The 110,640-nt window shown below is 38.2% G+C and overlaps 1 protein-coding gene across 4 annotated transcripts; it reads right to left on the bottom strand.

The window, feature by feature from the left end:
* Positions 1 to 4,955: 4,955 nt before the first annotated feature.
* CD2AP (CD2 associated protein) lies at positions 4,956 to 93,334 on the bottom strand. Of its 4 annotated transcripts, none has more exons than XM_068937020.1 (18): positions 93,092 to 93,334; positions 68,437 to 68,597; positions 50,345 to 50,498; positions 46,235 to 46,335; positions 41,210 to 41,330; positions 38,478 to 38,665; positions 35,097 to 35,205; positions 31,296 to 31,387; positions 28,040 to 28,141; positions 25,402 to 25,438; positions 24,888 to 24,950; positions 21,242 to 21,401; positions 17,447 to 17,589; positions 10,658 to 10,773; positions 9,787 to 9,879; positions 8,978 to 9,162; positions 8,291 to 8,354; positions 4,956 to 7,232 (listed from the first exon to the last, which is right to left on the bottom strand). In XM_068937020.1, the coding sequence occupies exons 1-18, from the start codon at positions 93,093 to 93,095 to the stop codon at positions 7,191 to 7,193; spliced, it is 1,935 nt and encodes a 644-aa protein (XP_068793121.1). In that variant the 5' UTR covers positions 93,096 to 93,334; the 3' UTR covers positions 4,956 to 7,190. The 4 variants fall into 4 exon arrangements, with proteins under 4 accessions (XP_068793121.1, XP_068793122.1, XP_068793123.1 ...); XM_068937021.1 differs by having other exon boundaries at positions 9,787 to 9,876; positions 93,092 to 93,330; XM_068937022.1 differs by lacking the exon at positions 93,092 to 93,334 and adding an exon at positions 92,676 to 92,914.
* Between the last annotated feature and the right edge of the window lie 17,306 nt (positions 93,335 to 110,640).

The raw sequence follows: 110,640 nt of genomic DNA, 5'->3' as shown, positions 1-110,640 counted from the left end.
ATGATAAGAGAACCAGACAAGTACAAGATGTAGCCACGAAATACCTACAGATTTTAGGAAACAGAATTGTATTGAATTGTCTTCTGATTTAAATTTTAAATATTTATTGCTTATTCTCAGCCCTAATTCCATTTCACACCTGGGAATCCTTGATCTCATCATGTTTTCATCATTAGTAATTCATATTCATTTTATATGTAATCACTATCCCAACCCCACCTTGGGCTGTTATCTTTAAGTGAGGTAAAAATCTGGGAAAGGTCTAGGTACATAAGACTTCTTTAGATAATGACTCATCTACCTGTGAAACACTAACCTAGTTTAGTTGCATTGCTTGACTCATCATGAAACCACCCAGAGTCTCACCACCTTAAGAACACACTGAAATAACCACTATGCAGCAATACACACTTAAAGTAAAACAAGCAACATAGCAGCAACTCATAGTCGCTTTAGGGAAAGAACATGCATATATTGACATGAGCCCATATGAAAGTATATACATCTATTCCTCTCTACCCCTGCCCTCTCCTCCTCCCTGCCCCCCAAAGGTTCTTCAGATGGAGCAGCTAAATCATTTAATGCCATTAATAGAAACACATAGTGTGAATGCAGGGTATCAGAAACAGTGATCTTCTGGTCCAATTTCAGGCACTGCAAATTTATTTGAGAAAGGTCTGTAAGAGCAAATGAGTTGTTGATTCAAGGTGACACAATTGGAAGTTATAGTAAATTGACATTTCCTTTTGGGAAACTGTCCTCTAGATGAAGGACAACTTGCAACCTTAATTCATCCTTTTTTGCTGGGAATCACATTAGAAGGGCAGCGGCAGAAGTACTAGGTTATTAATTTTGACTCCTTTACAAAAAAAAAAAAAAAAACACCACACAGTAAAAATGTTACTTCTACTCTACTCTCTTCCAGAGGTTTATGCCCCATCAGGGCAGAGGCACAAAAGCAGCTGAGCTGCCAAAAAAACCTCTCATGTGGAAGAGACTTGCCACTCAGAGAATACTTCCATTCTCCCAGTATCTTCTACCCAACCCAGAAGATTGTTACTAGCTGCTTATCCTCCTTCACCAACTAACATAATTTAGCTTTTGGCAACCCAGGGAGGCATAGGCCTCAAGAGGAGGAAGGGGAGACGGGAAATGAATAGCTGGGTGGGATAATGGTTAGGGGAGAGAAAAGAACCTCTTAAAATAGAAGAAAGGTGAACTGATCATTTACTTAAAAAGCAAGTGGGTTACTGTAACATAGCCTTAAATTCAAAGTTCTTATTCTGTTGACATTTGTCGGCTTAAAATGGAAGTGTCTCGGGAAAACCCTAAGAATTACCCCTCCTCCCCTCAATTCTTGAGCACATTTTCTTGCTCTCAACTTCTGAAAGAATGTATTGCAAAGCAGTCTGACCTAGAGTAATCACAGTAACTAGAGGACTCGGCCCAAGGAGCAACACTTGTGGAAATTACACCCTCAGATTGGTGGAGCCAAGGTCTCTGGCCAGAGGGTTCTGCAACACCAGGCGTTACAATTTTCCCCTCTTGACTACCCTAGAAGACTAAATCGAGTGAAATTTATGGGAAAAGGTATCTCACATAGAAATTACAAATGTGTGCTGTACAAAACACGAAACTTCACATTGGGCTTGTCATATTCAGGTATACAAATAAATCATTCCCTGAAAACTTGCAGACTTGCAAGGGTGTATTTAACTTCATTCTTACTATTACATGCTTTGTTACAGAAGCTAATTTATTATTTTTACGGCTTGAATGGCTGTATGGTTACCTTAAAATCCAGATAGTTTAACAGTATGCAAGCCACCATAATTTGATCACTTAAATTGCTACCTGCTACATAAAGTTAAAATTCTGCAGTAGGAGCCTTAAGAATTCTCCACATTAATATGTTCATTTGAGGATAGAAGTTAAAGCTCTTTATTATACAGAAGCTTGAGTGGCACTAGTTATATTTCTAAATAGCTCACGTTTGAGTTTAAATACAGAAAGTTTTGTGAGAAGAAAGTGATCTTTAGAATAATATTATCTACAAGAAGAGTTTGGATTTTCTTAGAAGTGACGACACTGTGATTATAAACCAATTACAAAATTACAAGTGAAAAGATCAGAGAATAATTAAGAAGCCTAATTATTTCCATAGACATAGGAAGGAATATAAAAATGAGACAATAAATGCAAAATAAACCTAGTCCAAGTAATTAGATATATTTAGATTGCAAACAAACCAATTTCACAAACTCCTTCAATTCCTGTACTGAAAAGGCATATTTGTTATGGTACTCACCTTTTCTAGAAGCTTGGGTTCTACCATAAGCAAAATTAACACAGCCAAAGAACCCCAAGATACCACAGATGAGTATCTAACCATTCATTTGCTGCCATCTTGCTCTGGTTTCACTCTTATGGTCTCACCCAGCATTGCCTGTGCTCTGATTTGTTTAGAGTTTTCCCAGAAGGAAACACCTTGGGCATCAGCCTACCTTTTTCTTGTCCAACTGGATTAGCCCTGAGGAATCTTGAGGTGTTATTGCATAGCAGATTGACAAAACAAGTTGCAAACACACCTGCACAACTGCTCGATTCCCACCTTTGCCAGACACGACTTATTTATGTGTGGACTCCTATGTGGTTTGTACTTTTTCCTCCCAGTGGAGGAAGCATCTCTGCTCCTCTGTATTTAAAAGATCATCTAAACTTTGGAGGGAAAAAAAAGAAGCCATGATCAACGTTTAAGTCAGGTTAATGCATTAATCTTCATAAATCAAAGATGACACTACTGATGGTATCTTGTCCTCTATGCACCTAAAAAGTTCAGCAAGCAAATTACAATATCTTTCTTATGGGCTACATCCACAGAAAGGGGGCTAGAGCTTGTCTGATGAACCTGGTGCCACATTCAGTGTTGTCTCTCCTGATATTGGCTCACAATCATTCTTACTTTCTGAGGATTTCCGATAATCGACAGTTTACTGTAAGTCGTTTAGCATATCAAAAAAGCAATTTCTACTGCTCTGTCCACTCACAGAAACATATTAGAAGAACTCTGAAGAACTCTGGTCACTTTTTCCACAATCCTGCAATGTGTTTGTCATGAGCTGATGGGGTTTCTTGGATTAATGTTTTTTGTGCTATCACAACTTAAGTAAATCCTCAGCCGCAAGGTAGGTATCTCAATACCTACCTTTAGGCCAAAACTATTTACTGTTCACTTTTGATACAATTAGGCCTTGCATCTGACATTGGTATCAAGTAGGAATTGAGTCAAGCACAAGATGCAGATAAAAGAACGGGGCTGGAGAGGGAAAGCCACTTGCACTTCATATGATAACAGGCAGAGATGAATAAAAAGGTGGCATCTTACCAACCCTTTAAGTCAGAAGTAAACACCAAAGACCAGACCATGTCAAGGTATGGACATCTGTTTTAAAAGTTTTTTTTTTTAATTGTTATTTTTATAAGCACCTGGAGGTGTGCCTCTACATATATTCAGGACCTCCGCTATGATGCCAAGACTGAACATCCCTCAATTGTCAAGCACCCTCTCAACCTAAGCAATATTCCTCTGATGGACACAAAAGGCTGGCATACACTCAGACACACACACATGCTTCCCCCAGAAAGGAAGAGGTATAAACCTGAATTCTCTGGGGCTTAGTAGGCTACCCAAACCACAGTTTCCCCACACACAAGGTGAGTGCTCCCTTGAACACAGCAGCAGCAGTCTCATGCTTCACAAGTTTCCTCAAGGCTGTTTGCATTTTTAAAGATGGGAGTTATGTGCCTAAGCACCCAAAAGGGAGTGGTTTTGTCTTTTCAGCACTTGTGAAATCCAATTTCCCAAGACGTACAAGCAGCTGCTTTGATACAGCTCTGAGAAAGTAAACAGTCATCAGTCAGTAATTTCTTAGAGAACTTTAGGAACAGCCAAAAGTGAGGTAGCTGTGAAAAACAGATTTTACTATTTCCCTTTGAAAGGTTTAAAAGACTTCTGTTACGATAGGACTTTAATGAATACAAAGTATTCACAAGTTCAGCAGATACTTTGCTAAACAACGCAAAGTCAAACCTTACAACACATTAAAGCTTTCATCAGAAATTTCACTCCTCTAGAAAAACATTAATGAAAAATATTATCTTAGTGTTGATTGTTTAAGTAGAAGCGTAAACAGATCTGTACATTTTTCCAAAACTGTACTTAGTATTCAAACAAAAGCTTTCTAAAGAATGTTATGAAAACTGAATAAAAGAGCTTGTAGTTTGAAAATGCCTGTTCATTGTCTTGCCCTTGTTTGCCTTTGCCCTCATCCACTCTACCCCTTTAAGCAGGTCATATTAGCCTTTAGACTCCAAGCTCCTCGGACACAGATTGTCCTTTGCTATGTATTTAAGTGATTTAAAGATGCTGTCATTTGAACTGTTTAGAATATTCCCTCGAGGAAAAATTTCATCTTTAGAAAGCTGGTTTGTCAAGCCCCAAAACAATTAGGCTCAAAAGATCTGTTTAGTTTTTAGCCCCAGATAAGACAGATCCTAGGCACAAATTATGTATACTTAAATTAACTAGTGTTCATCCACGTTATCGAGTGGCAACAGGTGTCCAAAGAAGTTCTGAAGATGCACAGAAAAGTCCATTCAGTTCAGACTAATAAAAATGAAAAGGAGAAAGGAACAAAAGGAAAGCAGTTACTGAGAAGTTAAGACTCCTAGTCACACTTGCTAGATTTAAAGAAAAACATTAAGCATTTCAGCTGCTTGATTAGTTACCCTGACAGTCAGAAATCACAGCATTCCAGTGAGTGAATTCAAGTTTGAAAGCCTCAAGAAGGACTACAGAAATAACATGCACTGCAGCTTTTCCAAACTTCTGCTGTAAGAAATACATTTTTTTTTATGTTGTTAAATTCCTGAACATAAGCAAGCAGACATTTCAACAGGTTTTTAAATTTATTTTATTTGCTGGGTTTGGATAGCATGCGTCATTTTACAGCATTGGTAAACAAGTCAGTGAAGCATACTGCTTTTAGGAACTTGTACGGTGGAATGTCTTCAAAATCATTACCCTCTTCCCCTCCACTCCAGTCCATAACACTAGCTGAAAGACAGACTTGTATCAGAGCAACTTCGTTATGGCTAAAAATATTCATAGCAGCGACTTTTAAAAAAGGTAAATGAAGTCATTGCACTTGGGTCATTTATTGCTATAGCGAAAAAAGGCCATTAAATAATTTACACCTTTCATTTGTGGTTTTAACTGATTGTCTTGTTCTGCTCATCTGCTACAAGCGTAAGCACAGACACAATTTCAGTAGAGCAACCCGTTACAAGACCTGTTTTATGCTCTGGTCACAGTGAATAGCTTGTATAACAAGACTTTCTATTCCATTAGGCTCAATTCTTGCTTTTCATCATCAGGTAAAAGCTCTAAAAGTTTAGTGACCGACAGAAGTACTGCTGCCACACTTTATTCCTCAATATAAAGATCTGACGGAAGTCTTCATTTGTGATGCATCTATGCAATTAGAAGTTAAAAGCATTAATATAGAACCAGCTTATGATGTTACTAGCAAACATAACACCTGCACAGTGCATTATTATCCAATTTTTATTAAAAATGTAAGTCAGTAACTGGCAGACATCTTCCAATTGACTTTTTGATGTTTGCTTTTTATGATGCATCAGTTGTAGAAAAAGCATACTCTGAAGAATAACACTTTCACGTCACTTGATTAAGTGACGTACTAAATAATTACTATATTTACGGCTATTCCCATGAATAGAAACCTAATTATTTCTCTCACTAGTGGACTTGTCAACCTGTGTGGCACACTTTTGCTAGACCAAAGGGAGGCAAGGCTGCTGCTAACTGAAGGAATGCATTTGATTGGCTTTCTAAAACTGTATGTTTTGTAACGCTTTAACAGCTAAACACAGCGATAAAAGTAATTTTTTCTCCCATCACTTTGCTATTTTTATATTATTCTTGTGCACTGTGTTGATCTCAGAGGTTAAAGATAATGGCAATCCACAAGACTTCAAATGCTTTCCATAAAGAATATGTGACAGTCTTGGATACCAACACAATGGCATCCAAGCACCTGTTCCAATTAATAATTGAAATAGAAAGATGTTATTAAATTCAGAGGCACACAACATACTGAGAAAGTTTATGGCATAAATATATACATATTGAGACCTTCAGAGTATCAGAGTCGTAAAGGATTTATTTGGAGTCATATTAACAAAAACTGACCCGTGTAAAAACAGATCAAAATGTAAATTTAACCACTAAAAGACTGAGTATTCATTTCAGATACACAGAAGCACAGAAATTGAGAGTTAAAGTTCACTTTTCACTTTGTGTGCTGTAATATTCTAGGCACAACAGGTTGAGTTAAGAATGGACTCTAGCCTTGTTTCTATATTTCTTGCATTTTGTGATTTTAAAAATTAATCCCATTGTAACTTCATGATTCAATCCCAAATCCCTTTTTAATCCAATAGTGCAAGTGACAAAACGTTCTGTTAAACTGTTCTGACTAGATCATTCATTCATATTACAATGCATAGGTGTTTCACCTGCTTCATTGTATTAATGAATTCCTATCTCATTACTCAACTTATAAACAGCATATTATTAATATTCTCACTGCAGACAGGCACAACAGCATAACCCTGGGTAAGACTGTCAAAATGTAAAAATATACAAATATCATATATTCCCTTTTGCGCGTAGGGGGAAAGTAGAGACTAAATTACTATACGGCTATTCCATCCCTTCCAGTAGACTATGTTACAGATTACTTGTAAAGATAGATCACCCTATTTATAGTATAGATCTCTTTAAAAATTAAGCTACAGGTACTCAATAAAAATCTATTAAGAATTCCTTCTGCTTTTTATACAGATTCAGTAGTATTTTCAAGCAAACCAAAAAATAAAGGTCTGCAATTCCAGCACAGTAAGAAATAAGGCCTCTTTTATATTGGCAAAAAAATTACACCATTATTTTGTTTTATCTCTCTGAATAAAAGACTATATTCCTTTTTTACTATATATTTTAAGACTGTAGAACACCAGCATCCATTATTATGAAATAAGAAAATCAGTTCTACTTGTGTTCAGCTTTGAATTCCTGGTGAGTTAATGAAATCGAGTCCATTGCTGTCTCATGTAGACATCACTGCTTTCTTCAATTTTTCTATTTCAAGCTGGAAAATAGACATTTGAAAAGGGTCAATATTTAGGTAGGAGTAACTTGAAAGTCTTCAAATCTTTCACTAAAATTATAAACTCCAAAAGCTCAACATTTACAGGTCATACTGCTGTATTATATTTAAACCAAGGATTTAAAATAATCAAAATTCACCTGTATTTCTGATACATCTTATTGAATAAACTCATTCTGAATAAGGTAACCACTTAAAGCTCATTTCTGGATTACTTAACATGTTCTGCACAATGATGTATCATCTCAGACTAGCTTTCTAAAGTAGGCTTCATACAAAATATTGTGCCATGCTTAAATTAATCTCTTCACATGGTTTGTAAGATACATGAAAGTTATTTTCTCTTCATTCTTGGTGCATATTTAAGGCAACTTCATTGTTTGCTATAGAGACACGCTAAAAACAGAACTTGCCACAGCTTCTTCCCAATTTTTGAAAGTAGCTATGAAGTCAATACAAATTCTATTTTACAAATACAATATCCTTTTGTACCTGACTGAAAGAGTTCTCTATAACGAACTCATCCTGTTAATCATTTAATAACATCATATCTTAATGCAATGCAGATAGCCTTTTTCATCAAAAATTGAGGGGCGTGCAGTTCATTTGTAAGGAAACTTACTCTTCGGATACATTCTACTCTGCATACACATCACTAAAGACACTGCACTCTTTGAATTAGTTTGAACCGTCCTCTTAATACTTACATAGCTCATCCAAAATTAAGAAAAAAGTTGACAACTTCTGATTTTTCTCCCCATCTATATATATAAACTAGTATTTTGCCTTTGTAAAAGTTGAAGAACAAATTTAACCTGTTCTCTTGGAGCATATCCAAGTGTGGCATATTTCTAGCCTAGAGCAGAATCAGTGACAGACTGAACTCACACTCTAGCACTCAAAATATTAAGAACTATTTTCCAACTAAACAAAGGCATCAAATTCTAGAACGCTGTACACATTTTCATAGAATTTATATATACAAATATATAAAATATATATACACATATATTATATACATATATATGAACTAGTATTACCTCCAGATTACTTCGCATCACCTTCTCTTCTTCCAAATCTTTCTTTAGTTTTTCCAGTTCTTTCCTAATAATTGTTAAGACAGCAGAAATACAACACAAATTAGATAAAAGCTTTCGTGTTATTGAGCTCTGGAAGCACAGGTGCTATTCAAATTTTACAAGAGGAATTCACATAGCAAAGGTCTGAAGTGACACCTTTTAATTAAGTCTTTGTATATAATTACATGAACTGTTTCTCAAATGCTTTTGACCGGAAGCTCCTCAACACCTCTTGCTGATCACCACGCAGCTATCTCTAACTTTTGAATGCAATATTAAGTAGGCTAAAAAAGCAGCATTTTTACAGTGTTTACATTTACACAGGAGGTTGAACTGAAACGACCTGGAATTTTCTGCGTGTTCAAATCTGGATCCAAACTTTAGATAATTCATCTAACCACAAATGAAGGAACACAAGGTAGAAAGGAAAAAAAATTGTGTACAAATTCCCTCCTCCCCCCCCGAAATACTTTGGCATCAAATCAGTACACATTTAGGATACCAGCTTGAATTAACTACACAAAGAAGCACTGAATTTATAATAAATATATTAATATAGAAAAGTTTTATCTTAAAAAAATTGGCATTAAACATATTTCGAAAATGTTAATATATATTCATTAGCAGATTGAGAAGGAAAATATTTACCCATGTTCTTTTTTCAGTGCGTCTACTAAACTCATCAATTCATTAATCTGAGTCCTCAGCTCTTCTACAGAAGTTTTTCCATCATCTGTTTCTCCTTTAAGTTTAATTTCTCCAGGAGAAAAGTTGAGTATAACAGAGTTTGATCTCTGAGATGAAGATGGAAGTGGTGGAGTGAATGCAGATGGCTGAAAAAATAAGTAGGCAGAAAGCTAAGAAAATGAAACCTTCACAAACTGGCCACTTAAGAGTGTGAGTTGTACTGGTATGTGATCATCTTGTAATCTTGTATATACCTTTTAGCAATTACCATTTAGTTAGATGCACACAATTTTCCTTAATTTTCTAGCCAACTTAAAATATAGGAATGGCAAAAAAGGAATATCCAGTTCAAATGGACTAGTGTAATATATAAAAGAGTTATACTCTATACAGGAACCTCATGCAAATATCAGACATTTCAAAACCTACTTGCACTGCAGTTCTCTACATTTTAAAAACCTGTGATTTAATGGAGCTCTTTAGTTGACTATAAGCAATCTTTTGTGCACTCTTCTGACCTGTGCATTTGTTCTACATGTAGGAAGACTAAAGGGTAGATAGACATGAAGCTCATTCAGAAATGGTAACAGTTTTGTGCCACCCAACACCACAATTCTCATCAGAAGCTTTATATCAGCTGACATGGTTCACTTGCATTTAAATACAATCATTTACATTTAGATGGCTGCATCAAGCCATTTTGTAAATACAGATAAGAAGAACAGAACAACCAGCTGCCTGGTACCTCTCTAGCTCCTCTGGTAGCATACCTTTCTCGTTTCAAATGGCTTTGGTTTGGCACTTTCTTCTTCTTCTTTCTGCACCTTCAACGTTTTCTCTGGACTCGCATTTTGACTCGGCTGCTAAATAAACCATTCATACAAAATATTTTTATTTTCCACGAGAGAAAAAACAAGAACTGCTTCTGAGATATGATGGACAAACCTTACATTCCTAGACTATTGTGACTTTCTTTCCCTTCCACTTAGGGTCTCAATTCCCTGGCAATTCATTCAATAGAATTTAAATCATGCATAGGAATTTTGGACAGCATTTGTAAGCATTTCTGCATTACTTAACAGAAGGAGTCCTTGATGCTGTTGGAAGCCTGTAGGTACCTTCATAATGCACATACATTAATAAGCAATAACTGTAGATGGTAACTGGCATGATGAAACTATAAAATGTTAAGAAGATATTAATTCTATGTCAAGGATTTTGCATCACCTTGTTCTCACAGTCTGATGATCTCACGTCTTAGAATACAAGATCGTGAGCCCAACTTAACAGCAACACATTAAGTGACAACTCTATTGGGGTGAAGACTATATAATGGTATGCTTTAAGGCATTTCATCATCAGTGCTTCTGGAAGAGCTGAGAATTCACCACAGTAAAACCTCACAGAACAGAAAGCAGACTCCTTCAGCTGTAGTACAATCATCTTCATTCTGTTACATATAATCCTTCGATTTGTGAATGAAAATTCCTATAGATAAGATCTATAGGAAATTAACCTCTTCCTGCACCTTACATTTCACTCTCAGGTAAATGGTTCACCAGACTGTTTCTCGGTGCAATCCTCTTTACAGGGAAGATAGTTCTCAGTTTACTTCTGGAAAAATACAGCCAGTGTACTCACAGAATTACTGCCATTGAAACGTGTAGGCAACCTCCTGCCAGGCATCTTGGGTCTGCTTGCAGTAGGGTGTGATAGATTATCTGAGGTAGCTATTAAGTCATCAAAACTTAATAGATCTAGAAAAAGATCAAACACAGACCACCATCAAGATCAGAATCTTGTCATGTGTTACTTTTATTTATCAGAATGTTTATTGTTTCAAAGATCTTCAGCGCACATAATACAAACTGTATGAAACAACTAAATGATTTGAACATATCTGGAAAACCACATTCTCTCTCTGAAAAAAACCTAAGAGTTGATACAATGAGCATTTAAATTCATGCTTTCAACAGAGAAGTACTATAGTAAGATGGCAGCATAGGAGGCCTGACAAATATTTGGGGAATATTGATGTATGACTGCTTTCCAGGAAATTTAAAAACAATTTAGAGACATGCCATTTTCAACTACTTACAAACACGAAAACATAAGAAACATGATAAATTGTATTTCCACAGGTTCATGCAAGGTAAGTTAACAAGTTATTAACTGGAAATATTTCTACACAGTATTGGTTGTTTTCAGATGCGGTACTTGTCTACAGCAAATGCAAGCCTCCATACAGTCTGTAATAAAACATTTCAGAAATTCATTCTCATACTTTATTAAGACCTAGCGATCTATTTTTCTGAATAGTCTCTTTATGCTCTTAAGCATATGCAAAATCCCTGCTGGATGAAATCTGGCTTTATTTCACAATCTATTTCCTCCTTATAGGAGGAAATTCCTCTAGTAGGAATTCATTGCATCCTACAGGAACAAACAATCTTAAGGAAAAAAAGAAAATCTATTAAGAGATAGAATAAAACATTTGTATCTAGCCAAAAACATAACACAAGTAGTTCACCTGTTTAACAGCTGGGCTTCCTAACCTCTCATATGGAAATTTTCCCACAAAAATAAGTTAATACTTACCTACCTGACAGATGCACAATGAGTTACGTTTTTTAATTAAGTATTGACACAAGATTATAGAATATTAGATATGAATTTACAGCTCTGAAAATCGCCTGACTTATTCCAAAGATTCCACAAGTTTAAAGTGTCACATGGCATTTAACGGACACCAAAAATAGCATGCAAGGGTATTTTTCTTTGGTTTGTAGGCTCTGATTTTTACGTAAGCGTTATGATGCATCCAGTAGAAGGTTTGCTACTTCTTTCCCTCTTTCCTTATTATCCTTGAAGGTATAGCAAGAGGTTAGATTTAAAAAAAAAAAAAAAAAAGCTGTGAAACACTGGCCAGGCTATTTGTACCAATTCTATGTTTGGATCACTTGAAACAAGTTTTGTTCATGCATTGTCAAAGTTATTTTATACCTGTAGAAACTAAGTTTTTCACTAAATGCTTTGTCTGTTTTCAGTCTCTTTACTACTCTGTATTACTACCATTTAAGTCCTTAAAATATTCACGCCTTTCAAGACATACCTGGACCAATCTACTTCATTATCTGTTTTTTTGTTGAACCACAAGTATTTATAACACTGTCAGTTACTCATCAAGCCTTGCTACTTTTCAGTTTTATTAGAGTATATAAAGACCGTCTTCTGTAAACGTGTATCCCTATTTGCAATTTAAAAAAGCAGCGAAGAAAAACAAAAGTAGGAAGAAACAGAGGAGTGATGGATGGCAAGGGGCTGATGGAAGAAAGGATGAAGCAGAAGAGATGACTATGAAAGTTTTTCTGTTGTAGACTGTGCCAATAAATTATTTAACTTGTTGAAAGTTCTGCAACAGTGATCCAGGGAGATATTTTCATGTTCTTCATTTGATCTTCTAGCGACAGACCATTAATCCATGCCAAAAACAAAATCAGGGCTTAGTTATTTATTATTTAAAAAAGGTAACAAGACAGCAGGAAAAATATTTATATCTTTTTTGCACCTTCATCATTTTTGCTTTTAAACAATCCTCCTTTTGTCGTTCTGCAGAAGTGACAATTTATTCAGCAGTAAATTTAAATAAGGATCAGAAATTGAGTTACTATTACAGTTGTAATGCCAGTCCTTGTCTCTGTGAGCAAGATCATCATCAGTCGTGGACATATTAAGAATAATGTCCATATACAGGAGAAAAAAGTTTTTGTTTTTTTTTACCCACAACACTTGAGGACATGTATATGATTCAAGACTGTAACTATCTATGATTAAAAATACAGATGGTGGGATGATACTAAGACCACTCTTTTTTCCCCTCTTAGAGGCTCTTACATATGAAAACTGCCACATCTGAGTAAATTGCTCAGCATAAAATATTGTCAGCACATGACAGACAGAGGGAATTCTCTCTATTTGCACTTCCCTGTTTATCTTTCCCTTTTGTTGCCTTGGTATAGAGAAGGCACAGGGTGCTGGAGAGACGGGGGGAAGAAGTGTTGCATCTTTCTTACTAATACTAGTAGAAATCCTGGCTCCACTGAAATCAATGGGGACAGTGGGTCCCTGATGAAAACCATTTCAGTTTCACAATTTACCTCCATGTCAATCAATAAAACATAGCAATCAACTCTTACAAACAGCCTGCAAGTAACCAATGCAAATCCCACCACAGTGTCAAAAAAAAAGTAATCTCACATCTGTAGATAATCTGAGTTCAAAAAAAAAGACCAAAGCTGAGAAAGGTTCTCTTTCTCTCTTCAAAAAAAGAAAGATAAACTCACCTGAAATGGTTGCTAAAGACAGACTGTTAGAAACCTCTCTTCTGCAACCTTAACCTAGATTCATACATAACTATGTCTCTTAAAAAGCTCCTGACAATTGTAACATAAGAGGTTTTGTTAGTAACCTTATGAACACTTCAGGTATTCATACCAGTTTGTCAAAAAAACACCTTAACAAAAAGAAGAAAAGCTAAAGGGGTCACTAAAGAAATTATGGCTCTAATGCTTTAGATGCTGCTGGGGCTTAAAAATTGAGGTTAATATTCCAAAATATTATCAACAAGTGTATAAAAAACTAAACACACACATACACACCTAGCAGGTTACAACCTATCTCCTATCAGATCCTTTCTCATCTTGCTGAGGCTATACCCCATAAAAGTTAGGTGATAGATATAAGCTTAGGAATATTTAAATTTGAAGTTAAAAAAAAAAAAAGATTATTTACTTCAATTCAGCATGACCCTGGCACAACTTTTACGAATACCATTTTTCATGACTCATAACACTAAACAACCAACACTACAGAATTCAGTGCAAAGAGACTTCATAGTTACATAACTTGTGTATACAGAAAGATAAAGTAAAGCCACTCAACCTAAATACACCAGAAGTGCTATTAATATCGAACACAAAAACTATACTTGGCTTATAAATAGCTGGGTTGTAGGAAAGTTTTTCTTCTCTTTCTCTCTCTTTTTTTCTTTTTCTTTTTTTTTTTTTTGACTTCGATCAATTCCTAATTGAAGAGTTGATTAAAATAAATTCTTGCTTAATAGCTAAGGAAAACAGGCATTCAAACAAACAAAAAAGCATTTTAAATTGAAACCCAAAATTTTTTAGTATCAATAACTGCAACTGAAAATTACGTTTATGATGTTAAGAGGCAGCTATGTGTATGGCATAAAGCATTTGGATTTCCTTATAGATTGTTATCTTACCAAAATGGAGAAGGGTAGGGTAATTTCCTGACACGTAAGAAGGGAAACATGGCAAACAGGATAGGAAACAAAATCTGGAAAGAAAAGTCAAGGAGAGGAATGTCTAGAAAAAGATTCTGAACAAAAAAATTATTTTACAAAGCAGGAAAAAGAAACATTTGTAGAAGAAATAGAATTGCTTTACATGTTCAGCATACTAGTATTACAGCTTTAGGTCTTTTATAGCTTTCAGGTTTTTTAATTCTAACCAAACAGAAACATTTATTGCAGTTTTTCAAATAAAGCTTCAACAGGAGGTATTTCAACATGATCAATGATTCTGAATGTTTTTGAGTACTTGTCCTTAGTGGATGAATGGGATAAGTTCTGTTTCATTTTCAATAGGTACACAATATTTACAGTTGTTCCTTTAAGGAAACTGAAGTGGCTGGACCTCTAACAAGCACTTTCAGACTTTAAGCAGCAAAAATAAACCAGTACTTACAAAGAAACTGATTTTCCAAAAATGTGTTTACTTCAGGAACTCAATCCAAAAAATACTCTGGTAACTCAGTGCGGTCAAGAGTATCCAAGAGTGCCAACGTTAGCAATACATTTTCCCCGTATTTTATTTAATATCTATTCTAGTTCTTATAAGACTAAGCAGTCATAAACCTAACACAAAGACCCGATATCGTTAGAACTTTATATAGCACTGGTTGCTGCACTATGTCCTTTGCAGCAGAATGCCTACACAGAAATAAAGCATGAGACTCATTAAATTTTATTGGCAGGAGTTTGGGCTAGATCCTTTTTGTAACAGTGATAAAAACGTCAAGTGACTTATATAGCTCATTTGAAACAAGGACAGTTTTATACCACACAGGACTTGAAATTTTCCTCAGACAGCAGCTCCTTGAAAAGCTGCAGCTCCTTTGCTTGCTCCACACTGAACAAGGAGTAAGCCAGACCGCACACTTGCTTCAAACAAGGCTGATATATGATTATATTTATAGGTCTTTCAAACAGCAGAGAACTAGAGTTACATCAGAAAAAATTCAGCAATTTTTATTTGCTGATCAGCAAGTAATTCCTTGCCAGATTATCAGAGTTTGCAGGGAGGCCATCGCAGGACTGGGGCTTGAAACTCAGAGCAGCATTTCTGCACTTTGACTGTTTCCATCCTCTGTTCTCGGTAAGTGCTGCAAGTTAGGCTGACATTCTCAAGGTAAAGCCTTATATACTCACTCTGTTTTATTCCATATAGGCAAATAAACTATTTTGAACTAAACCTGATAAATTATTAAAAATATAATCTGAATAAAATACAAGGTTGCAAATCACCAACAGTACTATGTCAGCTACTGAGTGTTTTGTTTTTTTATTTTCCCCCAACCTGGCTATTAAAAGCGTGAGTTTCTCCGTGAACCCGTAAAATCCTTCGTCAGCGAGTAAGAATGAATTTGTTAAACTGGGGGGGGGGGGGGGGGGGGGGGCTTTTAATATATGAATATCTAATACCATAGCTAATACATTGCCACTCTGGTTATTAAATATGTAAAATAATTGTACCTGAAGAAAAGGACATATTCCATCTGTTTTCATGAAGATTTTTTCCCTGGTGATATGTGATACTATGCTATACAGACACATCTACCACAATCCTAGAACTAAATATCCCAGTAACAAGATAAAGTTTAAATTTTTTAGGCTAAGTCGTGCCTCAATCTTTTATCTCACTGTTTACTTTGGCCTGAAAGTGTTTCTTCTGTATCCTCACTCAAGCTACACATTTAAATAATAGAGGAAATTACTAAACTGTCAATGCAAAAATCTTTAAAGGAGAAAGGCATATCAAAGCACAAAGTTTCAATGGGGAATAAAAAAGAATTTTTAAATACTTCAGGGAACATTCAGCATTAATATGAATATTTATAGTATTTCCAGGATTCTTTAGGACATAGAGACCAACTTCTTGCTGCTTAGAAAGATAGAGCTTCTTTATGAAAAATATACCTGAGCTAAACTTTTCCCATATATAAGCTTTTCCCATAATATAAGCTTAGAAGTACGCTTTAATTTGTCCTGTTTCTTAACAGCAAAGTCAGAAGCACCCTTCCCATGCGTAAATTGCTTCAACTTTTAAATGCATTATTTTGGTTTCACAGCCTAATTTGATTACACTTTAGTAACAACCATACTACATCCTGGATATTACCTCTTCATAATTGGCCTAAAACAAAAAAATCAAGTTACACTACAATTTCAAGATATGTTACTCTCAAACAGTCTTTTTTGAGATAAAAGGTTGCATTTGAGATATATAAGCCAAACACTGCAGGTACAATGCACTAAAGTTTTTTCTGCAGCGGTTAGTCACATAATAAAAATATTTTAGAGATTTAAAAAATACCCACAGCAGGTAATCTCTGCATAAAACGCACGTAGAAGATTGAAGTCAGCTGCACTGTCAGTAAAGGACAAAATATATCTACATAATAGCTCAGAGAGCCTGACCACAAATGTGGTTGCTTTAACCAGCAATAAGGTTTTTTTTCACTGCACAGATTTTCATTTGAATAGAGGTTAGGTTTAGCTCAAGGTACATTAAGCAAAGCCAGCTTTTTCCCCCCATAAGCATGAAATTCAAAGCTAAAATACACCACAACGGCCAAATTTTAAGGTATGATAAAGTCGCAACCTACAGTAGCTATGAATTTGACTGCAGAATGCTATAGTTAATGACATTATTAAAAACATGGTAGATAGCTAGAAATGCAAAGAGTATCTGAAATGCAAGAGCAGAAGAACAAACTGTACCAATTAGTAAGGAAAAGAAAATAATTTCATAAAAACACAAGATGAAAGTAAAAACCATGCTTTCAAACTGGAAGAACAAACCATTAAGTGTTCTTCCCCTCCTCCTATCTGTTTACACCATAGTGTTCATCAATTTATCTCCAAATAGCCTGCTAATATCTGTACATTGTTTTCTGACTCTTAGCAGGAGCTACCTACAGCAGTTCTAAAAATACACTTTCTCTTGAACAAGCGTAATTACACTTTGTGGCATTCTGAGTAAATTGCTTAAAGAGCTTATTCTAACCCTGTAAAATACTGCAATCTAAAAAGAAAGACTCAAAAGAAATTTTTAATTCTTTTCTTACCTGATTCTTTAGGGCTCTTTACCACAAGCGAATCTACCTCTACTGACTTTGGTCTAACCGGTAATTGTTCAGAGTCTAACTTTGGTTTTGCTACTGGCTCAATTTCAGATTTTGGTCGAAGAGAAACAACTTCTCCATTAGATCTGTAATTAAAAAAGCAACGCAAAACATATTTACTCAGGAGAGGAGAGTGTTTACAATTGAAGTATACTAAGAATTAAAAGCAAAAGAGAATTTCAGCAGATTTTGTTTATTTACAGCCTTGCTTAAAGTTAAGTCTTTTAGAGAGCAAGTCTAGTCCTATAAAAGCCAGTTCTTCTGCTCCAACTCTGCAGAGGGCTCAGATGCATACAATTCCCTTGAAATTTCATTCAAAGCTCTAACGCATCAACAACCAGGCATATTTTGGCACTTAAATCTAAAAGATTACACTTTAGGGAAGTAGAAAATAAGAATATGAATAGCACCCTCAGTAGTATCTCTTGAAATATTCAGATAAAATATTCACACTCCTTGACATCAACAATCTTCTTATAAAGAAAAAACTACCTAAAACAAGTTATTTTCTCCTGAGCATGCAATTAAGTGTCTAGTACTTATAAGCTCTTATTCTACATATAGCTCTCAGTCTTTGTTAGTACTGTTCTTCTCTTCATTTTTTCATGTTGGTTCACATCATCCAAGGACCAAAAAAGTGAACAGGTGATCTTTTCCTTTACAGTTCTTGCCATAGCATAAAAATAAAAAATATAAATGGAATAATTCACAGCTTCAATGTATTCCTTTCATTAACTAATTGTCTCCCAAATTATTTACTTGCAAATTTAATTGCAGCAGGAAAAAAAAAAACAACTTTACCTCCTTGGAGTGATGTTAAATTTCCATACATTTAGATATATTTAAATATCCATAAAATTTGAAGCTTTCAATTATTAAAGGACTAAAATTTACTACATACTACTATAACTGCACATGTGCCCCCTTGAATCTGTAACTATTGCCTCCATTTTTTTTTGGGGGGGGGGGGGGGTGGGGAGGGAAGAGAGAATGAGGTTGATTGCCAGGGTTAAAGACTAAAAATTCTCTACTTTGGAAATTACAAACCATCAAGTGATATAACAATATTACATATTGAAAATCAAAACAGAGCTAAAGTGACAACTAGCCTAGGATGTTCTCAGTCAAGCACCCAGTGGTCCCAGGGCTGGGTAGGGCGCACATTAGAGGGAGCTCTGCCTATATTGTCCTTTCTTGGCTGGCTAAGTCTTTGCATTATCTGTGTACCCCATTTCCCCACTGTCCTCCTCCTGCGTTCTCCCTTTAGTTTACTCTTTCTTTTTGAGGTGGGTAGAAAAGAAAAAAGAAAAGAAAAAAAAAAAAGAGAACCTCAAAGAATGCTGCCATCCCCCATCTTTCCAGCTATTTAAGATACAGGCTCTTTGAGGTAGCAGCTCTCTGCTCCGGTATTTGTTTGCACAAGTCCAAGTTCATCGTGATCGCACTTTGACAGTTCTTTCAAGTCAAACACCCCAAAGGGACACAATTACTTGTGAACTGTATATCTGTACTTGCGAGTAAGGCTATGGCAAATATTTAAACACAGGATAGAGGCAAAAAGCAGAAACTGGGAGAGAAGAACTTCTATTCATGCAAAAATTAGTCTTTCCTTAGTGAAATACTATAAACAGTTTTTTCCCACCCTCAGACTCATGAGGAATACAAAGTTTAAAAAAAAAAAGACACTATTAGTTGCTATTACCCTATTTGGCCAGTAATCCAACTAAAAAATTTTCTAGGTATAGAGAATTAATACAGTTATCTTAGGTGTCCCCCCCCCCCCCCCAAAAAAAAGAGAATATTAACTACACTGAGTACCTCTAGCACAGTATTCTCTCAGCTCTCCCTTTTCATCTAATATACTCTGCATAAAGTGCTGAAACATTGCATTGTAACCCAATGCTAGAGTAAAGCAACTACAGTCAGCTGCAAGATAACAAATTTGACCTTCAACATCCCCCCATGAATACTTAAATACATAAATACAAGCATCAGTAGGAAATGCAAAACCAATCCACTTCAGCGCTTAGTTAGGTGACTTAAAAACTGAAAGATATTGGCTCAAAAATCTTCAGAGAACGAACACGCTGGCCAATTTTGTCCTGAGTGCCTAATCATGAGGTCAGCCAAAGGGGGGGGGGGGGGTGGAAAGAGGTAGGTAGCAGCCTATACTCCACTGGTGATAAATCTAGCCATAAAAACACTTTTTCCAGCTAGAATTACTCTGAAAATTTGACTTAAACAAAAAATCAGCTTGGACTCAACATAAATTTTGACAAACACACTTCTCCAAAAGAAAAATCCAGATGAATTCACGTATTAGTGTCAAACATGCATCTGTTACCCAAAAATCTAGAACTGTAAGGCAAAAGAACCACTGAAGCTTTTTGTATGCTTACTTACATTGAATAAAACATACGAGGACTATATGAGACTTTGTACAGTGTGATCACTACCTCAGTGGTCTCCAAAACTCACTGGCTCAAGATCAGTATCATATCCAACTTCCCTCTGTTTTGCTGTAGTTTAAGCAGCATTAGATTATTCTGGAACCGATGTTAGCCATAGTTTAATCCAGAACCCAGAATTAAGATTGTCAGGTTTCCTTTAAGCTTTTTATGAATTCATAGCACAAGGTCAAAGTAGAATACTGAAAAGGGTTGTTCTTTGTATTACATGACAATTCTTTTAAGGAGTTGGATTTGAAGTAACACTTCTAGAACTAGTCTCCTAAAATGCAAGTCAGCTATATGGGTTTATATATAAACAGGTGGTAATTACAAACAATGTGTAATGAAACTATCCAGCAGAAAAGTCTCACCATCCAAAGATTCTCAAGAGATCAGAAGGATGGAACACTACGTAAGCACCTTTAAAGTGTCCAAAAAAGCTCAGATTTTTGGTTGTTAGACTGGGGAAAATTCCTTCTTCCCTTCTTATTTCAAATGATAAAGTGTTTCTATGTAAATATATTAAAAGAATCACCTACTTTTGGTGGATACTAGGCATAAGCGGTTTTTAGACCAAGAAATCAGTTTTAAGAGATAATGAACGGTAAGAAAAAGGTTCAGGCCTTTTCATGCCTTGAAGACAAAATTTATTTCTATATGAATTAGATGCAAAACGTTTTGGAGAAAGAACAGATAAAGGGAGGTACAAAGTATTTAAAATCACTTTAGCAGGTGAAAAGAGGTACTGGGTCTTTATAGTTATAAAGACCTATAGTTATAGGTCTTTATGTTGCCTTCTTTATGTGGTCCCAAATGGTATTATCATTGATGCTATCCCTCTGGTGACTTCCCTAGAGCAGGTACATGCACTTCAAGAGGAAAATCTATCCTGATATCTTTCAAACAAGAAACTTAGTGACATAAGAAATATCTTGGGCTTTTTTCAAATACAGTGCAACATCCACAGATGCCTTCTGCACCATACCACTGCTATAACTACAATTTCTTCATTATGTGGCAGGTTTCAAGTAAAGCAATCTAAAGGTTTGTAACTTCACTTGACTTATGGTTGTGTTATAATATTTCCTCCGAAATGGATTCAAGTCTTCAAGAATTAAAAAGTTCATATTGACAAAGATTTGGAGAACTGAGACACTAATAGATGTGGAGCAAAACTTATCCTTACACCCTTTTCATCTTTTAAAAACATACTTCTTTCAGCCAAGAAAGAAGATAGAACAGCAAACCAAATAAAATATATTTACTACACAATTAGAGATATACTGACTTGGATACAGATGATGGCAAAGCAGGTTTCTCTGGTCGTTTTGGGTGCAGAAGCCCTGTTCTCAGTAAGTTATTAGTCTTGCTTGGAAGACTAGGCTTCTTGGGTGGTACTTGAGGAGCAACTGGCTTAGAAGGCTTCTGGTCCAAGGCTCCTTTTTCATCTGACAAACACATCACCAAAACATTAAAAAAAACAAAAAAAAGGACGTTATCTACAGCACTTACAATACTAGTCAATTAAAAAGCAAACGCTGTCAGAAATACTTTCTTTGGAGATCAGATAAAAGTGAAAAATACATATCTAACTGTCTTAAGTGACACCTTATCAAAGCACACAAAGCACTTACCTGAACTTAAAAAAAACAAATGTTATACAAATGCAAGAAAAATTCCTTTTGACGTGAAACAGGAGTAAGAAATTCTAGATTCACATTGCCACACTGCAAATGACAGCTAACAAATAAAAATCTCTGTACTACTACTGTTTTGCCTTTTTATGAGTTTACCACATATCCTCTTATTTTTTTAAACTATTCTTCTTCCAAGTACACAAACAGCAGAACTGATCTCTGGAAAAGGACTTATGTGTATCAGATTCACGTTATCTGGGATTAAAACTATCTTCCTACAAGTTCAAGGGTATAAATTAAGTATAGAAAACAAAAAAGTTAAACTGTTACTGTCCAACAATTGTATAACCTATTTGAATAATCTCAGGAGGAACTGACCAAAATATAACTGCACACAGTACTCAAAAATTCAAGCCACTTCACAAGCACTAGTTGAATAATCTTCAATCCACTTTCTATAATCACAGGCTGTAACGTTATCCTGCGTGTACTTTCTACTTTTCTTCTAGGGAGCTGGGGTTGGGGCTGAAAACTTGGTTCAGCTCCATCCCATTTTAGCGCTTGATCTGCTAGGTCTGTAACTAACTTCCTCTGGACAAGCTCTCCAGCATGTGTGTGTCAGCTCTCCAACTGTAAAATGGGAAAACAGTATGACATTCACAGGAATATAGGGAGGCGACCCAATTATAGAGATACTTCAGCAAAAGCCATTTAGTAGAATATAATTATCCTCCTTCTTTGTAATTTCTGAACGTTTGAACGTACAAACATACAAATTAAACTTGTTGGCATCCCCCTTCAGCCTTTCTCAGTGTCGAGTTTGAAAAAAAATTGTATTAAAGTAGGGTGACAATACACAACTTAGCCACATGGTGGTGCTGACTGACAAAAAGCACCTTTGTATTCTGTTATTGAGACAAGCTTCACCTACATCTATTGATTTTACATACAACATTTCAAATTTTAAATGGCCAAGGGTAGCTAGTATTACTGGAGATCAATTACCTAAATGTTATTCAGCAAAAGCTAAAAACAAGACACCATTCTTACATCTTAAGAATAACAAAGAATAGCTTCTGAGTTCACATGAAGGGCAAAAAAATGCTGTCATTAAACAGTATTGCTGAATTATTATAATCTGATAGCTTTCCCTTGAGCTACTTCAACTCAGAATCCGAATATAAATTTGGGCCACAGTGAAATGGAAAAAGTTAATACCAAAGTTCAAGATTAATCATGAATACAGAAATCTGACAATTCTGCTGTACAAAGTAGCATACCTTTTTGGTATTTTGCTATACAATGAAAGAGATAAGGTTTGGCTTAATGAGCACTTTTGTAAGGGAAATAAAAATATCAACCTGAAACATTTTACATTTACATCAAACAAAATTACCAAATGGCTTAATGGTACTAAATGCCCTTCACTATAAACATAGCAATATTTATGAAAGCATAGTTCTTAAAAATCCTGTCAGCCCTTTTCTCCCCAGAATTAAAGATAGAGTAATTAGCCTTTTGCTACATTGTTCAATAGCTTGCAATTGGAGCTGCTCAGTTAATGTTTTCAGTAAGACTAATCAAAATACAATTTCATATTTAATGAAACTGATCATTAATATTAGCACAGTTATTTTGCAATAGAAGTATCAAACTGCACTGATAAATAGGAGTTTATTTCTAGTAAAATGTTACTGTTAACTAAATTTTTTAAGGCCAGAAAGAACCATGTACAATTATGCAACCTGACCTTCAAAAGAACACAGGATACAGTTTTTCCTGCACTATTTATTGTGCCACAGAAAAGCATCGTTCTCTACCTTATTTAATTTTTCAGAAGCTTTCACGTTCCTAAGCATTTTGGATGTGTTACTTGATTTTTTTTAACATGCTCCTCCATGAACAGTTGGACTCAGCCATGGAAAGGTAACGTCATAGCAGAAAGAGAACCAAACTGAAATTACACTTATCTCAGGATGTTAAACGTCCAAGTGATGAAACCTTCTAGCATCATACTACTGATCGCAATTCCAGTATGAAGATATTGCTCCACAATAAAAATTTACTAAGAAGTACCAGAAAGATAGCTAATTTTAACAAATATTCTTCCTATGAAACACCTAAGAATGCGCTTGGTTTAAATTGTAGGTCATAAAACTGTTCAAAGTCGTCAAGAAACACATGGAGCAAGACTACTTTCCAAAATGCTTCTCAGCAATGTTAATCATCCACACTTCACTACTCATATAATAAAATATCTTTATGTAATATCATTGAGCTGCAATAACATTAAAATTTATTCTTTTAAGACTCATCCAGTATATTTATTTAAGCTTCCGACTTTAACACAATGGAAGTAATTTAACAGATTAAATTGCTCAGTTTTTCAGATATAAAAAGAAGCATTTTAGAAATGTGTTTGGATCACAATAGTTTGATTTTTTTTCCCCCCCTATCTGTTACTTTCTGATGAAATTTCCTCCAAACCTGAGAATAAATTAGCAAACACCTACAAATTCCGTGGAAGTGGAAATACGGAATATATTAAGAATTAACATGATAAGAAACCTTCATTTCTAAGTACTGCTGACCATAATATCTGTGGTATAAGAGTTCCATATATTTCTTTCAAAAACAATTTCTGTCAGAGACTTATTCTGGCTGAAACATTCAGAAGTAGCAGTAAATATTTTCATTTTCCATAGCTTATTATTGTTATTCAGAATTACCCTCACTATGATAGACTTAAATGAATTAAATAGTAATTATGTTATTATATCTTGCAATAACCTTTTTTCAAGATGAAATGTGCATTTCTTACTACTTCATTACATCAGTGTGCTTCTTCCTCTAATTCAGGACAAGAAGCAACAAGCACAAACTGAACCACAGGAAGTTCCACTTGAACATGAGGACAAACTTCTTTCCTGGGAGGGTGACTGAGGCCCAGAACAGGCTGCCCAGAGAGGTTGCGGAGTCTCCTTCCCTGGAGACAGTCCAAAGCCACCTGGACACAGTCCAAAGCTGCCCGGACAAGATGCTCTAGATGAGCCTGCTTGAGCAGGGGGGTTCGTCTAGATGATCTCCAGTGCTCCCTTCCAATCTTGATGATTCTGTGAATCACTCTTAACACGCTTCAAGAGCTTCATAAAAGTGACAGCTTTATTAGATGGTATTGAAAGAATCTGTATGTCGTCTCCTAAATAGGTGTATATTGCATAGAGCAATTCAGCTAAAACCTGTAACTACTTTAAAAGAACATAGTCCGAAATTCACTATAAAGAAAACTGGTCTTACCTTTTTCTTCAGACCTCAAAGAAAGGAGTTTCTTCTCTCCAGTTGGCAATTCAGGCTTTGGAGCTGAATGCAAAAAACAAACTATAGACATTTCTCAAACAGCTTTAATTATCTTAGTCACTACCTAAAAATGACATACAATAATTTGTGTTTATACTTTCTCCCTTTCAAGGAGTGTAATACCATTTATAAACACTCATTTAAGGCCAGCAAACTGTAGCCCTGTATTTAAAGGATTACAAAGCAGTTTCCATTCATAATTTGGGAAAACACATAAAGCAGCCAAAATACCTAAAGCATAAAAAGTAACCTCAAATAGTGATTAAGGGTGGCTTAGGGTGGTACTAGGAAATACACAACTATGTCTACATACATATATATATGTATATATGTATACATATACACACACATGAATGACATGAACATATAAAAACAAATAAAAATACAGAGAGAATCACAAACTGTTTCTGAAATCTATTGTTTCCTCGGATGCTGGAATGCATATCTTACATACCTGGACTTTTAACCGGAGGTGGAGGTTTCTTTGGCTTCTGGAAGAAAGAAAAAAAATTATATTCTCTATAGAAGACATAGTTGCTTGCTTTTTGTCTTATATATTGCAAAGTCTAGCTTGTTTACTGGTTAATTACAAAGTATTTTTCAAAGGAGGCAATCAGTTTACAGATACAAAAAGAGAATTGAAATAATTCATCCGATATCTCCCAGGCAGTCAGTTGCAATTCCAGGAACAAGACACAAGTTTCTTCAAATCTCAGACCACTGCTTAAAACAATGTGCACAAACAGCAGAGATACAAAAAACTAAAAATTAAGAATAGTCTTTTCTGGTCTAAAAGATTGTTCTTACTGTACACATTTTAATTTCAATTTCAGCACGTAAAATTCTTAACATTGGTTAGTACAGTGTAAGTTTAAAGGAGTAATCAGATCAGATTTGAACTAAATTTGAATACTGAAGAGAAGGTTCTATACTGAAGATAAGAAGAACTATTTCTGTTCATGAAGTTCCAAATTACAATGTTACGAGACAAAAAATAGCTAGCAGTGTTCACAACAAACAGTGCAGTTCCATGAAAAACGTTCCGTTTTGAGCTTCCTTATCAGCTTATGTTCAAATGGAGAAAGATGCACGAACTGTTTAGTTATTAAGAAATTTCAAATTATCACGCCACAGCTTGTGCACCGAAATTAACCCTATTTTAGCAAGCAAGCAGTCATCACTTTCCTTGAACTGGTAAAATGGTCCAAATTTCTCTCCTCTGTGGAAGGAGTACCAGAATATTCAAGATAAGAAATTGCAAACTTCCCCCCACTCCGTTCCCTGGATGCAATTAATGAAAACACTCTAGAAGAGATATCATTTGATTGTACTGAAAAGGACAAGAGTCACCAACAAAACAATTAAAGAAGCCTACTAAACTGATTCTATAAACACTGCTGAAGTTTATGGGGCCAGTCCAAAATACCACTTCTAAAAATTCCTGGTAATGGGTGTTTTGCAAACTGTTGCTATGGACATGGACTTTCCTTTTGTGCCACTGCAACTACTGAATAAGGTTTTCTTAACATAGAAAGATTTTATTCCAACCAGTGAAGCGTAATTAAGCAAGCATGAAAACCCTCATTATTTCTTCCTCTAGTCCCAGGGTAAACAAAAGCCAGTGAGCTCAACTAATGAAACAATATTTTCTTTCTTTTCTGAAAAAACAAATACACTATCCAAGTTTTTAGCAACAAACATGTTCAGCTGGTTTGATGCAGTACTGCTGCCTGTATCAAAACACTTAGATTGAGAGTTCAACATGAGCCTGCAGCTGGATGATTCTGGTTTATTTTTACTAAGTTGATATGAAGTAGCAGACTACTATTATCAGCCACCTAATGTCTTGAACTTCAAGCTTACTCATTCAAGATGAATCCCTGTACTGGGATAGACTGCACACAGCAGCATCATGGATCAAAGCAATGTCTGTCTACAAAGACACTGCTTATGATCATAGAATAATTTCTCTCTTTCCCCAGGCAGCATTTCTGCCGGGTAAGACAGTGGTAGCACCCACCCTCCCCCCTCAACTCTCCATGTTAATACCAAGGCAGAATGCTCCGTCAGCCACATGTTACGGCATTCACATGGTCCTGGCAAAGTGGAGAATCAATCTGAAAAGAGACTGCTGATTTGGACTAACTAGACTTTTTGTACATGTTAAGTAACTGAGGCTAAATGCTAAATCAGTAACTTCCGTAATTTAAAGTTTAACAAGTTACCTGCGGCATCATACCTAACAACCCTCTGTGAATGTCTCAAATTCTAGACCAAATGGCACTAAATGAACATATTTAGATACTCAGTTCAGCTCCCTATATATACACATTAATATTTAGATGCCTCGATCTAGAGCTGAATCCATCCAATCTTGGTAAAACGGTTATGTTAATTCACTGGCATACATCTTCGCTACACAAACTTGTCAGCATCAAAATATCATACTAATCTCAGCAAAGGGATGCGCTACAAGAAAAAAGGTGGACCAGGAACTGAAATTACAAGAGCAAGGAGTACCAAATGAAACGATGGATATCTGTAAGTTATCACAAAAAATGGCAAGGAAAAGAAAAAAACACACACACACACACACACACACACACAATTCTAGATCCCAAGCAAAGACTAACCTCCACATACTCTGCAACCTACTGGCAAGTCTTAACATGGATAAATTCCAGTTAGTTCTACAGGAGTCATTCAGCATTTTGCAATGATAGCTAATTATAGGATGGAAGAGACCTAATGTACATCTCCTTTCAAAATAGTACGAATTTAACTCATTAATCAGTTAGACATACCACAACTTCTTTTTAATATGGAACCAGACCTACATTCTTTTCTGTAAGACCTCATCATCATCATTAATAGCAGTTAATCTGAAAAGGCCCATTTCAGTTTAATATTAAAGAAGTTTTACCCAAATGTTAACCTTTATATTCAATTACTCATATCAAAGAAGAAAATTTAAAATTAATAAATGTCAGAATCATACTAATGTTCTAAGTGGCATAACAACCACTGCTTTTATTCCTTCCATTTCTGTTAATACTTTTTTGCAGTTAAAAAAGATACGCATAAGAACTTACAGGGAAGTCTTTATCAGATTCTTGGATTTGAACAGCAAGATTATCTGGGAAGACTCCTTCTTTGCCATTAAGTTCTCCTTTCCACCAGCCTGGCTCTCCATCCTAAAACAAACAATAGATTAGTTCATTCAATTTATACTCCTTTTGCAGAACAGACACTGTTACAGGAACAATGCCTTTGCTTTTTTCCCTCAGCATAAAACGTTTGTTCATCCAGAATACTGCATTTGTAAGAGGAACACTTTAGCTACTTAAGCGAGTAAAAGTAAGGGGAAACAGCTACAAGTCACATCAGACTTGGTCTTTTTTTCCCTTCTCATAAAATAGAATATGGAGTTACACTACATTACATACACAGCTCAAGACCTACGAGGGGAAGCAAGGTAGGTAAGCAAAGTTAAAAGTAAGTAAAAACAGCTAAGACCCAATACATCACATTCAGTATCCTCAGCTTCCTTGATTGGCACCTTATTCCAATTAAACTCATATTTATTGGATAACACACAATCTACAGTGATTGATTAGATTCACTGGATTGAAAAAGGTGAAGAAAGAACAGGATATACCCTACTAAGGAAAAAAAAAAAAGCAAGTTAAGATGCAAGAAAAATTGGCAAGTAAATTCAAAGGCATAGAAATTACTCAGTATTATATGAACTTACTGGATAGAAGCCTTAATTTGCTCAGTCTTTTCAGTACGAAAACTATCAGCTTGAAAGTATTAAGTTACTCAAATATTTTAACAGCATAAAAGCTTTCCTTCCTGCCTTAGCTGCAAAATACATAGATGTAGCTATAGACATTGCTCCATTATACAAGCCTAAATGGATCACTACTAATGTGCTGCTGTTAACAGCACCAACTAGTTCATTCCAGAGTTCAGCACATACCAAGGCCAATCACCATTCCGTTCGAGAGAGCTGCTGAAACACTGAACAGGTATAGGAAAAAAGAATAATGAAATTAAAGGAAATTTAAAAAAAAAAAAGAATCACATCACACATTAAACTAAGGGAGGAAGTATCAGGAAAAAATATTTAAGCAAGTTACTAATGCCGAAAGTAAAAAAAAGTGCAAGTTTTTTTTTTTTTTAAGGTTTCTTTTTCGCTGTAGTCTTCCAAGTATTTCAGAGGTCGACTTCTGAACAGCGTGGAGTCATAAACTGGGTATGAGGACTATTGCTAAAACTTAGTTCTGGCAGGGCTAAGGTATGCTAGAACATCAGAGAGGGGGAAAAAAGAAAAAAAAAAATTACACACATGCAAAGACAACTCCATGGAAAATAACCACACACAGAAGAAACAGAAAAAAAATGACACCCCAGTAATAATGGCTTGAGTAATTCATGAACAAAGAAAACACAAATCATAACCTTCTTTATACAAGCCCGTATTTTTATCTCTGATTTGTGTTCAGAAAAAGTGTGTGCTTTTCTGGAAAAAGTGACAAGAAACCTGATGTCTTTTTCCACCCTGCCTAAGCCCAGTTTAGCTAACAGACTGGCAGAGCAGTAATACTCAATGCTGCATTTTTAAATTACCAGACTCTTCCAGAGGGGGCTGAGTGGGGATAGGTGTTATACAAAGCACGTATGCTAGAGGAGAATACCTTAAAATGTATAGTTAAAAATGGAGAATATTTTCTGCATTTGTAGGGCAATCAACTCCTCCTACCTCAGCCCCCCAAAAAGTTACTAAACATGCTAACCTCAGCCCCTTACCAACATCTGCTTTTTGAAAGGGGTGGGGAGGGGGTTGTTTTTACATACATAGGTCATATTCCAGAACTTCTAATCTTTATATGTTTTCGTGAAAAAACAAAGACTTCATTTACACAGTTTATCTAGTTAAAAGGATTAAGCCACATGGACTTTTTTTTTTTTTAAGGGCAATTGCAAAAAAAAAAAGCTTTGAAGAAATTGGAAATATATGGAAGATCTGTCAATGGCTCAGAAATAGGTATGCTAACAGACAGCTACTTTACAACTATTCCCCCTTATTTGTAAAGTCAAAAAGAACAAATTTTAAAGTCAGAGAAGTTACCTATCCCAAGTGATACCTGTGCCTGAAAATTATGACATGAGAAGTACTAACAAGAGCAAAACCCTGGACTGAATCAGTCACCTGATAATTGCATTAATATATTTCAGAATATGGTGAAAAAGGGAGAGCACTGCTGTAAATAACTCTGCCTTGCTGCAATACAAACTAGTATATGCTTCCAGTGAATCAGTTAAAATAGGACAGAAAGGTAAGAGATACAGTAAAGAATTTCCTGGGCCTTTTTTTTTTTTTAAAAAAAAAAAAAGGTGCCTTCCATAATACTTATTTCCACTGTAATGAAAGTAAGTAATATTGACAGTAACAATTTTGTTTCCTTCAGGGAATGCAGCATTTTGCCATAAACTTAAAATCCTCATAAAGACACATTAAGTGTTAGTGGCCTATAATAGAGGGAAACAAAGTATGTGAAAGCTGAATTCAAATGGGGGGGGGGGGGGGAGGAAGGCAAAGGGAAGAGAAACTTTCAGTTCTTTCAGACAATTTTAAATTTTTTAATATACCAGCAAGTAGACCGTGACTAACAAGAGACTGCAGACTATAGCAGGAAAATTAAATATGGGTAGGCCCATTCATTGTTTAAAAATATCTTTGCAAAAATAGGACCTTCCAATTAGGAGTTTTCAATATTTAGCACAAATACTCCTGTTATTTTTCAGTAAGCAGAAGACAGTATCATTTACTTTATCACTATTCTGAAACAGCAAGTGTTTCTAAAAGCTGCAATTCACTTTTACTGAAAATGTTTATTCGTTTTTTCTTCAGAATAACTAGATTTAAAAACAGTAGGTACAAATCTTCATTTCTCACTTTTTGACACTGTAACACATCCTAACCACCACCTTTAGGTGGGAACTCATTTATCACCAAATAAAAAGCCCAATAAGCCTGCAAGTTAGAAGAACTATTTTCAGAGGTTTTCCAGTTTCATAACAGAAAAGCAAGCTACTTTTGTATTTAGTACACGCTCTTCTGACTAGCTTTTGATGAATTTAAGCTATTTTCCTACTCTGGAAGGATCTTTAACAGCACCTATATCTCCATTGACTATAGGAGTAAAAGATGACCTCACAAGAGTCAAAATTAGACTCTGAATATCCAGCCCAAAAGAATCTCCTGTTCTCACATTTATGCTTCACCTACTTCTACAAAACCTGCAAAAGTTATAAATTATTAAAGCAGACTGAATATCTTACCTTACTGATTATTTGAATAATCTCTCCTTCTTTAAAACTGAGTTCATCATTTGAGCCATCATAGGCAAATATTGTCCTGCAATATTCCTTGGCTGAAACAAAGCAGCACAATTATTACACTTCCATAACATGGGTATTCAGGTTCATAAAAACAGCTCCCTTGTGTTGACTAAAGGAGAGTTCAGAAGTTAACAAACTTCTCTTCCAGACCAGCCCTCTGAGACTGTTCTACAAATGTTCACTGTGTAATTCATATCACAATAAAAAATAACAATATGGTGGTATTTAGAGAGGGGGAGATAAGTCTTTGTGCAGTCAGCGGATGGTGGTCTGACTTCTGAGAGAGAAGCGAGAGTCTAGTCAGTTGAAAGCAAAAGCCTGTCTAAACCTCCCAGTTACATATATATTCCACTTTATCAGCTGCTTTGTTTTTTACTGAGTTTTTTTTTTTTTTAATAATTTCAGAGTTGATCTAAATTTCAGGTTTACAGTTTTACTTAAATACTTGTAAATATTTAATGGTGACATCCTTTATCAATACATACAGTTACAGAAGTGTCAAATACCCAAGAAGGACATTTGCTGAAACTCTGAAGTCAAGTAACTGAAGGAATGAAATTCCTTGGCCAACCACCTGAAACCAGAGCTCATCTGAATAATTAATTTTGACAGTCAGACTCTTTGCAAAAGCAGAAAGAATAATTCTTTTCTACCTATTTGGTACAGCTCAATAACTACTCCTTTTAAAATTGTAAAAATAATTTCAATTGGAAAAGCAGGAAGGTTTGTTTTTTATTCATGGCAAAGGAAAGCTAGGTGATAAATAAGATCAATTAGTATAGAAGTCTTAATCACAAAACACATTTAGCACCTTATTTAAGCCCAACAAATTTAAAATTTAACACACAAAAAAAGTTGGATTTCTACAACTAACAGCTTAAGGAAGAAGCAGCGAACAAAAGTGTGTCTGCATGACACATCAGGTCTTCGAGGCTGGTAACATGCACAAGGAAGAGGTTGCGTGAACTCCCAGTTAAAGGGTAGTTCAACATCTAGCATCATCACTGCCATTGTCTGCAAGTCAACTCGTTAATGATTGACTTTTGCCGGATGGTAAGAGAAAAAAAACCACAAAACAAAAAAACCTCCACCAAACATAATGAGTTGCATTTAAACTTAAGACTGCAGCCTGTGAAGATTTACAGCATTATAAACAGAGGAATGTTAAAGAGAAGAATACTTTAAATTAAGTGCCAAATATCACATTAACCCTAAAAGAAATAGAACAAACAACAGCTACACTGCAGATATCTATCAAAATCAGGGAATTTTACTCATTAGCCTGGTTTCAAATCTAATACATTTATACACGTCCTGATTTTGTAAAAATATATGCATTTCCTTAATGCGTGGGAGATTTTTGTCAGCGTAGTTGAACTACACAATTCTTCATTTATCTCCTCCTCCATGCACCACCCTCCTGCCTCCGCACACACACAAAAAGCCCCATAATACACAGAAAACTATGTCAGAAAGGGAACTTTTCACTCTGGACCATGATGCTGGGAAGGCTGGAATTCCCAAGTGTGCTGAACTCTGCAGACTGTCAAGTTATCTGTACATGCCGGGCTGCAAGACCTGGCAGTCAGTTCCTCCCAAAAAATTCTCCTGGCGAGGCTGAGCCTATTTACAATTTGCCATTCCACCACCTTATTTACCAAATATCGGGCTCACACACTAGTTGAGATGATGACAAGTTTCATTTTCTAGCACTTAAATAGCACACAGTATTTAAAAATAATAATATTAAAACTGAATGTTAGCAGCTATTTTGAATCAAATTGTAGTTTAAAATTACATCTTTTCCAAAGACTCAGGACTAATAACAGTAGCAGAATCATGGATGATGTACTCTAACATAAATGGGGAGGGGGGGAAGAGATCAAATTGTTTTCGTCTTTGGTAGTATATAAAAATATTTTGTTAAAAAAATAAAAAATAAAAGTCATAAGCTTGCCAGAAATAGAAGAGGCACACAAAAAGGCCACGATAGTCTAAACAGCTGAGAGATCTGTTTGTTTTAAACTATGTTAACAAATAATCTGTGTTCAATGTCTCAAAACAGAGGATGATACACACAAGCTATAAGAATAAGGTCTACATTAAAATAAAAACACTAAGAAAGAAAACAAAGTTTTCTTTTGAAGGGTAAACGATGCTCTTAGGCATTATTCTGTTCTCCTACTACATCTTTTGCTAAAATGTTTATGTTCCTTTCAGATTATTTTGTTTTTTTGGGGAGCAGAGGTTGAATCAAACAGCTCAGCATGGCATGGCTACTGGATTAGTCCAACTTCCATACTTTTAGCATGAAATGCATCTGAAATTATGAAAAAAGCTAAATACAAAATGTTTCTTCAATATGGACCTTCCAACTTTATTAGACTTTTTAGCCAGACTTCAGTTAATTTTTATTCAGAAGTTTTAGCCAAGTTAAATTTCATGATGTGCAGTACTGCACACTGTCCTGTTGGCTGTGCAGGAAAAGCATTTACAGCAATAGCACTAGAATGGTTCAAAAGCAAGATCCCCAAACTATTCCGTTTTAAAGTTTAGTAAAGATTTAGAAGTTACAAGTAAGCAATAGCTTCCATCAGTTGAATATATCACACCTAATTTGATTCATTCTTTGCCTTATAATGGCAAAGTTTAATAATTAACTACTATTAGCCCATTACATCAAGCACTCCTAGCAAGTAATCAGGTATTTATAAACGTGGTCATGCTATTTACAGCTATCCAACTCAACAAAGAAAAGTCAGCTAAAATGGCATGGATGCCTTACACTGCTATAGCTACAGATAAGCTAGGGCTTTTACCAACAAATCCAGCACTTAGTGTCCTGTTCTGCTTGATTATGCAGCTCATAAATACAGGGAAAAAGTCAAACATTTGTTTTAGTTTTACTAATTCTGCAAGTTATTCATTCCAAGTGAAATAACCCACTTACATCAAAATAAGGAATTTAAGATGCATTTTTATTTTAATGCCTAAACTACAATAAAGACATTGAAAAAAAGTATCTTTTCTGGAATTAGGCTGAGCTGTCCACAGGTCAGATAACAAAAGTTGATTTTGACACAGGGTTGGCATTCCCACAAAAAGCTTTGAGCTGGCTTAGAGTTTTTTAAAAAAAAAAATCTCTCTAGTTAAAATTATGCAATTTAGCAGCAAAATGAAGTTATGTTTTAGAAGTAACTTATTTTTCACAGGAGAGCAATAGAAGTGGATTACCTGGAGAACAGACTTCAATGAAATACAATGACTTTACAATTAATACAACATGCACACTAGATACTCCACAATAAATCCTGAAAATAAAGATAATTTTATAGCTAGAGACAGAAATTGAGTAAATGGACTATTCCACAGCTACAGATTTTCAGCATCTCAGCTAAACACTGAAAGCTAGATAGAATGAAGGTCAGTTTAAGTATGTCAACATAGCAAATTAATGTAAAGTAGCTGCTGCAATAAAAATTAATACCCTAGTCTTACTTTCTGCTGGATAACGTCCTCATAAAAATCTCTTTCATTCAGCTTCCACAAAAATGTAAGCAAAAACTCTTTCAGACTACTTTGTCTTTGCAGAACTCCTTAAAGGTAAAAGGCATTACACAAGTGCTCAGTATAGAGAAAAGTTTAAGATTTTAAACAGGAAAAACAAAACCTGCTTTGACAACTCTACACTACTCTATAGAGGATGATGAGGTAATAGATGCAAATAATGATTAACCTTACCTTTTGGCTTACTTTCAGGTTCTGATTTTGTTGATTCTGATGAGTTCTCCACTTTTGTGATACTAGGAAAATGCATTAGTTTTGTTCCAGGTGGATGATTAGATGGTGGCTAGAGAGAAACAGAACTGCATTAATAAAAATTCCTTTTCAGTTTTATTTTTAATTAAGCTACCAGACACACTCAAGTTTTCATTAGTCGAAACATGAATTTCTGCCTTTAAGTGATGCGCTAACTGAGATGTTTCCATTAACTATTTGACTTGTTCATTACGGTCAGTGCAATAAAAGTTGTGCCTACTGAATAAAGATGAAGTAGGCAGCTTCCAAACTGGAAGCAAGCCTCAGGACATTGTCAGATATATACAGTCTTGCAATCATATTTGAATATCTTGAGTACAGTTACCCTGAAAGTGCCTGCTTCAGTGCAGAACAGAACTGATTATTCGATACCATTGCTGGAGGCAATTCACTCTAATCATGTTTACTTTGCATTGGAATAAAGCAGGAATATACAGCAACCATACATCATCTCTGCTGCAGAAGCAATTAAGTTTTAACTACTCACAGAGCTGTAAGAGCATTTAAAAGCAGCTGCTCTAAATTCTTTGCACTCCTAGCAATTGTTACAGAACACAAAACAAAAACATTCACTAGAGATTTCTTCTGTACCAAAAAAAACCATGAAGATATCTCAACTGGTACCACATTTCAGAGTTAATATCTAACCAAAACAGTTATTCTGACTTTCATTTCAGATTTACTGAGCTCTCAGGACGATTCAGACAATTTCAGGTACATCTTTTTCTTCACAATCATATGAGCTACAAATGCCAAATGCTATCCGATAATCAGTGCTTACCTGAGCCACCCTAACAGGGTTACTGACGTGAAAAATCCTATTGCCTCTGCTCATTTTCTATTTACAATTAAACATCACAGACCTTCTACCGCCACAGAAACTAGATTTACTCTCCTCAAAAACAGATCTTGTCTGTGGGCTGGTGTTTGATACCTATGACATACCATAGAAGAAGCTTGTCATTTAGGACACTTTTGGAGTGCATATGCAATTTAACTCTCTCCAGAGCACTATATAAAGGAAGCACTAAAATAACCCACCTGTGAGATTAAATACATTTAAAAGGACATGAAAATAGTTTTCTACATCCCTCCTTCCAAAATAAGATGCAATTACAAGTGCAAGAGAAAGTTTAGGTAGACAGAATATAAATAACCTGAATGCAGCCAGGATCCTGGAATTAACTAAAACTTATCTTACTGTAGCTTGCAACAGCACATATGCTCTTGAGCGCTTGAAACATATGAGCGCTCTGCCTGCCTGCATTGAATAGTCTCCCAGGCCCTGAGAAGAAAGCTCTCTCTGCTCCAGAATTTCCTAAAGACAACTTTTTCCCTTCCTGGCTTGAAGACGGAGAATGCCCTTCCATCATCCCTCCACTTAACTACAAAGCGAGTCAAGTACAAATATTAAGAATCCATCCGTCTTAATTAGAATTAACTCCCTGCTGTTCACGTTGTTCTCCGTTTGCCTGTAGGATGATTTTGGCAAGGTACAAAAGATAAGTGGAACGTTAAATGCAAAACTCAACTGTTTATTTCATTGTTTTTAAGCCCTGTAAAACCGTTTTCTCACTTCATTTCCTGCTCTGTTGAGAAACAGCCTGTAACAGCCTGTTACCAGACAAGCCAACTAACAAAATAAAGCGCCAACATATTTTAGTGCTTATACGCAGTCAGTAACGCAGTTTATAATGGCTGAGCAGACTTATTTTAACGTATTTTAAAAAGGATAATTATACTCCCAAGATACAAGTTTGAAAGTTGAAAACTCCAAAAGTTTTGAACAATTAATCCTACGACAAGAAAACAAAGTGAAAGCTAGTTCCTGAATCCCTGCTGTGACTGCATTTACATAAAGATGGAATCGCTCCCACGAACTCCTACTTTGAGGAAAAGGCCTGGAGAGAGCAGAGGAAAATGAACGTGCCTATATTAGGAGCTCACGTTCCCTAAAAGGTAAACATAAGATGACACGCTTGTAATTTTGGTACTCTGAATCATCTGAAGCTTTGACCAATATAGAAACAAAGTAGATGCACAGACTGTCTATGGTTTGATGAGCATTTGTCTCAGTACTGCTATGGAGAGAGAAGAATCAGAAGCCTCCATCCCTACCCTCTGCCTGACAACTCTCTCCTCCTTGCTATCACTTCACCTTATGCATTGCCCCAACACAGCCGTTTCTACGGAGGCAGAGGAGATCAGATCAGTCAAGGGAACTGACTGAGAAGTAATGCAGAAATATGCTGTTAATTTTCAGTTAATTACTGTTAATTACTCCTGAGTAAAAACTGAAACACAGAATTATTTGAGTTCACTTTAATTTATCAAAAGCCTAAGACCCATACATAAACTCTTGCTATAAACTATGCATAAGTTCAAGAAAAAGACATTAGCATTGCTGTTTTGCCTCAGAGGGATAAAAATGCTCTCAAATTCAGATCAAAATAAAACTCAAACTACGGTAATTACACCATCCGCTCTCTCCTAAGCTTTATGTTAGGAGTTGAGAACAGAAGTGCCCCATTGCAATTCTACCTTCAGAAGACATCGGCCATTATGCATGACAGCTAGTACAGCAATCTCAACACCCCTCAAAATGTAGGGGGCAGAGGGGAGGGGAATCTGTTTTAAAGGTCACATACAATCGGTATAGAAAGATGTAGACGTCTTGTCCCAGATCAGAAGAAAAAAAATACACGTGCATAAGCGCTCGCACACATACAACAATAAAACCCAACCACAACCACACCACCCTTCTCTGCACTTCTGGACATCATGAAAAGAAGTGATGAATACTTTGACTACATCCCCCATTCCCTTTCATTCCCTCTTTATTGCGAGGTCAAGGATCCCCAAAACAGCCTAAAGAAATTCTTCTACTTTTTCAAATAAAGATAAGCAACAAAACCTACTGCACTCACTTATCACTAGTCTTAGCACAGTCCTAATACTGTAGATGTTTTAGAGAATTTACTGTTTCTTAACCCATACGGCTTCCACATGATCACTTTCATAACAACTTTATTTTCTCCTCTTTAATTTTTTAAACATCAATACATTTGAATAGTCCTTTTCGAACCAACATTAAGTATAAATCACTATAAAAAAAAGTTTGGGTTTGTTTTGTTTGTTTTTAAATGCAAGAGATTACTCTTGACTTTCTGGTTACCCCATGAAATGATTAAGGTATGATTATGGAATAATATTGACACATTTTAAAGTGACCAATGTATTTAGTATCTGCAAGACATGCTGTCTAATTCAGGAAACTCTCAAATAACATGAACCACTGCAAACCTTATCTTGCTTTTTATCTTCTGATTCATTACTGGACAATCTTGTCTTAAGTTTCACTGAGCCTTCTTTAAAGATATCTCCAAACCCAACACCTCGGATTTTCTTTGGCTGTGCAATTGGTCCAGATCCAGGTTCGCTTCCATTTCCCGGAGAGGCCACAGGTGAGGTAGGACCGCTGAAAACAGACTCTGAAATTAGAAAAAGAGTTTTAATATCTGAAATTATTTCTTTTCTCTTAGGGAAAAGTCACACAGCTGTCAGACAATCTAGCAAGATTAGTACAAAGTATATTATTACAGTTCTCATCCCCTGCATTTTCTTCTAGTTGTAGGATTAAGCATAAGACCATTTCAAATGCCACTATTATTGCACTGAATTTTCTGGCAACTAGAATTAGATCACTATTTTTTCTTATCATTTCAGATAACATCCAAACTGCGCAATCTGTTATTATCAACGTTAAATTTTTCATTAATTTTATGAACCATTGCTTGCGCATTCTTTTGAAAGTGTGTTGTTCAACATTGCATATAAAAGCTTGTCCACTGCTGCACAGCTATAGCTGCTGAAAACAATTACCAGTAAGATCCACAATGAGCCCATATCGAGTCCTACCACACTTTTACAGCAAAAAGAAAATTTTGTTTCAGGAACAGAAAGTGGCATCTATTAAGGCACTGAAGTGAAACCTTTTTATTCCTCAAAACGAACTACTAAAATATCTGAGAAAGTTTCTTATTAATTACGACTTGGGTAACTTTTAAACCTGATAACACTTCAGGACATATATGTTTAACTCATTAAAAATAACTCAGATATAGTCATTTGATTTAATCACTGTTAGAAAACACATGTATTTAGGATTCTTTTCATCATCTTTCAAATTTAAAGGGCAAAATTTATTCTTCCTCAAAAAACCAAGTTCAGAGAAGAACTGAATGTAGGTGTTAGAAGCCGCTAAGACAACACTTGTTTAATTTGTCTATTGCTCAAATCTCTTAAAACCTACAAACTAGTATTTATAGACAAACTACCTGTAAGTGCAGAATTCCACAAGAAAGTCATCTGAAAGCTACAGAACTTTGCAACTCAAACTCAAAATAGTTTCCATATAAGCTTTTAGCCTTTCAACTAAGTTCTTTCTAGTGTACAAATGCCTGGGAACTGCAATAAAGATTTAAGCAGATTTCTTCCTTCAGTTATAAATTTAAGGGATTTTGATAATACTGTGATATTGCACACCCTCTTAGCTTCAATTTCTCATCTTTTCTCAACCACGGTATTCTTTACTTAGTTGCTCCTCCTCTTACATGTCTAAAAGATAACCAGAAATTTCATTAATGAGAATATTCCAAGCTGCATCTTTGTTTGAAAGAACACAGCTCAGTCAATGTGGCACTTTGTTTCTCAGGAATGGGGAGAGATATACTTGAGATCCTGACTGTGAAGTACTGAGCATTAAATAAAACCCTTTGGGGGTGTGAGAAGGTGGAAGTCACGTTGTGTTAGTTACTGACAGAAAATACAATCACTTTGAACTACTGTTAATTCCTAAATAGATCAATGAGACTTAAGACTGAGATATGTATTTGTAAATTTATCTTACCAGGTGCCACTAAACTTAGTGATCTTGAACTCCAATAAGATAGCTATTGAACCATTTGGGACTGCTCAAATCAAAGAATTCATGGTTAGCATTATTTCAACTGTTTCCAGAATTTACAGAAGAAGAAAAAGAAAAAAAATTATTCAAGCCAGATTTTTCTTTCCCATCTGTGAGCACATCCTTGTCAGAAACAAGTAACAGAGAACATTGTAAATGAGAGTGCACATTACTACAAAAATCTTTGTCCTTTAAACGTTATCAAGGGAATTAATGCCTAAAGATGGCTGTAAGACACCATGGACAAAGAATGTTCTCATTTCAGCAGTATCACGTCACGAGTCCCCAGCCTTCAAACAGGTCTTCAAAGGCTGTGTGTCTCTAAAGTACAGTTTCAAGGGAAAGGACCAAGCCATTTCCTTTAGAGTATGCACCTGCTTGGCACCCACTCAACATACAACTTCTGTTCAACTGCAGAGACTTCTACTTCTATCTTAGCTATACAGTCACAGCCCTAAATGAATGGCTGAATTTAAATACTGTCTAAAAAAAAAACCACCAAGCAGTATGTCTGATCCATTGTCCATTTTTATATTTTAGTTAGAACGTACATCGAAAACACTTTATGCTTAGAATTAAATATAGTAAGAAACCGAGGCCTTCTTCCCAGGATTCGTTTTAAGTTGAGGCTCTTTAAATGGTTTGGTTTATACATTTTAAGTTTCAACTGAACATGGTCAGAAGCTTGAGTTTTCAATGTCAGCAGACTCATGTCTAGGATAATGAGATGCTAAAGCAAAAAACTGTTGAATTAAAATATAATTTTATATCCCAGTATTGCAAAAGCTCCCCCTGCAAATATGATAAAATTTCTAGTAATAAAATGCAGAATACATATTTGTAAGATCAAGGAATTGCCTTAATTCTAATTTTATTAGAAATGTATTAGAAGAAAATTACACAACTTCAATCCTCAGTAGCAATATTTTCTAGAAAAAACACACTCAGGCAGGCTCCCAGGAAGCATGAATTCTTTACTACCTTTGTTCCACTAAAACCATAATGTTCCAAGTTAAACAGAAAATGTAAAATGACTCTGGTAAGGATTTACAACAAATCAGTTTACCACCTGTGTCATCCAGAGTATCCTGTGTTTCTCCATCATCCATCAATTCCAATTCTTTCACAAAGTTTGAAGGAAACAATCCTGACTTGCCATTTAGTGTTCCACTCCACCAGCCTTCTTCTACCTGCGTAGAAAGATTTTGCACATTACCAGTAAAGCAAAAGTAAACCCAAATACAACTGCTGTTTCAACATTCAACTATTGTAAACTAAGCAATTTTAGAAATACATATGTGTCACTTATAACTCTGGGAGAGTTCAAGGGACTATAATTTCTCCTCAAAAGAAATCTGCCAAAGATGTAGAACCACTAGGCCAAAGAAGAACAAGAAAATCATTGCCTGTCACTTCTATCACCACACCAATGATCCTGAAACGTAAGACCAGTCCTACACCAATTAATCCAGAGGAGCAGCAAAATGTCAGTTCTCTCAGAAAAAAACACAGAACAACAAGTATTATTCACTTCACAGAGAAAGAATATATTAAAGTGATTACAGAATAAAGATTTTTACCTGCATCTTGGATTCGCAAGGAAATTTTCATTCAGCCTTGCTGCCCACCTGTCTCTTCTGTATTGTTCACTTTCCGCTCTCCCCCTTTCCGCTGGCCTGGTATTCATTGGCCAGCTTCAAGCAATTTTGATCAAGTTTCAAATATAAAATTTCAACAAGTTTCATTGGATAGAATAGAGAAAAGTCCTTAACATTATAGAGTAATAGGCAACTAAGCTGCTATCCTTTCTTTCTGGCAGGAGACAGTTGGCCAAACAGCACATGCACAGCTCCAAACCAGCCAGAAGATATGAATCCTTCCCCTACTCAGCTGGCCTGCCAACAACAACAGCTGAGAGACGCAAAGATTTTCTGGCCACATGCAAAAGTCCTTCATGTACAAACCTGCCGGATGCCAAGTTTTGTTAGCTTTGCTATCCACAATGCAACTTATTTTCACACTGGACACCTGCTCAGCAACTCAAGAACACAATGACTCTGCAATACTCTGTTATGTGGCCGGATTCCTGGTGCGTAAGTTCACTGCAATGCTCCAAAATTTACTGGAGGAACTTATGAAAATCCTCCAGTCAAAGCAGAATTAATAGAAGCTAGGCCTGTGTAGCAGATAGTTGCCAGCAGATCCTGTAAGAATTGGGCTCTTCAATTTGTTTACGAACAGTTTTCAAGACATCTCTAAATTGAGGCTACCTGCCTAATGAGCACCACTGGAAAAAAAAAAAAAAACACTCTCAAGAATGAAACAAGTTTTCAAAATATTTAATTTTAGTTGCTCTATTTTGAGACTGGAAAATGTTTTTAAATGAGAAAGAAAAGCAGCAGAAGAAAAAAGCAACAGTGGTTGTTTACATAATCTTTTTTTAGTCTTGTGTTCTAGGTCACTATGCCTGACACAGGCTAATGTTTAAAAATTATGTCTATCTCCAGGCAAGTGAATCGCATGCAAAACTTGGCAGCCGCAAAGAGAGGCATAGAACAAAAAAGAACATCTCTCGTTTTAAAGACATTTTGGTTCTCAAATATAGCTTTTTCTCTAGATGGTTCAAATTGAGAATTTGGTCCTCCAAACAAAATTTGAAGCACAGACCACTGACAAGTGCTGACTGGGCTTTAGCTCCTCTTGCTTCACATGCTACAGTACTCAAAATTAAAATATGTTACACAAAACTAAAACTTGACTCATGAATGCCATCAAAGAGCCAAAAGCAGGGGACTTTTAATGCTTCTGACACAGAAAGTGACTCAAGCTTCCATTCCCTCTTCTGCTATGAACTGAGGCTAGCAAAGCCGTGAACCGACCAGCAAGGCAAGCGGCAATTGAGAGACCATCAGAAATAGCACAAAAGTTTCTTGAGCATGCTGTCTTGCAACAAACAAACCAACCAACCAAAAAAAACCCCAAACCTCAGCCACTTATATACCAATTATACTACCAGAGGAGGTGCCTTTAACCAACATCAAAAAGCAGGCAATAAGGCTCAAATCACTTTAGTAGGGATTATGAAGCATCTATGGATTTCTGGATTATAACACTTAAGTGTGATGATTTCAGAACTCAACCTTCCATTTCAAAAATCTTACTACATAATAAAATTTCCACAAGAGGGAGTTACAGTTCTGGTACATTCATATCAGTACTTTTTTTGTGTGTATGGTACGTGAATTTCATCAGTTTATTTCTATAAAAAGATAGAAACTCAAGACTTCCAAGCAAAGAGGAAAAAAAATTTAGAACAAGCAGTTTCCTCCAATCTGATAAAACACAGTTGTATGAAATTAGCTTACAGCAGGGTTAAAAGTAGATTATGCTTGACAACAGCATGCAAATATTACAAGTATAATATAAACCAAAATAGATTTACTACTTATTTCTGCGTCTGGCAGGAGGAAGGGGAAAGGAAAGATATGAAGCAGAAACAAAAGATTTATGGAAATTATACAGTTGTAACATGCACTTTAAGTGTGTATTTTGCATTCATAATCTACATGTTACATTAAAATATACATATATATAGCGTATATGTTTACATAAACAAGAAGCACCACCACCCTACAGATCAGCCACTACGCAATGCAACAACCTTCTTCCCCAACAGCTACTTCTGATCTTATAATCTGCTTTCTCTTTAATATTAGTCATTTAATTTCTGAACCTATCTGCCTCCAGCTGCGATTTCATGAACATTAGTGCAAGTTACTAACTACCCAATTTGTAAAAACAATTGTTAAGTGTTAAATACTGGAAAATTTACAGGGGTGACAGGTAGAAATGATCCCCTTGCAGGAGTTAGTTCCACTTCATCATTTTCTCTGTAAAAAAAGTCACTAAATACTCTTTCCTTGAAGTAATAAGTCTATCTGCATATATAATAGCACCTTTTATATCTAAAGGAAAACAAGGACCATTGTACGTTAACGAAGACGGGTTTTCTGAGACAAATTATCTCAGCATATTCTACGACCTATGGTATTTTCTAAAATTCTTCACATTTCTTGTCCGTTAGTACAGTTTTGTGAAGCAGATGTCAGATGTAGAACAGATTTATCCTACATCATGATAAAAACACATCTCCTACAGCATCATAAGCTGTCACACTACAGTATGTAAACAGCTCTGTGCTAATAGTTAGCTAAAATATTTTTCTACCTAATAATATTTGATAAGCAGTCATCCTCAGAACTGCCTCCACAGTTATACAGCAACTCATCGCAGCAATTCAGTCTAATTCAGTCACTAAAACACTGCTGGAGTAAAGGCACTGACTATCCAAGTGTAGAGCATATGCACTGGAAGAATATAACCTAAATATAGTTAAAAAAAAGAAAAAAGCATATAGCCCTAGTAGCAATGTAAGTAGTACAAGCTGGCTACTACAAGTTTGTATTTTCAAATCATTAAGCTAAGTGGATTTCCTGTAAGTGATTTTTTTTTGTTTTGTTTTTTTTAGAGAAATTGATGTGTTCCCAGCACTCCTTCTGAGGGAAAGATTGCTATAGAAAGGTTTTCCTTGGTCTGTAGAGTATCATGAAAATAGCTGAAGTATGTCATCTTCGAAATATTTATTCTTTGTTAAGATTAGCCAGGTGGGGTACATCAAGGTAGAATTGCTGTGATCTTTTTGTTCTGTTTGGCTACTTATTCTTCTCTGATACATCAGATAAACCTCCCTGCCAATAATTCAGAATGTTAACATGCAAGACCTGAAATAGAAGTTTCTACAATAATTTGCTGCACACGAGTACAGCCCATTGAATGATCCAACATAACTATTTACAAAGTCACAGCTACGGTATCTGTACATTATTCTCAGATGGAACTAGTGATTTAGTACTCCAGAAGTTACCCTGGAGTATTCATTTACAAGAAGCCCACACTATGGTGTTTATGAATTGTGTTTTTCAGTGAGCAAGTTTGACAAGTCACTTGCTCTGTGTTCTCAAAAAGCTAACAGAATAAATTCTAGAAATACTTAGTGTAAACACTAAGTTTAGTTAAAGGCATAGCATTTTTTTTGCTATGAGAACGGAAGAGTCACTCCTAGCAACCTACAGCATGTTGGAGAGTCAGCACTCTCTTTGACAGAAGCCATCCATGTCAAAACTGAAATCACATAAAGTTACCTCAAAAAGTAAAATCTTCTCCTTTCTCAGATTCTTAGGGAGACAGCAAGGAGAGACTGTACCAGTGAAGGACAGAATAAGCTGGGTAGAAGTTTTCCATTTAGTTCTAAAAGGATTCCTTGCAAGATCACTCTAGACTTTTGCACAGGTTTCCATGTAGATTTACCTTTTGTAAGAGATATTCTTCCCACCTGTTAAAGTCTCCCACAACACAAGTTGCTATTCAATGGAACAGATACCAAGGAAGTATACAGTTAGGAACAACAACAAAGATCTCTCAGATACATAGGGCTGCTGGCATCAGGTTTTGAATAACAAGACAGATCTTTAATTGTATTTCATAATCAGTGGGGAAGGGAAGCAATGGAAATACAAATGCATTCAATGACACGTTCTTATCTTCCATATTTTTGGGCAAGTGGGTTTGTATTGCTTGTTGCACTGACTACTGTTACTATCTTGATCAGTTCAAAGTTTGAATGATGAAAGACTTTACAGGAAAGCGCAGAACTGGAAAATCAGGTCAAATAACATTTTTCACCTAAACCAAGTTAGAGTATGTAGAGTTATAGGCAACTGGTCAAATGTTTTTCAGCTTAACTGCCCTAGAAGCAAGGATCACAGACAGGGCCAAAGAACTGTAAGAGCCTTTAGAAAAAGAAGTCAATGTAATGGATCATAATTAATTGCTGCAAAGATCAAATACTTCCTTTACACATCTAGTATGTATTGATTTAGGATTAGAACCTGAGAGAAAGAACTTCTAAACTATCAATTTCAGCCTTCAGATTTCCTACGCTTTCTCCAGTATTGTTGTAATTCAAGTATTCTGCCAAAAAACAATTTCACTTTTGGTCAAATGAAGAGATGATCAGTTCTGTAAAACAGCTTACCTCTTCACTGATGTCAATAACATCCCCCAGTTTGAGTTCCAGTTCATCCTCATTCCGCGGAATGTATTCAAACAGCACTTTACACTGCCGCTTCTTGGACCCTGACAAGGGGGGGGGGGGGGGGGGAAACCACACACACACACAAAAATAAGAACACTTAAAAAGAATTATTTTTTTTACGCTCCCCTCTCCTGAGGATCAAACTTGACTAGAACACTTGGAAATCATCACAAAAAGCTAACTACATGAGTTTTGTCTCGAGTTTTCCAGTTTGCTTGCCCCACTTAAACTAGGTAGCTGTACCTTAGACGCAGCTTGAAAATATTGTTTCCCACACTCCCAATTACAAATGGGTAAACATTACACTGCCAATTACCAATATGCTATAAAAAATACAATGACATAAGCAAGTCAGATAAGCACACAGTTCAATGATTTTCAAGCTATTTCCTGACTAAAATCGGGAAGAATCACAATAGCAGTCAGTTACAGCATTAGCACTTGCCTGAAAGAAAAAAAATCGGCAAAATTTGAGACCTCAATGTTTAAGCAGTCCCAAGAGAAATAACAAGGGTTTTATTCTGCATAACACTAAAATTCTGCCTTATAATGAAGATTGTGCTAATTACAGGTTTGGGGTAATGTTAACATTTGTCTTGCTCCGATTTCAAAATCCAAATTAATTTCATCAAAGAACACAAAAAAAACCCCACACATACACACACTTTTTCCCAGTGCCAGTATGGAGTTGGAAAATTAGATCTATACTTCATTTAGCAGTGTTTCACAAAGGCAAAACTAAAATAAATAGTATTTGACAGACTGTTTGCCACAAGTCATTTAAGCCGTGCAGACATTAAAGATACGATAACACACTGGCAGGGGAAAACATTCAGCTGGCTTCCAACAACCTCACCAGCCACCTATGTGTGAACCTAAGATTACACAATTATCCTACACATAGCACAGGCTTTTAGGCTTTTCTTCTTCAAAGGCCATCTCTTCCAGGCCTTTTCCAGAACACAACAGCCCGCAAACTTTTGAAGGCAACCATCATCTTGAGCTCCATACATACTCTACACTAACTCCTTATCCCTCCCCTCAAAACAATCTACCACCAAGTTTAAGTGAAAAAAACAGTAAAAAAATAAAAGACTTTATATAGATTACATTTGTTTAAGTGGTGAAGCTCATAGCGGCTGTATAATTCCTATACTTCCTCTTACACTTTGCACTCCATCCATTCTCAAACTTCAGCAATTAAGATTAGCTAAGTGAAAACATGACAAATAGAAATACAACCTCTGAATGTGTTCCTTGTCCTATTATAGTACTGTTGGAGATCCAAAGTCAGAAGTTTGGAGACTGCCACACCCAGTCTTCTCAGTACGAAGCAACCCAGAGGTCTGAGTAATATTCAGCATCTAAAATTTCTGAGGGCTCACCTAATTAAGAAGCATTTTCCTACACACTAGTATATGACCTCTACTCTCAAGAGAAAAAAAAAAAGTAGGAAATAAAGCAAAAATTTTATAAAGGTCTATGGGTTATCTCTATTGACACGTCATTGCCCACATAATACGCCCTCCTAGTTACTCTGCTGAAATTCATTATCAGTCAAGAAGGATCATTAGGTTAGCAGAAGTTGAAATAAATGGTTCATGGGCCTTTACTACCTCCTACTGCCCTTTCAGGTCTCCTCCTTTGAATGGCAGGCTTAGGGCTGTCTTCACATCTGCTCTATATTGCTTTTACTTGCTTAAGCTAGAGTAAGCAAGCAAAAATTCGAGATGGCTGCACATGCTTCTCTACCTTAAAGAGAACAGACAGATTGGTACCTTGAGGAAAAAAAAAAAAGTAAATTAAAGTCATGTGGCCATTGGTTTACATCTAATTTCAGCCCTCCTGTTTATACTTTAATTCTCTGTTTTTAGGGAATGAAGAAAGAAAAAAACCAAATGCATTGCATATCTAGAAGGAGCTCTCACTGCAGTATTTTTTTTCAGTTACATCCATTTTAGGAAGTACGGTGTTCCAGTTTTGGAAAATCCTTAGATTAACATAGGAAGTTAACTGATCAGGTAAAAAACAATCCTTCAGCTTCATACAGTAGAGCAAGACTGTCGGACTGGTAGCCCCAGAGCAATTCATCTGCTTCCAAAACAACTTGTCTCACATGAGGTTTTGTTTGTTTTGTGCAAGATAAAGCAAATTCATCCCTTTGTTATCACAAGTTAGTGCACCCTCTATATTTCTATTTTCCTGAATAAATACAGCAATTTAACTCATAGGAACACTGCATGCAGCTTATTCATCTGATATAAAACGTTCACATTCAATGAGAATTGTGTTTGAAAACAACACATGGAACTTCCTAGGTAGATAAAACCTAAGACAGAACACAGGAGAAACTTGCTGTTATTCTTAAAGACACTTAACTTTGTTTTTAACACTGTAAACCTCATTTTGCCAAGTTAGAACTAGAAACCGAAAGATGACTAAAGCACTAAAAACCTTTTGAGGGGAGTGAGTGATTGCCCAGGCAAAGAGGCTAAGAACAAAAAGGATCTGCAGAAGCTGTTAAATAGTTTTCCAGGAAAGAGGGAACAGCTAGTAAAATGGAAACGTGAGATCATGATTATGCCAATTACACTGTTCTGTGTTTTTGATTTTTCTGTTTTGTTTTTAAAAATATGTATTGTTTTACAATTAATAATACATCTTAATACATCTGTTTAAGGATGGTGTCTTAACACTATTTTCTTCTAGGGGAATGAGGATGGCCACAGCACCGCTGAGTTTGAGATCAAATTGTATCTACTACCCTGACCATGGTCACCTAGCAGTCAGCACAAGAAAGAGAAAATTGTTGAAAGACAGGATTGTTCAAAGGTTAAGAAGACCGGAACAAGTATGAGGCTATGTTAAACTGGTATTGGATCAAACTGATTCCTTTTTGGAACCTGGCTGCATTACTCTAGGAAAAGCGTTAATCTTCAAGATTAGATTTTCAAAAGTCTGTTGATGTAAGCATCTAACCGGCACATACATGCTGTTGCCAACAAATGTATACAGAGCAGATTCACAAAAAAGTTCTTTTGAAGATAAGGCCATTAGCAGCCTAGGAGAAGGCTTCGACAAACTTGTAAATCTGGTGGGCTCATTTTAGGGCTTTAAAAGATGGCTAGCAGCCCTTTTCCTTTTATGGGCAATAACTCAGAGCATAAACATACCAAAACCAGTAAGTTATGAAATTAAAACAAGAAAAAAACAAAAACAAAAAAGTAAGCTTTAATCATAAATGCCTGCAATTCATTACAATAGAGATGAAGCCAGACTAATTTAGAGGAATCTGTCTTGTAAAATTGAGACATCCAAATACAGATCACAAGTCAGTTTTCTGGGTACAGCAAATATTAAGTTTTCCGCTCCTGTGTTTTAATCAGCTTGACTCAAACACTGGCATCACACCCTAGGAACTACAGACAGGGAGGTACAAAAGTCTCCTCCACTGGCCATCCTGGGGTTAAACTTACAGTCAAAGGAAGACTTCTACTACCTTAATTCTTAGGTATCACCAAATCTGTTCATCCAACTTCACCTTGTTTCACACTACAAGCAAACTTCCTAAACAAGAGGAACCTAAACTCAAGAGTAACAGTATTTCCTTGTTAAAGCCTTATATCGTTATCAAAAATTTTCTAGTCAGAAATAACAACCCCAGGACATTTTCCAATTATCATGAACAGACCTTCGGTTCTCATTCAGGTACTTTACAAAACAAAGAGGGCCCATGTGAAATCACAGAAAACAACCGAGAAGGACTGTTGCTCTAGGCTGATCAAAAAAATTAAGGTAATATTCTCTAGATTCTAGAAGGGGTCTAAAATTCTGCTCCCGTAAGAATTCCTTACTGCTGCTGTCATTAAGAACTACATATAAGCTTTGCATGCATTCGGCACAGAATTTGGCTTAGAATGTAAAATAACTCCTACGTCCCTAGCTTTCTGTACAGCCTTAAAACTAAGCTAGGCATTAAGCAATAATGTTTTATTAAAAAATTACACTTCAGCAGCCTATGCAATTAAAGGAAATGGAAAGACTACATACTCTTCTTGAAGTTTTTGGACTGGGGATGAGGCTGAAATCCTCCTGCTGGAAGCCCATAGGTGCTCATACGCTGCACAAGACTTGCTACGTTGCCAGATTTCTCCCTCCTGACTGGTAGGACGTCATCCTTGGGTTCTACATCCTTCTTCACTTCCTGAAACAAGACATTTAAAAGATTAAGGCCATTTAAATTACCCAAGATGTCATAGTGCTTTTAATGAGCCACTCTATAGCCTACCAAATTTCAACTGTACTTACCATTTGGTGCATAATGATATACAATACTTGACAAACATGGTATCCTGCATCTAAACATACTAAAGGTCTTCATAAACAGGAATCTTCCACACAATCACGTTAGGAAACAAGCAAGTCAATGTGCCAAGAAAACTCAAACAGGGGCAGCATTCTAGTTATTTACTGCAATCCTAAGTAAATTTTTGAGCCTGGAAAAGTCACATTACCACAACTTTGAAGGCATGGCTTATATTAAAATTTTTTTGTCAATTGTAAGAATACAACCTCAATTACAGATCCATGGTTTACAGTACTAAATAAAAATCTAGCACATAAGTCTTTATTAACAGATCATCTCTGCCTCAGAAAGCTCAGAGGTTGTTTACAGACAAGATGCAATAGTACTACTGCTGGAAGATATGACTAGAAAAGAAAACAGGATACATAAAATAAGTGGGATTCGGGTGGAGGGTGTAGGAGGAAAGTAATAGAAAACAATATTTCTGATAAATGTTTCCCATCCTCCTATCAAATACTGCGTTAACACCTTAATTTAGGAGGAAGGCACTAATGAATACAAAGCGGCCTATAAATGAGAAAGCATCAGTTCTTGACAAAAAAGGTCCTATATTCAGCAGTTACTCTACTACATTAACTCATTAAATGAGACTATGTGAGAAGGAATACTTTGGGGCGTGGGGGAAAGGACAATGAATGGCTTAACATAAGAAATAACCTGGTCAGACCAATGGTCCATCTAGTCCAGAATACTCCTCCCGATAGTGGCAGTATGAGATGTTATTTAGAGAGAGCAAGCATGCTATCCTAAGTGCTTTCTGCTGTCTTTTCCTCTTACATTCCCCAAGCACCCATAAGGGTTTCATTAGAAAAGTACATCTCACCCATTCCCTTTAGCATCTAGCAATAAATTTGTCTAATCCCTTTCTAAACCCATTATCCTGCCTGCCCCCATAGCTGCCCATGGCAATAAATTCCAGGTATTCACTCCCTCCTATATAAAGGAGTTTCTCTCTCATCTGTGTTAAACTGACACCTCAGCTAGTCCGAGTCTCTCCTGTTCAGTTTTGGTATTTGAGGAGCTGCAATTCTGCATTCAGTTTATCACTTCCCTTCATGGTTGTGTAAACCTTGACCATATCCCACCTTAGTCTTATCCTCTCAGCTGAAGAGCTCCAGTCTTTTCAGCCCCAGTCCCACAAGGCAGCTGCACCATCCCCTTAAACATTTCAGCATTTTTCCCTGTCTTGTTCTCAATAGCCTTCCTGATAAGGCCCAGCATCCTGCTGGCTTTTGGGGTGTCATTGCAAGAGAAGCTGATGATTTCAAAGAACTGAAAACGACCACACCAGAACATTCATGAGCTGATGTTCAGCTTGGAACTGGAAGCTGCATATAGGCATGTAATAGGTTACCTTTCCTTCCATACATTACCTGGCCTTTATCTACCTACAGGCTCACCTGCCACCTTTTTGCCCACTCAGCTCCTTGCCATCATCATGTAACTACCAGAAGGAGTTTAATGGCATTCACAAAAATGCAGATTCCACAGTCAAATCCCTTCTCCAGCTCATTGCAGATGCTGCTGAACAAAACTGGCAACAGACCACATACCCAAAGGATCCCACTGCTGACTCTTCTCTGAGAAGTCCTTTCCTTCTTAATCTTGAAGACCACCTTTCAGCCCATAAAAGGGCTTTTGCTTTAATCTCATTTCTTGAAGTTCACTTCTTTAATAACTTGATGTAAAACTCTATCAAAGATTTCCTGATAATGCAAGTGTATTATGTTCACTGGCTGTCATTTATCTGTATGCTTATTAACACTCTCACAGCTCTGTAGCATTCCCAACTGCTACTCTGATAGAAGTCCACCAGCTGTCCACAGCTGGATAACATCTTGAGGAAAGTAAATATCCATTGTTAAAGTTTATTATACAAATAATCACTTTGCACCTTTCTGTGATCCACTTCAGAACAATTCTCACATCCATCACCAGTAGCCACTGGTCAGCAATTCCAGTAGTTATTTCAGCTACTTCAGTAGAATATGTAATACTATTTGAAAACAATAGAGATAACATACACATACTAACTGATATCCACCAAATGCTTAAATATGAGCTCTCAAACAACAAAACCATGTGCATCTCTGAAACGCTAAAAATACTAGAACTGCATTTGCCAGGATTTACCCGATACTTTTTAGAACATGAAAACCTAGGCTACTGACTGGAACTGTTCAGCTGGAAAACTCAATAGGCCCAGAAAGATCCCGACTGCTTTCAAACATACCAAGTCAAACAGTCCAAGGCACCTTCCTGTTTCCCAAGAGGACAGAGAAGGGTAGAATAAGAAAGGCCTAAAGAACAAGTTATTCCTCCCACTCGCTTACATTACATAAAAGATCAAAAACAAGCAAGCGGTTCCTAATGTTTCTCTCTCCGATTTATTGAGCCTTCTTCTCCTGATCAGCCTGTTCTACAGAAACCTCATCTTCCCAGTCAAAAAGAGAGCCAGAAAAGCAAAGCATGATGACTACCTCTTTCAAATGGGCGTTTTAAATAAAGATTTTGTCATTCTTCGTCTATTAATCTTTTTTTTGGCCAGTTGTTTGAAAGTCTGATAAACCATTTAAAGTTGGCTATAAATAAAAAGTTTGCCACCCAAAAAAGCCTCCTACCTAGCTGCCTTACCAACAAGGCCATTCTGCTCTACTGAAAAACATACTGCCATTTGAGAACTAGTCTAGAGTGGCTCCCTCCCTGGGTTTATGGTAAAAGTCTTCTACTATGGAGCTTACATAACCTCCAAAACTTCCAGCTGCTCCAAGAATAAATGTTTCTCCATTTAACTTATTTTTCAGTTATAAGACTCTCCTACGAGGAGTCTGTTATAGGCTCCTTCCCCCAAGTTTGTACTAATGCTGTACTTCAAGCAACTTCAGAAGCAGCTGCTGTGATAACTTTGCAACATGCTTCATAAGCAGCATGAAGAAAGCTAAAATGAGATGGGGAAGCCATACACATGTAGCCTGGCCAAAAATATGACTGACTTTAAATAAAACACAGCTTACAGGTGCTAGAGGAGGCTTTAAGAAAAGTGCCTCCTTTATCAGCAATTTGAGGTAAGCAGACAATGTTTGAGGAATGCTTGAGCAATTTTCATATCTGGGTTCAGCCTGTAACTGAAGTGGTCACAGGAAGGAAATATTCAAATACTGACATAAAAAGACTACCAATGGCAATTATAACAGAAAATACAGAGGAATTAGTTTTAAAAAGAGATAAAAGACTTGTGAGCAACAGATACATGAGGAAAATCTTGAAGATACATCCAAAGATTAAGGATTTAATGACGGAGAATTCCACAGGCAGAAACCAAGAGAATGATCAGACACTGGTAGAAACTGGTATTATGAGACCCTACTAATGCAGTTAAGATATGACAGTTGAATACTTCAGTACGCAGACAGTTTCTCTAGGAAGTCCCTGTCTAATCCAAGATGCCTAAAAAGGAAACAGACAGTAAGGGAAAGACCAGGATGATTATGGGATGAAGACAGCACGAGAGCTGCAAATCAATCAGAAAAGATTTGCACTGAATAGATACTTGTGCAAGAGTCATTCATGTCCACTAGGCTTGATTCAAAGACAGTGGATAGTGGTACTTTAATTAATGGATTAGAAAATACACAGATAAAATTGGTTTGCAATGAAGGACAGTGGCTGGTGATAAATAAATCTAGTTTTGAAAAAAAAAAAATACTAGTGAAGAATGAGTTAGTAAGCAGTGTATGGATAAGCCAAAAACTTTTTCCAATATTTAACTTACTCCCTTTGGAAATGCCACGTAAAGCAAGCATCTTTTTGTTAAAAGAGAAACTTCAATGCTAATTACCTTTCCCAGAACATTAAAAACTACATTAAAACCCACGTAAAACAAATTCAGGAATCCCTCGTCTCCAGGCCTAAGTTTGGCCCACTACACCAAAACCTGTAGTTCATCTCCATCCTCCAACGGCAGGAAAACTCCTCTAGATTCATTTTCAAAAGCATGCTTTAGGATGCTTTATCTAGGACACTTCCCAATCACCATTTCCAGGTATTTCATCTTGAATATCATTGTTATGACTCGCTGACCTTTTGAACATATAAACATTTTACAGAGGAAAATCATTTCTAATCAAGACATATCACAGTTTGGATCTTGGAAATTGACACTAATAATTTACCCAGATGTCAAAGATCCCTATCAACTCTGCAATGCCTAAGTCTCTGCCCAAACAGCTGGCTTGAGTTTAAGTTGCTGGAAAACACTGCACACAAGCCTAATGTCTGCATCCACACTAAAAAGTCCCATTTATCATTATATCTATTCTGAAATTCCAAAATTCCTATTCATTCACTTTGGAACAAGAAAGGTTTCAGGGCTGGGGTTTAAGTTAAACCTGTACATCTAAACCAATAGATTCAGAGCTTGTGTTGTGACAATATCAATAAAAAGTTTCCAGGATACTGGACTGGTCAGCGTGTTACGAGATGAGGCCACCACTATTTGCCAGCCAGCAAAAACAAAACAGAAATTTGACATTAGCTGCAGCTGGAAATTTTAATATTTCTATTATGCCAGGCCACTACAGCTAAAGGCTTGTCAGCATTTCCATTAGCAACACAGATTTTATGCATTTATGATTTGGCAGTACAAGACCGCTACAGATTGTATCTTGGCATAAAACACACTCAAATCGTAAGTAACCACCCACACTTTCTGTTACAAAGTATAGCTCCAGTCACTAAGGTCTGTAAGTTTATCGAATCTCTGTTAAATGAATTTTCACAGCACTTTCACAAAATATGAAATCACTACCAGACTGTTATTTTAAAAATGTGTATAATTCTCACATAATAGAGGAAAAAAGATCAGCAGTGATACTTAAGAGAACCTGTCACAGTCTAACAATTCCTCAGGGTGGGGGGGAACTCAAAATCATCTGAGTACATCGACATCTAAAAGAAGATTTTATTCCTCATTGCTTCACACATGCACAAAAACTGACATGTCTCTGTTCATCTATAACCTCATGATGCTCACTAAATAAGCAAACAAGCAAGCTGTCCTGACCTACTGTGTAAATGAGCAAGCAGCCCTTTCACTATTAGCTGCTTTCCCACACACTGCTGAAATGGGAAGAGGAGGATCCTCCTTACCTCCCACACCAGAAGTGCGGACTGCTAAAAATCAATTGAACAATCCAGTGGCAGAGAAACCAGATCAGATTTTCTGAAGGAGAAAGTGATAGATGGTTGTAAGTATGAAGTATATTCCTGCACTACAGGGCAGAGGGAAGTTAGTCATCCAGTCAACCTAAATCCTTAGCTAGATTCTTCAAATATAAAAGACTTCAATTCTCCTACGTCATTATACCAAGAACAATCATCTTTAGACTTCTTTTACATCATTTCCTTTGTATAACTGTGATAAATGCCAGCTTGTATAAAAGCTACCTGTTCTACATACATTTGTGTTATTTGCTGATTACATTTCAAAATGACATCTCAAATGATCTCAATATCCAAAGAGGTTGAGATGAGGAATGCACATAGGTAAACATCTGAGTCTTAACACACGATTTGCTCATCTCTTTTCTTCCCCATTGGAACAGCAGTGATGGCATTATCCATTCATGAATTAAGTTTTTGATTTATATTTTACTGAGCAGAAAATAAGGAAGTTAGAATTAAACCTGCCACTCAATTTTAGAGGAAAAGGAAGAGTTGGAAGCTTGCGATAAATCTACAGGTGATAGATTTTTGTTTATATAAGCTTATCTCTCAACCTTACAGCCTGCAATAACCTTTTCACAGAAAAATAATACATGAGTGCATCCATTTTATATGTATACACAAGCACATATGTGCGTGTGTATGTATGAAATATATAGTTGCATATAGATGTGATATTGCCAGCAAAAATTCTTTTCAGGTTCAATTAAAAATTTGGTTCCTGGAATACAAAAAAATCTTCCTATGTCTAATTATTCAAGCACCCATTAACTCTAAAATAATTTAAAATGTGTATTTATTTAGGTTCTTAGTAGAAGGAGGCATAAGGTAGATGTTAACAGACAGAAGCTGTCCAAGCTAAGTTACCCTAAGTCCTTTCATTTTGCCTACCAATGACCCTTCAAATACTAACTTCAGTTGCTCCTTGAATAAAAAATAAGTTATCATTTCCTGAATGCAGGCATCCACAGAACACAAATTGAAATATTTAATTAGGGCAAGTAAAGAAAAATGAATAATCTAGCTATTCACATCTATCCCATTCTTTTGTCATATTCTCCATCAATTAAAGCCACAGAACAAGACAATTATCAACAAAATTAGATAAAACGCTATCTGAACTCTTTCCACAGAGCACATTCGAATTTGCATTAACTTCTTCCACCTCCTGACAATACAGCTCAAATGGCAGAGGTCACAAGGAGCCCATCAACACCTCAAAGGATTAAAAGTTATTCTTCAAACAGAAATAAATCATTTCAAAGATGAAACTAGTTAGAGTCCCCTGAAGCACTAAAGAGTGTTCAAAGTTGACTACAGCACTCTCTAATTAAGCAAAACAAATTACTTCATATGCTGTTTAGAAGTTTAATGTCATAAGGTTTGACTTCTTGCCCTAATTTACGTCTGGACAAGGAAGTATCGCCTCTACAGTGGGAAGGTAGAAGTGAAATTTCAGAGGTTGTTAGAGATGTTACTTCGGATATCTGGATGCCTATAAAGCTCATGCAAAACAAGGATCAAAACAGATTCTGATCTGAGCTCTTACTAATATTTGTAAAGTTCAAGAGGCTTAGAAATCTTGTAATGTTTAAGCATCTTAAGTTTTTGCAAATGTTAAAAGACTTTTTCCATTTGCTTCTATTAGAGACTCAAGTCCAGATTGAGTAAAATATTGCCATCTAATCCCTAGTGCAACTGACAGTGGAGTAAAGAAACCTGAAAATTAACAGCAGTACTTAGGAGTCAAATTTTTAGGTCAGTGCTGCCCACCCACCTAATTAAAAATAAATAAATAAGTCTTGAAGTACTTTTAAAAATAACATCTAAGTGATATTTTATAGTGCTACAACATTTATTTGCTGCCAAATAAAAACATCTTGAAACGTTAATTGCATTTCTTGGCCATTCTACTTGCGTAGATATATGAAAATTTCATTTTATTTCTTGCAATTGTTTTACAGGCTAGTTAAAGTCCTGCAAGCAACCCATCGTAAAATAGCAACTTAGATCATTGAAATCAGGCCTCTGGCAGAGGGCAGGACCCAAATTCAGCTTCTGCAGCATTCAGCATTTTAATCAAGCAATACCACAAAGGAAGACGGGGAAAGAAATTTCTTTCCTTTCTCCCAGGTAAGTAAGTGTCTGTATTGCTGGTCCAGAGCAGTTAATCACTACAGATCCAATTTGATGTTTAACTGAGGACATCATCCCTTGTTCATTCTATCACTGTTTTTTCCTCTGTCCACTATCAGAATACAACTTTCTTCTTCCTGTGCATCCCTCTTCCAAGGCACCCAGCTTTCTCCATTCCCCGTCACACCTTCAGTACTTAACTCAGGGCCACTTCCTCTCAGAGCAGAGACAAAAAAAAGAAGAGTGAGAAAATTAAAAAGGGAGTTAACACTAAACACTGCCACACGCAAGTCCCTTTGCAGCTCTTGCCTAAGATAAAGATAATGCATTTTGCTGAATCAAGACAAAGGATATAATCACAAAATCTCAGAAGTGTAAGCTTTAAAATCCTACCTATCATTGCTTAAAAAAGAATTGTTTTGAAAATTAATTTAATCAAAACTTCACATTAGCTACCATTTTTAATTAAAAATGGGTCTTGCTTGCTGCTCCTGTTTTATAAGACATGACCACCATCATCATTGGTTTCTAACAGTTAGTGAACATAGTACAGCAAGCCCAAAGCTAACACACCCCCAAACTAAAGTAAGATTTTTAGTAAGAGGAAAATATCCTAAAAGTTTGTCAGACCTAGAAATCATTTAGCACATTCAATTTTGAAAACAGCTCATAATCCCTCAACCCAATGCTCAAAGAAGTAAAACACATTAAATATAAATTTAACACTGAAAACATTACAGTACATACCAGGTAACTTCCCCTCCAGAAGGATGACGCTTTCAAAACACTCACAGGTGATCTAAAAGTTGCAAGATCACAGGCTAGAAGAGCTATCCTCACGCAAACTTTCAAGTTTCAAGTTTGCAAGTATTATCACCCCGATCTAAATTGTCTAATCCTTCCCAGGACTATCGTAAATCAGACTAAGAATTCCATCCCTTCCATTCAGCCTTATATGAAAAAGCAACATAATAAATGTAATACTAGCAGTGTTGGGTGTAAGTATGTGCTGATTTACTAAACAGGTGATAAAGTGCTAAAAACATCATTTTAGGGTACACATACAGAACACTTGAGGTTCCCAGGGTATAACAAATGTCACATACATTAACTGGAGTAACAGACCTCTGGTATTATTACATAAGTTAATTACAGAGTAGATATTTATGGGACTAGTTTAGACTTCTGCACATAGAGAAGGTCTGAACTTAAATGTTTTCTGCATATGTCCAGTCAATTATTTCTGACTATGACACAATCCACATTTTGTGGAGTTTACTTAATGACGGTTGCAAATGCCATCTGATGCAACATGCTCCTGGCTTATGTAGCTGCAGTAGAGAATGGTTATCCTTCTACAGGGCTACAAAACAAAGTTACAAAATTATGCACACTCAGGCCTAAAAGTTAGATAAGGAAAGACAAAAGAGCAGATGGTTTCATGTGGCTAAAAAAAACTGTATACATATATATATACACACGTATATTTTTTTTTTAACCTTTGCATACTAGCTTGAGCACAAAACATTACATCTGAGCAGAGCAGCATTACAGATATCCAAGAACACGCAGAGTGACAACAAAACAAAGTCACAAGCAGACATGACATCTAGAAAAGCAAGAGGACCATGTACAATTAAGAAATTTTGATTACTCAGATCAGAGAGAATAATTAGACTATTAAGCAGTATTCACAGAAGTGAGTCAACATACTTTATCCTGTCTTACTTAGGAAAGGAACCTCCAGTTTCCTTCATTGCAATGCTACCTCCTGATGCAAAATGTAGGAGTACTTTCCATGAACTCATCATGCTCTTTGGTAAGACAGCATTTTAAAATATTTTTAAAAGTGCTAGTGTGTTCCTCATGCAGTGTTCATATTCAGCCACAGAATAATTCAAGATGCTGTAGGTTTTATTCTTAAAGTGAAACAACACGTTTTCAAATGCAAACTAAAACCTCCTTGACAGGTGCTATTTTAAACATTTTGAAAAGCATGGATGCCTGTTTAGAACTAGAAAGCAGCAAATCATTTCACCACATGTTCTGCACTTAAATAATGTTTGACAAAAGCATCTGTAACATTTCAGACCTAATAATCCATTAAGATAAACAAAAGCAATTCATACATGTAGATATCTTTCTTAGGCAAGATATTTATGATCCACATAGCTATACTGCCTTGGAGTTAGTCACACATGTGACACTAAATAATTGACATCAGTTAGACAACAGAATTCCAGTGTTGACACAGTCATGGTACTGCAACACAGTATCTGTTTAGCTTATCCCATTCATAACACAACACATTCACAACATAACCACCCAGGGAGAGACACTGCTTACGCTAAGGTGCCTATGAACAACTGTGCTGGCATGGCCATGTCAGCAACAGGAGCTCCATGGTGTACATGGAGCCTCACTGTAAGTTCAAAAAACCCTCAACACTTTTTTCACTCTTCACATTAGATAGGTTAGTATACAGAGGGAATTTGCAGGGTCAGGGCCTGACTGGTATAAACCCAAGTAGTTAATCCAGCGATTCTGCTTCCAAAAATAAAAATAAAAAAAAAATAAAAATCACAGCAGCAGGAATAATCCACAGTGAGCTCTGAATCCTAACAAAAACTCTTGCTGCATTATGTGAATTCTTCCATCTGCTGAAGGCACCAATATCTTCAGCTGTTTCTTAAAAGACTCCCATCATAACGAAGCCTCACCCAAGTCATTTAGCCTGATGCTCAGGTTAGGAGAAACCTGTTTATTTATACAGACAGGCCAAAATAGATGGATAATTGAATACTATGTCTCATCTATTAAATGCAGGATTCCTTATCACTGCTCCCATGAGTTCCCTATATGCACCAATTGATGGGATTAATGTGAAAGGAGCTTACGCAGCCATGCGTGGGCACTCCTCCAGAGCAAACAGCAGTACTACCTAGGCTCACCTGTGAGGAGCACACCTCCAGCGAGAGTATTTTCTGCAAAATCCAGAAGAAAATCAGCACAAGTGATGGCACCACAGTATCACAGATAAGCAACAGGAACAAAAGAATCAGCATGAACTCAATCTTACTCCTCACCAGGACAAAAAGAGCCAGCTTGTACCCATATTTTCTCTACTATACTCTGCACTAACCAACGTTACTTGATCTGGCTTTCACTCTTCCTTATTATCTTTGTTTTCGAAAAAAGAAACTGCCACCTTCAAAGCCAACATTGCTTTGAAGAGCTGACTACCTCTCTTAATGGGAGGTTAACAAAATCTCCATGCTCTTCAGTCTCACATCCCTGTGTACCCCACATGCAGGCCAGTTAACTCAACAACAAAACAGAAGCAGCTATATAAACAGAAATCTCATTTACCTGGTTAAAAAAAAAAAACAATAAAACAATAAAACTCTGTATATATCTAATTTTCTGTAGGCATTACTTGAATACCAAGAGTTCAGATAGTATAGTGACAGAACAGGTGTCAAAATAAATAGTGTAAGAGCCAGCAGAACAGCAAATCCAAAAATTCTGGAAATACATACATATTTTACCCCAATATAGTCCAGATATTTTAATTTCTTCAAACTAGATGTATATCTTGGCATCAGAGCTTAAGTTAGGTGCAAAAACCCAGAAAACCCTCTGGGCTGCACAAATCAGGCTGAATCACACCCCTTCCTTGGGGGCATTAGTTAGCTGTGCCAGTAATAACATAGGGGGTAATTATTTCAGTAAAATTGATCTTCCCTAAAAACAGAAGAGTCCCTTTATAGTACACATCTCTGCTTCCTAATAAAAAGGGAGAATAGCTTATTCTATATACACTAAGTGCAAAAATTTATATTGTTATTAATCTGTTTTTAATTAATGTTTAAGTGCAACTAGATCAGAATTCTTATAAAACAATCCAGTAAAGGTTGACATTTTCTAGTCCATAATCCCTCAATTCCATACCTCCTGTTTAAAGTTATCGGAGAGGTCAATTTTCTATTTTTAAAAGTGAATTACAGAAGACACCACGCTACATTTGAAAGTTTTCAGCCAAGATTTCTCCCATAGGTTAACAGCATACTCGGTACTGAACAATGCAACATCAGAAAGAACAAAGGTAAGAGGCATTAAGAAAGCGTGTTAGTTGCATTAATACCATAATTTTTTCAGTGGAAAAAGTTCGGGGGGGGGGGGGGGGGAAGGAGGTGGTGGTCCTCTGCAGGAGGAGGGATTTTTGGTTTTGTTTTCAACTAGATAGCAAACACAAAGACCAGGAAGTTATGCAAGAAAGTCAGCCCTAAAAGCAGTTATCCCTTTTAAGCATGTTTTTCCACACAAGCACCACAGTTGACTGAATTCTCCAGTGCTTCAATAAATTGCAGAAGGGTAGCTAATCTAAATCAAAAGCAAACAACTTTGTTACACGAACAACTGAGGCCAAGAATTTACAAACTGTATTACTATAAAGTCCCCCCTCCCCCAAAAATATCAAACTGCAGTCAAAACTTACTGAGCCCATGCTCATTGCCCTGAAACTCAGTTTGCAATATTTGATTTTAAAAAACATACAGAAAACAAAGTAAGCTTACCTCTTCCAAGGACATATTTGCTCGAACACACCCAGTGTTAAGTATTTTTATTTAGAGGGAAGGAGGAAAAATGTCGTAGCGAGCAAAGTTCACATATTAACCTGAAAAGGATCCAGGCTCTGCACTAAGCTAGCAGGAGCAGCTGGGCACACCTGCGCCAGCAAAAAGTTTTCTCTGAACCAGCTCTGTTGCAGATACTTCCTCTGCTGAGCAAGTGACTAAAGGGAAATGGTGCATATCCAAAACATACTTGTAGAAATATTCCTGTTTGTTCACCAGAAAGCCACCTAGGCCTATCAGTAAACTCTTCTACCTTAACCGATGAAAACTACTAATTCATTGCTCCTCCCTCATTCAAGTTACTGCCTTGAGCTTACAATCCAAATAGTTTCACTACTGTGAAAATACAGATTCACAATACAGCTAAATACAAAGCCAAGATAGCAATGGTGGAAATAAAATTTACAATCTTAAAATCTTAAACACCTTATCACCTACAAGCAGACAAAAACCTTTAAAAACAAGCAGAAAAATGAACACTAAATCATCACTTCAAGCTTACGAACCAACATATGAGTTAGCTGGATAGCAAAACAGTTTTTTTTTTTCTTCCTTAAATAAAACGCACACACCCCACACACACAAACAGCCTGCCCTCCTCATTTTAACTGTTATTGGAAATGAACATCTTTCTACATTTCACATTGTGATTAATTTTAAAAAGGAACAGCCACTGTCAAAGAAAACAATAGAAGTCTACTACACTTCCATTGTTAAGAGTGTCCATTCAGGAATTTACGAGGTTGCCTGTCTTCAATTGCCCACATCAGAAAAAGGAGAAAGAGCAATGAAATAATGTCAGGAACAAGACTTCCAATTCAAATATAACATCCTCACCAGAACACGTATATACAGAGTCCAAACAAGAATTTTAATCTGAACTCTCTGATAAAATTGGAAAGCTTCCACCTGCAGAGGAACTATATAACATCAAGAGAAAAATGTAGTCTGCATCAAGACACGTATAAACCAGGAGTAGAAAACAAAAGAATTCAAAAGTTGTATTTTGCTGCAAGTCAAGCCGGAAAAATGACAAAAGTTTCCAAAGTACTCTAAAATCCAACTCCACACTACAGGGGGGGGAAAAAAAAAATTCAAGTAAATCAGCTTCAAAAGGGGCTATTATAATTGCACCCATCTTTAACTTACAGAAAAGAAAAAAAAAAACATGTGACTATGGAGTCACTACAAGCTTCTCCACCACATCTTAGTTGTACTTTCAGGACTGCTTTGAGCATCCCTCCCATCCTTTAAAATGCCTTCCACTTCCCAGTCAAACTCTGCCAAAAACATGACACTGTCGCACCATTATTATTCCAGTATACTGGCTTTATAGGAAATCTAGCTTTCCTTAGCTCGGCCTATCTGTTCCCTTTCTTATTAATACATAATAAGACGGAAGCAATTCAGCACCAAGAATTGTGTCTTTTGGCATAAGCGCCCTCAGACTGTTCTTTAACCTGTCAAAGTGGTAAGCCTGCAGCAAATGCCCAGTCGTAGCTGGCACCAATAACCAGGCACCACCTATCTCCTATCCTTCTTCAGGATGTTAACCTCAACAAGCAAAAGGTTTGGGTAGAAGTCAAATAGGAAATTGAGAGAAATCTTGCAAATAGCATATGTTACAAGGTACCAAGGAGCAGTATCACACTGGCATCCTCAGGAAACTTCCATACATTCCCTGCTGTATATGTCCACTTCAAATTAAGATAGTAATTAGCTCACTTTCCTGTTTGCACAACAAATTAACCTTAACAGATCTTAAAAAGAAAAAAAAGAGTCAGCTTCCTGACAAAGCAAAGAACCAGCCACTATCATTACATAGCCTTCATAGACCTTTTTTCCCCCAATATTTACAATTTAGAAAAATTAAAAACATCATCCATCCTATAAGCCTAATTCAAAAATAAATTGACAGCACTCAGTCACACCTCAAACAGAAAAGCTGCATTTGTCTGATGCAAGAGTTAAAGATGTGGACTGGCATAAAAATTCAATAAATCCTATGTACTAGCGAAGCCCTGAATGAGGGAACAGAACAGCACTGGGATCCGCTTTAGCTGTGATGATACAGTCAGAATCTGGAGCATTCGACACAAAGAGGCATGCAGCCATAATCCTCCTATTGACATTTTGGTTGTCCTTCAGACAGGCAAGAAGCAGTCGTATGTTGCCTGGCAGCCAAGGACAGTTTGCAGCTGCCGCCAGGCAACAGGATCTTTTCCTGCAATCGGACATGATTAATATGAGACAAACTAATAAAACCAGCAACCACTAAATAGCCTGGTATTATCGGCTGGTTCCCACCCCCCAAACACTTTTGCAGTTGTGTTCCAGCATTTTGATGGAGATGAAGAACTACTTCTAAAGAATTACTTGGTACTTATCTTCTCCAAAGACATCTAACTTTTGAAAACATAGAAAATGCGTCCAACTTTGCCCAGTTTAATCTGTCTTATAATTGTACTCTTAAACATTTCATACAGCAAAAGGCCAGACAAATTTGGTGGATAACATGCACTTTCAACTTCAAATATTAATCCATTTCAGATCAGCAGAGATTGAAGTTTACCATCCAAATTCTCAATAGACAGCTTATAAACTGGCCTCAATTAAATTCTTAATAGGCCAGCATATCTAATACAGGGAAAAAAAAAAATTTATCTGTGTAACAGGATCAGGCCAGATCTCCATCTGATGCATGAAATAACATTCAAAAAAGGAGAATAAGAAAGTCCTGGTAGAAAGACATAAAAATTAGAGTCCCAGAATCTCACGTTAAAATGTGTAAACCTAGTGCTATTCTTCTTCTTGTGACTGGAGAGAGCAAATAGTGTGGACATTTTCCACCGGGGAGATCCATCCCATCTTCTCTCCCCCTTGAGAGATAGCAAGATATTTTGGCACCCAGACCAATTCATCCCAGGTTTCCCCACTCCTCCTAGCTTTTTTTTTTTTTTCCTAGTTGTTTCCTATTCACTGCATCAACCAGACCTCAAGTTTCCTTTCCCTTCTGTGTGAGCCAGCAAGAGTCAGTAATATTTATCCCTCTTCAGCATCCTTCTTGGAGCTGCATACATCCCCAACTTACTGTTTTGCTATTACTTTCACCCATACATCCCCTTGCAGGAGCTTTACTACTCTGAGCAGAAGTCTCCCTAAGACCATGACTAGCTTTCTATAGAAAATCCAGAGGACACATAAGCAACCAGCTCCTTTAGAGCTTCAATAACTATCGGGTGAGGCAGCTAAGGAGTAAATCTGTTTCTCAAAGGACCTTCCGTGTTCACGAGGCCAAAGTACAATTCTGCTTCAGTTCATTCCCATCTCCTTACTGCAGTTCACTGACTCCTTAGTTGAGTTAACAGAATATTGCACAAGTCTAAGCTGTAAGCTGAATTTTAACTGAAATTTAGTTTTGTAAGCTTGACATTTGTAGTGGTCCAGTTATAGTGCAAAATTTTTGAAACTCTGCTATCAACAACCTACTGCTAAAAGCAGCTTGGGCAAGAAAAGGCTTTCCTGCACGAACTTTCTTGAAGATAGTCTCTCAAAACATGAGGCTTTTAACCTGTAAAGCCAACTTTTAAGAATAGAACATAACCAAAACGGCCACAAAGAAAATCTGGACTTTCATTTCCCACTTAAGGTTTTTCTATAGTGTAATCACTGCAAGACAAGTTATTCAACCTATGCCTATAGAGTCTTAAATAAAAATTAAAAAAAAAAAATCATAAAGTCAACCTCACAATTTAGCACTACAGTCCTGTACCACGAAGGCAAGTTAGCCCACGTTGCTGCTCACCAAACAATAAACCAAAGATTTTCTTCTACCAGAAGACTCCTTTTCATTTCTCCAAATTCTTAAGCTTTCAAGAAAACTCAAGTCTCTTGTAATTCAGAATATCTGATCCTCCTCACAAATACTAAAAAGTGGTAGAGTTAAAAATATCTGGAGCTGAGATATAAAGTTTTTTCAGCATGGTAATGATTTAACTCAAAGACTGAAAATTACCCTGCAACAGCAGCAGAAGAAAACATCCAACAAATTTAGTTTGTAACACAAAAATAAGCCAACCCTGATTCTTCTTTGCTGTTCGGTATAAAGATGTTTTGGTGACAAAAGAAGAGCTATGTTTGATACTTTCTTCCTAGATGGCACTTGAGCATTCATTCAAGTATATCAGCATCAATGACAGCATAAAAATATTATTTATGGTAAAATTAAGTTACTAAAGGGCTCTAAACCTCAAGCAGATTTTGAGCTAAACTACAAAGCGTAAACAAGTTAGAAATACTAGATAATCAAAAGGCATTCTTATAAATTCTTCTTTTGTAGAAGACCCTCACTGCAAAATGACTGAACTATTTCCAGCAGAACTGTTTTAAAAGACAAATTTGAATCTCTCAGCAGTAAATCAAAAGTAAGTAACTTTTTGCCTTTTCAACAAGTTGAGTAGAAAAATTGTCAAACTAAATGTAAGTAAGTATAAAAGTTTGTAGCACACTGGACAAGTTTCCATTTGGGTTTAAAGATATCAGAACATCACAGTAAGAGGTACTACATAATTCTCTTTTAAAGAAACAGGATTCCTGTCTCTTTGAAGTAAAACTATCTAAATTCTCTATAACTGTGCTTTAGGTAGATTAAACTATGGAACCCTAGAAAGGTATTCAAAAAGATTAGAAGGCGTAAAAGTGAAGTGTAATATCACAATATCACTTGCATAGTTCAGAAGTATCTGGCAGCTCAGGCAGACACCAAATTTCTTAAGTTCTTTATGGAACAGCATACCTAGATTCTTTGCAAACTTCTTCACTGTAACTAACCCTCCTACCTAGAAACAGATACATACTTAGTACTAGATTTATAAAACCCAAAACAGGAAGAACGTGGAAGCTGCAAAGAAGAACTTTAAAATTAGGCACCTTCTTCCTCCCTGTGCACAAACAATAAATATAAAAGCTTGAATAAAAGGCTTAAGGAGCCATTTCAAAGTTGAAGGCAACCATTGTTAGTCACACAGCAATGACCCAAATCTAGATCCGAGAGAAGTCATGTTCAAAAAGATAACGACTTTAATCTGAAGTACGCATTATGTAGCGGCCCAGGCGGCTATTTATCATACACCCTTTCCTTTTCAGACATTGGTTTCTGACACATGATTAGACTGTTCAGGAAATCAAACTAGCTGAAAACCAACCTGACTTCATAGTTACTTTTTAGCTGGACCCATTCCCTGATCTGGCCCTTTGCAAGGCCACACAGGAGGCAGTGCTAGCACTAAGCAGCTGAGGAAAGCAAGAGCAGGATTGTGCCTTCTAAGAGGACAGCTTTAACCCAGATTGAAGCGACCACATAACTACAGCTTGAGGATGTAGCTTTTCATTAGAGCTGAACAATGACACTCCACCTTCCCAGCTCTCCTTTGACCTGATGTCTTCTATAAGCATAGATTTTTCTCCCCCAAAAATCACTTTATATTATTAAAGAAGGTCATCAAGGCTACAGAAAACTGCTAGCGCACTGAAGCACTATCAAGGAGACAGGATACAGACCAAAAGAAATGGTTAAGTGAATATAAACAGCACAGCTTAAGGGAAAAATAAAAAAACCTTTCAAACACATACTAAAGAAAATCATTCAGTTAAAATGTTTTCTAGTTAAAACGCAATAACAAATCTCATCTTGTTACAAATACAACTTACATGTAATTCTAACCATTTCAATACTAGACTACCATATGATTACAGTAAAAACAAGTCAATGCAGAACTCACCTTCACAAAATTGTCAGGGAACATGCCCCTTTTGCCTTTTAGCTCCCCTTCTAACCATCCTTCTTCTTCTAGTTTTTTCACATTCCTGATGACTTCCCCAACTCGAATCGTTAACTCATCGTCATGTACGGCATCGTAGTCATATTCCACAATATAGTCCACTGAAGGAAAAGAAACACAGCAAAACTATTTCAGACACATGGTTATAGCCAACTTCAAAGCCACACATATACAAAAAGGCAGACCTAAGAACAAATGCTGTATTTCCCTTTTAACAGTACTTATTTGTGAGTTGTACAGTTCTGCAGAGGGCAAAACTAGCAGAAAGGAACTTGCACAAGCTCACCTATTAGAGTAATGTAACGCTAGGAAAACGACCCAGGATTTTTCTTGTGGGCTGCGTTTGAGGTTGGGAAAGGGTGAGGGTGGGGGAAAAGGGCGTTAACTCCCAGCCCAAGATTTTAGCCATTATGAACCACTGCCTACATGAGAAGCATTTGTTATTAATGCATACTTGGGGTATCAGAAATTAAGGTTCAGATTCTGCATGTACATACATACAATGCCTTATCAGTTCTCAGATTTGTATCTGCTATTATGTTTGCAAAAGAGAAACAGTTAAGTACAAAATACTTTTTCAACTTTGATCCAAGAAAATTATTATAGCCAGAACAAGTCTATGACTGACAATATCAAACTACTTAATTTGCACACACACTCAATAGGCACCCTCTTCCAGATTCTTCTGGTTTTGTATGAAGAAACACATACAAGCAAGCTTTAATTTGGATATAATTAAGTTCAATCAGAAAAGCATGGCAATATATTTACATACTTGCCCACCTGTTGCATAACCACCACAGGAAATCCATGAGAGTTGCTTACCGACCATTTAAAGCTTTTTCGGCAATAAAGACTCACTCGTTCATCAAGAAATTCTGTTTATGCCAGGAATTTCCACAAACCTGCAGTAATCAAATAACCTTTCCTTTCACTCAAACCCAGTCAGGACAAAGTTGTCAGGGAAGCCTCCAACTCTTCTGCAGATCACAGCGCACACAGCATAACAGCGTTAAAAGACTGATATCCTGAACAGCTGAAGAGGTTTCTTCACAGATTACTCCTTATTCTATCAGTGCAAGATAATAACCATCAATTAACTCACAACTACCGAATTAAATGTAAGAAAGTGTTTTTCCTGGTACTGAACTTACAACTTCATTAAAATGTATAGATCTTCCCTCAGACAGTTTTTACCAAAAGCGCTGCTGAATGCATTTTCCAAAGTAACATTTAGCCCGTTGCTGCCTACACACAAAGTCTGAAAATCCTGTTAAAAAAATAGAACTACATGATGATGCTAAGAATACAACAGAAGCTAGAATGATCTGTTCTGGGAAGCTGTTTTCTGAATACACCCACTAACAGAGGAGCCAGTGAAATATAAACATGACAACTTGGGGGAGAGTTGCTTTTTGCCTTTTTCTTACCATAAAAAGTTTTTATTTTGTTTTGATTTTAGAGAGAGAATACTTAACCTTTCTTCTTTATGAACAGAAGTTATCACAGTTATCTGTTCACGATACGAACTTTGAAACTCCTACCATACACTTTTTTGGAGTGCATACATTTATTTTTATCAAATATATTCTCTAAACTTGCTTCAAAGCATCATATTTTTCCACTACTGCCTGGAGCAAGCACAGTAATTTTATCTTGCTGCTGCATTGAACTGCTTTTTTCTGAGTGGCCGACACGAAATATTCCTGAACAGATAGGAAAGCCTGGCAGCCACAGATCATAACAATAGCCATTTACCAACAACAGTCTGAATAAGAAAATGTCATTTTCCAACCAATTCAGCTTAACCATTTCAAAAACCTATAGATAAATAAAAAGGTAAGAAGTAACAATGTAAAATTTCTCTCAAGATATTAGATTTTTTAAACATATTAGCAGATATTAGATTTCAATGTACAGGTTATAGGATAGTTTTACACAGGTAAATGTGGAAAACTGATCTGAATATAGGAGTCATTGTAACTGCATAACACATTGCTGATGATGACCCAAACTGCCAAACACCTGATCCTTTTTCCACAGAAGAATCTGAAGCAGATAATCACAACCACACTGTGTCAACATGAAACTAGTTATTTTGAAAGCCTCTTTATTTCCTTGAGGGAATATTTCTTTATTTGTGCTCAAAACACACAAAACATTCATTTTAGTCAGCTTCCCAGACTATAAAGCACATACTCTGTCATGCGAACAACTGCAGGAAGATCCTAAGAACCTCCCAGTCATCCACCATGAGTCTCCACGTTCCACCGACACAAAGCAGCAAATGTATACCAATTTTTTATTTTCGAAATTTAGATGTCGATGTTCCTATTGCATTCGTCAGTGATACTCGATGCTATCCTCATTCTCATGAATACCTACACAAGACAGACCTAAACTCTGTTCTTTTCCCTGAAAAGTAGGACAGGTCATAGCAAATGTCAAGATAAATACATGGGATGAAACTATTTCTAGAAAAGGCATGTAGAAACAGCAAGAAGCTGCATATACTTCTAGTACATACTCATGAGGAGCACTTACCACTCCTGCTTTTCAGCATCAGCAAGTAGCCATTAGATGAACTGATCAAGTCATTTAGACTGCAGTGCTATGGGCAGGAAACTTTTCTACTACCAAAAAGAGTCCAGTAACTAGATGAACTGAGATTCTGAAAGCTGTTCAAACATAATTTTAACCCAAGCAAAACAGTGTGACTGAAAATATTTAGGGAGTCACAATTCCTTATAATAAGCATAATTAGTAGCCAGGTCAGTCCATGGGTCAAGAGCACTTCTGAATTTTTCAAACACTACATTGACATTTAAAAGCTTTACTCAAGGGAAGACCTGATACTTTAAAAATAAAAATAAATAAATAAAACAGTCAACAAGAGGCTGGATTGCAATAAATAGCAGACTGGGGAAAACTTTCAAGATTCACAAAGTCTCAGGCAGTAGAACATCTCAACACCACAAACTACCAGAAACACCTATCCTACTTGCCCTCTGCCTTTTACACACCTATTTCAATTTCAAATCCAATTCAAAAATAATACTTTGTAGCTTAAACGTCCATAGTGACCGAGTCTTACATTAAAAAAAAAAAAAGTCTGCTCAAGTTTGAGCATAAACACTGTGAGATTAACTGAGTTTTTCCTGCCCATCGAGCAGGACCAAAGCTCATCTAGGAGGAAGACAACATTCTCCTATGCTGACTCAGACTGTGGAACCAGTATTCACAGGGAGTATAGGCCATTGCAGACCTCTTCCCATTCTGTGTACAAAGTATTCCTTTATCCTAGATCTCCAATAGGTAAATGGCAACACTGTTTTGGTAACAATGCAAAAATAAATGCAAGATGCCACCCCACACATGCTTCAAGCTTTGGAAAGAAAAAAGCTTTGGTGTGTGTGTGTGTGGGGGGGGGGGGGGGTGGCAGGAACACATGCCAGATCAGAGTCAGGTTGATTATGATATTATGGAAAATAATTTACAGCAGAGACCACAAGAACCGTATAGAACTGATTTAGAAACACGGGACTAGGTTCAGTACCCTGGTAGCAGATAAGGAGCTGGAAGCTCTGTCAGACAAAGCATCAGAGCCAGCTGAGCCTGAACCACAGAAGGGCACCAGGAGGAAGCAGCCAGGGGTAGTCTCTCTCCTACGGGGGAGGAACGTCCCCCTCAATGACCTTACTTGTTGTTCAGGGAGGTTTGCTGCTTGCTGGTTCAGATCTTGGACACTATGGAGAAACTGTCGAGGCTTGTCCACCCCTCAGACTATTATCTTCTGCTGCTCCTCCATGTGGGTGATCTTTCCCCTCTGCTCAGCCCTGGTGGGACCCATCTCGAGTGCTGAGTCTAGCTCTGGGCTCCCCAGTATGAGAGAAAGACACGGCCATACTGCAGTGGGTCCAGTAAAGGGCCATGAAAGTGATTAAGAAACTGGAGCATTTGCCATATAATGAAAGGATAAGAGAGGCGAGATTGTTCAGACTGAAGAAGAGAAGGCTCAGGGGGATCTTATGCCTGTGCATAAATACCCGATTTTGCAAAAGTGGGGGGAAGGGATACACACAGGAACGGTATTAAAAACAGAGCCATACTTTTTTCCGTGGTGCCAAGTGAAAGGACGAAACACAAAGCGCACAAACTGAAACGCAGGAAATTTCAATTAAACATTGGGGGGGGGGGGAGGGGGAATCTTTCACTATGGGGGGACTGAACACTATGCCAGGTTGCCTGGAGAACCTGTTCAATCTCCCTCTTTGGTGATATTGACAACCTAACTGGATGCGACCCTGAGCAACCTGCTTGAGTTGACCTTGCTCTGGAAAAGGGGTTGGTGTAGATAATCTCCAGAGGTGCCTTCCAACCTCAGTGATTCTGTGACCAAATCAAGACAAATTGTTACCTTAGGTGGTAGCTTTCCGTTTCAGGCAGGATAGTTTTTAAGACAGAGCATTCAATGGAATTAGAGAGCTTCACAGAGGGTGGTTTTTGGGTTTTTGAGGTTCTCCCTCCCCCTTTTTTTTTGGGGGGGGGGGGGGGAGGGGATTGGTTAAATCAACGATGTTAGGTAAAAAGTACTAATTGGACATCTTCTGGGGAAAGGTAGTTATGGAAGGCTTTACGGCAGTGTTCTGTCCAGCCTTTGGTTTCAAGTAAGATAAGGACTTAACTAATAAAGCAAACCAACCCTTCAAAGCTAGCCAGTATTTTCAGCAACTGCAGGCTTAATTACATTGCTTCCAATGGCAAAAGTGAAAAGTAGCCTACGTAACAACACTGCCCCCTTGACAAAACAGCAAGTGTTATTAGCCAATACAGCAACATAGCCTGACTAAGAGAGTTCAGTGACTACTGGCATAGCTGAACAATCCCCTTCTCGAAGATTAACACAACAAGCTCTTCTGCCAGCAATATCTCGGTGCCAACGCAGAAGGCAGGCCTCCTAATAATTGCTACTGCATAACACCTGTCTTGCATTGATTTTAAATAAATCAGTCTTCAGTTCCTCAAGATTCTTTCTAAAGGTGGCTAGAATAGACAGCCATGGCTCTGTAGGAGCTCTATGGGTGGGGGGAGGGGAAGGAAATCAAGGAATAGACCAAAAGAATATTGAAATTACAGCATGCCTATATGTCTTCAGTATAAATCACCAAATGTTAGACACTATTGTCCAGTAAAGAGTATAATCCCACATTCCTGGGACTTTGTTCAAGACATTGCAATACTGTTAGAATTTTTACCTTTCTGTAGTATGTAGTAGCCAACAAAAGACAAACTAGACATAAAATAAATCCCTTGCAAAGCTTCATTTAATGGCCCTAAAAAGAAAAGTAATCGGTGGGATGACTGAAGTCTTTGCATAAAATTCTTAAGTTGTTCAGCCTTGCTGAAACATTTAGCCAACCTGGAGGGACTGGGTCTAGCATCAACCTGCAAAGAGCTTGAATTGCATGCCGTATTCCATGAATGTTTCTTCATCCGAACTGACGTAAAACATGCCTGAAAAGTCATTTACTTTTGAATATGAAGCCTGGGAAGTTGTACAGCTTTCAGAAGTGTTTTGCCAGAACTGCAGTTAAGACAGAAACAGATTTTACTTTTCAAATTTATCATAACAGATAGTCACTAGGCGTCTGAAACAAACTTTACAGTACTGTTAATTTCACTTATATAACCATCTTAAGAAATAAGTTTAGTCTCTCAAACTAAACTAACATTCTAGGCATCATGCACGAATATACACAGAGTTACACAGGTATTTTAGTTTTATTGCAGCCATATACACAATTCTGTTGTTCTCAAGCCTAAACAGAATGGATCTTGAGCAGACGAACCCATACAGTATTTCCACCTACCTCCCTTTCGATGGTTCCCAAGATAGCCTCATCTTTAGCTCAAAGAGGGACACCTGTAAAGATGTAGTTCCATGGCATTTTAAGCCAGGGATACCACAATCTCCTCTGTGCCCAGGGACATGGTCCCTTCCCCCTGCTTTGCACTGAAATTAGTACTTCTTTAAACTGCTGGTAAGCCAGATCAGGAAAACAGGCCAAGAGAAAAAACAAATTTAGTGCCAACTTTCCACATGTTTATCTGCCTAAAATGGTTCACTGCAGGGTTAAAGGAGGAGGATCACACGGCAACTGACTTAGGTCAACATCTACATTGTTGTTATAGTCAAGATCTGGAGTGCACTTGTAAGTACATCTCCAAATCATACTCAGTTACTATGCTGTAGTTCACAACGTGGAGCACTCTCAAAGAAAATAAGCTGGATACCTTTTCAATTGAATTAAATCAGAGATATGCGTCCCAGGAGCACCCCTAATGCATTCTAATCGTTAATAGGCATGAAGTTCACAGGACCAGACTAGAACTACAATGAAATAAAAACATGCAAAACGTGTCTCCAGCACCAGCCATCTCTCTACAGATCCATCCTTTTCGCCCTTCTCTACTTGCTGCTTTGCATATAGCCAAAAGCTGCCATGACATCATATGCTAAAATAATGCTGAAATAAGGCAAGTTGACAGGAATCTAGTAGCCTTTTAAGGCATCTAGTTCCAAGCTATTAAGGAATTGAAGGAGGGAGTATACTTAACTAGCAGAGACCATATAGTCTACACATTTTACAACACAGTTCATCATGTCCTTCAGTAAGTCAATAGATTTAGGTCACGGTATATGGAATAACAAACATTACAATTGAGCAGAGCCATCTCACTCATACTCCATGGGGAAGACTCACAGGACAACTGCATCACTGCAGTTCTCAGACTGGCACTCAGTTGTTCTCAGGAGGATTATTTAATGCTTTAAGTGTCATAAGATGTTCTACCTTCAGAATAGCTCAAAAGGAAGTCCAATGCTGGTGTATCACCTCTGAAATATCAACGACGGAACAGAGCCATTCCTACCTCTGCCCGCTCCCAAGTGAGCTATACCAGTCGTGCCACCTTTAGTCCTCATAAAGAGCACTATACTGAAGTAACAATATTACTTCCTGTTCCTGAAACTTTGATCATCTATAGCCCTAACAAGTAACTTCTGCCATAAGGGATGCAGGAGAGGAAGCACTTTCCAGTTAAGATAATGCTGGTCTAATATATTCAAATACTGACTTCAAGTCTTGTTCAAAACAAATTGCCCCCAGCTACCAAGATTTTTTAATAAAAAAACTCATTAAATTAATGAAAAAAAAAGAAATTAAGTGTCAATTAAACTGAAAGATTTTCATACCATTCTAGCTACCTTTGCTTTCAAGCACACACAATTAACTCCCATTTAGCTGTAGGCTTATTATCTCAGTTGTGGATTATTCAAAAATACAGAACCTAAGTGTGTGGAATTTATTAGCTCAGGTGCCAAGCAAACAAATACTGCTTTCAAGCAATACAGGCACCTCCAATGCACTGCTGGACCCAAGCTGACTCTACATAAAACTAGTTCAGCTGTGTCAACCAAGTTCCAGAAGCACTATGGAAACCCTGCAAACATCTGACCAGGGACTCAAGCACGGATCTGAGTTGGATTTGCTCCATCCAGAGCAGTAGCCTTATTACTCACTCTAAAACACTCCAGGCATCAGGCGGCTTATTAGGTTAGGCACAGCTTTAGATGAAAATAGCATGCAGATACCACACTGCATATTCAGACCAAATTCTAAACAAATTCATAAGACCTCCCTGCACTTGCCAGTGTTCTGGTATAAAAGCTCAGCAGCCAGAGCACAGTCCCAGCCTGAGGGTTGCTGTGCCTGAAACAGTAAGCTTCATGCGAGTGCTGTGCCTGAAACAGTAAGCTTCCCAGTACTGGTGGCCACTGTGCAAAGACAAGTCACCATCTCTGGGGAACACCAGGGTCATCACTAAACTGAAAAGATAAGTTTACATACCCACAGTATGTAAACTTCATACCTCAGTTACAGCAAAGACGTAACATGAGGTCCGTACAATCATGCAAACTAAAACAAAGTGTTCACTTCATTCTTGCTTCTCAATATTTCACCTAAAACCTTGCATGGGAGGACACCCCAGACTGTAGGTTTCTGGACAACTAAATCTTCCAACTCCATCCCCCATTTCCTGTATCAGCTGAAAAAGTTACTTTTATAAAAATGTGTTCTTTCAATACACAGTCCATAGTCAAGCAAGTATTCTCCAAGGATACAGTAAATCCTTTCCATCACAAGCCATCACCAAAAAGATGCTCAGTATGTGATGGTTTACAAGATTATTTATCAATTCAGTAAGTATCCTCAGTGCTTATAGTAAGGGCATTTTATACTGTTCTGATAGCTTTTAGAATGGAAACAAAAAACTCAAACCCACACCAGAAAGAAACTTTGAAACGTATTTCGTAAGACACAAAATCCAATATCACATCTGGGCCTTTACTTGCCCAAACCTCAGCATCAGCAGCCAAGCTATTGTTAGTTTCCCATTTTGATTAAATATTTTGAGCTTCAAGGCAAAAACAAAAGTTAGCATTGGGAACATGGAAAGAGGGAGTCAAAAGGTAGTTCTGTTTTTTGGGTTTTTTTTTTGGGGGGGGGGGGTGGTTCCTGTAAAGTATGGGATACCACCAATTCTTATGCCTTGCAATGATAAGCACATAAAAATTTTTGGTGAGAGTTTACCAAAATTTTAGGTATATCATACCAATAACAAAACATATCACTAACTGTCATCAGTAGGTTCTCTTTTAGAGACATATGGTGATTGATAAGTGATCCAAAAGATCTGTCAGAGCCCTCGTCACGTTTCTCATGCTCCTAATTTTACATTTATATTTGACATGCAATTTTGCAGTAGTTGGCCAAATTGAATGCAAATCAATTTTAACCACTGAAGACTACTCCCAAAACTAACTTCCTATTGCTAAGCCACTGACATCCCGATTGTTAAGCTGCAGGCAGTATGATTCCTGGCCAGCTCTGTTCACTCAATGTTCAGTCAGTGATATGACAATTTGAACAAAATTCTGCTGGGCGTGGAGGGTGTTTTTGTTTTTTTAGTGTCTGCTTTTCTTTACTGTACCTGTAACTAGCTTTATGATACATCACCTTTTTATCCTAACTATTTTCTGCTTAGACCAACAATTCTGCATCAGCTTGCCAAAAAAAAAAAAGAGAGAGAGAATAAAAGAATAAAAAAATAGCAGCCATGCTCATGAGACAGTGACAGAAACCAAGTTCCCTGGTTTCAACTACAGAACTAATCCATTTGGAAGGTACCTTGAATTTGCCTGGCATTTTTAGTTTGAAGAACATACCATTGACTTACTCAATAAGTGCCTCAATGCACATTTTTAATAAAAGATTGTGTCTAATTTTACAAGCCAGTAAGAATGGCTGAAGAGTTTAAGAAAACGTACAACTGAAAACTGTAACAAAATGTATGCCTTTACTCCCAACCCAAACTATTTGGGGTAAAGAGAAAGTCATTATATCCCATTAATAACTCTCTCAAAAAAGGCTTTTCAAGCTAGCTTCAGTACAATTAAGAAAAAAATTTTTGAGGAAATTAAACAAAAAAACCATAGCAGAAGTCCTATCTTCCCTGAAACATCACAGATACAAAGAACATAGGCCTCATTTTCCTACTCCAGTTCTCCCTAATTTTCTAACATGCATTCTTGTGTTTAACTTTCTGTACGAGCTGATAGAAAAACAATTTTAAAGTAGGTTAATTTTCACCTCCCAAAAGCAAGCCATTCCCATCCATGCCCTCAGAACTAAACAAATGTATCCTGTAGAATACACTAAGGGATAAGTCATCCTTACCAGCCATCTGGGGGCGTGGTGGGGGCCTTTTAGACATACATTCCTCACTGCACATAAAACTAACCCTGGAAGATGCCTCCAAGTAAGTCTTGCCCAACACTATTAGAAACACATCTTAAACTCAGCTGTAAACCTAGTAAACTCACCCTAAAACTGTGAATTTTCTTTTGCCTCTTCACTTCTATTAGCAAGAAGTGGTGGATTTCCCTTCCTCCTCCCCCCCCCCTCCTTCAATTCCCCACCTTCAATTGCAGGAACATAGCAAGAGAAGACACTATAAGAGGAAGCATTAGACTAAAATCTGTAGTAACTACAGGTGCTTCAGACTACCTTATAAGGACAGAAAAGGTCAAAGTGCTTCATCTAGGAAATTATGTTAAGCAGAAAGTTACATTTTTATGCTGCTTGCAATTTCTTTCATTGCACATCTGAGTAGAGGTCACTGCAAGGAACCAGCCAGGAAACTGAGGTGACACCTGCAGGAGGGTTAGTCTTCCTGATTGAAGGCAATTGTCTTCTGCAAGCAAAGGTAAACACTGCCACTAACTTGGGGGGGGGGGGGGGAAGGGGGGATTTGAAAGGGCACAGGGGAGTTGGGGGGAAAAAAAATTCACTTCCTTAAAGCCATGACCCAGATACTGTTCTATATATACACTCACACCTCTTCTTCTGTTCCTTCCCTTAAGTTAATTTTATAACAATTTTTTGGCAAAACATTCAAGGTGAGTCATAAAACATCAAACTACAAGCCTGCTAAAAATGAAACCATGCCAAAAAGCTCTAAAGAACAAAATGATCATAACTTGTTTAAGTCCAAAGGACTAAATAAGCAACAAAAGCATCAGTGTCATCAGCATATTTAGAGGTTCATTAGCTTTTTTTCCCTGAAGTCTTCCACTAATTAATTAGCTAAAAAAAAAAAAATCACAATTTAAGCAGAAGACTCTCCTGCTCATTTTAGCTAGAAGTGCTTTGACAAAGTTACGAAAAAAGAAGATAAATATCTTTGTATTTGAATTATATAAAAGATTTCTTTCAATACCTGGACCCTGTGTTACTGCAGAAGTAGTACAAAAGATTCAGCTCCTCCTGCAAATAGTTTTGAGGACTCTTATTTAGCCAAAAAGGACAGCATGATCATAGCTCCAGGTTATGAATTCATAAGTTACAAAAACAAGAGAGCCTCTGAAAGTCTTCTGGTTTAAAACCAAAGGAAAACTCCTTTCACATTCTAAAAAAATGCAAAAATGCTTTGATAGATGGCCTACAATTTGGCACATATCTAATTCAGAATGACAACTAGTATTTCTGCAAACACGGCAAAAATCTGGCTTTGAAATAAATTTATGGAAACTTAAAAGCATCATACGGAGTATGCACAAAGTGTTCCCTTCATCTTCAAAAACAGGAATGATGCAATCCTCTGAATGGTCCCAGATTGGGATATTTCAAAAACCACAAAATATGCTTAGCATTAAAACAGAGGAAAGTGTTTCTATCTGACTTCATGTTCAGTCAGGATGACCGATACTAATTACTACAGTAATGAGGTCAATTTACATTTTAGTGGGGAAATTTTAGTGTATAAGAAAAACTGTTGATTGAAAAGCATAGAGGAATCTTTATGCAACAGGTTTTTTTTTGTTAAGTCAATAAAATATGAAAATGCTCAAGGACACCCTACAACCTCAACTGCATAATTTTAAAGGAGATGCAATTGCTTCATTAGCTCAATTGCCATGTTCTAAAAGTTAAGAGATTGAGTCCTTTAAATATCTATCTGTGACTTGAATCCAGATTTGGATAACTTCACCATAAGATAAGATCACAATGTAAACCATCATGATTTGCAAGACTTAGAATCACAGAAAAACAGTTCTGAAAGGACCTCTGCAGGTCACTTACTCCAAACTGCTCAAAGCAAGGCGGACTCCAAAGTTAAACTAGGTCACTCAGGGCTTTTTCCAGCCAAATTCTGAAAGTCTCCAAAGGATGAAGATTACATAACTGTCTCCGGGCACCTGTTCCAGGGCTTAACTCCAAGATATTTTTTTCTTTTCCTTACGACAATGGAAATTCCAATGGGATGTGACTTGCAACTATTGCCTCATTTTTTCACTGCACATCTGAAAAGAGTATGGCTCACCCTTCTCTTAACTCCCCTTTAGGCAGGAGCACTCTGCTTTTAGAGCACCCTTTCTCCCAGCCTTCTCCTCTCCTAGCTAAGCAAAGTTCTTCTATATCATATGCGCTTGCTTCCTAACCATGTTTGACTCTCACCAGTTTGTTGGCATCTCTCTTGCACTTGTGGGGAAAGAGGAGTAAAACAGGACACAATATTTTAGATGTTTATTATTTTAGATGTAGCCTTGCGAGTGCCAGGCAGAGGGGAACAATCACTGCCCTTGTCCTGCTAGCTACTCTCCTACAAATGCAGCCTGGTACACAGCGAGCTTTCACTGATGCAAGGGCTGGCAGCTGATGTGTACTTCCCACTCGGACTCCTAGGTTCATTTCTACAGATCTGCTATCAAAGCAGTCAGGCCCTAGTCTGCACTAATAGAATCACAGAATCACAGAATTGTTTAGGTTGGAAGGGACCTCTGGAGATCATCTAGTCCAACCTCCCTGCTCAAGCAGGGTCTCCTAGAGCATATTGCCCAGGATCACATCCAGACGGGTTTTGAATATCTCCAGGGAAGGAGACTCCACCACCTCTCTGGGCAACCTGTTCCAATGCTCTGTCACCCTCACAGTGAAGAAGTTTTTTCTCAGGTTCAGATGGAAATCTGAATACATGCGGTTGTTCCCTCCTAGGTGCTCGATTTCCATTTGTCTTTTTGGAAACACAGGAAGTTCCTGTTGGCTCGTTTCCCTAGCCCTATTACAGTATAGCAGCCCTCCCCCCTCCAGTCTAGTGTATAGAGAGGGCACACTGTCCCACCATCTGAGTTGCTGTTGATGTTAAACGGCCCCCATATCAACCCAAGAATAATTTGTAATTGGCTGCCAGCTGGCTCTCAGACCGTTGACCATTACACTTTGAACTCAGCTTTTCACCCACCTTGTAGTCTACCACCTGGCCTATAACTCCTCAGTCTGGCTACCAAACTGCTATTAAAAAACCACCTCAAAAGCCTTGCCTATGTAAAAGGCATCCACCATTCCCCCCTTGACCGCAGAACCAGTAATTTTAATCACAGAAGGCAACCAGGTTTTTTTAAGCATGATTTGCCCTTGGTAAATCCATGCTAGCTGCCCCCCAATCAGCTATCCTTCATACACTTTGAAAGAGCTTTCCTGAAGGACCTGTTCCACAGTTTGGCCAAGAACTGAGGTGAGGCTGCCTGCAGTTCCCCAGATTCTCCTCCTTGCCTTTCATCAGGAAAGGAGCAGTAAGCCCTGAACATAACAAAGATATAAAAACAAAACTAGAAAGCAAATATAACGTCTTGGTAGATATCCAAGAGATGTTCTGCAAAATACTTGAGTTTCATTGTTGCTCTTACTATGTCCATTTCCATGTGAGGTGCTCAGAATTTTGGAGGTCGGATCTCTTTTCTAGGTAACCAAACATGAACTCGTGCACTTAAATGAAACAAAGCTTATGCCAGTCTGCCTATCAGCCTGCCCCCCCACCTCTATTCTCAATAACTCCTTCCCTATATATCCACTTGGTTAAAACACAGCAGAAGAGTAGGTGTCTCAGAAATACGAGTCATACAATGTTTTTTGTTGTTGTTGTTGTTTTTTGCAGAGTCAGCACTGAAACACCTGAATTATAGTCGTCATTGAGGAAAAGATTTCAGTACAATGCTAATGCTGCTACTCTTCTAACATGCTGGCTGGCTCATCATCAAATACATAGCTTGGAAACAGCTACAGCATGTGCTATGTCTTGTGTAGCTAACTGATAGGAACACAACTGCAGGTATTTGAAGAATTTGGGGAGAGAACAGAGACATTACAGGATGTCATGAAAAATTATCTGGGGCAAGGAATATCAGTCACTGCAGTCAGGACTTTGAGTAACTGAACACGGAGTTCATAGAAAGCTAACGATCACCACTACCATTCTCAATACATTCACTTAAAAAGGTAGAATTCCAAAAAAAAAAAAAAAGAAAAAAAGAAAGAAATCCTTTCAACTGACTGCATGCATTTCTACAACTACCAGGCAGGAGCCTGGTGACCTACTTACACAAAAAACAGAATCATCAGTATACTCTCATACACATATTAAAAAAGAAAAAAACCCACAGGTCAGGATTTACTACTTCAATCACTACTTAGAACCACAAAAATGGGATAAAGCGGCATATAGCAAGATTCAAGAACTCTGGCTTGATATGAAATTAGTATGGTTTCCTTGCTGCATAGAAATGGTAGACTACACCTTATCCTACTGAAAGAACCTTTCATGTTTTATAACAGCTTTATTTCAGCTGGTGTTCATCAAGTCTGAGGCTTCCCATCAATAGTAACCACCAAGGACAGGTGTTGTCCTCATTGCCTCCAACAGGCACTAGCAATCTCTTCCTGAGTCCAAATGCAAAGATATATCTAGCTGCTATTTTAACCATTCTCAGAGGTCAGAATAAATATATATGAAATAATCTATATACTTTATAAATCTCCATCTGGAATTGGAGGAAACTGAATTTTATGCAAACTCAGTTATGCCTCTCCTTGAAAACAGCTGCCAGTTCAATTCACATACAGCCCTGTAATATATCCAGCTACATGAAACAACTTCAGGTACTCCTCCAGTACAAGCTGCAGAAGATTTCATCTGAGGTGGTTTCCAGCCTCCTGGTTTCCTGGTTTCCAGCCTCCTGGTTTCCCTGCATCATATTCTTACACAAATAATGGTATTCAGTAAAAGCAGATCCTGTTATATTTAATCTTGTCAAAAACCACGACTGTTCATATTAACTACTGTCTTCCCCTTCATAGATGTATTCTCTTTTCCTGTGCTGAAGAATGTGTTATACTTTCAGAAACACACATAATTTGGCTCAGACATATGAAGGATTGCATTTGATTTTCAAAAGCAAAAATAGCATAGTTTGTTACAATTTATCCTTACAGGAAAAACTATAATCTGGTGTTTGCAAACACTCTTCAGAAAGAGCTGCTGCTTTCTTATCCATCACAACTACAGTAGCATGGGATTTATATATTCACTTTTATCCTAAGAATCACTCCCTTAAGCATTTTTAGTGCCCCAGCTTCAGAAGAGCACTTCATATTGCCTGGCTTGAGAACAGTAGTAATTCACACGAACATAAAAAGTAGTGTTGTATAGGCCACTGAGCTTTCAAGCCATCCATGGCCGACTCTTCAGACGAAAATCTGAAACTCTGCAAACACTCCCAGGCAGCTTGTAGATCTAGTTAAATTTGTGAGGTTTTATAAGAAAAATCTCTGAACAAGAGAATATTCCTCATTTAATCACTTACTCAACCAAATAGACCGGTCTGCTTTTCAGGAGTGTTTGCTTTGGTCGTTTATAGAGAATATATTTTGTTACACCGAGAATATATTTTGTTACACCTGATCCAACAATTTCAGGATGCCACTGAAGTGAATGACCCTGCACACTCGCTCTCTCCCTACGCATTGCCATGAACTGCCTCTTCTTGCTGCCTCTTCCCTCATGCTGGTCTAGCAATTATGCTGTTACAGGGTGTGTCAGTTTAGTTTGCTGCCAGATCAGACAGCTGGTTCTCTTTGAGATTTAACTCTGGCTAGCTTCTTGAACCAGGCCATCGCATAGACACATGAGCACTAAATCTGCCAAAAGGGGAAGGTTAAAGAATGCATTGATAAGGGCATCATCCAAGGGCTTGACCACATCAGAAATGATGAATCCAGCACTCCCCTTGGCAATCTATTCTCATAATTAACTTCACTGATAGAAACATTCAGATTACAGGTGATGGAAAAATGAGTGCAAAAAGCAGTATTATTTATCTTATTTAGTACTGTCATAAAACAATATAAGCAAAAAAAAGGGCATTCAAGTGACAGGAACATTAAGCTTCAGCCAACTGCAGGAATTTGGAAGGTAAAAATGCAGAGTACATATATTTGTACATGCTGTGTTCAAGCTACTTAACCCAGTATCAGAACATACATACGGCTTAGGAATACAGAAACCCAAAACCACAAAAACACAAGAAGTAACTGAATAGCAAGATCTAACTGTTTATGAACTAATTTCATTTTAAGTCATTATTAAGCCAATAAAGAGGAACATTAAGTGACAGATTCAGTTTAAAAAGGGCACTTGCCTGGCTAAAATGAATGGGAAGCAGGGGGGGAAGAGGCACAAGGAGAATGTAAAGTATTTTAAAGATTAGGAACAAGAAAATGCGATATAACCATTTTGCTGGATCAAACAGACACTACAGAGAGCAATTAAAATAGACGCTCAGAAGAAACTACAGAAGTTTCAGCGTGGGTCGAGTGCAAAGTAACTATAGGCTAACATGAAAAAGTACAAATTCTCTCCCTTTCCTGGCTCCTGAAATATATTCCCATCCCCTCTCTTGCACAGGGGACTGTAGCCACAGAGTAAGCCCATTCAGCTTGCTGACAGAATGAAGAAATAACCTGCCAAAAGAGTTTTTCCCACATTAGCCAGCTTATCAACTCGTGCTGTGGCCTCATAACGACTAGAGCCAAAGCAAGCAAGGGAGAGGAACGACAAAGCTCTGGACCTTTTTAGCAGCAGCTGACAGTTATCTCTAACAAAGCACAAGGTGAACCTGCACCCACAGAATGACTTCAGGACAAGAGAGATTACACGCAAACCAATATTAAAGCAAAACCTTTCATAACTAAAGATACAACTTAAGAAAAGTGATGTGATTCTTTTTTATTAGAGAGTGAAAACTTTATGAAACTAATGGTTTCATTTCTATAAGCAGTAAGATGGAGACTTCTTCCCCCAGTTCCAGAAATACACTGTGTGGTAATGGCTTGCACCATTCTTTAAAATTTGTTTATTCTACTTTTGCCTTTTTTCTTGAAAATGCAGAAATAATTCAGCTAGAAAAAAAATATATGAAAATAAGGTAAACTTTTTTTCGCAGTAAACCAACAACTGAACTCAAAGAGCTAAAGTTGCAAAATAATCATTCCTTTAGGCTTTACTTTAGACTTTTGGCTTTACTTCAACAAACGCTATAAATATGCACTAACTGGCAATGCTGTAAGAGGCATCCTTACCCTTCTGCTGCTTCCACTCACTCTTTTGCAACCATAAGCTTCCTTAACTTATGCAGGACCAACCTGGCTGAAAACTAACCCAAGAGCTTGAAATATTCAAGCTTCGTATACAGTCAAAAACACTTGAGTAAGACTGACCATTTAGTAATTTTGTCCAAGAGGTAAAAACTAATGACTTTGAGTCTTTTTTAAAGGGTAAGTCAGGCAAATTTCCAGGAAGTTCTTAGTTTAAAACTAAAATAAGAATCAGAGTATCATTAAAAAACTCCAGGCCACAAAAACTATTCACAGTAGCTGAGACAGCTGAAGTAGAAGCAAGAAGTGAGTTACTTTTACTGCTTAATTCTAAAACTATTTATGTATTTCTGAAGTCTGTCTTCACTGCTGTCAAGAAGTATTGTGTTCATGGTGATTTAGGTACTGCTAGAAGAGTAGCACTAGCTTAAGTCACTTAAATAATTTAAAACAATACTGTATCTGGTTGAACTAAAGATGTTTATAAAATTTAATGAGTTCTTATCAAAATAGCAATTCAAATTCAGTACTAGCTCCATATTCACAAACCAGGCTCTTCTATCTTAAGACATATGAGCAGATAGATCCCTGCTTCATTTTCCAGAGAACTGCAACAGCAACCTTCTTCCTGTAACATCACAAGTTGGCACTGGCTGAATTGCCGAAATTAAAGGGAAAAGGTTCATTTTATATTTACATTTTTACCATAAGCTAATAGAAAATTTTAAAGTGTACTTACTTTTCAAAAATCAGATGAGAGGATTTTTCAGAATAACTCAAGGTATTAGATGCAGATTTATCCCACTGAAAATAATCCTAATATCTTGAGTGAGTTATAAATAATAATATTTCTTTATGAAAAGTTAATATCCTATATACGACCTCACACCATATTCTCTCTAGCATACCTCCCTCAAAAAAGGGAAAGATTTAACTCATTTGACAGAGACATACTGTGACTTTTCCTCACTCTGAATCAGGTAGCAGGCCCCAAATCTTTCAGGAAATGCAAATATACTGATCAAAAATATCTGCAATGCTCAGTTTTCTTCATGCAAAATCCCTGAGATTTCATGTTTTTCTTTATATAAAGAAATGTTGCTAATCCTGAATATGGCTAGAGCAATAAAATGAAATTCAGACCAAAAGTATTTGTTGCTATTAGAGAAAGTAAGCATTTGTGCTAGTGTCACAATGCTACTTGAATGAAGCAAAATTTATGCCAAGAATCACAGAATAATTTACATTGAAAGGAATCTACAGAGGTCATCTAGACCAACTCCTGCTCAAAACAAGGCTCATGTCACAATCTAATCTTTGTTACGACTCTGCAAAACAGGTAACTGAACAGATAGGTTTAGTACTCCAGTCCTGCTAGCAAGCATTGTGACAAGATAGCCAAGGGCAATACAGAAGCAGAGTTAAGCTCATACCGTCACAGTGACAAAGTTGTACAGAATTATTTTTCTTCACTGCATATTTAAGAACGTAAGGGAAAGCATCAGGAGATTTTACCTTCACTGATGGTGGGGCACGTTTCAGATTGTTAGTAAATTCACCATTCAGAGTAGAAGAACAAAAAGCAACATTTGTGGAGGTGAAGAGAGTCAGGAAAAAGAAAAGGTTGAACGTTATTGTTATCCAACTACATTAAAGAAAAAGGAAGCCAGTTAAAAAGGAACAGAAGAAAAGGGCTAAACAGTCATAGTTGGAACAGAGACAGTTATGGCAACATTGTAAATATCCAGGTTGTAACCCCAGGTTGAACACCCTCTACAGGTCCACTGAGCTACCACCATTAACCACGAATTTTCTGCTGGAAATAACTACATGCCAGATCCATCAGCAACCCTGCACCCTCCCCCCCACCCCTCACCCCCCCCAAAAAAAAAAAAGAGAGCGCGCACGCGAGAGAGTGAGCATCTTACCCACTTCTCTCAAGGTGACCTAACTTATATTGCTCCACTTTCCTAACAAATCTTTTTTTATGAAACGAGGTTAGGGAGATATTGGGCAAACAGTCACGTGTGACAGGGTGTCTGAGGAAATAAAACTGACAGGAAGAGCAAAGCAATTACAGCCAGACAGGGATGAACCGGGCAGGGGAGGGCAACTGGCTAGCCTAGTCCCAGACAGAACAGCACGCCCGACCACACGCTCGGTATGCTGTAACATACACACAACCCCTCCCCACCCCACCCCACACACTCAATGAGACAAAAAAGCTATCACAGGCAGGCAAAGTGAAGGAAGCCACTGCAAGTGAAGAGAGTTCAAAGGAAAAATCATATCTAAGTGAAACCAAACACTAAGAATTATTAGGGAAACAAAACAAACCAAGACATAAATATCATTATACTCACATGCAGAATTGGCCTTGAATAACAGAATCCTGAACAAGCCTTCACAAAAAGAGAGTGAAGTGGCAAAAATGGAGAGGGAGAGAGGGAGGGAGGAAGGGAGAAGAAAAAAAATCTGACAAGGATGGTATATGGAATGGCTTCCATTTGAGGCAAGCAACTGTATGAAGACTTTTCAGTCTGAAAACCAAGTAACTGAAGCGGGTAGCAGGTAAATCTGTAAGGTGACAACTGCACAGAAGTCATCAAGGAACCATTCACCATTTCTCAAAATACAGAGAACTCTGCCCACCAAGCAGCAGCTTTAAACAAACAAACAAAATCACAACAACAAAAGGAAGTATTTCCTCCCCCACGCACATACCTCATTCTTGTTAAACTGAGAATCTCACTACCACAGGAAGCTGGAGGCCAACAGCCACATTCCTCTTTAACCCCACTTTTAAAAGTTATGCTGGCCTATTGCTGCCTCTTAAAAGATATGGTCAAAATGCAAACACTCTTGAAAAAAATCCATAAATTAATAACTGCCAGAAAATGACAGTGAAGAGTTTTCTACGCCTGACCTGTTTTCCATATCCTTTTCCTGAGTTCCTCCATATCCCCTACACCTTGGAAGAGCCAAACTGACAGATTGTCTAGCATCACTTGATGATAGCTCTCTGTTTAAATGTCCCCACCCATAATAAATTCCTAAAATGACTTTAAACTGAAATAACTATACAACAATGCAAGTGCACATTAGACTTGCAACTTTAAGTCTTCTGTATGTTTATATGTTACAAAGAACAGTAACGATGACAAAAAAAATTACTCAATGTATTTGATGGTATCTTAACAGAATACGCATAGTAACATTCTGTAGGCACACAAAATCCTCAGCCGTTGTTTTTCAGAGACTTCCGAAATTAACAGCATTCACCTATCTGTGAATCTCACAAGATTAACATCTCATGGTACACAGCATTACAGAGAAGACTAGAACATGCAAATTAAGATAATAGCATCAAGTCTTCATTCTTGTTTTATGACTCTCACTATACTGAGAAAAATTTGTATTTCTCTCCCTTCCAGACATTAGATGTGTTCTGAATAAGCTTGTTTAGTCTCCTCTGTCTTGACCCAAACCCAGTATCTATCAACTCTCCCTCATTACAGTAATTTGGCTTCACAGTAGCATAGACACCTCCTTGCAGAGCTCTTCTTTCCATTGCCTTCCCTTAAAGCTTTGCCTGGAATAAAAAAATAACAACAATAAAAGCACTTTGCTCAACATTACACTACAAGTACAGTCAGCCTGCCAACGCTGGCTCAGTGGGAACCCTAATACAGACAGGTTGCTTCCTTTAGCAAATCTGTACTTTTGGTTAAAATAAGTGTATTCTTCAGTAGTTTATTGTAAATAAACTTCAACTCTACTTTGCCTCTTGCATTTCTTGGTAAAAACATTACCTAAAAGACTCCAGACTTCTATTCATTTAAAAAAAAAAAAAAAACAGTTAGGAGAACAAATCTTGAAGTAATATTTTAATTAGTTCTTGTAATACTACTATGGAATATTTAAATAATCTAACATTATCACAATACATGTCAGAAGTATGCAGTCTGGTTATTATTATTTCAGGATTTTTGTTTGCAAAATGAAGATGAAGACAGCAAAGACTTCAAATAAATTTGATGTTCTATGAACTCATGAAATAGAGGGAGTTACTACAAATACATTTGGTCTACAGAAGCTGATAGCAATGAAGAAATATGTCCAGCTTCTTAAAGCATCCCACAATTACAAAATTTTCTAAAGATTAAATATAGCAAATTTGAATAAATGGAATATTGGGAATCACAAATCAAAGCTAGCACAAATTATCTGAAATGAAATAAGATAAGGTAAAATGCATATAGTTAATAAGATGTTGGCAGAAGTCCAGCAGACTTCAGCATATCACTGCAGTAATACACTAGCTATTGGTGGAATATTTCACTCTTAGCTAGAAAGTTAACTGAATGTAGCAAGCTATACAAAATTGTAGTTGTACACCACAAATTTAGCTCAATCCTCTTGATAACATACATGTTATATAACCAAACTATTGCTCAATTATAGCAAAGAAAATTATCTGTCATCCAGTTATAGAAATAAGCAGGGAGGATGTTAGAAAGTATGGAACTCTACCTCCCACTAATGGCAACCAATCCAAGACAGCAAAGAGATAATTCAGTAGGATAAGGTTCCCTTCCCTCTCCCCCCCAAACATCTGAATACGTTATTTCCTTCAATTAACGTATTTCTCCATCTACTTGCAGAATCACATACTGAATCACCATGATTAACGTAGTACAGACAGCAAAGAATTATAATGACAGAGATTCAGCAGGCATCTCTAGACATTACTAGTGAATAACAGACCATATCAAGTCACCACTGATAACATCCGCCTCTATCCCATCATTCAAGATGCCTGAATGAGAAGCCTTCTTGCAACATTAATCTCCAGCCATTACAAGAACACTTAAGAACCTGTTCCAAGGCATTTTGCACCTCTGTCCTCCTCCTTCTGGTTCCTCCAGATTTGTGTTGCCCCTTTCTTACTTCTTCACAAATCTCAGAAACCTATCCACAAATTTATCACGCAGATACCTCACCGTGCCCATCTAAGTCAACTCTTATACGTAAAGTCTCTTTCATAAGCTGACATAAAAGACAAACAACCCCTTAGCAGGAGCCAGTTCTACCCTGACGTCAGTGAGAAGTCATTATTTGATTATTTTCTTAAGGTAAATGTGAGGCTATCACTAAAAAAAAAAAGTTAGTGTAGTGCAAACTATAGTTAGTTTACAAGGGGCTTTTTCTTATTTTCAAGTATATTCTACTGTATATTTCTCTCCCTTTTTCAGTCACAAGAAAGTAAGACTTGAAAATGTGGATGAAGGACAGCCTCACAGAATTTCAGTGTAGAAGGCTTTCAGATCCTTCTGCAATCACTTACAGAAGTTTGCCAACGTTCTGGCCAGCAGCACTTTTGTGTAGTTGCACCTGCACACAAATTGCTGTAACAACTGATACAATAACAATGCTCCACACAGTGTATGCACGCAGTCAATACAGTCCCTTCTGCAGTGGTAATAACAGATCATTACTACTGTCATCAAAAAAGGCAAAATCAAAGCCATACTTAAGGAAAGTAGATATAAAACAGTGACCTATATTAACCATATTTAATCAGCCTGAATATTAGACTAAGTCCTTTAATGAAATGCCCATACAGTATTCCTAGTTACATACTATCAATAATTCAAACCTACTACACATAAACTGTCAAGTATTTTACTTTTTGACATATTACACAACCCAGGTTCAAAATTGTTAGTTATCATGCTAAACCTTTACACCTAGGAGCAGCTGCCACAAGTCACAGCAATGACTTGAATACACACTTTTACTTTCCAGATATCATGATGCAGTTCATAAAAGCGTAAAAAATAGTAAGTCTTATCTATTCAGAACAATCCACATAAACAGAATTATGTAACTTTTTGATGCTCTATCTCAGAATCTATGAAAACATATGTACTTTATATTTTAGGGTTGTATTGTAAGTATCATAACTTTAAGCACATAAGACAACTGTTTAGGTCAGATATGGGGGAAAAAATGAAATCATATCTTTATAATCATGAGAAATAAAAGTCAAGAGGAGCATATCATTTCAGTAACCACTACTTGATCTGCACACCATGTGATTCTTCCCTTCTTTTTATGCATGGGGGGTGAGGAAGTGAAGCTGTCCAAAACCCAGATACACTCCCATTTAAAAGCTTAAATACTGCTTACTAAACACAAAACATTTGCACACAGTAGCATAAAGGTACACACTATTTTTTAATGCAAAAAGAGAAAGCCCCCATCACACACACTCTTGCACAACCCCTGGTTACACTGGTACAGAAGTACCATAAGCAGCTAATACACACGACAGAGAAAGTAATATAATACACGCAAACATAACCGAGGCAGAGATAAAAACGGACAATGGAAATGGGGGAACACTGCATAAAGAAAGCAGATTCTGAAGACAAGCATTTACGTCGCTCTTGCATACTTCCCTACACAGATGCTCTTAGTTTTTAAATTAAATTGAACACAACTCAGTGTTTCAAATGCAAACCTGAACTGGTATATTATGAAAAATACAGAGACTTACATTTGCTTGTGTTAAACTAACGTCTTAGCAAAGGAACCCGTGAATATGCAGCTGAAATCAAAGCGGGGCGAGGGGGGAAGGAGTTAACCTGACCAGCGTTTACTCTTCACCAAACCGTTGGTTACTTCCTCCAGCTAGCCCTTTATCAATATTTGCTGTGCGGCAATAAAACTCACTGCTCTCAATGGTGAAACCGCTTAACCCGAAAACACACCTAAACTACCTTCTCTTTTCCCAGCACCCCCCTCCCGCCGCTCCAGCTGCGACCTCCAGGCGCTCTCCGCACTCGCCGCCTCACCACCCCTCTCGGCGGGAGGGCGCAGCCCTCACCTTCCCCGCTCCCAGCGGCGCCTACCTGCTCCTCTTTCCGCGCCGCCGGGTTTTTAAACCGAGAAACACGTTCATTAACCACCCCCCCAACACCCCTCCGCAGGCGCTGCGCACATCTGCGAGGCGCCCTGTCCCCTCCGGCTCTGAGGTGCAACAGGAGCGTTTCCTCCTCCAGCGCACGCAACAACGCGCCCGCGTTTTCCACCACCACCACCCCCCGATCGATAACAACGCACCGGCCCGAGTCGGCTCCGAGCAGCCGAGCGACTCCCTCTTCGGTGAGGGCAGCGGACGTGAATAGCTTTCTTGTTTTGTTTTTTTCAGGTTGTCCCCCCCCCCCCCCCCACCAAGGTGATCCCGTTTTTACGGGCTCGCCGGGTGCTCGCCGCGACGCCCCGGCAGCCAAACGCCACCCGCGGGCTGCGTTTCCTCGCTTTCCCCGCAGCCGCCGCCAACGGCTGCCCGGGAGGGAGGGAGGGGGGCGGCCGCTGACCGAGCCGCAGCGCCCCCCGCCCCCGGGTCGCCGCCGCCCCCGGCCCGGAGCCGCCGCCGCTGCCCCAGACAAAGGGTGAGAGGGTCGGTCCGCCCCCTCCCCCGCGCCGGCTCCCCGCCGCCCCTGAGGTAACCCGTCCCCGCCCGCCGCCGCGCTCACCCATGCTGTGCCCGCCCGCCCCGGCTCGGCGGAGCGGCTCCGGGTCCCGCCGACGCGCTCAAGCCGGGCACGGCGGCTCCATGCGTGCCACCGCCGTACTTGAAGGGGCTGCTCCGAGCCGCCGGCGGCCCGGGGCGGAGGCGGCCGCAGACCCGTCGTGTCGCGTCGCGTCGCCGCCGCGCTCGCCCCTCGCCTCGGGCGAGCTCCGACACCGGCAGCACCGCCCCTCGCCCCGCCCCGCCCCCCGCGGGGGGCGCCAAATCCCGCGAGAGCTGGGCACCAACCGCCCCCGCGCCGCCGTTGCCAGGCGGGATGACGTCGCCACCCCCCCCCAAGCGGAGTACCGCCTTCTCCCCCCCCCCTCCCCCCGCGCCGCGCCCATCCGCCCCGCTGCCGCCGGGAGCGGCGCCTCTCTGCCCCGCTGCCCCTGCGTCGCCTGGCCCGGAGATGCCCCCGTCGCCGCCGCCCTCCGGCTCTCCCCTTCCCCCGCCGGAGCGGCCGGCGACGGTGCCGCTTTCCTTCCTCCGCCTCGCGTCCCGCCGCACCCCCGCAGGTGTCCCTACCTACACCCCCCCCCCCCCCGCCATGTCGCAGTCGGACTCGCTGCCGCCGCCGGCCCCCGCTCACCCACCCACCCACCGGCGGCCCTTTCCCTCCATCCCCGCCGCCAAAACTCGCTTCGGGGGGGCCCAGTCAGCCTCACAGAGGGGCATTAGCCCCTTCCCCGGCGTGGTGGGGGGGTCCTCTCCTCACCCAGCGCGGGGATTATCCCCCCACAGAGGGGAGCCTCCCTCACGCCTGGCCGCGGCCGGAGGAGGCCCTGGATCCCCCACCGCCGGCCGCGCTCGGCCCGCTGGCCAAGGCGGTTCGCCTCCTAACACCCCGTGCTCCTGTCTAGTCCTTATTTAAAAAAAAAAAAAAAAGGGGAGGGGGGTCCTTCTTTTGGGAAGCAGCTTTGGACAGTGAAGTAACTAGCCGTGGATTTGGGGAGATGCGGGGTCAGTTCTGGCGACAGGGTTGCGCTCTTTTCTAGCGAAGGTCAGCTCGTTGCTTGACCGAGGTCCCTGAGGAAAAGCCGTTTTTTAACTAAAATGTGTTTCTAGAAAGGAGAAAAGGAGTATTCAGAGCTATGCCAGGCTACCACTGTCTAGGTTTTTGTGGGAAACTCAGGGAGAGTGAAAGCGACTGACTTAGAATTACACAGATTTTAAGCAAAATAGTGACTTTGAGGCCAAAAGGACAAGTAAACATAGTGCGGTTTTCACGAAGATCAGGGAATACAGCACAGCAGGCTTCTCTGAAATGAAAATATTCTGTCTTCCCTGCTGCAGGCATCCTTTCATGAACGGTTCAGAATGAGCCATTTTAGCCAAGCTCAAGACAAAATTAGCCTAATAAGAATGTCAAGTATTTCCAGGAGTCGGCTTTCGGTTGCATCTTTCTCATGGAATATAAACTCAAAATGAGCCAGTTAACGAGCCTTGAAGATAAAATGAGAAGGCATGGGGTGTAAATGAGCAGATGCCATGTCATAATACAATGTTTTTTCTCCTCCACAATGTTTTGAGGCCGACTCTACTTCCAGTTCTTCAGACAGCAGAACTGGCAATGCAGAAACGACTGGGAGAATGTCCCTGAAGTAGGTACTGTACTTAACTTTGATAAATGGTCTCATGATACTCCCTTGAAAGGAGAGCCTATTCTTTACAAAATTATAAAAACCCTTCAGAATTATAATAGTTAATAGCAAGATGAGGTTTGGGACAGATATGAATCCTCATTGCTGTAGTTTGAAGTAAGTCCAACACAAAGTTAGAAAATAACTTTCAAGAGAATGAATTCTCCTCATTTGTCTTCCCAAAAATTTTTTTCTCTTCCTCTGAAGAATTACATCCTAAATAAATAAGTAAATAAAGGATGAGGTGAAGTTTATCCAATATGGGAATTTTTAACTTTTTGAGCCTTTCCCCAAGGCTAAGTATAACTATATGACAAGTGAGAAATAAAATATTTATAACGTACGCCTTTACAGAGCACCCAAGGAGCTCCACAAAGCCTTCTGTTGGGAAGCTCGTCTGAACCAGAGCAAGCGCTCTTTCCAATTTATTCAAGGATCATTTCTACTTTTGGATCATCCCTGAATCTCTGGGGTGGCATAAAGCTACCTTTGCCTTCTTCCTTCAGGTTAGAACATGCTGTAGAGCTAAGCATCAGTTCTCAGTTCTTATACTATGTATGAGCAAGACGCTGGCTTTCTGAAAGTCTCTTATTTTATTTTCTCATGTCTTGATAACTATGGCCATGGCTGGCCCAAAGCTTCTTAGCAGTTTGAGCACAAAAACTGAATTTTATTGCAAGGGCGATACGGCTCCCTCTGACACAATTTCCCCCAAGCAGCTCAAGGTGCTAAGACATAAGAGCTGGGAGCAGCAGGCAGCCATGTACGTCTTTTGCCTTCTCCTACCCTCAACCGTGTCGCCCATCTGCTCTGATGTTTGCGCACCAGCATCCTGCCAGACCCGTGCCTCTAGACCTCTATCTGCTGTCTCAGTAACAGCGAGGCAGATGGTTCCTTGGGGGCTGCTGCAGTGTCATTGCCGAGCCCCATAGTCTCTGTCTGGGTGATTCGCTGCAATGCTGCCAAATCCATCATCTTGCATCCCTGTTCTATTTTGTTTCACCTGTGTCTAAAGCTGGCTGTTCTTTGTGGCTTTGGTCCTGCAGTGATTTACATGCAGCAGAACATTTATGTCATGCTTCACTGAGTTTGACAAGAGTTCATTGCACTGGGTTTTGCAAAAGGCAGGAGTCTTCTCAAGTGTAGCTCAAAGCAGCATGGGAACCTATATCTGGCATTACCATATGAGTTGGCAATTATAATATATGTAAAGAAAGTACATCTGTGTGAGACTATTAACTATTATAGCTCAATCTTTAAGACATATGACCACTTCCCTTTTTTTCTATTTACTCAATATCTGATGTCATGTACCGAATGGTTATGTACCGTAAGTGCCTGCCAAGTGCACCTACAACGGGTTCCTTCCTCACTTTCTACTGTTATAAAAGCTGAAAACATTTAATTAGCCATTTTTACTTGGATATTGTGAAATTATTGGTATTTATGCAGTTCTTTGAAGATATAACCTTGATGTTATGTTCATAGACCTATATGGAACCCTGGATCTTGCTCAGTCTTCAAAAATTTCTTCCAGTTCAAGCAAAATAGAACAGCAAAATTCTGGCTCTATGGAATCATAAAAATGCACGTATATTTCAGAGCACTTTCAAATGCAAAAAAGTTCCCCAAAACAAATGTGATCATTCTCTTACAAAGTGGTGTTTGTTCAATAAGACTTTTAAAAATAGAAGATCAGCATTTTAAATGCTTTATTGTTAAATGCCTTATTTATTTGAGGTTAGCGGAATATCTCAATCTATTGCTTGCTTTTGCGAGAAGAAAGATTGTGAGGTGTTCACAGATCAAGAAAGTGTTCACTGTTAAGTGCACAATAAACGACATCATTTTATTTTGCACAAGAGATAATTACACAGAGCAGGTATGTAGCTTTATAACATAAAATAAGAATGATACTATTTGTTGTCACTGGAGATGCTTTTTTTCTCTCACAACAACAAGAAAAGAAATAAAAATGATAGACTCAAGAATTCTTACTGTAGTAGTCCTATGGCAAACATTTCACTTGACCATTTTTTTGTCCCTGTGGTAATCTTAAAGTTACTCCATTGCTTCCAAATAAAGAAATCTAAATATGAACTTTCAAAATGTCTCTCTACAGTACAGAGAAGTGAAGGATCTGATCTTTTGCAAATAAAAATCATATGTCAACTATTGTCAGTTACGGTTTCAGGCACACTTGAATAGTACATAGACTGCAATAATTATACATTCCCCTTTAACCCAACAGATTACTCCCAAACATTCCAGCCTGGTCAATTTTTCATGCTTTTGACACCCTACTGCATTTTTCATGACAGTAGCTCCCTGGCACAACCCTGCCCACAAAAATTTGCCCAGAAGCAAACAGCCTCTAGCACGAAGTAGATACATAGTCTTGACTGTAAAATTGACCTTTCATTTTCAGCAACAGTTTCTACAAGGTAACACTGCCTTGTTAAAAAGGACAGGTTTATGTTTCGGGAGTTAAAGAACTCTTTAATTTAGATGAGAAAACTCCCTCTGGTGGCTTTCAGAAGCCGCAGATATATTTCATTCCCAAAAGTACAAACTGTGGGAAAGTAACTCATTAAGCACTCACAAAATATTTTTCCTTTCACATGATACCCAGTGGAGAGTGAATCTACTCATTTTACAGAATGAGGCATGACTGTAAAAAAAAAAAAAAAAAAGAAAGAAGAAGGAAAGAAAGAAAAAATTTTGGGGGCAAGCTGAGGTGGCACAGTAACAATTTTATTATTTCTTAACTTTTTAGTTCTTTACATTGCAACCTTAATAGAATGATCTTTTAACTAGTTGTTTTTGTGCATTATTTAAAGAAGCAAAAGCAGCTTCCTCTTTCTTTTCTTCCTACCCGACTGTAAATACTTTATTATGAGGGAGATTAGTTACTGATAGTAGCTGATATAGTACCTGATAGTAGCTATTACATTTTTTTCTTTAACATCCCTTTGAGGATTTGATTAGTTTATGCTGGCCTATTACAGTTAATTGATATAAACTGCAAACAACAGGGAGTTTGTGGAGAAACCACATCCAAAGAGGTGCTGATAAGAACAATAACACATGAACAGGTAGTCCTAAATGGTATAACCACATGTGCAGTTTCAAAGATTTTGTATTTGATTTAAGAAAATAAGACTCTTCTTCTCCACAGTTTGGTTGTAGTGCATCACACTGTACATATGAGAAGAAGAAGCAGAAAAAAGCAAGCTGTCATTTTCACTTGGATATTTATTTTTTGTCTAATAAGCAACTACTTCCCTCCTTCCCTTTAGATACGTTTGGCATTTTGCATTTGCATTAAGTCTTTTTGGCAGGCACTGTTTGGGATTTCCTTATATTAACATCTAATACAAAGAAATCTCGTCTTCAGGGCCCAAGGGTCTAACGGTTTCCTTAGGCTTATGAATAAATCAACAGCTGTGGCCTTTAGCCGTTTCAGCTTACCAAAATAAAAGCAACTTAAAAACTGCTTGTTATTATGGCAGTTCTCACATGTGGTCTGAGAGGGGATAAGAAACCTTTTCTCTGCAGAGAAGACAAAATCTGCAGCATTACCAGTGCAATTCTTGCTTTACCCCATCAGCAAGAGCAGCGCAGTCCTACTTGTGGCGATCTAAGGATGTGAAGTTTGCTCAAAAGGTGATACATTTTCTGAAACCAGTTGATACATTGTAGTGAATATTTGTCTCACTGTAGCACACACACATGTGTATTGGAGGATGTTTCTGTGCCACAGATGAGGCAACGATGTCGTTCAAAATTGTTCGTGTCCTCAAATAACAGTCACTGACACCTCTACAGCCCCTTTGTGCTGCAAAAGGTGCAGTGCCAAAGGACTGGAGCCAAAGGCAGCTGAGTGAAACAGCTCATTGTGGCGGTAGCAGGCAGGTGTCACTCCCTGACCCCGAGCTTCTGTTTCTTTGCCTCCCTCTCTCTCACTCTTGTATTACTTCAAGTGCTCATCTGGGGTTTTTGCTCGGTCTGGTCAGCTTGCTAACCCAGCAGAAAATTTTTCAATCTCTGAATAGTTAAGTCTCCAGAGCAGTTTGGAAATGCAGTTAAACTATACTTAACTGTAATTTTTAAAATTACAAATCAAACTAATCTATCACCAAAAAGATGGATCGAGAATAGAAACTCTGCACATATTACTTGCATTCAGGGAACTATTTTGAGTACGATTTTATTGTTAATTTTTTTTTTTTTAAGAGAAGTGCAGAAAAGCCTTTATGCCTGCAAGCTCCAGGCCTAAACACATGATATTCTCTTCAGTGATGTACTATAGGGAACTCAACACAGAGGTTAAGAAAAGAGGTGCGAACATACTAGTTTACTGCTTCATTCTTTAAACATAACATGATACCTCTTCTTTCCTCCTCATCAAACAATGTCAGATTGTGATTAATTTTCCTGACAGTATCACTCTTTTTATGAGTGCTGTTCTTCCACTTTGTCAGAAACAGTTAGTCTATTGAGTTTATAAATAGCATTCCTGAGGGGTAGTTTGTAAACCTGTGGAATTGCCAGAATTCATCAAATACCCCATGTTTAGAAAATTCTATACTGAAATACCACGTTCCCTGACATCCTCACCTTCAATATACTAACCGAAATCTGGGATGTGCTGCTGTAATCAGTAGACGATCTTCTAAGGCTCTATAACTATTTCTAGCAAGCTATTCAATTTTATGGAAAAGTTGGCTTCCTGCATTTTAGGTTCTGAAAGTTATCGAGTAAACTGCAATAGCAAAGACCACTGGACATTCCTGCAGTGAAAATGTTGACCAGGTCAAGAGGGCGACACACTTCCCCCCTTCATCCTCAGCCAAACAAGAACTTATCAATCTTATTTGTTTACAAACAAACAAACAAACACATCCTTCTAACCAGATCTAATGAATATTAAATATTTATAATTGGAAGAAATACATAGGATTTTGTTTTCCTGTCCTCTGAAATAGGTACTTGTGGCTTGTGAAAGAGGACATTACTTTCTAGGAGCCCCTTGTCAGAGCATTGGAAGGTTTCACTGTTTGTTTAGGGTTTTTTTCTTAGTTGTCATGCAGATAAGAGCTCAGATCATTTATCTACATTCCTGCAGGGCATTGATGCCTACTGCCAACAAAGCACATCAGGTTTTCTAGAAAGACAGCAAGCTCACCCTAATAACAGACTAAGCAATTCAGAAGTACCTGACGGCTTTATCTCTCCCCTCCCAAGAATTTAAAACATTGGGAACTATTCATTTTACCATAATATATTCCCACAAAAACAGCAGGAGTTTCTGCTTCATTCACTTGCCACAAGCGGAAAATTTTGACTCTGAATTTCCTCTTTAACAGTTATCAAGATCTCAGCCTAAAGCAGGAAAACCAGCTCCTCTTCTGCTTTCAGAGACAATGATGTTACAAAAGCAAACAGAAATCTGGATTCATGTTGTGACAAGTAAAATGTCTTTTAGTTCCCATTTCAGGTGATACTGTGGACTGAGGTTGTTTCTAATTTCCCCAGTTAAAATGCAAAGAATTGTGAGGTTCTTGTGTACAGTCAGAGAAAGATACTACACAGAAATGCACTACAAGGAGTAGTTCCTAGCATTCTTTGGGCTTGTATTTGCCCAGCAATCAAACGGTGCAGAAGTGGATGTGTGACAGAAAAGGGGAGTGTGCTTAAGCCACAGTATCTCAGTGTTCACCAAATAGATTCACAAACTTGGCTGTTTTTTCTAAGGAAACAACATTTAACTAACTAATCACATGATTTCTGAGTTAACTAGCCTTGTATATAGGAGAGGATAATTCACACTCTTGTTACCAAGTGTTGAAACCTTGAGCCGGCGCTCTCCCAAAAGCACCCACTGAGAGAGCAGTTTGCAGACATGATGTTTTCTATTCTTTCTCACTTCTGCATTTGGGTTATTTCCAGCCTGGGCTACTTGAAAGGCAACGTCCCTTCTTGAACCTAATTAATCCTTATGACTTGGCCCTTTGCATCAAATTCCTTCCTTTTTAGACATTGCAGTTTATAGCTGTTCCAAAGCTCCTGCTGTCCTAGGGAACTCCCAATCTCTCTTCACAACCTTTTGTCAAAAGCAAGAGCAAAAACAATGGTTTAGTTTAGCCCCACTAATCTGCTGAAAGACTGTATTTTTTTCAGTGAGCTAGAACAGAACGGGGTTGGTCCGATGTAAGGCCAGACGGTAACATAGGCTTGGTCAGATGCAGAAATTTTAATACCATTCTCACAGGTTTCTCCTGCATTTGCTTTCCGAGATCACAATAATGGCTTCCTGACGAAGGACTGTTACAGTGTTGTGTTTCAGGAAGCCTTTTCCAGGGCACCAGCTCCCATTCCATTTCCCGTCTCAGAGAGTCATTTTATCCTCCGATTAATCAGAACTCTCTCTCGTGGGGAATCAGAACTCCAAAACCTGCTCTTGTTCCCAGCTGGAAATTATAGCAATTCTTTTTTTTTTTTTTTACATTTCCAGTGCAACGGATACTCTAGTAAGCACAGGTTTCCAGAAAAAAAAAAAAGTTTCACGTGTTCTATATTTTTCTTGCCATGCTTCTATTTATTTCATGACATGTCAGTAATGACCTGATTTGGGGGGTGTCATTCTTTTAAACAGTCCATTGACATCCCCAATGACTGTTCTGTGATCCATTTTTTTTTTTTCCTCAGTGGGCCAAAAATCCAAGTGTCAGAGCCTCAATATTTTTCCAGAAACATATTCTTTCTAACTAGCCCTACTCCTGTGTTACAGTGCAACATTTAATTATACTAGAGCTACTGGTAAAAAGGGGCATTTGGACATCTGTATATGAAATACAGTCTTGTTACAATGCTCAGAAAAGTGCTAATATCCACACGTAGTTTTCTGAAAAATGCAACATGGCATACTTAATGTATTCCACTATTTCAGTCACTGACTGGAATATTCTTTTGAATTCTAAGGCACTCACTGAGGAGAAGCTCATTTTATCTGATTTTAACTGCATATTTAGGCTAGTCTGACCATCCAGATTCATTCAATAATCTGTGGAGAGGAAGAAGCAGGCACCGATAGGAAACAGTTCATCAGATCCTAAAATAAGTGTCTGAGTGATGCACTGCCCTGGAGAGATGCCAGTGTCTCCGGTGATTGTAGTCTAGCTTAGACTTAGAGGACTGAAGTTTGGTAAAATGAATGCCACAGAGTATATGAATACATATTCTTACAGCATTTTGATATTGATTTTGCCTTCGAAGTCTGCTGTGCGTATGTGTCCCTTGCAAACAAAATCAACACGTAATTTAAGACAATTAAGAATTAGACTTAGTCCATGCTTCTGGCAATTGCTTCATCTACTCAGAAGTGAGACAAGACCTAGACACAACTTCTTAAAGAGGAAATCTTAAAGTGGAAAAGAAGTAATTAAATTAAGCTAAATACCAGCCTAATCCAAATATGGTCTTCTTACTATTTTTCAGCCTCCTGGGGTGAAAGAAAATAGTTTGAAGTGCAAGATGCTATTGGGGCTATTTCTAATGGTGAGAACTTACTAGTTTGAAATGATTGATAAGGAGGCAAAAAATCTTGGAAATAGTGTGATGCAGCAACAAACATGACAAATATCGTTCTTCAGTTTATCGGGAGAGGTATCTACAGTATATATGGATATATTAACACCACCATGTAACTAGAAAGATCTTATCTTGAATACTGAGTGCAAAGCCCACATTCAAGAAAAAGTAACTCAACTTGAAATAGCTGCAGAAAGGGGCTGCTTGAACCATCTTGGAGTGCGAGAGGTCCAAAAGAGGTTGTTTAGTCTCACCAAATAATGACTGAGAAGGGAGGGATTCACTCTCTGTAACATCAGTGAGCAGATCTGAGGGAGAGGAAATGAGTATTTAAAGCTTAAAAGCAACACTGGCTCAAAATCAGTGGATACGATGTGACCGTGGCTATGCTTAGACTGGAGATTAGAAGGAAAATAATATTGCAGAGCACAGTCATGATATTCTGGAACAGCATTCACGGAGGAGTAGGGAGGGAAGAGACATAATAGTTCTTATAATGAAGCTTGCTCATTTTATGTAAGGGATTATTATGATGTAATTTGCTTTGCTAGCAGGGAAATGGACTTGATTAGATTCCTTCCTAAATTCATATATATATATACACACACATATATACACACATATATATGTATATGTATATATATGCATATGTATATGTGTGTATGTGCCATAGGTATACAAAAATACATATATACGTATTTATTTTTAAGGGATTCTATGCACAAGTGTCAAGCTCTTAACATTCCTTGAGAAGGAGAATGCACAGGCATAGTACATTTTTCTGCTGATGTAATGCTTTGTACTAAATGGACTTTATTATAATCATTTTGCCTTTGAAAATGGAATGCAAATATTCAGCAGTGACTGCAATATAGCATAAAGATTCCTGAGCAAACTTAGCGTTACCAAGTCTGAGTACTTGGTAATGAGCTAGATAACTCTACTGTCTTTTCATACTGGGTTATCACGATCCCACTTTCACCCTCTTTCTCTCCTTTTTAGGAAAGATGGTTTTCTAATCCCTAGAGAAGCAGGTAGAGATGCAGATCTGGGGTAAAGAGTGCAGCTCTCCTTCCTTCCCTAAAACAAAGAAAGGACTGAAATAAAAAAATGAAATCTTGTATCAACTCTGGCTGTGCTCCCATGATGTTAACCAGGTGAGGAAACATGCAGGCTCGGGAGAAATGCTTGCGCGTTGCTGCCTGACAGCTGCTGATTAGCCTGTGTGGTCTAGCAGCAAAGTAATAGGTGCCATACGAAAGGCAAACACTTGAATTATCACCACCACTTGTGCAAACTGGTGGCTTGGAGTATCTATTTCGGTAGGGCTGCCAATCCAGCATCTGTTATTAGCGCCTAGTTCATCCCAAGGAAACAAAGGGAAGTCCCCATGACATATCTTCCAGCTGCAATCCCAAAGAAGTGTCAAAGGAAGGTAAGAGGATGCCTGTTCCACAGAGAAACAGTGGATGTTGTTACAAGACACATAAAATATGCACAGGGTTGAATTTCACCTCTACCGGACTTTGAATGTATGTAATTGAAGGAAGCTCTGGAGTTTTGCTCTACAAGGTTCCTTGAATAACGCTGTAGTAGGAGAAGTGCCACAGCTTCTTGTGATAACAGCATTGTATCTTCTGTTAGAAATGATGATGTATGAGATGTAGTAACCCCGTTCTTCTCTGCTTCCCTTACTTATCTCTAAGCACAACAGCACTCCCTTCTACAGTCCTCCATCCGCTATTCCTCTGCTATTCCTCTGCTTCAGCTCTACATCTTTTTTAATGATTTCTTTCTTTTATTGAAAACACATTCTCCCTTGTCCCATGCACTTTCGTCCTCCTCCTCCTCCTCCCCTCTGCAAACAAAATTTATTTTTGTTTGCATTTTGTAACCATTTCATTTAACTCTATAAAACCATTCAAAGGGATCAGTTTGTAACAGAGATGGTATTTTACCCACAGGCTTGTTCTGCGGACCCTGCCTCTTTGTACAGGAGGCTGATAATCTCCTTTGTAAAATTCTTTAAGATAGTGTTTGGTTTTGGAGCACTGGCTATTGCCTTAAACTATTTGTTGCCTTAATAACCCACACAAGTAATTTCCTTGGACAGCTTATAACAGTTATTAATATGTTTTAGTTGCCTCTGTTTTAGCTGCCTAATTGGAAACTTAAAAAGCCACCTGATTTGCGTATGGTAACTTCTGCAGCCTATTTCAGATAGTCCATACATGGGAGCCCAGTCCAATCAAAGCAGCAGAGCGGCAACACAGGAATAGAAAGTCTGTGTTCCAGGAGGGGAAAGGCTCAGAGGTTAACCTGAGAGAAGATGCTAAAACAAGAGTCTGAGGTCGGAAGGATGAGCAGGCTGATTAGGATTTGTAGCCAGTACAGCAAACACAGGCCAGGCAGCCAAGTGCCTCTTCTGGGAAATGAGCACGAACATTCAAGAGGAAATTTACCCCACACATGGTCTTTGCAGCAGTTAGGTCTGACCCAAGCCTTCAAGCCATAAATGTGATGGCTGAGGCCTAAGAAGAAGGGGAACCCTGTTCAGAAAGCTCTGAAGGGATGACAGCCTGCAAGGAGGAAGTAAACTGCTGGAGTCTGATGGCAGGGAAGAGAGCTAGAGAAAGACGTCAGTGGGATTGTTTCAAACGGGCATCTGAAACGTGTTTGATTTGGATTTAAGTTTTACCATATTTGGAGCATTTCTGTTAAAAAAAGAAGAAACATGTCAGTCTGGAAGAATTTATAAGTTATAATAACATATAAAAGCCTGGGCCAACCAAGCAAGCCAAAGTATGCCTAGAGTGACTGGTCTTTCTAATCTTACACATAGTTTGAGGCTTTGGGGCATGAAAATACTTAATTAAAAAGAGAGAGAAGGGACCTTCGTTAAGAAGATCATTGAGGAAAGTGGACCCTTGGGGCAGAAATCACTGGAGGAGTAGCAATTTGAAAGGGATGGCTTGCAGGAGGAGCCACAAGGAAGAAGCAGTTAGCTGGGCTGGCTGGAGGGCGGCTCACACTCCAGCCCTTGGCCGTGTTACCCCAGGAGGAGAGATGGGGTTTGCAGGCTGGCAATGGCATCTTAGCACCAGAGGTGTGAACCAGCCTGCTGCCTGAACAGTTTCCTTGCCAAGAAGTTAGAGGAAGCCTTCAAACCATTGGACTTTTTTCTTTTACTTTGGGAAAGGTGCATTGGTTATTTCATGCTCTGTTGTTTATCTTTCTTTTCTTCTATGCCTTTAACAAACCACTGTCCTCTTAATCCACGTGATTCATTATTGCTATGGGGAAACACACCTCAGTGAGCATCCAGGAAAAAAGGACATACTCCCAGGTCCCTGAGCTGGGACTCAGACTGGTCTTCACAACAGTCCCTCAGAGATCAAGCGAAGCCAACCATTACTGTTGCCAGCTAGGGCCTTGCAGAAGTGTTCCAGGAAAACTGACAGCACTTTTTTTTCCCCTAAGGTTGGGGCAGAAGGCTGCAGGTGTGCTAAACACTGTGAAAGTGTCACCTGTCCCCGAAATCTTCCAGTCCAAACTGTGGGAAATGACACGGGGCCACAGTTGTGCCCAGGGCTGAGCTTCAGTCCAAGCAGTACAACGAGCAAGGCCTCATCTAGCCCGGGGAAATGACCCAAAGGAGTTAATGATACAAGAGGGAACCAGCCACTGGCAAATTGTAGTAAAACGGAGAAGTTCAGCTCCAGATCTAGAGCACATAGGTTCCTCCTTCAGAATATAGAACAACAGCCTCAGAGAGCAGATCTTCTTCCAAAGTCTAGGAACATTATTTCCCTATGACAGAGCATATCATTTGGTTACACTGACAAAGCTTCTCTTGTGCCCCTGTGTTTTTTCTACAACAGATATTTATAGAAACAAAGCTGCCAAAAGCACTTCCTGTGAATTACATAATACGTCTATCTCTCTTTCAGTATCACGAGGCCTATTCACAAGCTTCCCATTACTTTTGAGACCTTTATTTTACAAGTTAGAAGAGCTCTGACTGCTACTATACGCTATATGTGTACTCCAAGAAAATATTCCCGACAGAAGACTGACGCAGATAGCAACAGGCAGAGAGAAACTAGTGTTGCAGACAGGGACTGCGAGTGTTTCACGTTGTCGAGGGTGTTTTTGTTGGCAGTGTTTTCTTCAGATTTCTAGAGTGTTGTCTTTAGCAGATTTGTTTTCTGGAGATGTTTAACCAGGTTCATCAGCAGGTATCCTGTGCTGTGCTGCAAATTTGGCACAGGGGAGAAGTGCCTGCAACGTTTCTTTAGTATTTGTCAAAATGGTGTATGCGCCCACCTCACTCAATATTTTCATGGCAAAGTGGCTGTGCACTTTCCCCATCTAGATCTGGACTATGGTTGCCTTAATGGACGGAACGAAGCAGCCAGGACTCCTGGGTGAATTCCCATGAACCTCACCAGCAAAATTCGACGTTTTAGAATATATGTCATTCTGAGAAAAGCTTATCTGCCTGGGCAAATTTATGAAATGGTTGATTACAGTGTTCAAGAGGAAAACATCCTAGGCTTTTATACCTAGGGAGACTAAAGAATTGATCTAATCTGCATTATAGTTAGTAAGAAAACATCCATTCATTTTAGCAGGAATGGGTTTAGGCCTAAGTGTGCAGAGTCTGGAGCTCAAAGGAAAATGAGATCCAAGCAAAACGTGCAAAAAAGGTGGAGAGCATGTTACATAGTAAACAATCCCACAAGCTCATGCTGTGTCCTTTCCTTGCCTGCCTTTGATGTTGTAGCTCCCATTTTATTCGCATAGACTTGATCCTGCTGCCATTGCAATTAGTGGGAAAACCTCTCCTTGGCTTTGATAGTGCAAGAACTGGCCTTACATTCTTACACTGCTCTTTGGAGCAATGAAGCAATTTAGTACTTTTGCTATGTCACATGATCCCACAATGGAGGAAGAAAGCAGAACCAGGGTTGTGTTACTTGCATGTCTCCCTGGTCCAGGCAGGCACGGGGACTGCAGAGGAGCCACACTGCCCTTTTCCACTTGATACACTCTTTTCTCTTTTCACCAAAATGCTAAGGCAGATAAGAGGACCAGTGCATCAAGGAGTCAGTAGGGATCCAAGGGCGGGGGGGGAGGGGGGAGAGAAAAAGAAAGGGAGAGGATTGAATTGGGTTAATATATAAGGGTGGTGAGGAATACACATAAGAGAGGAGAGGGCTTCCTGCACTCTGCCAGCCTGCAGCCTACACTATCTGCTCCTGCCCCCGCTTTAGGAGATGAGGTCAGCTGCAAGGGGGTGTTGAGGGAAGAGAGCAGGAGAGAAAAAGCCCACAAAGGCCAAAATCACACTGATCCACAAGTTTAACAGTGCACAGTAGTAGTGTGATGTTTCTGAGGAGGGAGGAGACATCGCTTCTCGAGGTTCAAACAATACCACCCATTGCGGTTATAGGGCGGCAGCATCCCATCGCTTCGCAGAGGTACAGTATTACTTCTTGTGTGGAAAGCCATGAATGCAAGATGTATGACACACTACTTACATCTTAAAATTGCCAGAGAAAGAATCTGAGATGCTCCTTCCTCTAGGAAAGGGAGAAAAAATAGCATTAACTGCAGCCTGAAAAAAAATGGGAAGAACTTTGTCCAGCTTGCGACATTCCTGCATTCTCTCATATTCAGAAAAGAACAATTTCCCTTACATTTGACTGTGCCTCAGACACAAGTTCCTGCCAGCAGCCACTTTGCAGTGGTGGCCTCCACTGAATGAGCAGTCACTGTTGAAGGGGCAAGGGTGAGAACTAATCGAGGACCAAATCCTGCCAAGGCTGAAAGTAGACTAAATGAGATTTGGCCCTAGTCTGTACAGCTCTTCTTTGACTAAGGTTTGCAGTGGAAGGATCCAAAAGGGCCAGAGGAGGCCAGCATGTCCCAGCCTGCTGTGGCTGCTGCCATGGCTTTCCAGCAGGAGAAAGCAAGCTGCCAGCCATGGGGTGAGCAGGAGGCACAAAGGGAAGAGGACTGAAGATAGAGGGCGCTCAGTGGCAGGGGAGCAGAGAGACGGGAGGGAGCACTAAAACATCTCATTATGGCTTGAGAACCTTCTATAAATATTAGTAACAGCAATAGCAAACCCTTCTAATTTAATTTGGGATCGAGCGGGTTTCCTCAAATAAATATTTCACTCTTCAAACCTCCTCCTTAACTCCTCTTGTGTTAATTCCTTAACAAATTAGGGTGTTTTCTGTAGCAAATGAGGCAACTTAAATCAATGTTATGCAGTTGTGAATGTAAAAATAGTACCAAGAGACATGATAGCTCAAATGCAGGGTGTCTACTTGGAGAATAACATGTCTCTAGCATTAGCTCAGCTTTTAAAACAAACTAATAATTGCTTCCAGAGATAAAATATTTGCAAGCTATTATTACAGCATTGTTTCTTTAAAGGAAAGGAAACACAGCTGTCTCTTTGGAGCAGGCAGACAGCAACAGAGAAAGTTGTGCTCCATAACTAGGCTTCAAGAACTGCCAGGTAGCTGCTTCCCTTCTGAGAGCTCAACATTAAAACCACATGAATTGAGCATCCATCCATGCTGCTGTTTCCACAGTCTATTCGAAAGAGGATGTGAATTTTTTTAATTAGAAAGGTCTCAGGGAAAGGTCTCAGAGATATTACTTTCCTTTGTATGTAATGACAGCTTATAAGGCAGCTGAGCAGAAGAAAGGCTCAGATTGCCTTTCTGTGGAAGGAAAGTTTGAACTTCCCTATTCTCTTTCAAAAGAAACACCAGCTTTTTTTTTTTTCCCCCCCCCTGATTCAAAAGCTTTTTACCAGGGTTTAAACATCTCCTCTCTCAACTACTTAATCCCTCAGTTAATCTCTAGGCAGTTAAGGAGCTCCTGGGGTTTTCAAGACCTGCCCCACCTGAGGCAGGATTCCGGCTATCCTCTGCCTGGCCACTGGGCTCATGCACAAGCATGGTGCAGGAATCAGGAGCTGGTCTCATTTGCACTCCCTGCTTTGTCTGGTTGAAAAGTTCTTAGCGGAAAATGGGCTTTTAACAAGAGATGAACATGTTTATAGGGAACGTCAGTGATTCCTGGCCAGCAATGGTTACTGCGTTCTCCTGAACATAGGAAGTGGTCTAAATAAGAAGGGAGAACACCAGTCTGTTGGCAGCACAAGGGACTTGTGCCTTCTTCACAAGTAGACGAAGAGGCGGGACGGTGAATACCAGCTCATATCCTTACACAGAGACTTGGTCTTCCTTGCAAGTAGCTGTTTCACTTCAAAGAATACGAGCCTGCCACTGCTAAAACTGGCAGCCAGCAGAACTACTTCTTCACTCCAGGGTGGCTCCAGCATTGGAGACTCTCTGGAGATACAAGTAGCATATTGCTTTCTAGAGCTTTCTTCAGGGTTATGCAATACACCATCACTACGTATTATTGGCTCTTGCTGTCTAAGAAAATGTCCCTCATACACAGCAGCATTTCTGGTCACAGTTTAAGTTCAGCTTCTCCTGTTCTTGACATAATTTGGAACAATTTTGCACTAAAAATAACCTGGCAGGAAAAAATCACCAAAACAAAGAACTCAAGCAAATCATAAATCTACATTGTTTCTCTCTTAGGGGATAATAATATTGTGACATGGCAACAGGCCACAGCACTGAATTGCCTCATATCTACACTGCGCAAATTCCACATCAGAACAGCATTTGTGTTCACAGCGGCACAGCCTAAAATTAACCACGCAGAACTCCTTGCTAAAGCGAGTTCAGTTAAAATTGAGATGCTTAAAAAGAGAGCAACCTCACCAGGATTCAGGGAGACATCCGCAATACACAGCTTGCTTCTCAGATTTTAATGTTTTCAGTGGGAACCTGCTTCATGTGAATCTGAGGATCGTTCACGTACTTTACAACAGACACTTGTCTGCATTACACCTCTATGCACTTAATTTTTGCCAACGGCTGCATAGAATTGAGAAATTAGGCAACGCCTGACAAAGCTGCCTCGCTAGGACTGCGAAACTTGAACTGACAGTGTTGTATTCCCCTCAAGACACAGCTGGAAGCAATGCCTGCCTTTTGTAAGAGTGCCCTTTTGCACAGACCTCTGGCCCCAAGAGAAGATTTCATATCCCAGGCTCAGCTTTGTCCTGAAAGGCTTTGAACCCCCACCTCACCCTATTCTAACTAACGGGGTCATCTCAACAGATGACTCCCTCCATCACCTCTGTCGAGGTAAGGCCGTCATGCACCCGTGAACACAA

The sequence above is a fragment of the Struthio camelus genome, chromosome 3 (assembly GCF_040807025.1).
Source record: "Struthio camelus isolate bStrCam1 chromosome 3, bStrCam1.hap1, whole genome shotgun sequence".
Classification (NCBI taxonomy): Eukaryota; Metazoa; Chordata; class Aves; order Struthioniformes; family Struthionidae; genus Struthio; species Struthio camelus.
This window is presented reverse-complemented; position numbering and strand designations above follow the sequence as displayed.

Coding starts and splice junctions, on each gene's coding strand:
- CD2AP (XM_068937020.1), bottom strand. Junction 46,336..50,344: donor GTCCAAAAACTTCAAGAAGA/GTATGTAGTCTT, acceptor CCCCCTTGTCAG/GGTCCAAGAAGCGGCAGTGT. Junction 28,142..31,295: donor TTATTCAAATAATCAGTAAG/GTAAGATATTCA, acceptor TGTTTGTTTTAG/GATGGAGAGCCAGGCTGGTG.